This window comes from Periplaneta americana, chromosome 7 (assembly GCF_040183065.1).
Source record: "Periplaneta americana isolate PAMFEO1 chromosome 7, P.americana_PAMFEO1_priV1, whole genome shotgun sequence".
Lineage (NCBI taxonomy): Eukaryota > Metazoa > Arthropoda > Insecta > Blattodea > Blattidae > Periplaneta > Periplaneta americana.
The window spans coordinates 17,336,416-17,480,594 of record NC_091123.1 but is presented as its reverse complement, the minus strand read 5'-3'; positions in this window follow the sequence as shown (position 1 = coordinate 17,480,594).

Here is a 144,179-nt window from a genome sequence, read left to right as displayed (position 1 = left end):
CTCGTCTTTCTCCTCTCCTCCTTTATCTCTCCTTTTCCTCCTCACCTTTCTCCTCTCCTCCATTATCTCTCTCCTTTTCCTCCTTGTATTTCTCCTCTTTTTCGTTATCTCCCTCTTTTTCTTCCTTGTCTTTCTCCTCTTTTTCATTATCTCTCTCCTTTTCCTCGTCGTCTTTCCCCTCTCCTCCATTATCTCTCTCCTTTTCGTCCTCGTCTTCCCCTCTCCTCCATTATCTCTCTGCTTTTCGTTCTCGTCTTTCTCTTTTTCATTACCTCCCGCCTTTTCCTCCTCGTCTTTTCTCCTCTCCTCCATTATCTTTCTCCTTTTCGTCCTCGTCTTTCCCCTCTCCTCCATTATCTCTCTGCTTTTCGTTCTCGTCTTTCTCCTCTTTTTCATTACCTCCCGCCTTTTCCTCCTCGTTTTTCCTCCTCTCCTCCATTATCTGTCTGCTTTTCCTCCGTCTTTCTCGTCTCCTTCATTATCTCACTGCTTTTCGTCCTTATTTGTCTCCTCTTCTTCATTACATCTCTCCTATTCCTCCTTACTTGTCACCACTTCTTTATCTGCTCTCTTTTCCTTATCTTTCTCCTCTGCTTCATTATCTCCCTCCTTATCTCGTCTTTATCTTTATCTTCGTCCTCTTCTGCCTTCTTTTTCCTGTTATCTTTCACTCTTGTTCATTATCTTCCTCTTCTTTATCCTTACCTTTCTTACCGTCTTCATTATCTGCCTTGTTTCCTCTTATCTTTCTTCTCATCCTCTTTAACTTCTTCCTTCTTCTATTTTTTACCTCCCTCTTCGTCCTCACTATCTCCCCACTTTCCTTCTCCTTATCTTTCTTCTTCACGTCCCTATTATCTCTCTCTTTTCCCTCTTTGCTTTGTTTCGCTTCGTCTTCATTATCCACCCATCCTTTTCCTTCTCCTTATGTTTATTTCATGTGTGTCTGCTTTTCCGCTTATCTTTTTTCTCCTCGTCCTTTTTATCCCTTTTTCCTTCTCGAACCTTCTTTCGTTCCTCGTTATATTTATTCTTGTGTTTATTATCTCTCTACTTCTCCTCTTCCTTATCTTTCTTCTCATCCTTCTCTCTCTTGTTTTCCTACTCTTTATCGTCTCTCCATTTCCTCTTCCTCGTATTCTTTCTCCTTTCTTCCTCTTCATCGTCCTCGTTAACTTTATTTTTAGAGATGATTGAATATTTAGACACGCAATGCTTTCTCATTCACTATCCTTCTCTCGCTCCTTCGCTTATATAATAAGTTTAATCAATGACATCCCGTCTATTTTCGCAGAGCACGCTTATACAACCGATTGCTCAGGTAGGCGGTTTACTATGGATTGCCACGTTGCAGCAAAACTAACATAGAACGACCCCTAGAGGACGATTTAGCCACTCTGTCTCCGCTTTTAGTCCTGTCATTCTGTTGGACGTAAACAAGGAAGTCTTCCAGACAGGGACTATGTTTGTTCAAAATTACTACAGGATTGACAGCTCGTGAAACTTCTGTAGGAGAGGGACAACATAACAGACAACGCTTACTTTCAACCAGTCGGAAAGAGCACATGACCATAGTCATCAAAAACCAGGAGTTGCCAAAAGATGCTCCACACTTTATCTCAAATACGACATTTCGGAATCGGTCGTTTAATGACACTAAATGAAGTACTCGGTTAGCATGCGTTGTTTTGATTGATGATAACGAGATAAGGCCTAGAACTCGCCATAGAATTACCTGACATTGACATTACAGTTGGGGAAACCTCGGAAAAAACTCAACCAGGTTATCAACCCAAGCGAAATCGAACCCATCCCCAAAAGTAAGCCCTGGTCAGCAGGGAAACACGCTACCGTCTGAATTACGTTGGTGGATCACAGTGTTATAAAGAATTTATAATTTATTTTAGTAGACAGTTTATTAACATAATCTTGGTTACATTTGTAATGTGTGTGACAAGCTGTGGTATGAACGAAACGTAAGCCCAGTGAACTTTTTTATGTACCAAGAATGAGGGGATTGCAAGGGATTTCTTAGATCTTGCCACATCTAATCCGCCATGACGTGAACAAAGATTCATGAAATAAATAAATAAATAAATAATTAAATAAATAAAGAAAGAAAGAAAGAAAGAAAGAAAGAAAGAAAGAAAGGAATGAATGAATGAATGAATAAATGAATAAATGAATAAATAAAGAAATAAAGAAATAAAGAAATAAAAAAATAAAGAAATAAAGAAATAAGGAAATAAGGAAATAAGGAAATAAGGAAATAAGGAAATAAGGAAATAAGGAAATAAGGAAATAAAGAAATAAAGAAATGAATAAAGAAATAAAGAAATAAATAAAGAAATAAAGAAATGAATAAATAAATAAAGAAATGAATAAATAAATAAATAAAGAAATGAATAAATAAATAAATAAATAAAGAAATGAATGAATAAATAAATAAATAAAGAAATGAATAAATAAATAAATAAATTAATAAATAAATAAAGAAATTAATAAATAAATAAAGAAATGATAAATAAATAAATTAATTAATAAATAAAGAAATGCATAAGTTAATAAATAAATAAATAAATAAATAAATAAATAAATGAATAAATAAATGAATAAATACATAAAGAAATGAATAAATAAATAAATGAATAAATAAATGAATAAATACATAAAGAAATGAATAAATAAATAAAGAAATGAATAAATAAATAAAGGAATGAATAAATAAATAAATAAAGAAATGAATAAATAAATAAAGAAATGGATAAATAAATAAATAAATAAATAAAGGAATAAATAAATAAATAAATAAAGGAATAAATAAATAAAGAAATGAATAAATAAATAAAGAAATGAATAACTAAATAAAGAAATGATAAATTAATAAAGAAATGAATAAATTAATAAAGAAATGAATAAATAAATAAATAAGTAAATAAAGAAATAAAGAAATAAATAAATCTTTCTTGTGTCACTTTAATTGTTCTTTCGTTAATTCGGAAGTGCTGATCACGAATATAACATCGATTTTTGTGAAATGTCAGTATTTTGCACAGAAATCATATCTATATTTTTATCATAATTTAATATATAATACTGTTAATATTCATTATATCGACTATAAACAAATAAGTTAGCGATATAGAAAAATGTCAGTGTTATATATTAAACAGTGTGAGCCGTAAGTAATGACATTAATTTGAGGAGGTTATTCTTTGAGATATTTAAAAAAAAAGTTTAATATAATTTTGCTCGTGTTTGCTTGACTTTCGAGATAAAAATTGTTTTATATGAAACATTTCATGGCATGTATTGAGAAAGATTAAACATTTCATATCATGTATTGAGAAAGCCATTGATTTAATTCCCAATATAATAATAATAATAATAATAATAATAATAATAATAATAATAATAATAATAATAATAATAATAATAGTAATAATAATGATAATAATAATAATCTGTGGCGCTACAGCCCGTGAAGAACCCAGAACGACCAGCCAGCTGCTGGCCTCACGCCCACATGCCGAAGCAGAGGTGGACGATCACCCAACAAGAATGGAGATATCGTGTGGTTAGCCCGATGATCCCTCCAACCGTTATAGCTGGCTTTTGCAACCGGATTTCGCTTCCTATCGTAGCTCCCGAAGTGCATCACGATGCTGGGTGGACACCGGTCCCTTATACTGGCCGAAATGTTATGAGAAAATTTCTTCCCCCATGAGGACTCGAGCCAGCGCTCATTCCTTAACGCGAGTCCTAGGCAGAATGCCTTAGACCACGACGCCACGGCGCGGGACTAATTCCCAATATGCTTAGTCAGTTTAAGAGAGCAGTGTATTATAATAATACATTATTGAAAGAATTTTAGTTTTGTCTTTTAAATTTGTAGAAATGTGATCCGAATATATGTAGAATTGTAAAGTTTATTTGCAGATCGAAAAGTTACATTTGTTCGGATCAAATTTCTGAAGATTTAAAGCATCAAACTAAAATTCTTTCGATCATTTATCATCATAGTACACTGCTTTCCCAAAATACGCTATGTAATGTTTTCTATGAAATAATTTTTTCTCTCGAAAAGGAAGAAAAAAGGAGCAAAGCTGTATTAAACTTTTTTGTTTGAAATATCTCAAAGAATAACCCCTTCAAATTAGTGACTTTACTTACGGTTCACTCTATATAGCTAGGATACATTTATACAGGGACATCATTTTTATTTTTACTTCAATTTTTATTGTACTTGAGGTTTTGAATGTACTTCACTCCCACCCCCCTCTACTAGCAAACTTCCAACCGTTCTACACACAGAACCGAGGCGCGTATGAAGTACTGACTTAGTGAGTATAGTACGTTCCAGAAAAATATGTTCGCGTTTTCCAGTGACGAAAGAGATTTCAATATTGAATAATATTTTCGCACAGGTACTGTCGTCCGTTTGCCTACGTCGCATCCTGGTTTCCCCTCACCTGCTTCTGTTCGCCCCTCTTTAAAGTCTAGTAGCTGGGCTGTCTTAGCTCTTTTCTGAAAACATTAATTTCTGTTAGGAATTGAACGTCTACGTAATATTATACAACTGTTTACAATAACTTAAATAAAAGGGCCTCGTTAAGTAATTAACTGTCACGTGATTCCCCCCCTCTTTCTACGACCCTGCAACAAAACCACTTGAACGGACAGTAGATAGCATTTCTGAGTAATTTTATCTTTTCGGATCGGGCAGAAGTGAAGACTAAATTTACAGTACGTAAGGTACTCTTTTATAGAGTAGGTATAGAATTATTTCAACATGAGTTACTCGTACGAATAATGAAACTTGTAATTGGAATTAGGTACAATAGTCTATAGGACGATAATATGCACAAAAGAACTGAAGCCTGTATCTAAATGAACGGCCACCATTTTCAAAAATGTGTTTAAATATCCGTATTATGATTATTTTTTAATTTAACTTCATTCTCTATATTGTACGCTAATGTGCTGTAACAGTATACAATATACACTGCATAATTAATACGTCCGAATGGATAGCTAGCTCAATTCGTGAGTAAAAGCACTACGTGTTAATACAATACTGTATTTTGATTAAAGAAAAACCTAATGAAAATTATCAAACTCAAAATAGCGATATTTCCTAGTTTACATAAATGGATGAACTACTTTTCTTCCCTCCTATACCTAGTAAAGTGATTTGTTTGTATTTTACGCCAGTATCATCGAACTCCAGTCTTGGAAGTAGGAGCAAGCGGTTTTTCCGGTTCTACACCTTTAATCTAAAGATATAGCCAGGTTAATATTAAAAATGTTATTAAAAATAAAATGATGTCCCTGTACTAATATGTTACCAGTGAAATAGAAACGAACAGCAGGTGAGGTTCTTTACTTGCAATACTCCTACTGTTATCAATATTACTGCTACAAATGGCTACTGGCGTTGCTCTAGCGGTAGCGCGTTAGCCTGCTCATCCGGGGCTGCGCTTGGTCATGGGTTCGATTCCTGCCTGTTCGATTTCCTAGTTGGTTTTTTTCCCCTCGAGATTTTCCCCAACCGTAAGGCGAATGTCAGGTAATCTATTGCGAATCCTTAGCGTCGTATCGCTATCACCAACTCAATTGATGTTAAAATAGCCTAGTAGCTGACACAGCGTCGTTAAATAATCTACTAAAAGAATTATTGCTACGATGGCTGTTGCTGCTGCTGCTGCTGCTGCTGCTACTACTACTACTACTACTACTACTACTACTACTGCTGCTGCTGCTAGTTGTGTATTCAAGATGTATAATATATAGCCTATTTTGATTTCTGTAAATTGCTTTCTGATTTGGAAATAACCTGATTGTCGGCAAACATAATTGTCATTACAAAATCATGTTTTTTAAAATTACTTGAATAAAATTGTATGGGCTATTCCATCTCAAATCGACCGAAATATAGAGAAAATTGACCTTGCAATTTTTAAATACAATTAAACTTTTTTTGTCCGTTGACAACTGTGATACAATGCTTTGTGCAAAATTTTGAGGCATCAGAACTTCATAGTGTTTAAATTAAAAATATTTAAATTTATCGTATTTTCATAAAATTAGCAACTTTAAACTGTTGTGGCTCCGAAACCCTTTCACCTAATAATCAAAATCATGGTTAATTTTAATGCTGAGGAATTAAAGTTTATATTGACATGTAAACAGTTTTTCTTACTTTTAATGGAAATGGATAAATTTAGATTTTAGTTTATTAAGACGCCTTTGACCATGAAAAAATATTTTATAAATATATGGTTAGATTCCGCATTGAAAGTACAAATAAACACATATTTTTTACTGGTGCACCGTTGATAAGAAAGTATTGAAAAATCAAATAAAAAAATAAATAGTAACGCGTGAAGTAACCAGCTGACTGTGAGGCGGGAGTTAGCCGAGACAAACAAGGCCAGGAGACAAACACGTGATGTTTCGTCTAGTAGCGTATAGCTGGGCTAGCTTTATCACAAGTTTTCATAAACACAGGAGTAAAATGACGCCAAACTCTCTCGGCCAGTGCGTGCAGTACTGCGCCGTTCAAGTCCAGGCGTGTGAAAATAATTTATTTAATACCCTCGAAACTTATTGTCGAGCCACTAAGCAAACAATGCCGAATCCCTCTTAGTAATGCAAGGTTTTTTCTCAATATTTTTAAAATTTTTATAAATGGGCAAAAAGCCTAAAAGTAAGTAAAACCAGATTATCTCTCTCTCTGCATACAATAAAAATAAGGATTACTTCTTAACATAACCTACGAAATGTCTGCTTCAAAATAAGCTCCCGTTCAGTATTCTGCAGTAAATGATTCCAGAGTTCTGAGCGCTGAAAGAGGCTTGTTTTTATAAAATACGCTAAATTTGTCGCTCAATACTACGAAAACCGTTTGACTCTCGATAGTATATTTTTGAAAATGCACTGTCCTCAGCACCTTGTATAAGTAGGGAAAAAATTAGGTTATAAAAAAATGCCAGGTTTTTTACTGATCGATTTCATATGGAATAGCCCGTATACTATTTTCGTTCCATTGCCTGGAATTTCATCAATATAAATATTAATAAGTTGCAATGCCATTTTGGAAGCTAGTGATATGTTCTGGGAATACTGCAGTATGTCCACATTTTATGTACGCCATGTACAGACGTGGACAAATTATTAGGAAAATTGAAGATTTTTATTATATATTTTTTTTTCAAAACATGATTCTTCAATTTAGACTACAGTTGACATTTTTGCGTATTTCCAAATTATTAGCAAAATTGAAGATTTGTATTGTACATTTTTAGAAAATTTAACTCTTCAATTGGACAACATTTGATTTTTTGCATATTTACAAATTATTAACAAAATTGAAGTTTTTTATTATATATTTTTACAAAATTCGATTCTTCAATTTGGAATACAGTTGACATTTTGGATATTTCCAAATTATTCTTTATTGTATATTGTTTATTTTTATTGTGTATTGTTTATATTGTGTATACCACTGCCACCGGGTGCTTGCCCACTTGCAGTGTAAATAAATACATACATACATTAGCAAAACTGATGATTTTTATTTGATAGTTTTACAAAATTTGACCCTTCAATTTAGACTGTAGTTGACATTTTTGCTAATTTACAAATTATTAATAAAATTGAAGATTTTTAATATATATTTTTACAAAATTTAACTCTTCAATTGTCAACTGTAGTCTAAATTGAAAAGTCAAATTTTGTAAACAGAATTATCATAAAAATCGTCAATTTTGTTAATAATTTGTCCACGTCTGTATATGTTACCGTAAATGTGCGAAGATTGGTAAATGTTAGAATTTACCGGTATAACCTAACATTTACCGTTACAGTGCGGTAAAACCCCGAAATATCTTATTAGATTCATACATTTTGAACTTTTACCAAGAAATGTTGGTAAATCTCAGGTTTTACCGACGCGAGCTGGTAAAAGCTAGACCGAAGAATCCTGCCTCCGTTGTACAGGTTCAGACATAATTACAGGATCGGTAAAGTGAAGCGGGTCCGAGAGGCTGCCGAAGAAGGTCTTGAAACGCAAGCGAAGAAAATGAAAGCAGTCACTTGTAACAAAATTCCAAAACTTTCAGTCGGACATAATTTGAGAATTAAAGTACCGGATGTAGACCGGGGAAAAATTGACGCAAAATCAATAGTAGCAGTGGTCATAAAAATTCAAGATGACGAGTTTTGTAAACTTGGTACCAAAGCTGGCAAACTGAAGTCATTGTTCATTAGGAACCAATTTATATTGTGCAAAGAAAATTTTATCATCATCGAAGAAGTAGGAAAGGAAGAAATTAGTGTACGGGAAGTGGTTGGCAAACTATCTTTTGTTGGAGGTCAAGGGTTCAAAAAGTGTAATTGTTTAAAAAACTGTTGAACAAAAAAAATGTTTGTGTAAATCATCTTCCATGTTGTGTAATTCTAAATGTTACAACAGCCAACCTTGTTGTAACAAGAATTAACATTCATAATGTTTGTTTTACTTTATTTGTGGACCTGGACTGTTTGAGGGAAAATACTATAACAGACAGTGGTTAAAACTATAATATTTTTCACTATTTTTAATACGTAATAATAATAATAATAATAATAATAATAATAATAATAATAATAATAATAATAATGATTTATTTAACCTGGCACAGTTAAGGCCATACGGCCTTCTCTAACACTCAACCAGGAGTAAAAACTGCGTTATAGAAACACTACAAATTTACAAAGTACACACAAAACTGTTTATTATAATGACATTCGAATGTAAAATTATTTAAATAACTTCGATTTATAATAAATATAAATTATTTCAGTCATTACTGAAACATTTTTATTTATGCTTTTAAATAGATCCTAAAACAACAATAAAAAGATGAATCAGAAATGGATATGTAAAAGTGGGAAGAACGGAAAATCATAGTAAATATTTTTTTTATTAAATTAATACGACTTTGCCACAACTGATCGGTAAATCCTGAAATTTACCAACATCTCTTGGTAAATTTCAAAATGTATACATCTAATAAGAAATTTCGGGGTTTTACCGCACCATAACGGTAAATGTTAGGTTATATCTGTAAATTCTAAGATTCCCCGGTTTTCGTACATTTACAGTAACACTAGTGGCTTGTGCAGCAAATGCTGCTGCAAACTAAGTTCATTAGACGTTCAAATAAAAATTTTTCATATTTATTTTCAATGAAGAATACTTGTCTTTTTGATAGTTATTTGCTTCCATAATAATTAAACATACTCCCTCTGAATGGATTATTTTAGGCCAAATACTTTTTCTTGAACCCATCCAACTTCAGTTTTTGAGTTTCAAAAGGAAAACGCAAGTATCAATGTCAGGACGATAGCAGTAGCTATCTCAGGTCATTGTGGATTTTAGGCAAAAGTTAAAAAAAAGTCAGGTTTGCTAAGCTTTCGAACAATAGCATTTTCGTATAGCTGCTGCATGTAGAACTTGAAATGTAGAGCGTAAAATCATTTTATCCTACTAAGAGATCTTGCTGAAATGATCTGGAGACTACAAAATTTTCTAGGCCTCTTATTTTATCAGTAAGTAATACCTTTTGATCTTTCCTTAGGAACTGTAATTTTTGCGCTCTCTCGAGCCAATACTGAAGACAATGACACGTATCAGTATCTACACTACACCGCCATTAAGTATATGAAAAAGACCCAACCCCACTGGTTTAATAAATATAAAAATATTTGATTTTTAATAACAATATTATTATCTTACCTAAGTTTTGTATATATAGCAGTCATTCAGTAAATTATAGAAATGAAGATCTAAACTAAGATATTCTCTACATTTACTTATATAACCTCAAAACGTTTCACTTTCATGTCATCAATATAGCATCAATATTATGTACAATTAATGAAAAATAGACGCATCATGATATTAACTGTAATAATATTTAATTTCTAATGGTAATAATGTCATAAAACCACATCAAGTTTCGTAGATTTGAATATCCAATACACAGCTGTACTCAGAAAATTATACATTGCAGAATCAGTTTTAATAACAAATTGAATTGAGCTCTAAATATGTCGGCAATCCTGCAGGTCATGGCCTTCGTGTAATAGCCTATTGTTTATTGTAGTGTGTGTTTTATCCTGAAATTCAATCAAGTTGTCCGTGATTCAATAAAATTATTTCTGGAAAATAGGAAAATTATGTAGGAAAATTGACATTTCACTAAAAACTACTACTTTCCGAAAAACTTTGGATGCCAGGCATGAAAATGAGGGGTCACTCATTAAAATCCGTTCAGTCGTTTTCCCGTAATTTCCATTACCAGTTCAAATTATATATATATATAGATATACAACATGAAACATCCAAATAACACCACATTTAAGGACGTATAGAAGAGTATTCTGATGAAGTAAAGGGTGCAAGAAGCCACGGGAATTGCCACATAGAGAAGAAAATGATGAACCGTTGGGACCATATAACTTTGAGACGACCCTGTACAATTTAGTTAGCAGGGTTACTTTAGGGTTCACCTTCCCTTCCCGCCCCCGCTCTCCCTATCCCCTTTTCAGTCTGTCTCTTTCACTCGTTCTTTCCGATTTCTCTTTGCAATCCGGATTCTTCTTAATTTCTCATCTTCTCCCGCTCTGACCTTATCTTCATCACTGTATAACCAGGCCTGTTCCTCGTTCATTAATTTCTCCCGAACCTCCTGACCGTGTCAGGAACACTTGTGGGCCCCGGGCCCTCAGGCAAAGTTCGTTTTCTTTATGAGTTCAGACGACGTTAGCAAGGAACGGTATTGCGTTATATCAACTTCAGAAACTGTCTGCCTGGGAGGGTTGCTCCCCGAAACCACCCTTATCCAGGCGGGGTTCATAAAGGACGCTGAGCTGGTGAACCTCTTAAATACAAGGACGTGTCTTGAGAGGCTCTCCCTCTCCACCTCCCACCTACGTCTGGGATTGGACGCACACAAAGCTGCTTGTACCTATGCTCAGAGTTTCATTACACCTCCATGAGTTATTTAATGACTTCATATCGTATTGAAAGTTGTTTGAACTTAAACTGAATTACATTGAAAAGGCGAGAAAAAATTGTAGTTTCCATAGTAATAGGAGATGTCAGTTCACTTGCCTTGATTAGAAATATATTCAGTGACTAGCCGTACCCGTGCGCTCCGTTGCACCCGTTAGAAATAAATATAAAGTAATTACATAATTAAAATAGGACATTTGATCCAGGGAACATTCGTGTTTGATATAAGGATAAATCGTTTATTATGTTACTTAATTTAAATTGTATTTGCATAATTAAAATGCGATTATTTTGATCCAGAGACCACTCATTTGGTCATAAAAATTATTTTAGGAAATACAGGAAACGAATGTACAGAATAGTCTATCAAGTTTTCTGTGCATAAGAAGCTATTTTAATCTTACCTGTCCTCGATTCACTCAGAAGTTACTGTAATAACATTATAGCGTTATGTCCATCTAGAGAAACTACACTTTCCAATGGTGAATTAATAATTAATTATACAAATCGGTTAATTTAGCTTCTGATATTACTTCGTACAAACACAGAAACATTATCTGTAGGCTATCTTCCATAGCTTTCGATTGTTGCTGTCCAAGGCCCCTTATAGACGAAGTCATTTGTTTTTTAATTCATTACACGGCCTTAGATGGCAGTTATTTTAATTTTAAAACTCATTTATCTCATTAAATATCAGTCCTATCAAAATTTTTCAAGGAATAAAACTTATCGAAAATTATTTTTAAAGAAACTTCTGTTATGTAACATTTTTCACAAAAACCAATAATAAGCGAGATATTTCGATTTATTTAATTCAGGCCCCCTTATAACCCCCCTTTTAAATAATGTATTTTGAATGCCATATAGCCTAAAATCTAAGTTACAACGAACTTAATTTATATTCTAATTTTCATATAAATCGGTTCAGCCATTATCGCGTGAAAAGGTAACAAACATACAGACAGACACAAACAAAAATTTCAAAAAAAGCGATTTTCGGTTTCAGGGTGGTTAATTGTATATGTTAGGTCCAATTATTTTTGGACAATCGAAAATTACCAGAAAAATTTCGGCTACAGATTTATTATTAATATAGATGATTGTTTTTTATTAGTTGTTTATTATTAATTGTCATTGTTTAGTGTAATTAGTTACCACTGCCACTGGGTATTTATCCATTTGCAGTGTGAATACATACATACATACATACATGTTTTACGCGGGACTAGACTCAAGGAACTAAATCATACCTCTTGCCAAAATAAAATATCGTTATATTTTTATCAAAATCTTGCTATTCTAGTTAGATGGGAAGGTAGATGCAGTTTGTTTTAGAGTTACTAATTTACACTGGCCGGTAGGGAATGCAGACAAGGCCTCTAACTCAGTGATTGGAACAAAGCTGGTAGTAAATTGTGACGTGTGCAGCAGAATGAAATCCGTATGGGAAAGAGGTGGCTGAGGAGACGTAATAGATAAATAGAGGGGAAGGTTGTAATTATAGGATCTGTGAGCTGGCGTGTCCAGCCTCTACTCGGGGTTCTCTCTAACAAAGAGGAAATAATTTCTCAGCTCACACACGGAAATGCAAAGGCCTAGGGGTGGTTTTCAACGAAAGGGGGGAGGAAAGGCGCCCGAAAGTGATCAAGGGAGCGTGACATGACAACCCGCAAGTATCGTCACTTGGAGTTCCATATACGTTGCCCTGTCAACAAGTTGGTACAGCCGGAGCCGAAGACCATAGCAACACCACGTTCTTATCATCGTCATTATTTTGTTTCAGACATACCGTATATTTTTCTGAGTATAACACATAGGATTTTGCAATTCATTTTGAAAGTGTTTCAGATAAGTCTCTGGATAATATCAATGAATATTTTTGGTTTCAGCCAATAACTTATCATATAATATTCAAGGAATAAATCCTTTATATTACATATTTTATGAATTGTATAAACATTTTGTCGCACTTTTTCAAATTTCAAATTTATTCACAATTTACATTTGAGATGATACATATGAATAGATACCCGAAATGAGCATATGCTCGTGCTCGGGTACAGTCCAGTAGTCTACATAGTTTTTACAGATATCAATAATAATGTTGATGATAGAAATAATAGTAACAACAACAATAATAATGATAATAATAATAATAATAATAATAATAATAGAATAGCCGTGATGGAGATGATACAAATATAGCAATACAAATTAATTCATTAATAATAATAATAATAATAATAATAATAATAATAATAATGATAATAATAATAAAACAAAAATATTTACAATTCTAAAATAAATACTAAGACGGATAAAATAAAATATAAAATCACTTAGCGAGAGTCAACACAACTTAAATAAGCATATAATAACCAGGAAAAAAATTAACTCGAAAATCAACAGAAAAGTTCCTTGTATCGCAGACGACAGCAACCGCCGTATTGACATTGAGCTATGCATTATTGGTAGTAGGGGGAGCCGAAGGTCTACGTAACTGCCGTTCTCTTCGAATCTTCTCATACAACCATGGAAAGTTAATGCTGAAAAACCAAATGTCTACGAGTCAAACTGTTCATTATTACCAGGATAAATACAAATAATACTGAAATGTATTAATCAAGTTTCAGTTATAGATCTCCCCTTTTGTGGAATAATAATAATAATAATAATAATAATAATAATAATAATAATAATGTTTTATTTTCGCTGGCAGAGTTAAGGCCATAAGGCCTTCTCTTCCACTCAACCAGCCTTAATCAATACAATACATAAATTTAAATTACAAATATTTTCACTACACTTAAAAGGTTCTCCAGCAATAATCTTCACTACACATTTATTTAAATTTAGATAAATCTATAAGGTAAAGTAGTAACTTAATTTATGAGCTAATTTAATTCAATGAATTATAATTAATTTAATATTTGAGATAGCTAGTAAAATGATGAAAATTAATTTAATATAAGCTTACTAGGACTATGTTACAGGGAGAATATATATATTTCTATTTCTATAATGAGAATATTAATGTATTTGCCATTAGAGGTTTTGTAAATCTATTTAGAGAAATTAAAGATAATAATAATAAGAATGGACAGATGTTAGTTTCATTATAAGTAACAAATATTAATCAGCAATTCATCTGTTAAGTAAGAATTTATGTAATTTTGACCTAAATGAAGCTATTGTCCAACAACCCCTTATATCACTCGGAAGCGAGTTCCAATTTCTAGCAACTGAAACTGTATAGGATGAAGAATATAAAGATGTCTTGTGGTAGGGTATAATGAGTAAATTTTTATAATGAGATCTTGTACTTAGCTGATGATATGCGGATAAATTTTGAAAACGAGAAGCCAAATAGATTGGGGTAGCGGTGCGCAGAATTTGAAATAAGAGAACAAGAGAATGCAGGGCTCGTCGATCGCTTAGCCTTAGCCAAGACAGAGTTTGGAAAGACGGGGAAACATGATCATACTTACGAATATTACAAATATAACGGACGCACGCATTATGCACACGTTGTAGCCTGTTGCTCAAATTTGCATTTAGGTTACTTAATATAATATCGCAGTAGTCAAAGTGTGGCATCACGAGTGTTTGTACAAGGATTAATTTTAATTTATCAGGAAGAAAGTTCTTCAGTCGCTTTAATGAGTGAATAATGGAAAATATTTTTTTGGAAGTGTGATTCACTTGTTCATTCCATTCCAGGTGACAATCCATATAAATACCAAGGTTCTTCACTGTCGTACTGTATGGAATAGTAGTATTATTTACAATTATCGGTGGCAAATTTTGTTTGTCACACTTCGATCTTTGATGTTCTATTAAGATTGCCTGCGATTTACTTGCATTTAAATTAAGTCCGTGCGTTTTCGACCATATGGATATAGAATTCAAGTCATCATTAACTTTAGTTATGGCGTCATTTATGTAGTTAGGTCGAGTAGGCAGATAGATTTGTATGTCGTCAGCATAAATATGGTGTCGGCAGGATGTTAGATTAGAAGAAATATCATTAATATAAATAGAAAATAGTAAAGGTCCTAGGACAGAGCCTTGTGGTACGCCAGTCTTCGTGGTACGCCACGTGGAATAACGTGGAAGAGGTATCATATCAAAATATTTTATAAATGACGGGGAAAATATAAATTTCAAGAACTCTCTAGTGACAAGAGATAGTGATAAGTACAATCAAGTGTATCTGTGGCGATGCTAAGAAATCATTTATTGGAGATATACACTGTTATTAATTAAGAAAATGATGTATTTATATTTATTACAATGTTTCATCTTATAGGTTACATGCATCAGATAAATACAATAAATATTAGTAACATATAATGCTAGTAACACTTAAAATAATAATAAAATGTATCAAATATCATACAAACATTTGACATCATAAGATACATACAGTTTCTAATATATTAACCTCAATTGTAAGTAGAGCAGATATTAATCAATATTAGAGGTGAATACTAAAATTAGGTTAAAAGTTAAAAAATTTAAAACATTAAAAACATTTTGAAATAACACGAGCCTTCACTTACTTATATAGTAAGCATTTTGTTGTGTATTTATGATTAGTCAAACAAAGTTGTTGTGTAAATTGTTAATTTGTAAGTGAAAACTCGTTTACATTTTTGTTTACGTGATAAAATTGTTTGTATTCTATATAGGATATATTACATGTTGTAATTGATATTGTTGACTGATATTTATATTGCTTTATATGTTTATGTATGTATGTATTTATTTACACTGCAAGTGGGCAAGCACCCGGTGGCAGTGGTATATACAATATTAACAATACACAATAAAATGATAAGCAATACACAATAAAATTACAATACACAATACAATTTTACAACACATACACAATTTTATACACAATACAATAAGAATACACAATACAATTTAACACAATAATAATAAAACAAATAAAATACCTAATTTTACAATACAACCTACATAATTATATATAGGCCCTACATAAGTTTCAATAGTCTTTCACTTTACTCTCATCTCATTCCCTGTAGTGGCACTATGACGCATTTCACTGACACTTTAGCACACATTTCACTGACACTCTGTAACACATTTCACTGACACTATAGAACACATTTCATTGACGCTATAAATTATCACTGATCGGAACTGTTCACTGCACTGTAAAACCATAACTTCACTGACTCACCTCGCTTCACTGATACAACAGTTCAAATAAGTGAAATAATTACATCCTTATGCATACTTATAAACAGAACTACATTTAAACTAAACATTTCCAGTCTAAGGCCCTCTTACACGCTATTTTTAAATAATTTACAATTCAAACCAAGGAAGTAAACTCGTCAGGCTAGATAAATACATGTCACCTTAAAACATTAAATGTTGAATGTCACCTTAATTTTAATTTGCACTTTATACACAAATTTTTAAGTTATTCTTGAATCTCCTTAAGGAAGGACAGCCCTCAAAGACCGTTGCAGGTAGGTCATTCCAATCATTTATAGTATATGGTATAAAATTTGGTAACTAAGTTTATAGTTGCTCTCGTGTATTATTCTTGTGTGGTTTACATAGAAACATATAAAGCAATATAAATATCGGTCAACAATATCTATTACAACATGTAATATAGGCTAGAATACAAACAATTTTATTATGTATACAAAAATGTAAACGAGTTTTCACTCACTAATTAAGAATTTACATAACAACTTTGCTTGATTAATCATAGATACATAACAAAAAATGCTTATTGTATAAGTAAGTGAAGGCTCATAATATTTCAAAATGTTTTTAATGTTTTAAATTTTTTACTTTTAAGCTAATTTTAGCATTTACCTCTAATATTGATTAATATCTGCTCTACTTATAACTGAGGTCAATATATTAGAAACTGTATGTATCTGATGGTGTTGCAAGTGCAACGAAAACGTTTATAGAAATGATAAAATATGTAATATGAAGGGTTTATTCCTTGAATATTGCATGAAAAGTCAATGACTGAAACCACAAACATTCACTGATATAACACATAGGAGTTTAATATTGCCATTCATTCATACATAGTGTTCTGCCCAAGGGCAGGTCTTTCACTGCAAACCCAGCTTCCTCCAATCTTCCCTTTTTTTCTGCCTTCTCTTTGTCTCCTCATATCTATACTAATAATAAATCTGTAAGCGAAATTTTCGATTTTCCAAAAATAATTGGTGTTAACATGTATAATTAATCATCCTGAAACCGAAAGTAGCTTTTTTGAAATTTTTGTTTGTATGTCTGTCTGTCTGTCTGGATGTTTGTTACCTTTTCACGCGATAATGGCTGAACCGATTTATATGAAAATTGGAACATAAATTAAGTTCGTTGTAACTTAGATTTTAGGCTATTTGGCATTCAAAATACTTTATTTAAAAGGGGGGTTATAAGGAGGCCTGAATTAAATGAACCGAAATATCTCGCTTATTATTGATTTTTGTGAAAAATGTTACATAACAAAAGTTTGTTTAAAAATTATTTCCGATAAGTTTTATTCCAGGAAAAATTTTGATAGGACTGATATTTAAGTCTGTCTGTCTGTCTGGATGTTTGTTACCTTTTCGCGCGATAATGACTGAACGGATTTCGATGAAAATTGGAATATAAATTAAGTTCGTTGTAACTCAATTTTAAGCTATATATAGCATTCAAAATACTTTATTTAAAAGGGAGAGTTATAAGGGGGCCTGAAGTAAATAAACCGAAATATCTCGCTTATTATTGATTTTTGTGAAAAATGTTACATAACAAAAGTTTCTTTGAAAATGATTTCCGATAAGTTTTATTCCGGGCAAAATTTTGATGGGACTGATATTTAAGGATATACAAGGGTTTTAAAATAACAATACAACACATTTCCACCGCCGCCTCAGATTATAGTTCCGTAACTGCTATGTGCAAAATATTAAATTTTTTAGTAGGAAGCAAAAGAAATTTATTCATTCTATGGCAGTAGTGCATAGGAGATCGTGAATTCTTACATTTTTACACAATCAACTCTATTAATGTGGAGTGATTTATTAAAGAATGCATTCAAGACTAATTTAGAAAAAATGTTAAACGAATTATATTTGCACCAAATGAGTGGTCTCTGGTCCAAAATGATAGCATTTTAATTATTTAAATACAATTTAAATTAAGTAGCATATTAAACAATTTATTCTTCTATCAAACACGAATGTTCCCTGGACCCAATGTTCTATTTTAATTATGTAATTACTTTATATTTATTTCTAATAAGTGCAGCGGAGAGCAAGGGTACAGCTAGTCATCCGTATATCTTAATGTCGTCTATCATCTGATATCTTTTTCTGCCCTTAACTCTTCTCCCGTTCACCGTTCCTTCCAGTGCATCCTTCAGTAGGCATTTTCTTCTCAACCAGTGACCCATCCAATTCCTTTTCCTCTTTCTGATCAGTTTCAGCATCATTCTTTCTTCAAGCACTCTTTCAACACAGCTTCGTTTCTTACTCTGTCCATTTCACATGCTCCATCCTCCTCCATATCATACACAGTGAAACTTCCGCTTACGGAAACCTCAAGATACGGACACTCCTCAAATACGGACAGATTTTAATGTCCCAACTGAAGTAATGTAGAAATAATGAAAAATTTAACTCTCGATTACGGACACTCTCAGACACGGACACGGACAACTGTTTAGATTGCGGACAGAACTTGGTTTTCAAGACCTAATGTATTACAAAAATGGAAAATTTAGTTTTATAATAATAATAATAATAATAATAATAATAATAATAATAATAATAATAATAATAATAATAATAATAATAATAATAAGTTTTATAATAATAATAATAATAATAATAATAATAATAATAATAATGATTTATTTTAGCTGGCAGAGTTAAGGCCGTAAGGCCTTCTCTTCCACTCAACCAGCAAAAAGTGTATATACATATGCATGAACTTACAAAGAATTCAACAATTTGATTTAGATGAGAGTTACATGTATACAAGAGTTATTTACCAATTAAACAACAAAATACTATGAACTATTAATTAAACACTGAAATAAACTGTGTAGCAGAATTAAACTAAAATACATAGAATGTTAATATATTTCAAATGATATTAGATAATAGAAAGAGATTTTATGAGACAATTTTGAAAATGCAGCACAATCAGGATGATGTCTAAAGAAAAAAAGCAACAGTGTAGTCAGTAATATTTTTAATCAGTATGATTGGAGTGAAATGCTAATAAGGTTATCTTTTAAGCTGTTCTTAAAGGTGTTTGTTGTCTTGCAGCCCCTAATACTTTGTGACAAGGAATTCCATTGACGCGAGGTGGATATTGTAAAAGATGAGGAATAACAAGATGTTCTATGAAGAGGGATACTTAACGCGCCACAGATAAGTGATCTGGTATTTACGTCGTGGTTAGAGTATAGATAAGAGAAACGAGACGAAAGTTTTGAGAACTGTACAGAAATTCCTTAACATGAAAGACGGCAATAAGGGTCTCGTAGGCTACCACTAGCCCAGCCGGCTACCCCTTGTTAGCTGGAAGCGGTTGGATAAACAGAGTCATAAAATTTAACCTGTCTGATGGGTCCAAAGTTTCCGCGATCGTGAAATTGTATTCGAGACATGATAAGGTTAGTACGATTATTCTCTCACTTCAATCAGTTATTCTGTTTCGAGAGACATGGCACCTGAACGTAAAGGTTAGGTTGAAAACTGTAAACTACAGTACTATATAAATGTAGGCGTAGAATAAAATTCAGTCTTGTCTACTGTAGTTCAGAATTGCAAAGAATTTACTGTAGTATACTGTATTTAGAATTAAACTACAGTAATTAATTTCATTTAAAGCGTGAAGGGATACATAATGCATATTATAAATTTATTGTTAGATTGGGTGGCTCCATCCCAATAAAGGACACCTCCCAGATGCGGACAGATTGTTACGTCCCTTCGATATCCGTAAATGAGAGGTTTCACTGTATATAAAGGGTGCGTCAGAAAGAACGGATGGATTTCACAGGGCAAGAAAATTGTAAGGATTCATCAAATAAAAAATTTATTGTTATCAACAGATTCACCAATACATGCAGTTTATTTATGGTATATAACATCATCCATATGATGTCCTTGGCTTTCGATACAGGCATCGAGGTGTTTTCTGAAGTTCGCCGTCACTTTCACAGTCATAGTTGGTGGGATTGCCACGATTTCTCCACGAATCGCCGTCTTCAGTTCGTCCAGTGTATGTGATTACTTACGCCTTCAAATGGTCCCAAAGAAAGAACTCGCAGGGCGCGAGATCTTACCATAACCTCAGACAATCTCAGTGCAATAGCATTTTGCGGGCTGATCGTTGAGGTGGTTCCACATTTGTAAGTGTACACGCGCTGCGTGTTCGTCCAGGTGATTTCTTCTTTAATGTTGAACCTGTGGTACGAAATGAAGCCACCCATCGAAAAATTGTATTCCGAGTTGGAATCCTAGCGTGACGTCCGATGTCGAAATGAGTCCTGAGTGGCGATCACACTCTTCATTTTTCAAAAATGTCTCTGCGATGAAAGCACGTTGTACACCAGACCAACACCATGTTCTCAACTGAAACTGCATTCTCTGGCTGACCCAACAGTCGTGGTCCCCCTCACTCTATCCCTCCCCTCGCTGCGTATCGATAGTTTGAAATCCATCCGTTCTTTCTGACGCACCCTGTATAATGAAGGGTTTAAAAAAAAACAACCATAGTCCAAAGCACTTGCTATGTTTAGTGTGTCAATTGTAAAAAGTATTCAAATAACATTGTTGTCTTGAAATAAAACTTGAAAAAGAAATGAATAAATGAAATATAAATGCGTTAAATTTGCCTTAAAATAATGAGTCCAAAGTGTATCCACTCAGTAGAACATGAAAAAATATTAGCTCAGTAAACCAAGGATTAATATACTTGGTAATTCAGTATCCATCATTGAAATGTTAGTGGAAATAGTGTGCTGAAGGTCTTGTGAACGAAGTAGACTCTGTGCATATTACCCCTTACAAATTGAAGGTACCGGTGTATAAATGGATTTTTGTATCGCTTTTAGATTCAACTGACAACGAATTAGGGCAGATATGTTATCGGAAGTCGGGCAAATTGTGTAATGTAGTTCTCGCGAAATGAGATAATATGCAGGCTAACTATCGGAAACTGGAGGCAGGCAGTAGTGTGGTTCGGTTTGATATATTGTAGTTTGCCACGCCACACCATAAAAAAAGAAAAGAGACAAAACAAACGCAAGTCGGAGCTAATTTAGTATTGGGGGGGATATTCGTTCCGAGTGGGTCATATAAATCCTCCTCAGAGGAAATAAGACCCCTCTAAAGAGACCAGCGTAGTCAGTGCATCGCTTAATAATGGGTTCATAATTTTTTTCTTAGTATGGTTCCTCGTGTCGTGTATTTTTAAAACACAGGACTGGCAGTTCATATTTAAGCTATGCATCAAATCCGAGAATAATACTTTTTTCTCTGAGCGTTTTGGGTGATACGACGCTGTAGTTATATAACGCGGCAGAACTGGATTTATTTTTTTTTCCTTCATCTTTCCAACGATATTAAGGATTTCTGTAAAAGAAATTTTTTGCATTATGCAGTAACAACTCTGTATATTCAAGTTTTAATAACCGAATTCTATTTTCAAAAAGAAAATTCCATTCATACTGGACGGTATACGAACATGTGCGTACACACACAGTATTGTCTATCTGTTTGATGTTAAGATGATGATGATGATGATGATGATGACGATGATGATGATGATAATAATAATAATGATAATAATGATAATAATAATAATAATACTTACTTACTGGCTTTTAAGGAACCCGGAGGTTCATTCCCGCCCTCACATAAGCCCGCCATTGGTCCCTATCCTGAGCAAGATTAATACAGTCCTTACCATCATATCCCACCTCCCTCAAATCTATTTTAATATTATCTTTCCATCTACGTCTCGGCCTTCCCAAAGGTCTTTTCCCCTCTGGCCTCCCAACTAACACTCTATATGCATTTCTGGATTCGCCCATACGTGCTACATGCCCTGCCCATCTCAAACGCCTGGATTTAATTTTCCTAATTATGTCAGGTGAAGGATACAATGCGTGCAGCTCTGCGTTGTGTAACTTTCTCCATTCTCCTGTAACTTCATTCCTCTTAGCCCCAAATATTTTCCTAAGAACCTTATTCTCAAAAACCCTCAATCTCTATTCCTCTCTCAAAGTGTGAGTCCAAGTTTCACAGCCATACAGAACAACCGGTAATATAACTGTTTTATAAATTCTAACTTTCAGATTTTTTGACAGAAGACTAGGTAACAAAAGCTTCTCAACCGAATAATAACAGGCATTTCCCACATTTATTCTGCGTTTAATTTCCTCCCGAGTGTCATTTACATTTGTTACTGTTGCTCCAAGATATTTGAATTTTTCCACCTCTTCGAAGGATAAATCTCCAACTTTTATAGTTCCATTCCGTACAATATTCTGATCACGAGACATAATAATATACTTAGTCTTTTCGGGATTTACTTCCAACCCTATCTCTTTACTTGCTTCAAGTAGAATTTCCGCGTTTCCCTAATCGTTTGTGGATTTTCTCCTAACATATTCACATCATCTGCATAGACAAAAAGCTGATGTAACCCGTTCAATTCCAAACCCTCCTTGTTATCCTGAACTTTCCTAATGGCATATTCTAGAGCGAAGTTAAAAAGTAAAGGTGATAGTGCATCTCCCTGCTTTAGCCCGCAGTGAATTGGAAAAGCATCAGATAGAAACTGACCTATACGGACTCTGCTGTAAGTTTCATTAAGGCACATTTTAATTAATCGAACTAGTTTCTTGGGAATACCAAATTCAATAATAATAATAATAATAATAATAATAATAATAATAATAATAATAATAATAATAATAATAATGTAATAATAGTAATAATAATTTATTTTAGCTGGCAGAGTTAAGGCTGTAAGGCATTTTCACCACTCAACCAGCAAAATTATACATACATATGACTGAACTTACAAGCTATGAAGAACACAACAAATTAAGTTAGTTAATATTTGAGGAGAAAAATTCGCTCCGGCGCCGGATCCCGGGTCCTTGGTTCTATGTACCAAGCGCTCTGACCACTGAGCTACGCCGAATTCAATCCACAGCACCGGATCGAATCTTCCTCCTTCAATGTTTCCCTTTGTGGCCTGACTCCAAGTTAGGCATATATGTTGACGTATATGTCCAATGTCAACTGCCCCGGCGCCGGAGCGAATTTTTCTCCTCAAATATTAATTGTCAATATTACAGATATTATTCTGTATGGCAAATTAATAAATCTATAATATTATCATAACTGCAGTGCATATATTTGTACAGAATACTGTGCACTTAACTGCGGAATCCCGGCCAAACAAGTCACAGCGCTCCTAATATAATGGCAGTCGACCTGGGCCAGGATCGAACCCGCAACCTCGGGCACAGAAGACCAGCGCTATACCAACTGCGCCACTCATGGCGACTGCTTTATGTGGATATTTGAAAATATATATTTATATAAAACATTTAAAAAAATTATTTTTATGTTAAATAAAATTAAAAATATATTTTCAGGTGACTTTGTCCGAAACTTAAAACACAATTACGAGTTGCTATTACAGTGCAAATAAAATATTTATTTAGCTAAGAATCCAAGCCACAATCATCATTGAATCAGAAAAAAATTGTGAAGCAGAGGTCGTTGACGTCAAGATGTCTGCTATGTAGAGCAAGTAAAATAATGGAGTATAAACAAATAAACAAATCGCTTTAATTCGTAAAGCCATATTTTCTACTGTCCGATTGTTTGGACGCTATGAACGTTAAGTAAACAAATGACAGACAGATACAAAACATAGAACATACAGAGTCGAGTCTTCAATTATTTATAATTTCATGGGAAAGGGAATAAAATTCAGTGCATGTGTGTTAGGACACACGATTTTTTACTGGCTCCAACTTCATGTACTGATGATACACCTAATGACATGCTATATTCTTCTAAAAAAGTACGTGGCCTAGGACTTATTAAGGCTGAATGGGAAGCTAATATTCAGCATTTTAACATCTGTAAACGACTCTCACAAGTCAGTGATGATCATCTCCTTCTTGTCAGGAATCTTGAAGAGGAGAAGAAAACTGCTCTCAAGCGCCTGAAAACTCCTGAAGCCAGCATAACACCTCGAACAACTGGAATACATCTGCGTGATGAATTGCGAAAGAGATCGTTTGAATCCTGGTGTCAGTTACCTCATAAGGGGAAAGGTGTAGTCATCTATGAAGAATATCCAAGAGCCAATTCATGGGTCAGCACCAAAAAGAATTTGTCGTCTTCGGAATATATTAATGCAATCAAGATGTCCTGCAACCTTGCTGCAGTGCGCTCCGTTCCTGGCAGAGCTTTCAGCACGACCCGTTGCCATCAGCCAGGCTGCAACGAGACAAACTCTTGGCCACGTGTTGGGCTTTTGTCGGAAAGGAGAGTTATTGCGTAACAACAGGCATCATAGAGTCCGTGGAGCTATCGCCTGTCTTCTTCGGAACAAGGTTGGGAAGTTCATGAAGAGGTGCACTGCATTTCTGAAGACGACTCTCACAGAAGAGCGGATATAATAGCAATAAACAGGCAACAACAAAAGGCTATTATCATAGATCCAACTATACGCATGGAGAGAGATCTAAACCAAGCTCATCAGGTTGATCAGGAAAAGAGGGCCATTTATGAACCTTGTATTCCCTACCTTAGTGCCAAGTATAACATCCCTCTCTTCAATTGGTCAGTGACAGATTTATTTTTTGGTGCTCGGAGTTCTTTACCAAAATTTACATATCATTTTTTAAAACAATTATCAATATCATCTTTTGAAATTCAAAAAATCATCTCGCAAATTCTCAAAGATTCCCTGCAGATTATACAATTTCATTTATACCACTCAGAAGGCCTTAATTAAGGATATGCTAATTTTACATAAAATCTTTTATTTATCAGTATAATTTTATAGTCATCTTCTAAGATTTTATTTTATAATTGGTAATCAATGGTGTTAATTATTACATTTTACTTTTATAACAATATTCATATTTAATTGATTATATTTGTTTGCTATTAATTTCCGGATCCTCGTGGTCATCCTTAATTAAAGCCGGATCAGATTTCTCTCTCTCTCTCCCTCCCTCTCTCTCTGTCTCTCAGTACCTTAATTTGCAGAAAGTTCTATTAACCCTTAAATTGGCAAAGATTCATTTCTCACACTAGTTTATTAAAGCGTGTCGGACTGTAAAGAAAACAACTATCGCAATGTCCATATTTTGTGATGTACAATAAAGTACAAGGGATCTATAAAAATCCTAAGAAACCATCTCTACACGTAAATAGATTGATCTCTTTCCTATGGCGATCTGCTCACTTAAGTTGGGTCTTGCAATTAGTGCTAAATAGACGACTGTGATCACCTGATAGCAAATAGATACCGTACTAGGAAATTTTATGTCTCTTCTGGAATTAATGATCTTTTGTTTAGTCGTCTTCAATTATTTATAACTGTGTTATTTCTTTTTCTTCTTCTTCTCCATTGTTTTTCTTCGTTATAATTGTGTACCTACCATTTACTAAAAAAAAACAACAACAATTTTTTGGTAAGCTTTGTCTTCTAGGTGGTCTTCACTTGGAGGAATCTGAATAAAATTAAAAAAAGAAAAGCATTGTGAAATTTTGGTTAAATTTAATTTTCGTACCAATTTTTTTTCTATTCTATAAAAATTATAGAATATATAGCCTATTAACATGTTGTATGCTATAGGATACTTTGTGAATTTAAGGGTTAAGATACCCAAAAACAATTCAGCAATTTTGAATTCCTGAAATCTGAAAATCCTATTAAAACCGACAACTACAGTAAATGGTTTATTTCTCTTGTCCTAAACTTCCTACATAATATTCTATATAGTTTTAGCAGTGATATACTGTGTTTTAAAGGGCTTTTGTTTCTTATACGTTCTTGTAGAGTTGATTAAATCTTACAGTTACAACAGATTAGGACTCATTGTTCAACGTGAGTAGACCGGATAATAAAACAAAATTGAGCAAAAACAAGGCAATATAAACTAATCATATGTATGTGAGGGATGAACATATTGAAAAATACCACACTGAGCGGACTGGAAGTTGTAAACTTGATTCGGTAAGGTAAAGCTCTTATTCTCCTAATACCAACTAACAAAAATATGTATACAACAGAAACATCAGTAAGATATTTATTTAACTTATACAAAGTACAGCATTTTAGATTTATTTTACTTAATTGAATGAATAATGTCCTATTTGTATGCTATTGCCGTTCGAAATGCAGTAAATAAATTACTTTTATGCTCGACCATGCCGAAATGTAGTAATTATACAGCTGGTAGCAGTCCTTTAATGTTTGTTATTAAAGTACACCTATTCATTAAAGTTCAGGTTTTCGATTATTCTCGGATATGCAATCGAAAGACAACTAGCAAAACGTCACGCAGGCTGGAAATCCAATACTGTCGCAGAAGGTTATGTTCTGTTACTGTAATAATTAGCGTTAATTGTAAATAATATTCAAATAAATTCAATTTGTCATCTCGTTTTTCAATGTCGAATTCAATTTCAAGGTTATATCAAGTTTAACGAGATTATATCAAGGTCGTCGACATTCTTTTCGGGGAAAAAATCAATACTTTCGCGTCTGCGCACATCTCACAATTTACGAGATTGCACAAGGTCAGTTCCCTTCCAATTCACATAAGAATAACATGAATAGTTATTAAATAATTTCAAGTTATAAATATGGTCGAGCATAAAAAGTCGTATGAAACTTGCCTATAATGGTAATTAAAACGCTCGTATAAAAATTATGAAACTCACTTGTCTACAGACAAAATTTTAGGTTATGTTAGTACTAAGGCTGACAATACAGCATCAGTGTGAAAACATCAGGAAAATCACTAAGCTTTCAACTCACAAATGTTCAGAGTGTGCAGTGATGATATTGGTTCAATTGCCTATCGAACTCTTATTTTTTTTTTATTTTACATAACTTAATTTTTTGTTTTACTTATTGGAAAACATTAATATTAAACTAAGGTAAATGCTTTTTTTGTTTAATAACTTTCTACTGTGTCACATTGTCTCTTTTTTTTTTTTAAAGTAAGGAGTCACTGGAAAACATATTTTCCTAATCCATCTGGTGTTTCAGTTTCAGATCAAGAATCTTTCATTAGTATTGAGTGATTTTGTATCCTTTATTAATAGAAACTCAAATTTAGTCGCTTAGTTCTATTTGTGTTGCTTAGGAAAAACAATTCATTAACAATTATAAGTGTATAGGCTACTAGAAAATAGGTGGCGTTAATTGGACAACCTGTTCCTAATAAAGCCAGTTTACAAAGTTTTCCTATTTGAGTTCTAATTCTTGTTCGGTATATAATATATCCATTTTCATTGTGCTATTTTGTAAAGATAAGATTACAGTTTCTATTTCATAATTTTCGTGTTTGTACATAACTTATTTCCAGAGCAAAAGCGACTGAAGTGTTAAGGTGGCGTTATTTGGTACTTGTACCTTATATAAATATAGGGGAGAGTCGGGTAGTATCGGACATCGGGTAGTATCGGACAGTGCGTTTCTTTCATCTACCACCATATGGTAGTACCTGAATGACATGGTTACGTTTCTCTATCCGACATCACAGAAACGTAACCATGTCAATCAGGTACTATCATCGTGCGGTAGATGAAAAAAACTCACTGTCCGATATTACCCGATGTCCGATACTACCCGACTGTCCCCTACAACAATTTTCAATAAATTGTATAAATTTTAATGGGAAAAAGAGATCATTACAAAAATTGTATCAAATTAGCCCGATCTTTTACTGTATCATATTAGCCTTACCTGACCTTACGTCATTTTTATTGTAATCATTCTGCCAACACCCAGATGTCAAGTGAATCACATTTTATGTTCAATCGAATAGTTAGGTTCTGAAAATAAACATTGCGCGTCAAGTAGTTTAGAAAAAAAATTGATGTACGCAGAAAATCACTCTTCGCAAAGTTAGGTATGCAAAGATGTTTATGTTAGTAAAAATCTCCAAAATGGGTTTGCAGCTGTTTTACGTTAAAATAAAAATATGTTTGAGGAGACATATTTGTATTCCTGGTATTGTGAACTCTGACAACGAATACTGCGCTCTTAAAAGATATAGCTAAAGCCTGAACCCTGCTGTCCTTTTTATAGAATAACCAATAAAAAAGAATAAACGGCTTCCTGAAGCAATGAACCTCCGTCCTTAGTCAAAGTAAATCTGTCTAAATATTTTCCAACTGCCAGACTCCTGAAAGGTAGACAGCAGCTAAAGCAATATGGAGCTTTGAAAACGTTGAAAAGTTACGCCGTAAAACAGAGCTGGAAGTTTCTATGGCAACTGTCCCGGGAGTTTCCTTTGTCTTGTAATCCGATGTCAGGAAATAAATACTCAGAGAAGCACCTTGCTGGGAGGAAGTTGCTTTACAAATCCGCAAGAGGGCATGTCGTCATTACCACAGGCATATCCAAAATGGGGGACCCGACGTGGCGGGGGGTTAATGAAGTCTTCACCCCACTTTCCACAGACTGCCGAGAAAAGTCTCTGGACATAAGAAAGATGAATTGAGTTCTAAATGGAAACAATCCGATAAAGAGAGTCTTGGAATTAGACTTGTCTTCTTTTCTTTATAGCTTTCTTTCATGTTTTCTTTATCGTTTTGATTCTTTCATTTTGTCTTAATTTCATCTTTTCTTCCTCTGCTTCTACTCTGTAAGTGTAATATTTATTTCCATCTGTTATACTTACTTACAAATGGTTTTAAGGAACCCGAAGGTTCATTGCCGCCCTCACATAAGCCCGCCATCGGTCCCTATCCTGTGCAAGATTAATCCAGTCTCTATCATCATACCCCACCTCCCTCAAATCCATTATAATATTATCCTCCCATCTACGTCTCGGCCTCCCTAAAGCTCTTTTTCCCACCGGTCTCCCAACTAACACTCTATATGCATTTCTGGATTCGCCCATACGTGCTACATGCCCTGCCCATCTCAAACGTCTGGATTTAATGTTCCTAATTATGTCAGGTGAAGAAAACAATGCGTGCAGTTCTGTGTTGTGTAACTTTCTCCATTCTCCTGTAACTTCATCCCGCTTGGCCCCAAATATTTTCCTAAGCACCTTATTCTCAAACACCCTTAACCTATGTTCCTCTCTCAAAGTGAGAGTCCAAGTTTCACAACCATACAGAACAACCGGTAATATAACTGTTTTATAAATTCTAACTTTCAGATTTTTGGACAGCAGACTAGATGACAAAAGCTTCTCAACCGAATAATAACACGCATTTCCCATATTTATTCTGCGTTTAATTTCCTCCCGAGTGTCATTTATATTTGTTACTATTGCTCCAAGATATTTGAATTTTTCCACCTCTTCGAAGGATAAATCTCCAATTTTTATATTTCCATTTCGTACAATATTCTGGTCACGAGACATAATCATATACTTTGTCTTTTCGGGATTTACTTCCAAACCGATCGCTTTACTTGCTTCAAGTAAAATTTCCTTGTTATTCATAATCGTTTGTGTATTTTCTCCTAACATATTCACGTCATCCGCATAGATAAGAAGCTGATGTAACCCGTTCAATTCCAAACCCTGCCTGTTATCCTGAACTTTCCTAATGGCATATTCTAGAGCGAAGTTAAAAAGTAAAGGTGATAGTGCATCTCCCTGCTTTAGCCCGCAGTGAATTGGAAAAGCATCAGATAGAAACTGACCTATACGGACTCTGCTGTATGTTTCACTGAGACACATTTTAATTAAACGAACTAGTTTTTTGGGAATACCAAATTCAATAAGAATATCATATAATACTTCCCTCTTAACCGAGTCATATGCCTTTTTGAAATCTATGAATAACTGATGTACTGTACCCTTATACTCCCATTTTTTCTCCATTATCTGTCGAATACAAAAAATCTGATCAATAGTCGATCTATTACGCCGAAAACCGCACTGATGATCCCCAATAATTTCATCTACGTACGGAGTTAATCTTCTCATTCCATCTGCTGTTACTTATATTTATCTAATTTCCTTTATATTTCTGTGCTACTTTCTCGTTGATTTCCTCTTTTTTTACTTCCTTTCTTTACTACTTTCTCTCCCTTTTGCCTAATTTCAGCTGTCTAATCCGTAACTACTTCTTTTCCCGCCTTCTAAATTTTCTCCATATTATATTTAAATTAAAAAATTTTTCTTTAAAGTTCTCTTGAAGTTATTCAGTTATCCGTTTATACTGATTATAGATCTACACATACAAAGTGGAAGTGAAATAGCTTTGGATATTGAACGAGACGCTAGGATACACTTAAATGAATAGGAAATCTATATTACGTTTTGTGATGAAATGCACGATTAATTAGAAAATTAAGTTTGAAGTTTCAGCGTTCGGAAACATCGCCGCTAACACACTTCTCGTGATACAGATGTAAGAGGTCAACGAACTCAGTATGTCTCGCTCAACGAGTTAGAAAGAGAAAGATATAGAGTGGTCATTGCGCCGCCATGTTTGAAGAAAATTGAACGACCGTCGGTAATGAACTTATGCGCCCAAAACAAAGTGGGCGTGGTGATAACTGACGTCAGCTGTCTTAATTTCGTTTGCATAAATCAGTTAAACTGGAGTGGAAAAACCTAGTATTTTGTCAAATACGTGCTAGGAACTTAATCTAAACTTATGTACGCTAAATTTAAAACACTTGAGCTATTCCTAGAAGGAATGCTTAAAAGAATAACCTAAGCAAAATTGTCATGTAGTATGACAAGAAGTCCTAGCAAATATACTGAAGAAAATGTTAATATTCCTAGGTTCTTTTAAATGCGACCTGCAAGATTGCCTATAAAGTGAACGAGTATGATTCGGATGATTTTGTTAAATTGTTTTCCCAGTCTCAACACATTGCAAAACTATTTATTATACAATAAAATATAGAAAGAAAGTAAGCCCTATCTGTAGTAAACAACCTTTACCTCCAAGCTTGTAACGTGGGTGAAACATGACAAAACACGCTTTCAGTTTTTTTGTTACAGTAAAGTATAGTTATTATCGAAATGTGAACATGAGGCCAATAGCCGGCTGGTCTGTCTGAGCCTTTCAAGGGCTGTGGCACCACAGATAATTATTAGTGTATAATTGAGCACCCACGTACAATAATGGGGTAAGTAGTTACGAAATATATTCATACTTACCCCATTATTGCACGTGGGTGCTCAATTATGTTCTTTCATGTCCTTCCAGTCAAAATACTAACAACAATACGACCTACCCCAGAGTTTTGCGTTATTTTGGATGCGAGTGTCGAAATACAATTTTAATATTTGATTGCTATTACTAGGTTTGAAACGGAATTGTAGCGGTTTTATCCATATTTAGTTTAACTTTATTACTAGTGAACCAATTATTTGATTAATCGTTTGTCTTCGAAATAGGCCTACTTATAAGCTACAGCTCATCGTCTTCTTGTATAAGCAGTAAGGATAGAAGGAGCAGAAATAAAGGATGCCGGTGTCGAAATACAGTTTTAATATTGTATTGCTATTTATTTTTCACTGGGTCTGAAACGGAATTGTATTGGTTTTATCCGTATTTAGTTTAAGTACATTACCAGTGAACCATTTATTTTGTTTATGCCGGGCGTTGTTACATATTTATGCACGAAAAAAAAAATGCTGCTAATTAACAAAACTATGGACTTAAGTTCATAAAATTTACATGAAATATGATATATCAGTTGTCTTTTTCCTTTTGACATTGCAGTTATATGCAGCACACACAGCAGGCATGTTTTTTCTTCGTTTTTTTGTACTTCTTACCTCCGTTATACAACATTGTAAGCAGACGAATTTTTACAAAGGTGGGCGCTTAGCTCAGATCTGCCGTGTTTCGCGGTGGCACCGCAAAGAGCGCTGTACAGAGGACAACATGGCCACTCTATAGTCTTCTCTTTCTAACTCGTTGGTCTCGCTAGACGAGCTGTTCTCTGGCGCTGTGTTGCAACCAGCTCGCATCATGCAGTGGCTTGAAATAAGAGGTTTTTAAAATTAAATTTACACGAAAACCGTCCACACTATTGAAATATGCCAGAGGGATAAATTATTCTTTATTAGATTTCCTACAGGCATGGATAAAAATCATGATCCTACTCGCAATAATTATGGAATAAGAGGCTGTTAAACATTTGAGCGAAAAACTTTTTTTTTTCTGGAAAAACTATTAAGTTTCTAACAATATATTATAGTTTTTGGTTACATACAACTTGAGCTATTCATTCTGAAAATCTTCAAGGTTATTTCACTTTCACCCTGTATATACAGAGCGTTTGCTTACATAATGTAGGTCGACCGGACGGCGCGCAACCGGCACGAAGGCTATGTAACAAGACGGCAGGTAGTCTCCCGCACACCCGGCATTTCAGTTCAATCTCTCTGTAAGAGAGGTTTTTTGACTTTAGATTGCGTGTTATTCTTCTGATTGTGTTAGTGAAGTGTTTAGATTTAGATTTAGAAGTGGTATTTTGCTGCTGTTGCTTTGTTGAACATTAGGAAATTTTCTTGCATATCATCTTTTTACCTTTATCTATCGGAGGTCCTGAAATCATCACAGTGTTGTGTGGGTACCGGTCCCATTAGCCGAAATTTCATGAGAAAATTCCTTCCTCACGAGGACTTGAATCAGCACGCATTCCGTAACGCGAGTACTTACTTAAGATATAAACGACATAGCCACTGTAATCATCATAATCGACTATATTGTCCATCATAATTTCTTTGAAGCACCTCCATCTTTTTCTCTCGTGATCTTATTGCCATTGTACTTTTACCGAGCAATGTGGGAGTTGTAAAACTTTCCATTCATATACAGAGTGATTCAAAACAACACCGACAACGCTTAGTATGTTGTATGGGACGGCAAACTGATCATTTTTGAAGAGGGAACCCATGTCCGGAAATGTATATGGATGCTATGGGGCGTCGAAATTTGAGAACAGTTCGGATCGTCAAGAAACTCAACAAGATCATCACATTGTGCAGTAAATTGACTACAGAGCCTACATCGTGCGATAAGGTCCTCTTATGATGTTACAGGATTAGCATATACCATATTATTCACAGTACACACAGAAAATAGTCAAGAGGCGTAGGATCTGGTGACCGTGATGGCCATACAACAGGTCCCTCTCTACCAATCCATCGATTTGGATATGTGGTGTCCAGGTAGTACCGTGCCGCACATTTGCATGAAACTGAGCTGGAGCTCCGTTGTGTTGCAGCCACATTACCTGACGAACACAACACAAACTACCCAATTAGGATGCGAACCATGGGCTATGGAGGAATGAAGCGCATGCGCAGGAAGGCTATTAGACGCAGTTCGTCCATCTACATTACGCTGATGGCTAATGGATTGCACATCTGTTACGACACGAAAAATAATCCGAAGAAATTTTGACGCACCACAGTGTCAAAACATTCTACGGCTTCCCTCTTGAAAAATGACCAGTTTAGCGTCACGCGCAACATGCTAAATGAGCGGTTCAGAGCAAAAGTGGTGTAAGTCAAAATTGGGTAATGAGGTTTAAAGTAAAAATTCTGTGAAATATAGCGCAAAGTAGCAATTAATATGTCCTTCTTGCTAGTCCACTGACTACTAATCTATACTAATAATAAATCTGTAGCCGAAATTTTTCTGGTAATTTTCGATTTTCCAAAAATAATTGGTCCTAACATATATAATTAACCACCCTGAAACCGAAAATCGCTTTTTTGAAATTTTTGTTTGTATGTCTGTCTGCCTGTCTGTCTGTCTGTCTGTATGTTTGTTACCTTTTCACGCGATAATGGCTGAACGGATTTCGATAAAAATTGGAATATAAATTAAGTTCATTGTAACTTAGATTTTAGGCTATATGGCATTCAAAATACATTATTTAAAGGGGGGGGTTATAAGGGGGCCTGAATTAAATAAATCAAAATATCTCGCTTATTATTGATTTTTGTGAAAAATGTTACATAAGAAAAGTTTCTTTAAAATTAATTTGCGATAAGTTTTATTTCTTGAAAAAGTTTGATAGGACTGATATTTAATGAGATAAATGAGTTTTAAAATTAAAATAACTGCCATCTAAGGCCGCGTAATGAATTAAAAAACAAATGACTTCGTCTATAAGGGGCCTTGGACAGCAACAATCGAAAGCTATGAAAGATAGCCTACAGAGAATATTTCTGTGTTTGTATGAAGTAATATCGGAAGCTAAATTAACCGATTTGTATAATTAATTATTATTTCACCATTGGAAAGTGTAGTTTCTCTGGATGGACATAATGCTATAATGCTATTACAATAACTTCTGATATAATATAATATAATATAATATAATATAATATAATATAATATAATATAATATAATATAATATAATATAATATAATATAACATGTAATATTATATAATATAATTTAAGTTATTTGAAGGGTTGAGAACCATAGTGGGCCAAGCGCCATTTACTGAATACGTAGAAAACAAGGGTTAAAATTAAGTTATTACCATAATTCAACGGAAACCTATAACAAGTGAAATAAAATATACACATTAAATCTGAATGATGTCAATCTTCATTAAACTATGGTTGCATGTAATAAAAATTAAGAAACATGTTAAAGGAATTGTCATTGCACAAAATGTGTGTGTGTGGACCAAAATGATCGCATTTTAATTATTTGTATGCAATTTAAATTAAGTAACATATTAAACGATTTATCCTTCTATCAAACACGAATCTTCCCTGGACCAGATGTCCTATTTTAATTATGTAATTACTTTATATTTATTTCTAACGGGTGCAGCGGAGCGCACGGGTACGGCTAGTAGTTTAAATAAATTGAATATCAATTGCTTCTTTGCGCTGTATTTTACAGAATGTTTACTTTAACCCTGATTACCCATTTTTGACTTACACCACTTCTGCTCTAAAGGGCTCAAATATTGTTGACGTTGTTTTGAATCACCCTATATAAATTGTATGTTTATTCAAAGTTGCAACGGATCGACCGTGATGTGATGCATCATTCCCTTTAGGAAACCAGTCTAAAATCTCGAGCTCATCTACTCGAAAATGTCTGTTTTCCATTTCGTTTTCCTGCCACCACTCTTTGTTTTACAGAAATGCACTCACATCTGATTCCAGAGCTCTAATTGGGATGCACCGTTCATGGCTCGCGGCACAATGTAAGTTATCGATTATCGAAGACACTGCATGCACACATCACATTCTATGTCGAGCAGAATAAGCAGGGGTTGGTGGAACAAAGCCTCGACGTCTATCTTTAGAAATTAGTACACAGCTCCACAGTTATTACTTTGCTATTCAAGCCGTTGGGAAATACTCGGATATCGTGAAGAAGCACAATCACTCGGCTGCGAGCTTTGACGGGTCTTACGTAATCCATTGTGACATTATTTCCGGAACAGTTGAAGAACTAATAGGCTGACCAGCTACGTCAATGTGTCATGTCTGCTGCCACATTTGTCTGTCGCCATGACGAAAGGTTTTTTAGACCCGATAACATCTGCTTATAAATCCTGTCAAGGTCACTCAATACACTCGTTTGTCCTCCAATACGATTTTTTACTTTCTAATAATAAAGGTGTAGGGTGATCAGACGTCCTCTTTTGTCCGGACATGTCCTCCTTTTTTTGGCCTTTGTCCGGGGTCCGGGCAGATTTTTTAAAAGTCAAGAAATGTCCTCCTTTTCGTAACTTGTATGCCTGATATTTTGAAACTACCTGATTTGATGCCTTTTTCAAGTAAATTGCCTGTAGGTGGTAGCAGCATCGACGGAATATACTCTTTGCAAACGATCATAACTCTCTTTGCTCCTCCTTGTCATGGTCGTTGCTCACAGGTAGCTAGTAAATCGAAGTGCGAAAGTAAATCTAAATAGATATTTTATTTTGAAATTTATTTTGTATTACATTCGCGAGTGTATTAGTGTTTGAATACAACAGTAAATATATTAAAATTATGTAACAATGTGTTCGTAGCTTTTATGATCTTGTAAAATATTCTGTAATTCATTAATTTATTTCGCCGTTGATGTGTGGCAACTTCTCTAGCCGTTACGTTATGTTGGTTTGCATATAGCATCAGGGGATATTCCAAATTGGAGGTATGAAAATGATGAACAAGTTATAACTAGACATCGGATTTTTAGGCACTAAAAATTGCAGTTTTAGGCGCCTAAAATAAGCTCAAAATTTGTAAAATTAGGCTCTATTTTAATAAAAATAGGCATTTTTAGGCACATCAAGGTATCATACTTATTTCTTTCACTGAAAGTTTTAGTTATACACTAAAATACGCACAAAAAAGTATGTTTAAACATTAAAAAAGAATACTATATTATATTTATAAACAGAGCTGCACAAATTTAATATATTGAAACTAATGAAATAATGATTATTGATATCAAGATTACTCATTTTAAGTTATTGAAATTCAGTTCCATGCTCAGACTTTATTATAATTATCTGCACAGTACACCACCAGAATTTTTTCTAAATTCTCCACAGTTAACCTTTGCCTTTTGTCACTGAGAATCATTTTGAAAGCAGAAAAACTTCTTTCAACCGAAACTGATGTGAGAGGCGCAAATTTTAAATTAGGTACAATAGAAACATCAATACTTACTGGAACATTTACACTTTCCCCCGATATCACTCTTGATACTTTTTCCAACAATGAAAATCCTACATTCTTATTTAATACGTTGTCCCACTTATTTTTAACTTTTTTCCCAGTTTCGCCCAAAGCAGAATGTATGTTCACTTGAGCTTCCTTTACTATTGCTATTTGGCTACAAAGAGATTGTTTTTCACGTTCTAATTGTTCAATGCTTGCAGGTATGAAAGAAAAGTTTGATGTTATGTAGGCAATATCGTTTTTCACTCGTGAGTCATTCAGACAATCTTTCACTGCTTTCACACACGCTGCACTATCAGTTTCAGGTAATTTATCAATAACTGTGACCACTTCTTTAAAATACTTAGAATAATACACCACTGACTGAATCCAGGTTCCCCATCGTGTAACAACCGGCTGAGGTGGGAGTGGGATATCTGGAAAGTTCTCTCTGAATATTGAAATCCTGGATGGGGCTTTACAAAAATATTTTTGTGTGTTAGAAATAAACGAATTGACAAGAGGAAATTCATTCCGGATTGTTTCAGAAACCCTGTGAAGGCCATGTGCTAGACAGGTTACATGCGTGAGGTTAGGATAAAATGTTTTAAGAAGTGGAGCTGCAGCAACCATGTATGAGGCAGCATCAGTACAAAACAACAGAACTTTAGAATCGTCTATATCACCTGAGTATAAAGACTGTAGGCCTTTATTTACAAAATAAGCAATGGCTTGGCTATTCACTTTCGAAAGTTCCTTAACACATACGAGGTGTGGAATCGAAGGTCCATCAGGACTAAGTTTTCCTACTACCATATTTGTTATATACCTATTCATAGGATCTGAGGTTTCATCCACAGAGACCCATATGTAAGAACCACCTATATCCTCCCGAATGGAAGCTAAAGTTTCATTGTATATTCTGTCTAAGTAATTTTTTCTTAGGGTCGACTCAGATGGGATATTTTGTTTGCAGTATTTTTGTAAAAACTGTCTTAAAACCGGATTTTCAATTGCATTCCAGGGAATGTTAGCAGCAACAAACGCTCCGGTTAAATCAGCATAGAAATTGCTGCTGAGATTGGATGAAGTAGGCTGTGTTAATAAAGTTTGTTGCAGTTGATTTTTCTGCTGAGCTTTAGCCTTATGAGCCGCTCCTTGCACATGCTGCTTTAGGTGGCACTTCTTTTCTTGCGAAATCTAAAAATGTAAAGTAAACTGAATTAAAATAAAATCCTAATTGTTGTATTGCCGTATTTCTATCACAAAGTTAGTGGGTTCGAACAATCAAAATTTTAATGACCTGCAAATACTTTAACTATCGGAATTTAAAAGGTTAAAGTGTAGTGGTCTTAAAAAGAATTATACCTCAGAATAGCTCAGTCAATGTATAAATATTATAGGCCTACTCATTAAAATTAATAGAATTTATATATTTCAACTATTGTTACATACCTGTTTGCTACAAATCTTGCAGAATATTATTTTTCCATCATAAGTGAATTCTGAATATTCTGTTAGCCATTGCCGGATCAATGTAGATTTTGAACTTATATTTTTCGGCATTATCGCTTTAAACTTCACAGGAAAACGTCCTACCGCTCAAAACTTCTCAACACAAATAAAGTGAGGGAAAGGGCAACTGTTAACGAGCATTCAAATGAACCGTTGTTATTGAGATTCAATTGGACAAAAATACAAAGTTCCACTTATTGTTGCATTTCCTGGTAGTGTTAACACTAGGAGGGCCATTATTTTAAATATTTTGTAACGGTTTACCCTACTAATTCGCAGTTTTACGACTTTTCATAAAAATTTCAAAAACACTCTTTCTCCAAAAATTGTGATTTTATGACACTCTGAAGGGCAGTACAGCTAATCGGTTTCAGACCGAAAACAGTCATTTTTATAGTATAGTATATCTCTGAATCGGTAGCAGCACATGTTGTGATTGTTGCCTGCTTCAAAACTAAGGTTGGTTCTTTGTCGGCATTTATGCCTCCAAACATGTTAAATTCGGTGAAATCTACTGCGAGTGTCGTGAGATTCAAAACATTTTGCTTCCTTTATCAATGGTTTCATGGCCGGTGTGAAGCAAACTTTCCACTTTTTAAATGCCTTAAATTTCGCAGTGAATGCATGTATAAATCATAAAAAGTAAGAGTAAAATGCGAAACTTTACAGTGAGTTAGGCATTTTTAGGCGAATATTAACAAATTAGGCTCTAATAACCGTTTTAGGGCATTTTAGGTCACTATAAAACTCTTTGAATACCTTTCAATTTCCATGAAACACAAATATTAATAATTATTTTTATTTTTCTCCTAAAGAAACAAAATAGGCATTTGCCCTAGAATCCGATGTCTGGTTATAACACAGCATATCGTGTCAACAATTCTTGCTGGTGGCTGAGTGGTTAGCCTCTCTGTCTTCTACCGTGGAAACGCAGGTTCGATCCCCGTCTGGATCATGAATGAATTTGTGGTGCATGAAGCAAGGTTTCTTAATGTTTAATATTTATATATATCACTGAATAAATATTTAAATTATCTTATTATTATTATTATTATTATTATTATTATTTCTCGGATTTTTCTCCTAACCATATAGACTAGAAATAGAATGGTGTTTAAAATTACATTAATTACGTACTTTAAAATAATTACTTAAACTATCTTGTCATTGTCGAATGGCGTCGTCGATATAGATATTAAAAAGTGCAGAAAATTGGGGTATCCTTATCTATCCGTTTGGTTTTTCCTTATTGTTTTTTTACCTAATAGTCCTCCTTTATCAATGGTAATATTAGTCTCAAATTAAGGCTTTGAATGACTCGTATCAAATGAAAGTCTCTTTTTATAAAAAAATATTCAACAACTTCGTAGCACCGTATCAAAGGCCTTTACGGAATCAATATCTATGTGCAATGGTTTTAAATCTTTTAATAACAGTCTTTGCCGTGATGTTGTCGTGATCTCTTCTCTACAGGTAGGGTGGAAACACGTTTGCTTGTTTTTTTTTTTTTTTGTCGTTACTACGTCAATAAGAAGCGTAATCTGTTGCGATAGAACTGACAATCCCGAAGGGAAATTGCTGAGATGTGTGCATACGTGTAGAATAATATATCCTTAAACATAGACGTCAACATTTTTCTTTGTTAGAGGTGGGACAGGGATCATACCCTTTCTTCTGAATTCTCTTTATTCTCTGTTTTATAACAACAGCATGTGTCATACTCGTCTCTCGAGGTACCCCATTCTCCGAGGGCACTCATACCAGCAGACAAATTGCGAAATTTAAAACTTTGTTTTTCGAGGTTTCCGCTGAGAAGCCATTTCACGTGGAGTTTGCATTTCTCTACTTTGCCTCTATTAGCTGCTGTAAGATAAAATGGTGAAATCTCCACGGAGATGAGAGAACAAGCAGTTCATTACATCTTCTTTTCCGTCATTAAATATTTCTCATGGCATTGTTCGCTAGCCAGTTGACGTTTCAGTGTGCATTTACATCCGTTCAAAGACCCAGACATAACTCGGTCAGCTGGAAGCTTCTTATGAGAATAGATCGAGGCTCTACACTAAGCAGATTATACGAGATTTGAGGTTAACAAAACTGTTGCGACGAAGATATGCTTAACATACAATGTATCTATAAAAACGAATGAATATTACAAATTATACGCTTCTTAATTACATATTTTGTTTATCCCGAATCATTTTACATTTTTATGTAACCAGTTACATTCCCACCTACGCTATAGTTCAATTTCGGTTAATATATTATTTTATGCTCGATCATGCCGAAATGTAGTAATTATACACCTGTTAATAGCCCTTTAATGGACCTCATTAAAGTACACCTATTCATTAATAATAATAATAATAATAATAATAATAATAATTTATTTAACCTGGCAGAGTTAAGGCCATACGGCCTTCTCTAACACTCAACCAGGAGTAAAAACTGCGTTACGGAAACACTACAAGTTTACAAAGTACACACAAAACTGAATAAGATAATAATAATAAAATATAAACAACAAGTAAGAAGAAATCAGACATAATATATAACATAGAGAAGGAAAGAAAAAAGCATAATAAAATGTGAACAGCAGGTCAAAAATAAATGAGGCCTACAAAGTATAAAAAAATAAGACAATTATTGGTAATAATAATAATAATAATAATAATAATAATAAATAAGAACAGTAATGATAATAATAATAAATAATAAAATAATAATAACAGGCCTAATAGTAATAATAATACTAATAGTAGTAATAAAATAGTGCAGTACAAAGCATACAATGAATACAATATTTTTAAATGTACACAGTAAGGAAAATTATGTAAAGTTCAGGGTTTCGATTATTCTCGGATATGCAATCGAAAGACAACTAGCGAAACGTCACGGAGGCTGGAAATCCAATACTGTCGCAGAAGGTTATGTTCTGTTACTATAACAATTAGCGTTAATTGTAAATAATATTCAAATAAATTCAATTTGTCATCTCGTTTTTCAATTCTAAATCAATTTCGAGCTTATATCAAGATTAATGTTCATGTGATTCTCTAGATTATATCAAGGTCAATGACATTCGTTTCTCGGAAAAAATCAATACTTTCGCCTCTGCGCACATCTCACAACTTAGAAGGTCAGTTCCGCTCCTCACTTGGATAACTATAACATGAATAATTATGAATAATTTCAAGTTAGAAATATGGTCGAGCATAAAAAGTCGTATGAAACTTGCCTATAATGGTAATTAAGACGCTCGTATGAAAATTAAGAAACTCGCTTGCGCTCGTTTCATAAACAGATATACTCGCGTCTTAATTTGTACCATTATAGGCTCGTTGCATAATGTACTAATTTGAGGGTCACTAGGATTTTTATGTAACACTGACTTAACAACGTACTTGAATTCTAATAACTTAATACTTGTGACGTTATTTAAAGGAATAGATTATATGCCCATAAAAATAAAAAAATACGGTACAATCCAAAAGTTATGTTTATTTTATTTATTTATTATTTCATTAATGAATTAATTAACTCATTCGTTTATTCGTTTATTCATTTATTTATTTATTTATGTAATTATGTATGTATTTATTTATTTATTTTTGACCACCCAAAAATAAATAAATAAGTAAATAAATAAATATACATAATAAATACTTACATAAGTTACTAACAGAAGACTAAAGAAATGTAGATTAAAAATATAGACAAAACTTGTCTACAACAAATATGAGAACGAACAAGAGAATACACAATCAGATCCAATCAACAATGACCAGAAAAATGTGTAAAAAAAAATCAGCCATTAATTGCCTAAATCTTGTCTGTAGACAATGATAATGATGATGTTTACAATACAGTTTCTTTACGTAATGCGCTTTACATGGAAGTAAGAAATCATACAGATTTTTTCCAGACGTAACATAAAATAAATTAAAAAAAATATCCTACTTAGAAATAATCCTGGGGAAGCTCTTGTCTGCAGTAGTTTTCTTTTAACCTATACTTAATTTTGGAAGGAATCCCTATATTTTTAGAGAATATATAGCCCTAATTTTAAAGAAACTAATGGGGGCTTTGCGTAATGGATGTTAGTCAAGTGATAGCAGAGTCGCTTTTACGCTGTTGTTGATGCAGTCAACTATTGGTGATGGATGCGTTTAGAGTACAAATTACATGTTTCAAACAAGGGAATTTATTAGGAGGAAAAATTCGTAATTACGTAATTACGCGAGCGTTATCTGCAAGATACGAGGAGATGTGTGTGGGGAGGTCTCCACTCAGATCGCAGTCAAATTGCTCTGAATAGGTAATAGATATGAATGGGAATTCAGGATTACTGCAGCTGGCGATAATCTTGAAATATAGGAAGATTTTCAAACCTCTTCGTGCTAAAGCGGTGTAAATGCTAGAAGGAAAATTTAGTTACGTTCGTACATGTAAGAATTTGTTCACTTCCTTTCATTTTTAGTCGGGACGTACTGTGGATAATAATAGTAATAATAATAATAATAATAATAATAATAATATAGCCTGAAAGACGTTAAAAAATTCTGAAAACTTTACACGGTATCAGGGATACATCGGTAGGTAGAACAGGTAGTTTTATTAATTATATACGTCTTGAAAAAATATGGGCATTCTGAAAAGATACTTACCCTAAATTCTTAAACTCATGATAAAGGATATTACAATTGAAGAGTCCACTGCAAGAATGATGGATGTCACTTTCTTGTCGAAAATGAACCAAGACTGTTAATGCATAGCTTAAGACATATAGAATGTACATTTATTTATTTGTTTATTTATTTATTTATTATTTTGCTAATAATTGTAACATGAAATATAATATATACAGAAAAACTTTAGCTCGCCCCTGAAAGAGTAGAACTCGTGCTCAGGGGCGGATTCCTGAATTGAAATTAATAATTATACAATACAATTTGTCTTATGTCTACTGTGAAGTTATAGTATATAAATTTAAATTTACAATTTTTCAATTTTTATAAAATCCATACATAACTTTTTACATTTAATACTAGAACTATTAGAATTGACAAGATTAGGATATTTAAATATAAATTTGTTAAATGTTGCGATTAGAAGAAGATGCAAAATTAAAAGGAAATATGCATAACAGAAAAAAATACGCCTATCACCCAGTTTAAATTTCGGGAATGAAACTACGGTTGTGTTGATTTGAATGTTTTTACTTTTGTATCGTTTTACAAATGGAGAGTACGGGCCTATGATGAGAAAAGTAATTATTAACGAAGGACATGTAATATATTTTCTCTTCAGATTTCAAATTTCAAATTCAAATTTCAAATTTATTTACAATTTACATTTGAATTGAATACATATGAATAGATACCCGAAATGACCATAATGCTTGTGCTCGGGTACAGTCCAGTAGTCTATATAAATTTTACAGGGTTCAAATAATAATGCTGATGATATAAATAATAGTAACAATAATAATAATAATAATAATAATAATAATAACAATGATAATAATAATAATAATAATAATAATAATAGATTAATCGTGACAGAAATGATACAAAGATTGTAATACAAAATAATTCATTAATAATAATAATAATAATAATAATAATAATAATAATAATAACAATAATAATAATAATAATAGTGATAAAACAAAAATATTTACAATAATAAAATAAATACTAAGACGGATAAAATAAAATATAAAACCACTTAGCGAGAGTTAACACAACTTAAATAAGCATATAATAACCGGAAAAATGCCAAACTCGAAAATGAACAGAAAAGTTCTTTGTATCGCAGACGACAGCAACCGCCGTATTGACATTGTGTTGTGCATTAATGGTAGTAGTGGGGAGCTGAAAGTCTACGTAACTGCCGTTCTCTTCGAATCTTCTCGTAAAATCATGGGAAGTTAATGCTGAAGAAACAAAATGTCTACGAGTCAAACTGTTCATTATTACCAGGATAAATACAAATAATATTGAAATATATTAATCGAGTTTCAGTTATAGATCTCTCCTTTTGTGCAAGAGAAATGACATTCTGAAATTAGTCCCAGGTGACAACAAATTTTGCACTATGGTTCAATCAAAGTCTATCGTAGATGAATATTATCATCTTAATATTGCAAAACTCGCGATTACAAATCATACGAGTGGTTGCACAGATTTGAAACTGCTCTCGATGCCGAGATATTCCGACAGTTTTTTCGTGGCACGGATAAATTTAAACTGTCTTCGGAGACCTCAAGTCACTAGCGAGGTGAAATGGTGTGATTGGGCGTTGTCACATAAGTTACATTAGTTCATGTCCAAACACATGGTACACTAAAAGAACAAGGTAAGAGAAGATAAGGAGAACGAGATGATACAAAGATAATAAAGTGATATACAAGAAGTACAGCACAGAAATAACATTAAAATACAGGGAGAAAAAGTGGAATACGAACAGAAATAGGGAATGACATGAAGGAAAAAGAGAATATGGGAACAAGACAACAACTACAAGGAGAACAAATGGGCTGCAAGTAGAACAAGGGGCTAGAAGGAGAACGAGGGAGCTACAAGTAGAGGGAGAGAACTATGAGGAAGACAAGGTAGCTACAAGGAGAGAAAGGGGGCTAAAAAGATAACAAGGGAGCTACAGGAAGAGAATGGAGACTACAGAGAGAACAAAGGAGCTATAAGGAGACAATGGGAGTTACAAAGCGAACAAGAGGCTGTAAGTAGAACAAGGGAGCTACAAGGAGAGAAAGGGGGCTAAAAAGATACCAAGGGAGCTACAGGAAGAGAATGGAGACTACAGAGAGAACAAAGGAGCTATAAGGAGACAATGGGAGTTACAAAGAGAACAAGGGGCTGTAAGTAGAACAAGGAAGCTACAAGGAGAGAAAGGGGACTAAAAAGATAACAAGGGAGCTACAGGAAGAGAATGGAGACTACAGAGAGAACAAAGGAGCTATAAGGAGACAATGGGAGTTACAAAGAGAACAAGGGGCTGTAAGTAGAACAAGGAAGCTACAAGGAGAGAAAGGGGGCTAAAAAGATAACAAGGGAGCTACAGGAAGAGAATGGAGACTACAGAAAGAACAAAGGAGCTATAAGGAGACAATGGGAGTTACAAAGAGAACAAGGGGCTGAAAGTAGAACAAGGGAGCTACAAGGAGAGAAAAGGGACTATAAGGGAAACAAGGGATTTATAAGGAGAGAAAGGGCCTATAAAGAGAATAAGGGAGCTACAGGGAGGGAAAAGGGCTATACGAAGATCAAGGGAGCTACAAGGAGGGAGATGGGACTAGAACGGAAACAAGAGAGTTATGAGAGAATGGAGGATACCAGGAGATCAAGGGAGCTACAAGGAGAGAAAAGGGACTATGAGGAGAACAAGGGAGCTACAAGAAGGGAAAGGAGCTGTATGAACAACAAGGGAGCTACAAGGAGAAAAATGGGACTATAAGGGAAACAAGGGATTTATAAGGAGAGAAAGGGCCTATAAAGAGAATAAGGGAGCTACAGGGAGGGAAAAGGGCTATACGAAGATCAAGGGAGCTACAAGGAGGGAGATGGGACTAGAACGGAAACAAGAGAGCTATGAGAGAATGGAGGCTACCAGGAGAACAAGGGAGCTACAATGAAAGAAAGAGGAGTATAAGAGAATCTGGGAGCTACGAGGAGGGAAAGCGCCCATTTGGAGAACAAAGAAGATAAAAGGAGGACTATAAGATGAACAAGAGAGCTACAAGGAGAGAAAGAAACTATATGGAGAACAAAGGCGCTACAAGGACAGAAAAGGGACTGTAAGGAGAGCTAGGGAACTACAAGAAGAAAAAGGATCTAAAAGAAGAATAAAGGAGCTATAAGAAGAATAAAGGAGCTATAAGAAGAATAAAGGAGCTATAAGAAGAATAAGGGAGCTATAAGAAGAAAAAGGATCTATAAGAAGAATAAAGGAGCTATAAGAAGAAAAAGGATTTATAAGAAGAATAAAGGAGCTATAAGAAGAAAAAGGATCTATAAGAAGAATAAAGGAGCTATAAGAAGAAAAAGGATCTATAAGAAGAATAAAGGAGCTATAAGAAGAAAAAGGATCTATAGGAAGAATAAAGGAGCTATAAGAAGAAAAAGGATCTATAAGAAGAATAAAGGAGCTATAAGAAGAAAAAGGATCTATAAGAAGAATAAAGGAGCTATAAGAAGAAAAAGGATCTATAAGAAGAATAAAGGAGCTATAAGAAGAAAAAGGATCTATAAGAAGAATAAAGGAGCTATAAGAAGAAAAAGGATCTAAAGAAGAATAAAGGAGCTATAAGAAGAAAAAGGATCTAAAAGAAGAATAAAGGAGCTATAAGAAGAAAAAGGATCTAAAAGAAGAATAAAGGAGCTATAAGAAGAAAAAGGATCTAGAAGAAGAATAAAGGAGCTATAAGAAGAAAAAGGATCTAAAAGAAGAATAAAGGATCTATAAGAAGAAAAAATATCTATAAGAAGAATAAAGGAGCTATAAGAAGAAAAAGGATCTAAAAGAAGAATAAAGGAGCTATAAGAAGAAAAAGGATCTAGAAGAAGAATAAAGGAGCTATAAGAAGAAAAAAGATCTATAAGAAGAATAAAGGAGCTATAAGAAGAAAAAGGATCTATAAGAAGAATAAAGGAGCTGTAAGAAGAAAAATGGGACTATAAGGAGAACAAGAGAGCTGCAAGGAGCGGAAAGGACTATATGGAGAACGAGGAGCTACATGGAGAGAAAAGGGGCTAAAGGGGGAAAATAAAATGAAAGGAAAACAAGAAAAAGTCAAGGAGAAGGAACAAGGGGAAGTCCAAGAGAATAGGAGGAAGGTAAGGAGAATAAGGTAAAGACAAAGAAAATTATGGAAGCACATTTAGAAAAAGGGAAAGAGAAGGAGAAGAAGGGGAAGACAAGGAGAACAATGAGAATAGAACGAGAACAAAGAGAAAACAAGGATAACAGTTGGAAATGAAGAAGAACATGGCGAATACAAAGACAACAGGAAACTTGACGAATACATAGAGTAAAAGGAGATGGCGAAGAGACTAAGGGGAAGACAAGAGAACGACGGTAATACAACGAGAAGAGGGGGAAGACAAGGGGGACAAGGTAGACAGTTGGAATACAAAGAGAAAAAGAGGAATACAAAGAGAACAAGAGGAATACAAAGAGAACAAGAGGAATACAAAGAGAACAAGAGGAATACAAAGAGAACAAGAGAAATATAAAGAGAACAAGAGGAATATAAAGAGAACAAGAGGAATACAAGGAGAACGAGAGGAATAGGAGAACAAGAGGAAAAAGAGGAATAGAAGGAGCACAAGAGGAATACAAAGAGAACAGGAGGAATAGAAGGATAACAAGAGGAATACAAAGATAACAAGAGGAATACAAAGAGAACAAGAGGAATACAAAGAGAACAAGAGGAATAGAAGGAGAACAAGAGGAATACAAAGAGAACAAGAGGAATAGAAGGAGAACAAGAGGAATACAAAGATGACAAGAGGAATAGAAGGAGAACAAGAGGAATAGAAGGAGAACAAGAGCAATAGAAGGATAAAAAGAGGAATACAAAGATAACAAGAGGAATGCAAAGATAACAAGAGGAATACAAAGATAACAAGAGGAATACAAAGAGAACAAGAGGAATACAAGGAGAACGAGAGGAATAGGAGAACAAGAGGAAAAAGAGGAATAGAAGGAGAACAAGAGGAATACAAAGAGAACAAGAGGAATACAAAGAGAACAAGAGTAATACAAGGGAGAATTAGGGTTTTTTATATCAGTCAATTCCTAGGTTATCTCCCCGCACATCAAGTAAGGAGAAAGATTCAGTTCTACGTCGAAACCACTCCATGTAATAAATACTAGTGGGATTCGAACTCCTGCCCGAGCGAGTCACATGTCTCTTACTTCTCTTACTTTTGAGCTACTCCGGTGACGAAAATTGTGTAAGTACAAAGAAAGACAATAACATTTACATTAGGCAATTACTGAATTGCGAGGACTACCTAGTTAGTGTAGGGGCACGTGGTTTCCATCCCGAAGCACGCTTGATATCTTGAGGTACGTCTTTCAGAGAATTAACATGTCTAAGCAGGGGCCCGTGGCCTCGTCGGAAAGAGGTATCAGTGTTTGTTAATTGCATTGTGTCTAGGTGTTTGAGTATTTCCCGAACAATAACACTTTAACGCACTCCCATCAGAATACTAATTGGGAGGGTGAACTTGATATCCAAGGGCTACTTTGACTTGCAAATCTGGACACTGGAGGGCTTGAATGAATGAATGCTTGAGGTACAGTAAGCCTGACATCTTGCGCGCCCCGTTCTCCTTGACGAATATGATGGGTGTCCTACCATTTGGAGCGTTAAAACAATAGAACGTCCGAGCGTGGAGGGGACGTATTACAACACATGCAAATGAACATTCACCTGAAATCACACATATTTCCCAGCATGCTTTTCATGCAACGACTTAAAATGACCGTCTAACGTGTCTGTGACTCAAGCGGTAACTCGCTGGTCTTCTATGCAGGCGGCCCGCTTTCGATCTCCAATTATACATAATTATTTTATTGGTGATGTGAAGATGAAAAGAATTGTCATTGTATTAGCTATACAGGGACATCATTTTTAATATTAACCTGTCTATACCTTTAGAGAACCGGAAACACCGCTTGCTCCCCCCTCCAAGACTGGAGTTCGATGATACTGGCGTAAAACACAAATCACTCTACTAGGTATAGGAAGGAAGAAAAGTAGTTCATCCATTTACGTAAACTAGGAAATATCGCGATTTTGAGTTTGATAATTTTCATTAGGTTTTTCTTTAATGAAAGTACAGTACTGTATTAAAAATAAGTGTTTTTACTCACGAAGTGAGTTATCCATGCGAACGTATTCATTATGCAGTGTATATTATATAGTTTACAGCACATTAGCGTACAATATAGAGAAAGAAGTTAAATTGAAAAATAATCGTAATATGAATATTTAAACACAATTTTGAAAATGGTGGCCGTTCATTTCGATACAGGCTTCAGTTCTTTTGTGCATATTATCGCACTATAGACTATTGCATCTAATTCCAATTACCAGTTTCGTCCTTCGTACTAGTAACTCATGTTGAAATAATTCTATACCTACTCTACGTACTGTTAATTCAATCTTCACTTCTGCCCGACCCGAAAATATAAAATTACTCAGACATGCTATCTACTGTCCGTCCAAGTGGTTATGCCGCATGATTGTAGAAAGGGAGGAAATGACGTGACAGTTAATTACTTAACGAGGCCCTTTTATTTAAGTTAAATTAAACAGCTGTATAATATTACGTAAACGCCCAATTCCTGAGAGAAATTAATGTTTTCAGAAAAGAGCTAAGACAGCCTAGCTTTTACAGAGGGGCGAGCAGAAGCAGGTGGGGGAAATCGGAATGCGACGTAGGCAAACGGACAGTACTTGTGCGAAAATATGATTCAATATTGAAAGCTCTTTCGTCACTGGAAAACGCGAACATATTTCTGGAACGTACTATACTCAGTAACTCAGTACTGCTTACTATCTGCTGTCTTGGCTGTGTGTGGAGTTGGAACTTCATTAGTAGAAGGGGTGAGAGTGAAATACATTAAAAAAACTCAGGTACAATAAAAATTGAAGTAAAAATAAAATGATATCCCTGTAGTACAGCCGCCATGATAGCCATTGAACTTCCCAGCCATACCGGGCTCTACTTTTCACCTACAAGAGATCTGATATATTCAAAATTGACATAAAAATTTTAATAAATTATTAATATACATATTTTTTTCTTGTATACAATATTTTTACTTGCATCACATTTTGCCTACTCATTAAATTTGGCATATTTATCGTTTGCATTCTATTAAATTGGCATAGTATTCATTTGACATAATACTCTATATAATGTTCTGACATTTAAAAAAAGAGCATAACAAATTATAAAGTAAAACTGTGGCCACATGTAGTTAAGTAATCAAAAATGCGTCCCTCATCCTTATGTTGTGGATATATCTTTCGGCTAGGCTATATCGATCGTCTGGTTCAAAAGTGCGACAACTCAAAAAAAAAAAAAACAAGTTTTGAGATATCTTCAGTTGAAAGTTTCAAATAAATCATCTAGAAAGGAACCGCCACCACCTCCGCACGCCAATGGAAGCTCAACTAGTGCGCTGAATCGCTGAACTAATCGCTGAAATTCTGAACACCGTGATGCCATTTGATTGCTCAGCGCTGAGATTCCGAATACGCTCTAAGTTGTGTGTGCAGCCCTCGATAAACCACACCAACACAAATTACTCTGACGAAAATGGAACGTGGTTATTCATAAATTGTTTTAGGTATATCGCAACGATTGAGTTTCTTCATCATACTGCCAATGATATTCTCGGTTAAGAGAGAAGTTCTATATAATATTCTTATTGAATTTGGCATTCCCAAGAAACTAGTTCGATTAATTAAGATGTGTCTTTGTGAAACTTACAGCAGAGTCCGTATAGGCCATTTTCTATCTAATGCTTTTCCAATTCACTGCGGGCTAAAGCAGGGAGATACATTGTCACTTTTACTTTTTAACTTCGCTCTAGAATATGCCATTAGGAAAGTTCAGGATACCACAGAGGGTTTGGAATTGAACGGGTTACATCAGCTTCTTGTCTATGTGTTAGGAGAAAATCCACAAACAATTAGGGAAGACGCGGAAATTCTTGTTGAAGCAAGTAGAGCGATAGGGTTGGAAGTAAATCCCGAAAAGACTAAGTATATGATAATGTCTCGTGACCAGAATATTGTACGAAATGGAACTATAAAAATTGGAGATTTATCCTCCGAAGAGGTGGAAAAATTCAAATATCTTGGAGCAACAGTAACAAAGCTAAATGACACTTGGGAGGAAATTAAACGCAGAATAAATATGGGAAATGCCTGTTATTATTCGGTTGAGAAGCTTTTGTCATCTAGTCTTCTGTCAAGAAGTCTGAAAGTTAGAATTTATAAAACAGTTATATTACCGGTTGTTCTGTGTGGTTGTGAAACTTGGACTCTCACTTTGAGAGAGGAACAAAGATTAAGGGTGTTTGAGAATAAGGTTCTTAGGAAAATATTTGGGGCTAAGAGGGATGAAGTTACAGGAGAATGGAGAAAGTTACACAACGCAGAGCTGCACGCATTGTATCCTTCATCTGACATAATTAGGAACATAAAATCCAGAAGTTTGAGATGGGCAGGACATGTAGCACGTATGGGCGAATCCAGAAATGCATATAGAGTGTTAGTTGGGAGGCCGGAGGGAAAAAGACCTTTGGGGAGGCCGAGACGTAGATGGGAGGATAATATTAAAATGGATTTGAGGGAGGTGGGGTATGATGGTAGAGACTGGATTAATCTTGCACAGGATAGGGACCAATGGCGAGCTTATGTGAGGGCAGCAATGAACCTACGGGTTCCTTAAAAGTAAGTAAGTAAGTACTGCCAATGATATTACTGTTTACAGTTAAGACTAAAATGCATTCGCTTAAAAAATTAACAAGTAATTTTATGCTCGACTACGCCGAAATGTAGTAATTATACACCTGGTAGCAGCCCTTTAATGTACCTCATTAAAGTATACCTATTCATTAAGGTTCAGATTTTCCACCAATCGGAAAGCAATATGAAAGCGCAAGTATCGATTATTCTCGGATATGCAATCGAAAGACAACTAGCGAAACGTCACGGAGGCTGGAAATCCAATACTGTCGCAGAAGGTTATGTTCTGTTACTATAATAATTAGCGTTAATTGTAAATAATATTCAAATAAATTCAATTTGTCATCTCGTTTTTAATGTCTAAATCAATTTCCAGATTATATCAAGATTAATGTTCATTTTACGCTCTAGATTATATCAAGGTCAATGATATTTGTTCCTCGGAAAAAATCAATACTTTCGCGTCTGTGCACATCTCACAATTTACGAGATTGCACAAGGTCACTTCCGCTCCCAGTCAGATAAGAATAATATGAACACTTATGAAAATTTCAAGTTAGAAATAGGGTCGAGCATAAAAAGTGGTATGGAACTTGCCTATAATGGTAATTAAGACGCTCGTATGAAAATTATGAAACTCACTTGCGCTCGTTTCATAAACATACTCGCGTCTTAATTACTACCATTATAGGCTCGTTGCATAATGTACTAATATACGAGTACCTTTTAATCTTATGAATTCAATCACTTAATTCCAAAATCCTAGTATTCCGAACAAGGATTAAATTGCAGTATTTAAGTTTTCTCGGTTCTGTCTCAATCCTTCTCCTTTTGTGAACACGGTTTTAATGCATCCTGTATGTGGTCGTCAAAGAGCATCTGAGGCTGGCAGCACAGTATGACCACCGGTTCGATACTCTCCTCAGACTTCATAAATTGCCCAGACGTTGTTCTGCTCCACTTGATGCAGGCAAGGTCACCTGTATGTCTAGACATTATTGTCTCAGAGCTGAATCATAAACCTAACAAGCACTAAACTCATAGCCTACTTTCTTCCAAAATATTGGGTTTAGTGACTTTTACAAACTTTTATGAACACTCGGTTGCCATGAAAATGGAGTAATGACATGTTCAATTGTTGGAGTGTTTTACTTGAGGGAAATTAATTATGTAAAGATACTTTTAAATTGGAAAACTTGTACAGAGGAGATGAAGTCATAGTATGCGATGGTGAAACAGTCATAAACTGAAAGTAACACGAGGAAGACTGAACTGTTTTATCAAATGAATTGAATTAAATCTCTCGTTTAAGAGGTGGAGAAGAATTTGCACTTCTTGATGATAATGATGATGATAGACAAGGATTACGATAATGGCAATAAATAATAAATAATAAAGAATAGAAGAATAGAATAATAGATGACCAGAAACAATGATCATAGTGATGATTATCATGATCATGATGATGAACAAAGAGAATCGTAATAATGACGATGAAGAATAAACATTATGATGGTAGACAAGAAATGATGATTATTTTGATGAAAGGTAAGGATGAAATAGGATAATATTGAGATGAATGCTGAAGATGATGATGGAAGACAAGAAATGATGATTATTTTGATGAAAGGTAAGGATGATATAGGATGATATTGAGATGAATGCTGAAGATGATGATAGAAGACAAGAAATGATGATTATTTTGATGAAAGATAAGGATGATATAGGATGATATTGAGATGAATGCTGAAGATGATGATAGAAGACAGGAAATGATTATTTTGATGAAAGGTAAGGATGATATAGGATGATATTGAGATGAATGCTGAAGATGATGATAGAAGACAAGAAATGATGATTATTTTGATGAAAGGTAAGGATGATATAGGATGATATTGAGATGAATGCTGAAGATGATGGTAGAAGACAAGAAATGATGATTATTTTGATGAAAGGTAAGGATGATATAGGATGATATTGAGATGAATGCTGAAGATGATGATAGAAGACAAGAAATGATGATTATTTTGATGAAAGATAAGGATGATATAGGATGATATTGAGATGAATGCTGAAGATGATGATAGAAGACAAGAAATGATGATTATTTTGATGAAAGGTAAGGATGATATAGGATGATATTGAGATGAATGCTGAAGATGATGATAGAAGACAAGAAATGATGATTATTTTGATGAAAGGTAAGGATGATATAGGTTGATATTGAGATGAATGCTGAAGATGATGATAGAAGACAAGAAATGATGATTATTTTGATGAAAGGTAAGGATGATATAGGATGATATTGAGATGAATGCTGAAGATGATGATAGAAGACAAGAAATGATGATTATTTTGATGAAAGATAAGGATGATATAGGATGATATTGAGATGAATGCTGAAGATGATGATAGAAGACAGGAAATGATTATTTTGATGAAAGGTAAGGATGATATAGGATGATATTGAGATGAATGCTGAAGATGATGATAGAAGACAAGAAATGATGATTATTTTGATGAAAGGTAAGGATGATATAGGATGATATTGAGATGAATGCTGAAGATGATGATGGAAGACAAGAAATGATGATGATGATGATTATTATTATTATTGTTATTATTATTATTATTATTATTATTATTATCATTATGAAAGATTAAAATGACGATAGAAGAAAAACATGATTAAGTTCATTATGATGATAATGGAGATGAAGATTAAAATGTTGATAGAAGACAAGAAATGACGATTAAATTTGTTATGATGATAATGGAGTCGAAAATAATTAAAGCGATGTTAGAAGACAAGAAATGATTATTAAGATTATTATGATAGTATTGGAAATGAAATCCCGCTTAGGACTCGCCTTACGGAATGCGCGCTGGTTCGTTTCCTCATGGGGGAAGAAATTTTCTCATGAAATTTCGGCCAGTGTATGGAACCGGTGCCCACCCAGCATCGTGATGCACTTGGGGAGCTACGATAGGTAGCGAAATCCGGTTGCGAATACCAGCTATAACGGCTGGGGGGATCATCGTGCTAACCACACGATACCTCTATTCTGGTTGGATGATCTTCCACCTCTGCTTCGACATGTGGGCGTGAGGCCAGCAGCCGGCTGGTCGGTCTAGGCCCTTCACGGGCTGTAGCGCCACTCATTATTATTATTATTATTATTATTATTATTATTATTAATGGAAATGAAGATTAAATGATGATAAAAGACAATAAATGATGATTAAGATTATTATGATGGAAGACAAGGATGGTGATAATAGAGATGAAGATTAAAATGGTGACAGAAAACAAGAAATAATGGTTAAGTTTATTATAATGGAAGACAAGTATGATGATAGTGGACAACATTATTAAAAATGATGATAGAACACAAAAATTATGATTATGATGATGAAAGACAAGGATGATAATGGCGATGAAGAATTAATATGATGATGAAAGACAAGAAATAATGATTATGTTGATGGAAAGTAAGGATGATGATAATGGAGATGAATGCTAAAGATGCTAGAAGACAAGAAATGAAGATTATTATTGTGATGGAAGACAAGGAAAAAAATGTTATGTTTTATTTAACGACGCTCGCAACTGCCGAGGTTACATCAGCGTCGCCGGTTTACCGGAATTTAGTCCCGCAGGAGTTCTTTTACATGCCAGTAAATCTACTGACATGAGCCTGTCGCATTTAAGCACACTTAAATGCCATCGATCTGGCCCGGGATCGAACCCGCAATCTCGGGCATAGAAGGCCAGAGTTATACCAACTGCGTCAACCAGGCCGACTGGAAGACAAAGATGATGATCATGAAGATGAAGATTGAAATGATGATAGAAGACAAGGTTGATGATGATGATGATGATGATGATGATGAAGATTGAGGATAAGACAAAGGCATAGCTCAGTGTTTTCCTGCTGATTCGGAGTTTCCTTCGGGGGTGGCTTCGATTTTCCCTTCGGAACGTTACCCGGTTGGGTTTTTTCCGAGCTTTTCCCCTACCGTAAACTGAATGTCAGGTAAACTCTGGCGAATTTACGGCCTCACCTCGCCAAATACGGACTATCTCACTATCACCAATTCAATCGAAGCTAAATAACCTAGTAGTTGATAGAGTGTCATTAAATAACCAACGAAAATAGAAATGGAATAAAGAAGATGATTGATGTCAAGGATAAGGATGATGATGATGGTTAGAAAATTGTTAAGGGACTGTGTAATTCATGGGGTATAGAGTAAGGATATCAATGATTATGATGATGAATACAAGGAGGTAGAGATAGAATTGATATTTAACTAATCAGAATCGACTGAAGTCTCGATACATTAAGCAGCGATTCGGGGATTACGACATACAGAAGAGCCTACTTTACGATGTGACTTAAACTAAATCCAAAAAAATCACAGTCAATCATTGTGGACCATTCACGTTTGTTAAGCACTATTACCATACCAAATTTGTCTCCGATTAAAATATACGGCACCGAAATTCCGTTCAGTGAATCAGTAAAGAATCTAGGTATTTATATGGATTATTACACTCTTACTACGTCATACTACTTTTGACCAATAAAACGGTACGAATGGACGTATTTCAACCAATCATGGCTGCTTATCGCACAATTTTATCGCGTCCCTAGCATTTGTTTAATTTTATCGCGTCCCTAGCATTTGTTTCTTTGTTTGCCAACATTTGAAACTGCGCTGGTCTGGACGTCAAATATATATATAAAATTACAAACCACTCCAGTCGATGCACAGCAGTTTCAAATATGACTCGCATTGGCATTCAAGAACAAGAATTAATAAAAATCACTGGTCATACCTATGCATCTTCTGAAATCCGATTTACAAATAAATGAAGAGCACCATTCGGAAATCCTGAATAAGTTGAATACACCATGTAGGCCTAAATCAACAAGTTCCACTTCTATTACGCACACGTCGAATATAACATCAATTGAACAACCAACCACATTCAAATTTGAAAATTGTACATTCAATAATTATTCCTTTTAAAATTATTCATTCGGAAATCCTGAATAAGTTGAATACACCATGTAGGCCTAAATCAACGAGTTGCACTTCTATTACGCACACGTCCAATATAACATCAATTGAACCACCAACCACATTCAAATTTGAAAATTGTACATTCAATAATTATTCCTTTTAAAATTATTCATGTTTATTTTTTATGTCATCGTCGTTAATTAAAACTTTTCTAACACTTGTGATATTAGTTAGGTTATGTTATAGCTTCTGCTATATGATATTATGGATAGTCACGTATCAGAGATTGTTTAATATTAAGATTGATTGAAAATCATCTGTCAAGTGACGTTGATTACTGGGATTCGGATAATTGAAGTGGAATGTTGCATTTTAATAAAAATGAAACGGAATCAACAAAGCCTTCTTGACTAGTAACATTGCCATCGTGTATAATAGATCGAGAACTTCTCGACAAGAAGGCATTGCTCACTACTGCCATCTAGCATGCATCTAGCGTAATATTTGTAATGTTGTGATGGTGCAATAATACATTTGAAGACAGTTGTATTTTCGTAAGTCAATTAATATTTTATTGTATTGGCGTCCTTCGTTACTTCTAATCTTTATATACTTTCTTCTAATCGTGTAATAGTCAATTAAATCCCACTCGAGTTTTGATTTTCTCCAGATGAATCAAAACGTCTAGTGAGATTACTGTTGATAAAAGTTTAAATTGGAACATTCAAGTTGCAGAGACCTGCAAGAAAGTATTCTCATTAATCAACTCGTTTAGGCGATTGAAGAATTTTCTACCCTTTTCCATGAAAAAAAAAAAAAAGTTAGTGCAAACACTGGTGATGCCCCACTTCGATTACTGTGATATTCTGTTTACTGACCTAAGCGTTATTTCGGCGCAGAGACTACAACGTGTTCATAATATGTGCGTCCGTTTCGTCTGCAATATTCGCCGGGCTGATCACGTAACACCATCCCTCGAAATGTTGTCCTGGCTCCGTCTAGAAGATCCTAGGAAAATCCACCGTCCTTCCCTTTTCTTTCACATATCGCATTTCTCCACTCCTGTCTATCTTGCGTCTCGTTTTCAAAATTTATACACCCATCATAACCTAGACACACGATCACAACACTCCTCAATATTATCCATTCCCTCCCACCGAACATCCTCACATTCATCTTCTTTCACTGTGGCTGTTCCTCGGCTTTGGAATTCCCTACCGAGTAATGTCAGGGACTGTCAGTCATCAAACCAATTTAAGAATAGGCTAACGAAATATTTTTCTAACAACTCTTGTTAACAGTAATAGCTGTTTCAAGTTTCTCAACGTTTAATGGTTATATATATATATATATATATATATATATATATATATCACAGAATAAATATTTATATTATCTCATTATTATTATTATTATTATTATTATTATTATTATTATTATTATTATTATTATAATCATCACTATTTCGTACCAATGTTTATTATTGTCACACTAACATTACTTATCCAACTTTCATTATTTACTTTCATGTTGTTTTATGGTCTAGATATTAATGTAATAACTATGTAACTAATTCTATTCAATTAGAATTAGAATCTGGCTGGGCAGAAGAGAAGGCCCACTGGCCTTAACTCTGCCCGATTAAATAATAGTACATTATGCAACGAACCTATAATGGTAGTAATTAAGACGCGAGTATGTTTATGAAAAGAGAGCAAGCGAGTTTCATAATTTTCATACGAGCGTCTTAATTACCACTATAGGCAAGTTTCATACGACTTTTTATGCTCGATCATATTTCTAACTTGAAATTACTCATAAGTATCCATGTTATTCTTATCTGACTGGGGAGCGGAACTGACCTTGTGCAATATCTCGTAAATTGTGAGATGTGCGCAGACGCGAAAGTATTGATTTTTTCCGAGAAACCAATGTCATTGACCTTGATATGATCTAGAGAGTAAAATAAACATTAATCTTGATATAACCTTGAAATTGATTTAGACATTAAAAAACGAGTTAAAAAATTGAATTTATTTGAATATTATTTACAATTAACGCTAATTATTATAGTAACAGAACATAACCTTCTGCGACAGTATTGGATTTCCAGCCTCCTTGACGTTTCGCTAGTTGTCTTTCGATTGCATATCCGAGAATAATAGATACTTGCGCTTTCATATTGCTACAATGGTGTTTTCTGATTGTTGGAACACCTGATCTTAAATGAATAGGTGTACTTTAATGAGGTCCATTAAAGGGCTGCTACCAGGTGTATAATTACTAAATTTCGGCATGGTCGAGCATAAATAAATAATAACTATTAATTATTATTAAAACGCAGTCAGAAACCTAGTTATTATAGGCTAGTGGAAATTTATCCATGGAAATAAGGACCGTATGCTCTTGAATTAACTTGAAGGAGAAATGGATTCTTATCTCATCTTTTTAGAGTGACATCTCTAATTAAACGTAAAAAAGGGGAAGCAGAGCCTTCCCTTTGAAGTGAATTTTGTTTCGGACTCACGCAGGGCTGAATAATGGATGCTTCAGAGTCCGTTTTGTTTTCGGACAGCAGGTCGAGTTCGATTCATAATCGCGAGGAGCAAAAGCAGAAGAAGGGGACATCGCGATAGTAGGTGGGCCATAAATAAACAAGGAATCGAGATGTCTTTGTTTTCAAATGCAAGGCACTTTCTATATATATGTTTGTTGTTATCCTAAAACGGAGGTAGAAAAGGGGGAAGATTCCCTACAGAGGATTTTCAAAATGTATTTTCTTCAAAGTAAGAAAAATAAGAGAGTCCTTTGATCTTATACTTCGAAGAAAGAATTTAAAAGGGTATGTGATGCTCAGGTGAGAATGCTTTCAGAAAACCTTGCAGAGAGCAAGTATTTGTGTAAACATTGTCGGAGAAGAGGACCACAACTTAGAGACAGAAATTCCCGTCCATTGAATTCCCTTTGCCTGGATCCTCACGACTTTACCTTTAAGCTTGAAAAACCATATCAAGTAGTTGGCAAAGCAAACCTGTTACATAATGCAATCTCAGGGGTCGCAGGTTTCCTGACTAGGAAGATGGGGGTAACATTTATTTAATGTCATTTTTAAAACATTCTTTCGTGAAAGAGTTTTATTCTCTGTGAAGTGGTGGTTATTATGTCAAGTAATTTATAGAAATCTATAATCCAAAATCCATCGAAATTATTTATTTATTTGTTTATTCTTTTATTTATTCGTTCCATCACTTATTCATCTACCTGCTAAATAATTTATTTATTCATCTAAACATTTATTTTGTCGTTCGCTCAATTCTTAAATTGTTCATCGTTGGTTTATTACTCTATCGGTCTTACTAATAAAAACTCTATATACAAACGTTTAACTGTCTTATACTTATACAATGAGTAGCTCATTTATACGTCGTGTGTAAATTCCTTACTAATAATCACTAAATACGTCGTGTATAACAGTACAACTGTTACACAGCTACGTCATAATTTCGTCATTACTTCGTTACGAAAGATAATAGAATATCTGAGGTTCTCTATTGGATCCGGTAGAGCGCTCTAGTGTGGCGTGTTAAGTATCGATAGTACAACTGGCTCTAATCGATTACCATACTATATTTTGGTCAAAGAGTACAAGCTACAGTAATATTATTCTAATTATTCTGTGCTCTTTGGTTTGTTCCTCTTTGGTTACTAGGCAACCATCATCATAAAATGACAGTCGATACGAACAGCTGTTAGAGGGGCGGCCATTTTTTTCTCTATATACAACGCTTAAACAAGGGTTTCGTGTATATAACTACTGCAAAGCAATTCCCATTGTATAGTTACAGGCTGTTTATACGTCCATCGCTTCTGCATGGTTTATTAGTAAAGTTTTCTGTCTCAACTCTGCATAAGTCTAGTATAAAAACTAATACGCTGTTTATTAGTAAGACTGTATATGTTTACTTATGTATGTATTTATTTATTCTATCATTTAATCATTCACCTGTTAAATAATTTATTAATTCATTTAAACATTCTTTCATTCGTTCGCTCAATTCTCAATTTATTCTTCATCAGTCTATTACTCTATATATTTATTTATTCTATCATTTATTCATCCTCCTGTTAAACAATTTATTAATCCATCTAAACATTTATTTTGTCGTTCGCTCAATTCTTAAATTATTCATCGTTGGTTTATTACTCTATATATTTACTTATGTATGTATTTATTTATTCTATCATTTATTCACCCACCTGTTAATAATTTATTAATTCTTCTAAATATTCATTTACTCGTTCATTCAAATCTTACTTGATTCATCTATTATTTTATTTATTTATTTATTCATTCCATTATTTATTCATCAACGTGACTGCAATTTATTAATTCTTCTAAACATTGGCTCATTCGTTCGCTCAATTCTCACTTTATTTATCGTCAGTCTATTACTGTACATATATTTATTTATGTACTTATTTATTCTATCATTTATTCATCCACTTGTTAAATAATTTTTCAATTCCTCAAAATATTCATTCATTCGTTCAATTCTTAATTTATTCATCGTTGGTGTATCACTTTATTTATTTATTTATTTATTTATTTACTTATTTATTTATTTGTACTATCATTTATTCATCCATCTTATAATAATTTATTAATTCCTATAAACATTCATTCGTTCATTAATTCTTAATTTATTCATCGTTGGTCTATTTATTTAATTACTTGTTTATTTATTTATTTACTTATTTATTTATTCGTCCTATCATTTATTCATCCACTTCATAATAATTTATTAATTTCTCTAAACATTCATTCATTCGTTCACTCAATTCATCGTTGGTGTATTGTTTATTTATTATTTATTTATTTATTTATTTATTTATTCGTTCCATCATTTATTCATCCACTTCATAATAATTTTTTAATTCCTCTAAATATTCATCCATTCGTTCGCTCGCTTAAATGAGATTAAATAAGTGTGTAAAGTGGGAAGCAGTACAAAATTTTGTTCAAATTCACCACACTAATAAGGTTGTAGCAGTGCATGCGATAAAACTGGTTAACGATAACGCAATGTCACATTTCTGCAAAATCCTCAAAATGAGATAAAAGCAGATTTCATTGGATAGGTTCTTAGTCAAAGCAAAATATTCCAATCAGTCATGCAGTCAGAAGTGATTCCGCTAGTTATAGTGAAACTATTTTCTTTAAATGTCCAAGAACTAAGCAGTAAAAGAGGTGAAAGACACTGAAAAACAAAATACAGTAAAGTAATTTGTATTGCACTAAATTATATGAATAAACAGTTGCGAAACGAATTAATCTGAGTTTGCATTGTTTTATTGAGAAAGTCGTTTTGATATGCGTGTGTTTTGAATTAAGAGCACGTTTTCGAAACGAATTACGCTCTAATTCAAGGTTTTACCGTATATCCTATTATTATTATTATTATTATTATTATTATTATTATTATTATTATTATTATTCGTAATAGTTGTAAAACAATAGCAGAAAATATAATTCTAAAATGCAAGAAATATTACCTTTAATTGATTTAATGATATGGACTGATGGTCGTATAAGAAGAAAGAGAGAGGGAGGTTGTAGACAGAGACAGATTATTATTATTATTATTGTTATTATTATTCTCGTAATAGTTGTAAAACAACAGCAGAAAATAAAATCTATACTAATAATAAATCTGTAGCCGAAATTTTTCTGGTAATTTTCGATTCTCCAAAAATAATTGGTCCTAACATATACAATTAACCACCCTGAAACCGAAAATCGCTTTTTGGAAATTTTTGTTTGTATGTCTGTCTGTCTGTCTGTATGTTTGTTACCTTTTCACGCGATAATGGCTGAACGGATTTCGATGAAAATTGGAATATAAATTAAGTTCGTTGTAACTTAGATTTTAGGCTATATGGCATTCAAAATACATTATTTAATAGGGCGGTTATAAGGGGGCCTGAATTAAATAAATAGAAATTTCTCGCTTATTATTGATTTTTGTGAAAAATGTTACATAACAAACGTTTCTTTAAAAATAATTTCCGATAAGTTTTATTCCTTGAAAAATTTTGATAGGACTGACATTTAATGAGATAAATGAGTTTTAAAATTAAAATAACTGCCATCTAAGGCCGTGTAACGAATTAAAAAAAAATTACTTCGTCTATAAGGGGCCTTGGACACCAACAATCGAAAGCTATGAAAGATAGCCTACAGATAATGTTTCTGTGTTTGTATGAAGTAATATCAGAAGCTAAATTAACCGATTTGTATAATTAATTATTAATTCACCATTGGAAAGTGTAGTTTCTCTAGATGGACATAATGCTATAATGTTATTACAGTAACTTCTGAGTGAATCGAGGACAGGTAAGATTAAAATAGCTTCTTATGCACAGAAAACTTGATAGGCTATTCTGTACATTCGTTTCCTGTATTTCCTAAAATAATTTTTATGACCAAATGAGTGGTCTCTGGATCAAAATGATCGCATTTTAATTATGCAAATGCAATTTAAATTAAGTAATATAATAAACGATTTATCCTTATATCAAACACGAATGTTCCCTGGATCAAATGTCCTATTTTAATTATGTAATTACTTTATATTTATTTCTAACGGGTGCAGCGGAGCGCACGTTTACGGCTAGTTCTAAAATATAAGAAATATGACATTTCAATTGATTTAATGATATGGACTGATGGTCGTATAAGAAGAAAGAGAGCGGGTGGTTGTAGGGAGAGAGAGAGAGGGGGGGAGGGAGAAAAAGAAAGACAGGGGAGACTGTGGGCAGAAAATTTTATTTCAGTTCTGCATTAAGCGTCCTCATCCGACGATGTAATCTCAAACCTCAACATTTCTGCATAATGGTTTTCTGCGTTACGAATAGACGCAACTGGACCAGGTGCCAGGATTTCTTTCGTCGCACTTTTGTAGTTCCCTGGAGTCATGTATTTCTCTGTTATATTCCCTTCTTTCTGCTGTATACAATAATTGCCATTTCTACAACATACATCAGAGACCTGATTGCCTTCAGCCATAAACTTCAGTCGGGTCCATTGAATAGCGAAACCAAAACATCTCTTAGAGGACAGTACTAATAAAATTGATGGGGGAGTTTTTGAAAGGGGATGCGAGATGAAAGAGCAGGGAGGAAGGGGGGGAGAAAAGGATTGTGAAGAAAGGAAGGCAGGATCGGTCAATCTTGCCCTGGTTTAGCCACGGAGATACTGTGTAGTCAGGTAGTGCGACTAGATGTCTCCACCGCCTTAAACGCCTTCCTTTTAAATTTAGTTGTTCCTCGCAAGTTACTTCACTTCCTTTCTTGCAATGTCCCATTTCACTACCAGGCTTGTATTTAATCCACTTTCTCCCGTTCGAATGCATCGCGCACGTCTACTGAAATAACTGACACTGTTTATACCTGACCGTAGTTCAGTCGGGCCGATATCCTTACCAAATGGAATGGAGTTCGATGACTGGCACGTACTGTTAGATTTGTGATTCAATTCAGTTCAATTTAATTTATTAAGCCATTAAACAGTGATAGGCTTCGTCACAAAAAAAAAAAAAAACATAAGGTGGGTGCTCCTGTTATGGCCATGTTCCTGATATGGCCACTCCCCTATTGTAAGTTAACCAAAAAATCCGCTAAATTGCAGCAGCATCCAGTGAAAGGGCATCCTGGTATGTCACTTGATCCTTTTCCATCCAGTCAGGTTGAGCAATATGGCGTCAGTTGCCTGTTTTGCGGTTTTCATGTGACCTCTTCTTATTTTTCTCTGGTAAGTCTCCTTTGTTTTATGCACGTTTTTCAAAGACTTGTTTCATGAAAACCATAGTACTCCATTCAGTTTTTAATGTTCTGTTGTAGTTGATGGCGTATCTTTTACGAGTTGTTCATAATCAAACGATTTTCGTGAAAGCTTTCCTGCTCCTGATATGGCCATATCAAGTTCATTTCACTTTTATTTTTTCACCTGACAAATTTACATGTCTTATAGCTGGGATTACGCAACAATTTTGTATTTTTTTAGAAAAACAACTTAATTCTTTATGGAAAAACGTGTTTTGACTACACTTTTGAATTATGAAAAAGATTATTAAGTGTCATTTTTATTCATTTTACACCAAAATTATTTAATTTTAGCACAACTGCGCTATCAAACTGAAAACAATCACGATTTGTAGAACATGGAACAAGGGTGGTCATATCATGTGCACATGTTCCTGACATGGCCACTAGGTATAGTTTTGGAATTTGGGACTTTTTGGACAATAAAATCTATTTTTATGGGGAAAGGAAATTGTTTTAAGAAAGTCCATTAGACTGAGAACGTGTAAAAAAAAAAAGTGGTTTACATTTTTTTCAAAATGGCGGCTAGAAAAATTCTCAAACCTTAGCATGGCCGTATCAGGGACACCCACCTTACATTTGAAAATACACATATAATTGAAAACAGTAATTAGAATGAAAACACAAAACATTTTGAAACTCTAAAATTAATGAAAACACTTCACTCTTATGTAATAATTGTAACTAATCTAAATAACTTTATTTATTAAAAAGCAATTTCTTATGAATTTATGTTAAGAAACTCATCTACAGAGTAGAAAGGATTAATTAAAAGCCAATTATAAAATCTAGCTTTGAAACTATTGGTTGGTAACTTATAATATTGACTGGGAAGCTTATTATATAATTTCATCCCCGTAACAGAATAGTAATATGCGTTACAAGAGCGATATGTTGAAGTTTTCATGTTCGAGGAAAAGTTTGAAAAAGCGAAACGTTGTTGAGCTTTTTTAATTTCCGAGAATTGAAAGAAATCATACCGCTCGTGTATCGTACATTATTTTGTGCGAAGATCGTTTATTACATACCTGAAAGAGGAATTTCTAATTAGTTGCAATGAAATCTCCATCTTGGTTTCTGTTCAATGACGGTAAATTTGTAAAACAAAAATATCTATCTTCAACATTGTTGCTTTAAAATGTTTTCTGTGTTTACTATAGACCAGCAAGCCGTGATAATATACGTCTGTCTTTTTTTTTCCCTGTCCATAAATGCGAACTTAAAACAAACGGTAAGGTTATGTAATGATTTATTTTTCATTTTAATATTTTAACAATATTATTTATATAACATATTGCAGTAATAACATCGGCATCTGGAATCTTGTTGATTTTTTCACGGCTTCCTTAATGTTACTTGCATCACGAATCCAGTAACTTTAGTGGAGTTGTAGAGTTTACTTAATTTTTGCAAATATTTAAAAGCAATAATTAACAGTGCAATTTAGAAGAAATTGCAGTGGTAACTTTCCAATTTATAATTATTACTATATTGAACGTCTCTAAAAATAATATGTTAAAAGCATAAAGCAGTAAAATCAATAGGTTATGTCACTTAAGCGGTAAGAAGGGGGAAATTGTTATGTGTGTTAGGTTGGGAATACTGAATGTGGAATTTTAGACTTTCCGCGGATTGGTTTTGTGCGGAAAGCAAGCAAATACGCACGATCTCGCACAAAAATTTGTACTAGTTTTATGTAATCTACAGCATGGAATATTAATTTGTTCACTATTTCTAATTTCATGATCATACATATTGGCTATTAATGAGTAATTGTCTATATTTTGTCGAGTGTAAAGAACTAGGTCGTATATGTATAAATTTATGACAGTTAATATCTGTGATTGTTTGAAAAGAGGTCGACAATTTTCAAGATAGTTTGATTGACTAGAATTCTAATGACTTTCTTTTGCAAAATCAAGACACTCCCAATTTTGCTACCATTTCCCCAAAAAATTAAGACATACCTAATTATCGACTGAAAGAACGAAAAGTAGGCACATCTTAAATAATTTTGAGAAACACAAGTCACTAATTTCTTTAATAAACATATAACTCTTGATAATTTTGTGGATATATATTCGATTGTTTTTCCCATGTTAAACTGGAGTCTATAAAAAGTCCTAGTGACAGACTAAACGCGAGTTTTATTCGAGTACAGTACTTCGATTCCCGTTATGTTTTCGTTCCATCACTACTTCACAGCTACCATATCCTCATATCATCTTAATCTTCTAATAACGTTTCATTTCAGCACTAGACCTAAGCAAAATGAATATATCTGTATTTGTTTGTTTCCGTCAGATTACTTTTACAGATCTTTTGTTATAAACCATCAAGCCATTAAATTATGACATAAAATTGAATATATTGTAAAACTTAAAAAAGACGAACGTTTTCGCTATGAAATAGCATTATCAGGTCTCGTAATAGTGGGTAAGACACAATGAACACTTTACAAATCTGGTTAATTTAACATTCTGCCCTTGAGGGATTACAGCAATACAATTTTGGAAATATTCCAATTTTTTTTTCCACTATTACTGTATCTGTTACAATAATGAAAATTATTATGTGTAAAACACTGTCCTTCTGCTATATGACAAAAATATTTTTACGATTCAAAAAAAAAATATTTACATTTTATTTTTCAAAATTCAGTTCACTGTGCAGTGATGAAGCGTTTCCCACATAACTAAAAAACTATCCAACATTTTGTGATAAAATTTTGTGTGTGTATTTATGTATGTCATATCTACAATATGATGCAAGATCACTTCTCTATCCTTGATAGATTGTCTGATAAAAAAATAAATTCATTTTTTAAAATGGTGAAATATCAGTATTTTCTCCTAACACAAAATTAAAAAAAAATATTTTTTATTAAGGAATGTAGTTGAAAGAGTATGATATTCTAAACTTGAGTTTCAGCAATAAAATAAACAAGAGAGAATGTAAAAAAAATGTAACAAGTTTATGAGTTATGAGGGAAACGCTTCATCACTGCACAGTAAACTGCCACCATTTTGAATTTTGAAAAAAAAAAAAAAACAGTATGTAAATATTTTCGGAATATATATGATAAGACTTTCTTGTGTTAAATTCTAACGTACCTTCTTTACACGTTTCAAACTATTTATGGGTCATCCTCAGAACTGGTCGTTGTTGGTCTTGGCGCCTATTGTTTTGTTTCCTGTGAGGGTGTGTTCGTGTGGTATAATGTAGAATCAAAGAGTGTGTGTGTTCTGAAATTGAGTTTTGTGTTGACAATTTCGTTGGGGTGTGTTTTCGTGTGTGTCTATTTCATATTGTTCTAGTGTATTTAGTTTCTAGTTACGTTAGATATTTTACTACAGGCCCTGCAGTAATTTAAGTCCAGCAATTTAAAATAAAGTCATAACTCTATCATGATTGCAACAGAAATTAGAGCAGTTGGAAACACTTCGTGTTGTTACAGATATATATTGTTAACTGAACTAACTTATTTCATATTCTATATGCTAAATTAAAAAAAAAAATATATATATGTATATATATATATATACATGTACAGGGACATCATTTTATTTTTATTAACATTTTTAATATTAACCTTGCTATACCTTTGGATTAACGTCTGAGAACCGGAAATAAAGCTTGCTACCCCCTTCCACGACTGGAATTCAATAATACTAGCGTATAATACAAACAAATCACTTTACTAGGTATAGGATGTAAGAAAAGTAGTTCACCAATTTCGGTAAACTAGGAAATATCGCTATTTTGAGTTTGATCATTTTCATTAGGTTTTTCTTTAATCAAAATACAGTACAGTATTAACAATAAGTGTTTTTACTCACGAACCGAGTTATCCATGCGAACGTTTCATTATGCAGTGTATATTATACTGTCTACAGCACATTAGCGTACACTATAGAGAATGAAGTTCAATTGAAAAATAATCATAATATGGATATTTGAACAATTTTTTTTAAAATGGTGGCCGTTCATTTCGATACAGGCTTCAGTTCTTTTGTGCATATTATCGCACTATAGACTATTGCATCTAATTCCAATTACAAGTTTCGTCCTTCGTACTAATAACTCGTGTTGAAATAATTCTGTACCTACTCTATAAAAGAGTATCTAACGTACTGTACTGTACTTCTGCCCTACCCGCACAGATAAAATTCCTCAAACGTGCTATCTACTGTCCAAGGGATTATGTCGCAGGATCGTAAAAAGGGAGGAAATCACGTGACAGTTAATTACTTAACGAGGCCCTTTTATTTAAGTTATTTTAAATAGTTGTATAATATTACGTACGTAATACTGGGTGTTCAGTTCAAAACGTGTCATGGCTCGCTGTATGCCGTCATGTGGCTAGCCGATGAGCCTAGAGAATTCAATCTTCCTACACTTCCGCAGAGCTGTATATCCTAAGAGGTAGAGAAGTTGCCTAGCAAGTACGGCGTTCATTCTGAAGAGTACGTGCCGATACGTACGGTAACGCCGGTAGTGGCAGGAATGTGAACTGTTTGGAAATACGTACTGTCGGGATATGGGGAGAGGGTTAAGACGATTACTTACGTATTTGTTGACATTAACTTCGACGGTCAACATGGACACGGAGCATTTGATTTGTGTTGTGGAATGTTACCGTACGCAACCGATGATAGCAAATACCCTGCGTACGACTTGCCGGCGCAAAACACAGTTCGAAAGAGGTTATGGTAGCACACAGACCGTACAGACCGCCATCTGTTGCTACGACGTTCAAGTTATACCGTACACGTTCTCAAGTTCAGATTGAAGAACGCCTTAAATAATAGGCAACTTCTCTAACATATAAAATGAAACTCGCTTCAAATCGGTGACCCAACAACAGTGACGTCATGACACACTTTGAAATGAACACCCAGTAGTTGTATAATATTACTAGTCTTTACAGAGGGGCGAGCAGAAGCAGGTGGGAGAAATCGGGATGCGACGTATTCAAACGGACGACAGTACCTGTGCGAAAATATGATTGAATATTGAAAGCTCTTTCGTCACTGGAAAACGCGAACATTTTTCTGAAACGTACTATACTCACTCAGTACTGCTTACTATAGCCTATGCGGCCTTGGTTCTGTGAGGAGGACAGTTGGAACTTCATTAGTAGAAGGGGTAGGAGTGAAGTATATTCAAAAACTCAGGTACAATAAAAATTGAAGTAAAAATAAAGTGTTGTCCTTATACATCAGCCGTGGCGAGAACGTGACTCGCGAGACATTGTGGCTCGCAGTGATAGCTGTGCATTTCGCTTGCTTCTAACCTCCGCCAACCCCCACCCTCTCACTCACTGGAGTCAAACTCCGTTCCATTTGTATTTGTCTCTGACCTGCGAGTGGCATATGTCTCTCTCGAAACCATGTACGAAAGTTCCAAGTAGGATGGGAGGACGGATTTTTTTGCTTTCAATATGATGGGAATATTAAATGTATGATTTGTTCACAAGTATTAAGAGGAAAACGGTTGTATAACATAAAACGGCATTATACTACGTGTTACTGATGAAACATTAAAAGGTTGTGTTATTGCTGTTGTTATAATAATAATAATAATAATAATAATAATATAATAATCATCATCATCATCAGCATCTCTGTACGTCGACCCATTTTCAGCAAATGTACGAATAATGCGGTTAGCTCTTCAATTTGAACTCACTGATTTACTATGTGATGTCAAATGAAAGCTAGGTAGATGTAAGGACTTGACAAATGTTGAACTTTCAAATCTTTGCCAAAAAATAAATATCCGAAGCTTCGTTCTTTCGCTTGCTCTGTTGAAGCCATGTTCGCTACAACTTACGTTTGTGAAAAATTATTTTCAACAATGAAAATAGTAAAAACCAAATTTAGATCACGACTGACAGACAAATACCTTTGTGACCAACTACGACTGGCAGTGTGACAAAATTCTTGATTTTGAAACTCTGTCGCAAAGACATTCTGAAGACAGTTAATTTTAGGTTGTGATATTGTTCATTTCTTTCTTCGTTACACGTACTAAACATTAGTTTCTAGCCTTGTGCTGTATAAAATTATATTTAAGTGCTTGACGTAAGGAAAATGAAAATCCGTTAATAAGTCAGACAGTTGCTTCACTTCCCCTTCGGGTGTCCGCCTCCCTCCATAGGTGCTATGCACGTTGCAGGTTACACAGTGGCTCGGCGCACGATTACATTTTCACCACCGCTGCTGTACATAGATATATAGAGGTGAAACTTTAAAGGTGATTTATAAGTAACAAGTCGTACATTAAGAAATACCCTGTATATGACTTAAGAAAGTTGATACGAGAAGTCTTTACATTCCGCATTTGGCAAACCACATAAGTTCAGAAGTCACCGTTTTCTGTAATATTTCTCTCCCCATGTTCTAGTATTAGTCAAGTTGGTCGAATTGCTTCTGTCATCCACAGCAAAATGTTGAGTACACATTCTCTATATAGAAGTGTAAAAGTCGCATAACTTCCAGCTCAGTAAGGTTTATAGGCTTCCATGTCTTTTAGCAGTTCTTGAATTAGCCCGTGGTCAAGAGTTCACGTTCATAAAAGTGGGAGCATTGTTGGTAGAGCAAGTCCACAAGTCTCGGACGAGAAATTGAGGCCAACTCCTCCTGTCTTTCTCTTTTCGGCAATACTGTTCGGAAAATTGGCACAAATGTCATTCTCCATTTTTGTAGGTAATTTCTGGGAACCCCGTAAAAATCCCTCACCAGAGCACGAGCACTCTCTGTCGTAACTAACTGGAACTATTGCTTCCAGCAGCTCTGTAATTGGGTGCAGTAGGGCTGACATATTTTGTGGGCAAGAAAGAAACCCGGAGCTGATTTAAGGATATCCAGAATTGATCAACACGACGAGATGTAATAGAAAAGTAGATAAATTAACCAAGCGAGGTAAAGGATTTAAAAGAAACAGTTGAAATGCGAGCTTGCTCTTTTACAGAATTTAGCGTTACAGATAAAATCTTTCGTTTTCTAATTTATATAATACTAGTAGCTTGTGCAGCAAATGCTGCAAACTAAGTTCATTAGACGTTCAAATAAACATTTTTCAGATTTATTTTCAATGAAGAATATCAGACATTCGGAAAGTTATTTGCTTCCATAACAATGAAAGATACTCTCTCTCGAGCCAATACTGAAGAGAAGCACGCATATAAATATCTACACTACACCGCCATTAAATATATGAAAAAGACCCAACCCCAATTGATTAATAATTATAAAAATATATGATTTTTAATAATATTATTATCTTACGTAAGTTTTATACCTTTCAGTATCATAATATACTATATATACCATATAGCCGCCACTCAGAAAATAGGCTATAGAAATCAAAATCTAATTTAAGTTATTCTCTACATCTACTTATATAACCCCAAAACGTTTCACTTTCATATCATCAATATAGCATTAATATGTATAATTAATGAAAAATATTCACATCATGGAATTAACTACAATAATATTTCATTTCTAATTGTAATAATGTCATCAATCCACTTCAAGTTTTGTAGTTTTTAATATCCAATACACAGCTGTACCCAGAAAATTACACACCATAGAATCGAACCTGTAAATTATTTTTAGTAAGTTAAGTGTTTAATAACCAATTTAATTTGAACTCTAAATATGTCAGCATTCTTGCAGATCATGGCTTTCGTGTAATATTGTTTACTGTAGTATGTGTTTTGTTTTATTCTGAAATGCAACACGGCCGACTTGATGCTCGCTTCGCTCCTCCTTTACAAAAAAAGCGAAGGGAATATCAAGTCGGCCGTGAATGCTATTAGCTAGTTCTCAAAACTGACGACAGATGCATTTTGGAAAATAGGAATATTATGTTTAAAAATTGACATTTCACTGAAAACTACTATTTTTCCGAAAAACTTTGAGTTCCAAGCTTCAAAATGAGGGGTCATTTATTAAAATTCATCCAGTGGTTTTCCCGTAATTTCCATTACTAGTTCAAATTATATATATATATATATATATATATATATATATATATATATATATATATATATATATATATATATATATTATACACTTTTCTGAATGCGAAGGATTTCAAAATATCGGAAACAAACTCATAGTAATTAAGAGGAGAGGGTGGTATTTTTAAAAACTTTTTTCCTATATGCTGTAAAATATTAACCGGGAACTGTTTGACAAGCCACCCTGCATACTCAGGGGGCCCTTGCCCTTCGTGGGATTTCGTGGCTAATTCTAAATTAATTTTTGTATGTAGAGAGCTCATAGCTGTAGCAACTCAACCAAATATAAATATATAAAAAAAATATATTTGGAGGTCAAAATTTGAAAAAAAAAAATATATACCCAATGCAGCAGAATTTTACTAAAACCGATATATCTAAACCGTCTTTAAAGATAGATTCAAACAGTTTGTTGCAATGTATTTGCAAAAGCATGTTCTACAGATTGTCTGTAACAGAATTTTGATATTAGTCCCTACGGTTGTAAAATAAACAATTAAAATTTATTAACAATTTTCTGATTTCGTTTCTTGCAAACAAACGGACATATTTTTAAAATGAAATCAATTAACAAAATTATGTTACAGAGAAAAGTTTCCTAATAGTCTAAAGAATGTGTGTTATAAATTTCATGTATGTGTCTTTAATAGTTCAGAAATTGTATCCATTTTTGTCTGGCAAAGTAGCAAAAAAAAAAAAAAAATGAAGGTACTGGAAACAGATAAAAGGGGGCGTGTGATTCAGAAATCCATAGCGCAGGAAGTTTAAAAATGACTTCTCATTATCCGATAAGGGCACAAATACCCACAAAATGTTATGCAATGCATTTCATACATATATCAAAGAGTATTTTAAAGAAATTTTTTTTTTGAAAATTTAATTTATCAGAAACAACAATAAAAGTGGGCGATGTGATTTAAGAATCCATAACACAGGAAGTTTAAAAATGGCGACTCAACATCTGATAAGGGTACAAATACCCATAAAATGTTATGCAATGCATTTCACACATATCACAGAGTATTTTAAAGATTTTTTTTTGAAAATTTACTAATTTTTCACAAAAAAATACCATCCTCTCCTCTTAATATTGTCATATAAATGGACCTTGTTACTTTCCGTACGTGTTTTGAGTCTGTACAATTCAACTCTTTTATCATCTTGCTAATGATATTACCAGTAGTTTATACAGACTGAACCATAAATAATGGCATTAATTTCAGGGGGTTATTCTTTGAGATATTGCAAACGAAAAAGTTTAATACAATTATGCTCGTTTTTGCTTCCCTTTCGACATAAAAATTGTTTTATGTGAAACATTTCATTGCGTGTTTTGGTAAAGCCGTTGATTTAATTCCCAATATGCTCAGTCAGTTTAAGAAAGCAATGTATTATGATGACTATTACACTCTTACTACGTCATACTACTTTTGACCAATAAAACGGTACGAAAGGACGTCTTTCAACCATTCATGGCAGCTTAGGCCTATCGCTCAATTTTATCGCTCCCTAACATTTGTTTAATTTTATCGCTTCTCTAGCATTTGTTTCTTTTTATCACTACCCTAGCATTTGTTTCTTTGCTTGCCAACATTTCAAACTGCAAATTATTTACGGTACTAAAATTTGTTTCCCGCATAGATTGTCGACTGAAAATGGCGGCTCCGTTCAAACATTTTGGTGTAGGTAACATTAGTGAAATAGAATTTTAGTCAGTCAATTAATATCTATTTTATTGTATTACAGTACTTTATTTTTTCTAATCTTTATAAACTTTCTTCTGTTTTTATTACCTCACTAACATATGTTTCTTTGTTTGCCAACATTTCAAACTGCAAATTCTTTACGGTATTATAAAACATGTTTTGCGATCGTAATTTGTTTCCCGCATAGATAGTCGACTGAAAATGGCGGCTCCGTTCAGCCATTTTGGTGAAGGTAACATTAGTGAAATAGAATTTTAGTAAGTCAGTTAACGTCTATTTTATTATATTTGAGTACATTATTTTTTCTAATCTTTATAAACTTTCTTCTGTTTTTATCACCTTACTAGGCTACCATTTGTTTCTTTGTTTGCTAACTTTTCAAACTGCAAATTCTTTACGGTATTATGAAACATGCTTTGCGATCGTAATTTGTTTCCCGCATAGATAGTCGACTGAAAATGGCGGCTCCGTTCAGACATTTTGGTGAAGGTAACATTAGTGAAATAGAATTTTAGTAAGTCAATTAACGTCTATTTTATTATATTAGAGTACATTATTTTTTCTAATCTTTATAAACTTTCTTCTATTTTTATCACCTCACTAGGCTACCACTTGTTTCTTTGTTTGCTAACTTTTCAAACTGCAAATTCTTTACGGTACTATAAAACATGCTTTGCGATCGTCATTTGTTTACAGCATAGATAGTCGACTGAAAATGGCGGTTCCGTTCAGACATTTTGGTGAAGGTAACCTTAATGAAATAGAATTTTAGTAAGTCAATTAACGTCTATTTTATTATATTAGAGTACATTATTTTTTCTAATCTTTATAAACTTTCTGCTATTTTTATCACCTCACTAGGCTACCAGTTGTTTCTTTGTTTGCTAACTTGCAAATTCTTTACGGTACTATAAAACATGCTTTGGGATCGTCATTTGTTTACAGCATAGACAGTCAACTGAAAACGGTGGTTCCGTTCAAATGTTTTGCTGAAGGTAACATTAGAATTTCAGTATTTTATTGTCAATATTGTCATTGTATTAGAGTAATTTATTTCTTGTAATCTTTATATACTTTCTTCTAATCGTGTTATAGTCAATTAAATCCCACTCGAGTTTTGATTTTCTCTAGATAAATCAAAACCTCTAGTGAGATTACTGTTGATAAATTATTGAAAGAATTTTAGTTTTGTTCTTTAAATGTGCAGAAATTTGATCCTAACAAATGTAACTTTACGTTCTGAAAAGAAATTTTAAATGGTTTGGATTAAATTTCTTCACATTTAAAGGACACAACTAAAATATTCTGTGGGACGGTACATTAGAAATGCACACAAGAGGTAAGTAATAACAGTTGCTAAACTTCAAACTTGTTTTTTTTTTCATAATAAAGACTTTCGGAACTTAAATTAAAAAATGCGCAAACTTATAGATAATTTTGAATTTTAAAACCAAATAAAGACATTTTGTTCAGTATTTTCTCTTCTGTAAGATGGTACCAATAATTATTTCATTTAGTGAAAGTGGAAGTTAATTACCAGGTTATATTTCCCATGGATTGCCACATTTAAATCGATTTTATGTGTAACATTTTAAAGTTTTATTGCATTTTCTACTTATTTGTAATCTATTTTTATACAAACATTAACTTTTGTATTACTCCCAAACACTAGCTTCACTCATATGGGTGTCCCTGATTCTGTATCTAAATAATTTAATATAAATAAATATGAATATTAATATCTCCATTTCTACTAGCTCAACTTGGTTAGAGCTAGTCTTCTGTTTTTTTTTTTTCAGCTTTGATTCTTCTAGCAATGCACTACGTGTTTTGATAGCTTTTGGACTTGATATCACAGCTGTAAACGATCTTACGCCAGATCCTATCTCACTCATTCTGCGCACAAGAACGCCTAAATAGTTTCGTACAAGAAAGTCTCAATATTTACTCAAGTAATAGTAATATGCGTTACAAGAGCGGTATGTTGAAGTTTTCATGTTCGAGGAAAAGTTTGAAAAAGCGAAACGTAGTTGAGCTTTTTTAATTTCCGAGAATTGAAAGAAAACATACCGCTCGTGTATCGTACATTATTTTGTGCGAAGATCGTTTATTATATACCTGAAAGAGGAATTTCTAATTAGTTGCAATGAAATCTCCATCTTGGTGTCTGTTCAATGACGGCAAATTAGCAAAACAAAAATATCTATCTTCAACATTGTTGCTTTAAAATGTTTTGTGCGAGATCGTGCGTATTTGCTTGGTTTCCGCACAAAACCAACCCGCGGTAAGTCTAAAATTCCACGTTCAGTATTTCCAACCGAACACATAACAATTTCCCTCTTCTTACCACTTAAGTGACATATTGATTTTACTGCGTTAGGCTTTTAACATATTATTTTTAGAGACGTTCAATGTAGTAATAATTATAAATTGGAAACTTACCACTGCAATTTCACCTAAATTGCACTGTTAATTATTGTTTTTAAATATTTGCAAAACTTAAGTAAACTCTGCAACTCCACTAAAGTTACTGCATTTCGTGATGCATGTAACATTAAGGAAGCCGTTTGTTTTAAGTTCGCATTTATAGACTGGGGGAAAAAAGACAGACGTATATCACGGCCTGCTGGAGTATAGTAAACACAGAAAACATTTTAAAGCAACAATGTTGAAGATTGATATTTTTGTTTTCCAAAATTGCCGTCATTGAACAGAAACCAAGATGGAGATTTCATTGCAACTAATTAGAAATTCCTCTTTCAGGTATATAATAAACGATCTTCGCACAAAATAATGTACGATACACGAGCAGTATGTTTTCTTTCAATTCTCTGAAATTAAAAAAGCTCAACTACGTTTCGCTTTTTCAAACTTTTCCTCGAACATGAAAACTTCAACATACCGCTCTTGTAACGCATATTACTATTGTATTTATTACTACTCCCAAACACTAGCTTCACTCATATGGGTGTCCCTGATTCTGTATCTAAACAACTAGTGGCTTGTGCAGCAAATACTGCTGCAAACTAAGTTCGTTAGACGTTCAAATAATAATTGTTCAGATTTAATTTTCAATGAAGAATACTTGTCTTTTTGATAGTTATTTTCTTCTATAATAATGAAACATACTCCCTCTGAATGGATTTTTTTAGGCCAAATACTTTTTCTTGAACCTATCCAACTTCATTTTTTGAGTTTCAACGCAAAAACGCAAGTATCAATGTCAGGACGATAGCAGTCGCTATTTCAGGTCATTGTGGATTGTAGGCAAAAATTAAAAAAATGTCAGGTTTGCTAAGCTTTCGAACAATAGCATTTTCGTATAGCTGCTGCATGTAGAACTTGAAATGTAGAGCGTAAAATCATTTTATCCTACTAAGAGATCTTGCTGAAATGATCTGGAGACTACAAAATTTTCTAGGCCTCTTATTTTATCAGTAAGTAATACCTTTTGATCTTTCCTTAGGAACTGTAATTTTTGCGCTCTCTCGAGCCAATACTGAAGACAATGACACATATCAATATCTACACTACACCGCCATTAAGTATATGAAAAAGACCCAACCCCACTGGGTTAATAAGTATAAAAATATTTGATTTTTAGTAACAATATTATTATCTTACTTAAGTTTTGTAGTTATATATAGCAGCCACTCAGTAAATTATAGAAATGAAGATCTAAATTAAGATATTCTCTACATTTACTTACGTAACCACAAAACGTTTCACTTTCATGTCATCAATATAGCATCAATATTATGTATAATTAATGAAAAATAGATGCATCATGATATTAACTATAATAATATTTTATTTCTAATGGTAATAATGTCATCAAACCACCTCAAGTTTCGTAGATTTGAATATCCAATACACAGCTGTACTCAGAAAATTATACACTGCAGAATCAGTTTTTCATAACAAATTGAATTGAGCTTTAAATACAAGGTATATAGAGAGTACTAATACTCTAAATATGTAGGCAATCCTGCAGGTCATGGCCTTCGTGTAATAGCCTATCGTTTATTGTAGTGTGTGTTTTGTTCTGAAATTCAATCAAGTCGGCCGTGATTGAATAAAATTAGTTCTCAAGACTGACAACAGATGGATTTTGGAAAATAGGAAAATTATGTAGGAAAATTGACATTTCACTGAAAACTACTACTTTTCCGAAAAACTTTGGATGCCAGGCATGAAAATGAGGGGTCACTCATTAAAATCCGTTCAGCCGTTTTCCCGTAATTACCATTACCAGTTCAAATTATATATATAGATTTAATATAAATATCAAATACCATTATCTCCATTTCTACTAGCTCAACTTGGTTAGAGCCAATCCTCTGTTTTTTTTTTCCAGCTTTGATTCTTCTAGCAATGCACTAGTGTTTTGATAGCTTTTGGACTTTATATCACAGCTGCAAACGATCTTACATCAGATCCTATCTCTCACATTCTGCGCACAAGAACGCCTAAATAGTTTCGTACAAGAAAGTCTCAATATTTCCTCACGTAAAGGAAAGTTACTGTTGCAGTTGAATATAATGCACATTATTTTGTTTGTCCCACTTTCAATATCAAAAAAATTTTGTCCTCGGTTTGTGAATGGTTTTGAAGGTTTTGTATAGTTACGAGCCGCCATTACAGCTAGAGACGAGTATAATGAGTGGAAATCCATTCGAATATACGTACCGACACATAAAACTCGTTTCTTCTTTTCCACAGCTTCAAAACTTGTAGCTGCTTCTGTCGTTTCCTCGGAGCTATCATTCAACTAGACTTCACACCACACACAATGGCACTTCCAACTCCACAGTACATAAAACCAGAATCATAATTACGTAACAAGGAAGCTGTGAAAAACACGTATAAGATACCCAACTTGAAATATTACGTATCAGTAACACACAAGCTCCAAGTGGGCCGTCTCGTCTGTAAGCTATTAAAACTTTGTGCTGTACTTCCGCGGATTATTTCCACTTCTTGAAGGAACAATAATCATAATTGATTCGAGTCATCATCCCAGGGAAGATGCTTGTTTTGGTCTTCGTTTTCTTTAAAATTTAGTGCACGGAAACTCGCTTTATATATATTTCTGAATATTTATTTTGATGTCATGTCTGTCGTTAGGTTTTATTTCTGTCGAATGGAGTTTGCAGAGCAAACATAGTTCCCACTAGGAAAGCAAACTACAGCCATTGTTCGTTATACAAATGCAGCCATTTTCATAACAGTTGTACATAAATAAGCACGGAAACTTTTACACGTGTGTTGCGTTTGAATAAATAAGGTTCATATATTTCAACTGCGTTGTCAGTATGATTAGCTTTGTTGTCGTAGGTGGAGGCCAGGCCATTTTGATGGCACATGTTTCCGTAAAATATCAACTGAACTAACTTCAAAACTAGACTGAATAGAAAGCACTATGGCAGGCATGAATTCCATTAATGCACCTCTATTACTTTCTATTGTTTGGATGAAGTTTGTAGATAATAGCACATGATGCTACCTGAATGTATTAATTTAAATTTTGTTTATATTGATATTTATTTATTATGGTTCTGTCGTTCATACTGACAGGTTGTCTTGCTAATTTCTAGCTGTTTTGATACTGACTGGTTGATTTGCTGCAGAGTGGCTGACTTCCAAATGACTGGTTGACTTACTACTAACTGACTGACTTGGTACTGAGTGGTTGACTTACTGCTGACTGCATTGCTACTGACTGGTTGACTTACTACTGACTGACTTGATACTGAGTGGTTGACTTTCTGCTGACTGGCTAACTTGCTACTGACTGATTGACTTACTACTAACTAACTGACTTGGTACTGAGTGGTTGACTTACTGCTGACTGCATTGCTACTGACTGGTTGATATTCTGCTGACTGGCTGACTTGCTACTGACTGGTTGACTTACTACTGACTGACTTGATACTGAGTGGTTGACTTCCTGCCGACTGGCTGACTTGCTACTGACTGGTTGACTTACTACTAACTGACTGACTTGGTACTGAGTGGTTGACTTACTGCTGACTGCATTGCTACTGACTGGCTGACTTGCCACTGACTGGTTGACTTACTACTGACTGACTTGATACTGAGTGGTTGACTTTCTGCTGACTGGCTAACTTGCTATTGACTGGTTGGCTTACTACTAACTGACTGTCTTGGTACTGAGTGGTTGACTTACTGCTGACTGCATTGCTACTGACTGGTTGATTTTATGCTGACTGGCAGACTTGCTACTGGCTGGTTGACTTACTACTGACTGACTTGATACTGAGTGGTTGACTTTCTGCTGACTGGCTAACTTGCTATTGACTGGTTGGCTTACTACTAACTGACTGTCTTGGTACTGAGTGGTTGACTTACTGCTGACTGCATTGCTACTGACTGGTTGATATTCTGCTGACTGGCTGACTTGCTACTGACTGGTTGACTTACTACTGACTGACTTGATACTGAGTGGTTGACTTTCTGCTGACTGGCTGACTTGCTACTGACTGGTTGGCTTACTACTAACTGACTGACTTGGTACTGAGTGGTTGACTTACTGCTGACTGCATTGCTACTGACTGGTTGATTTTCTGCTGACTGGCTGACTTGCTACTGACTGGTTGACTTACTACTGACTGACTTGATACTGAGTGGTTGACTTTCTGCTGATTGGCTGACTTGCTACTGACTGGTTGACTTACTACTAACTGACTGACTTGGTACTGACTGGTTGACTTTCAACTGACTGACTTCCTACTGATTGGTTGACTTTCTACTGACTGACTTGGTAATGACTAACTGACTTCCTACTGACTGTCTGTCTTGCTACTGACTGATTGATTTATTACTGACTAATTGACTTTCTACAGACTGACTTTCTACTGACAGATTGACTGGCTACTGACTGGTTGATTTACTACTGACTGGATGACTTATTAATGACCGGTTGATTTACTACTGACCAATTAACTTCCTACTGTCTGCAAATAAGATTTCAGGTATAACTCTCTGTAAAGTTGATTTGAATAATTTCGAGGGAAAAATTGTTCCGGAGCCGGGTATCGAACCCGGGACCTTTGGTTTAACGTACCAACGCTCTACCACTGAGCTACCCGGGAACTCTAACCGACACCGATCCAATTTTTCCCTCTAAATCCACAGACCTCAAAGTGGGCTGACAACCGTCAAGCAACCAACTTCGAGTGCACACTGACTCCGTGTGACTTAAATTGTGGTTTTCTGTTAACGAACAGTGACGTGTATTATGCAAATCAAGATTTCAGGTATAACTTCCTGTAAAGTTGATTTGAATAATTTCGGGGGAAAAATTGTTCCGGAGCCGGGTATCGAACCCGGGACCTTTGGTTTAACGTACCAACGCTCTACCACTGAGCTACCCGGGAACTCTAACCGACACCGATTTTACTGTCTGACTGACTTACTACTGACTGGTTGACTTTGTACTCACTGGCTAACTTGCTGCTCTCTAGTTAACTTGCTACAGACTGACTGTCTTACTACTGAATGGTTGACTTTCTACTCTCTGGTTGCCTTACTACTTATTAGCTGACTTGTTACTGACTGACTTACTGCTGACTGGTTGACTTGCTACTGACTGACTGAATTGGTACCTACTGACTCGTGACTGTTTGTTTGACTTGCTATTGGCAGGTTGACTTGCTACTGACTAGCTGACTTGCACTTTATTTGTTGAATTATTACTGACTGATTGGTTTACTACTGATTGGTTGACTTACTGACTGATTGACTTACTACTGATTGGCTGAGTTGTTACTGACAGGCTGACTTGCTACTGATTGGCTGACTTGCTACTGACTTGCTACTGACTGGTTGACTTGCTACTGACTGGCTGACTTGCTACTGACTGGCTGACTTGCTACTGACTGGTGACTTGCTACTGACTGGTTGACTTGCTACTGACTGGTTGACTTGTTACTGACTGGTTGACTTGCTACTGGCTGCTTGACTTACTACTAACTGGTTGACTTGCTATTGATTTGTTGACTTATTACTGACTGGCTGACACTTGCTACTGACTGGCTGACTTGCTACTGAATGGCTGACTTGCTACTGACTGGTTGAATTGCTATTGATTTGTTGACTTATTACTGACTGGCTGACACTTGCTACTGACTGGCTGACTTGCTACTGAATGGCTGACTTGCTACTGACTGGTTGACTTGCTACTGACTGGCTGACTTGCTACTGACTAGCTGACTTGCTACTGAATGGCTGACTTGCTACTGACTGGTTGACTTGCTACTGACTGGCTGACTTGCTACTGACTGGTTGACTTGCTACTGACTGGCTGACTTGCTACTGACTGGTTGACTTGCTACTGACTGGCTAACTTGCTACTGACTGGCTGACTTGCTACTGACTGGCTGACTTGCTACTGAATGGCTGACTTGCTACTGACTGGCTGACTTGCTACTGACTGGCTGACTTGCTACTGACTGGTTGACTTGCTACTGACTGGTTGACTTGCTACTGACTGGCTGACTTGCTACTGACTGGTTGACTTGCTACTGACTGGTTGACTTGCTACTGACTGGCTGACTTGCTACTGAATGGCTGACTTGCTACTGACTGGCTGACTTGCTACTGACTGGTTGACTTGCTACTGACTGGCTGACTTGCTACTGAATGGCTGACTTGCTACTGACTGGTTGACTTGCTACTGACTGGCTGACTTGCTACTGAATGGCTGACTTGCTACTGACTGGTTGACTTGCTACTGACTGGTTGACTTGCTACTGACTGGCTGACTTGCTACTGACTAGCTGACTTGCTACTGAATGGCTGACTTGCTACTGACTGGCTGACTTGCTACTGACTGGTTGACTTGCTACTGACTGGCTAACTTGCTACTGACTGGCTGACTTGCTACTGACTGGCTGACTTGCTACTGAATGGCTGACTTGCTACTGACTGGCTGACTTGCTACTGACTGGTTGACTTGCTACTGACTGGCTGACTTGCTACTGACTGGCTGACTTGCTACTGACTGGTTGACTTGCTACTGAGTGGCTGACTTGCTACTGAATGGCTGACTTGCTACTGACTGGTTGACGTACTACTGACTAGTTGACTTGCTACTGACTGGTTGACTTGCTATTGACAGGTTGATTTGCTACTGACTGGCTGATTTTATATTGATTTGTTGACTCATTACTGACTGATTTACCACTGATTGGTTGACTTATTACTGACTGATTGACTTACTACTCATTGGCTGAGTTGTTACTGACAGGCTGACTTGCAACTGACTGGTTGGCTTGCTACTGACTGGTTGACTTGCTACTGACTGGCTGACTTGCTACTGACTGGCTGACTTGCTACTCACTGGCTGACTTGCTACTGACTGGTTGACTTGCTACTGACTGGCTGACTTGCTACTGACTGGCTGACTTGCTGCTGACTGGTTGACTTGCTACTGACTGATTGACTTGCTGCTGACTTGCTACTGACTGGCTGACTTCCTGCTGACTGGTTGACTTGCTACTGACTGATTGACTTGCTGCTGACTTGCTACTGACTGGCTGACTTCCTGCTGACTTAATTGCTATTTACTGACTTGCTACTGACTAGCTGACTTGTTACTGATTTTTTACTTGCTACTATCGTTTGACTTACTGACTGACTGGTTGACTTACTGACTGCCTGATTAGCTGATTGATTGGTTGATTCGCTGACTATGTTTATCTTGCTGACTGGCTAATTTTCTACCGACTGTCTGACTTTCTATCGTCTGGCTGACTTGCTGATTCACTGGATACTTGCTGGTTGACTGACTAATTGTCTGGGTGACAGATTCCTGACGCGATGTGGAGAGCTAAAAAAATATATATATATGTATAATTTTAATATTTGCATGGAATTTAATTATTTAATTGAATGCTACACAAAAGTGTGTGAATGCTGTCACCCTATTCATAGCTGAAGGGTCTGGATGTATTATTCCATTGCAGTCGATGTGAGCCACCACATCGTAAACTCGCTGCACACACTGCATAAAAAGAAGAACACGACGCCTGTGTAATAAAATTAGTGGACTTCCTTTCAAGAAGAAGAGTAGGTAATACTAACTTTTATGACTTAACGTTTCTTTTCTGAGCAATATCAACTTCTCTCCAGTTACTTTAATTAATTTTACAGGCCGTAACACAACGCTCTCGCTTTTATGTGAATTTACAAAGTTCCTGTCGCAAATAGAATTCCTATTCCGAGTGACGTATGCATTTTTAATTATACGGCACAGACTGGCTGTGCTCTTTGAAAATTCAAAACGAGCTTCTCAATAACAAGGACGTGCTGCGTCTGGTGTTACGTATCCGGGGTTCAAACACGACCCAGGACATTGGATTGAGAAGGCGTACTTACAGACCTCTCTGAAAGGAAAGTGAATCTGCGACAAACCAAACAATCTAATCAACCAACTGATAAATTAATGAGAAACCAATTAAGATATTGTGTTATTTTCTTTCTTTTTCCGTTTTCCTTCCTCTTTGCTACCGAATTGTAGATAGCTGTGGTGTTGAGAGAGATGGGAGGGTATTATATCTGAATAAACACTAACATCTACAGAGTGGCGGCTCGTGATAAAATATTATGTGTGTTCACAATTTTGTGGTTCCAAAATCGAAGGGAATTTGAAATCGTACGTTTAGTCTAATATGAAATGTTTCACTATCGAAAAAAAACCGTATATAAATTCAAAACAACATATAATAATAATAATAATAATAATAATAATAATAATAATAATAATAATAATAATAATAATAATGAAACTCAGTCTTTTTATTTCCAATTTTCCTTGGTAAGCCAGTTTACCCAGTTCTTTACTGTTCAAAATTACTTGAACAGAGTTCATTGTTTACGTTTGTTAAAAATGAATACATACCACAGATTCGTTATTTACAAACGCGTGTGTTCAGTAATATATTTTGATTCACAACACACTGATATACTATAGCCTATACCAGTACTGTAATCCGACTCGCATAGATTACTATAAATACATGCCAGTGAATATTATTCTTAAATATTATACACTGCCATATAGATACTTAAATTCATACCACCACCACAGTTTAGCCAGCACGTGTTTGAAAGCCAAACTATGCCATTATGCCGACACTGAAGTATAGTAATTCACAAACTACACTCTCGTAGCAGCACTGTACACACATCCACGTAAGTAAACGTTCCTACACTCAGATGCTGACATCTGCAGGCTATTAAATTTCCTCCTCGAGATATAGCACGTGAACGATAGGCATCGATGGACCTGACATATGTAGGATAGATACTCATCATGTTCACTTAACGCTTTGTGCTCTTGACGAGTCATAAGCGGCCAGCTAAAGACAATTTTCTCCCGCGCATGCGTGAAATTCCTGTAACCAACTCGAAAAGAGCACGGCTTGTACGTGAACGGATGTTAACAAGTTTACATAAGAAGTTTATGCAAGATGCGGGAAGTTTAAAATACTCGATTCTGATATTATACATCCCCACTACGTCAATACGGTATCAAATAATAAACTAGTCGTGCATTAATGGAAACAAGGTGTTCACGTGCTCTTGTGCTCTTATTGACGCACCGCCACTGCATCTACACATTGCATGTCTTTTTAAATGTGGAATTGGCACAACACAGACATCACAGGACAATCACAAGGCAATAACTAATCAGTCCTATAGACGGAAGATAAATTTATTTCATTGCCTACGCCGAGATTTAAGTAATCAACCAACGAACCAAGAAAATAATGTATAGCCTATATCCAATCAAAAAAGGAATCAATCATGAAACTAGCAAACAAATAAACCTTACAACCAGGGAACAAATAAAAAACCAAGTCAGAAAATAGATCTACCATTAAACCAGGAGCCCACACCTGTGGAGTAACGGTTAGCGCGTCTGGCCGCGAAACCAGGTGGCCCGGGTTCGATTACCGGTCGGGGCAAGTTACCTGGTTGAGGTTCTTTCTGGGGTTTTCCCTCAACCCAATATGAGAAAATGCTGGGTAACTTTCGGTGCTGGACCCCGGACTCATTTCACCGGCATTATCACCTTCATCTCATTCAGACGGTAAATAGCCTTATATGTTGATAAAGCGTCGTAAAATAACCTACTAAAAATAAAACCAGGAAACAAATAAGCATGCAAAGAAACTGCTCGACTAACTATCCAACCAATCGAACTACCAAATCAAAGAACAAAGCAAGCAACCGTCCAGTCTTATGATGAAGGATGGTTGGAGCGGAGAAAAATTCTCTCCGGGACCGGGACTCGAACTCAGCTCTACGTGTTGACGCTTTATCCACTAAGCCATACCGGATTCCAGTTCCGATGCCGAATTGAATCCTCTCAGTTTAAGTTCAACCTTCAATTTTCCTTTAGCGGCCAAACTTCATGCATTGTGTCACAGATGTGTGACAGTGGCACAATGTCCAACACACTATGTGCAGAGGTGCACTCATTACGAGTGACTAAGTGGCCGGGATCCGACGGAATGAGCGGCGTCTTAAGTCACTAAGTGATTATTTACTCATATCATATTATTGTGGTCTACCAAAGTACGAATGACATTTACGTGGAGGAATTCAGCATTATCATATGATGAAAGATGGTGAAACTTAAGAAACAATAGAGGCCCAAGCACCGCCCCTTGAGGAACGCCTGATACATTTCCTACTTCCAATATTTCTTTTCCTAGTCTGATCTTTTGGGCTCTGTCTTCTAAGAATTTATATATGCATCTTTCTACTCGATTATCTATTGGAAGACTGTTAAGTTTCTCTAAAAGTTTTTCGTGAGGCAATACGTCGAAAGCTTTAGCGAAATCGATCACAACTCCATGTAATCCCCCCCCTCCTATCAACTTCATTTGACAAATCGTGTATTAAGGATGTGGTTTGACTTTCGCAGGAGTATCCTGCTCTGAAGCAGTGTTCATTTTTGTCCACCCATTCAGGAAGAGAAAAAGGAAATAGCTGGGTCACTGGCTGAGAAGAAATTGCTTAGTGAAGGATGCAGTGGAAGGAATGGTGAACAGGAGAAGAGTTCGTGGCAGAAGAAGATATCAGATGATAGACAACAGTAAGATACATGGATCGTATGCGGAGACTAGGAAGTCAGAAAATAGGAAAGATTGGAGAATGCTGGGCTTGCAGTGAAAGGTCTGCATTTGGGCTGAAAAATATGAAGAAAATGAATAATGATAATAGTAATAATAATCTCTTCTTCTTCTTCTTCTACATCACGGTTTAGGCCTTCCATTAGCCTGTTCCGGCTCCAAATTGTTGCTGCCTCCATCTTTTCTTAGGTCTTCCTAAGTTTCTTTTTCTCGTGGTGAGTAATTGTATTCTGCTCTTGGTATTCTATCGTCCGTCATCCTCGTTAAGTGGTTTTCCCAACTTGTTCTGTATTTCACTATTGTTGTATTTAGTTCCTCTACGTTTAGTTGTTGTCTTATTTCTGTATTGTGTTTTTTGTCTGTTCTTTGGTATCCTGCTATTGGCCTGAGCAATTTCATTTCAGCAGCTTGTATTCTAGCTATATGTTGTGCCGTCATTGTCCATGTTTCGGATCCATAAGTAATTGCAGGAACTGCCATCGTCTTATATAATTTTATTAAGGAGTCTTTTCTGGCTTTATTTTTCAAGGTTCTTTTTAGTGTTCCGGTTATATAGGCTAATTAAACTTATTTAACTTATTATTTATATCTGTTTCTGTTGTGCATGTTATTTCGCAACCTAGGAAATTGAATTTTGAAACTTGTTCTATTGGTTTATTTTCTAAGATTATCTTTGTCCGAACTGGATAAGAGCCCTTGAAAGCCATTGCCTTTGTCTTTTCTGGTGATATTTCCATGTTGTATTTTTTTTATATTTCGTTTAATTTATATACCATTCTCTGCATTTCGTCCTCTGTTTTTGCAATTAAAATCTGATCATCTGCAAAGGCTAACGTAATAATAATAATAATAATACTTACTTACTTACAAATGGCTTTTAAGGAGCCCGAAGGTTCATTGCCGCCCTCACATAAGCCCGCCAGCGGTCCCTATCCTTTGCAAGATTAATCCAGTCTCTATCATCATACCCCACCTCCCTCAAATCCATTTTAATATTATCCTCCCATCTACGTCTCGGCCTCCCTAAAGGTCTTTTTCCCTCCGGTTTCCCAACTAACACTCTATATGCATTTCTGGATTCGCCCATACGTGCTACATGCCCTGCCCATCTCAAACGTCTGGATTTAATGTTCCTAATTATGTCAGGTGAAGAATACAATGCGTGCAGTTCTGTGTTGTGTAACTTTCTCCATTCTTCTGTAACTTCATCCCGCTTAGCCCCAAATATTTTCCTAAGCACCTTATTCTCAAACACCCTTAACCTATGTTCCTCTCTCAGAGTGAGAGTCCAAGTTTCACAACTATACAGAACAACCGGTGATATAACTGTTTTATAAATTCTAACTTTCAGATATTTGGACAGCAGACTGGATGATAAGAGCTTCTCAACCGAATAATAACACGCATTTCCCATATTTATTCTGCGTTTAATTTCCTCCCGAGTGTCATTTATATTTGTTACTGTTTCTCCAAGATATTTGAATTTTTCCACCTCTTCGAAGGATAAATCTCCAGGATAAATAATAATAATAATAATAATAATAATAATAATAATAATAATAGTAATAACAATAACAATAATAATAAAAGTGGAGGAGGGGGCGTTTGTAAGGTGTTTCAAAGCCACTTGTCCATGCCTCCGTGGATAGTGGAAAAGTAGAGAAAATTTATATGATTGGACAAGGAACTGGTAAAGAAAAGCTATGTAAAAACAAACATAGTTGTGGTTGGCTGGTTCTTAATACGAACGCGGATAGTGGAAAAGTAGGGAGAGTTTAAAGGCCTAGGATTGGACATGAGACTGGTAAATGAAAATATATAAAAACAAACATAGCAGTTGTGGTGAGACGGTTCTTCAAGCATTCGCCGACAAAAAATCCCTTACATTGCGACCATTTACTTCTCTTGTTGTTGCCATAACTTGTTTCCTCATTGGTCATCGACAACGGATCGTTTACAAAAAATTGCACCAGGGGCAGTGCAATCGGCAGTGAAGTACACGCCGACATTGGACCACGAGAACGAACCACGCCTTTTAAGGTGTTACTTGGCTTTTTATCTGCAGCCACATAGATAGCCGAAAAGTAGGAAAAGTTTGTATGTTTGGCCGCAGGACCCGTAAGAAGGCGATGTAAAAACAAACCTAATTTTGGTGGGATTGTTCTCAATTTATTTATTTATTATTTTGCTACTAATTGTAACATAACATATAATATATACAGAAAAAACTTCAGCTCGCCCCTGAAAGAGGGGAACTCGTGCTCAGTGGCGGATTCCTGAATTGAAATTAATAAGTATACAATACAATTTGTCTTATGTCTACTATGCAATTATAGTATATAAATTTAAATTTACAATTTTTCAATTTTTATAAACTCCATACATAACTTTTTAAATTTAATACTAGAATTATTAGAATTGACAAGATTAGGATATTTAAATATAAATTTGTTATATTATTCTTGGGCCTAAATTACTACTATGATTAAATACTGTAACAGTGTTGCATTTTGGTTCCAACAATCGTAAAGAATTCATACCTTTTGTTTCAAACTATGAGAATACAATTCAAAATTATTTCGATTTTTATGTATGAATTTTATTAATACAATTTAATAAATTTGTCTTACGTTAAGTACAGTAAAGTCTAAAAACAAATTTTGAGATGGTAATCAATAGGTTTATGAAGACATATTTTAATTATTTTCTTCTGTAATAAATAAAGTGGATTAAAATTGGATTTAAATGAGCTACCCCATAATTCCATACTTAATTACCGATTGAAATAAAGTTAAATATATTGTGCGTAATAAACTTATTGACAAGTAATTCCTCAATAAAACAAAATAATATACTATTTTACGTAATTTATTACAAAGGTAATTAATGTGTTGGTTCCATTTTAAATGATTATCGAAAATTATGCCTAAATGCTTAACTTCAGAGGACATGGTGATATATTTTCCATTTCGCTGTGTTTATTTGTCTTGTGTAATACTTTTTAACCCAGATATGCCTACTGTCCTATTAAAAGGACAGTGGTCAATGTTTCAAATTACCCTCTCTACAGTTAACGCATTTACTTTTTCACAGGTGTCACTGTTACTGGTCTTAATTAGAGGCTTGGTAGGTGTGGTAAGACTGGTAATTAGAGTTCTGGTCACCGTTGAGTTTGAGATGTGGACGTGAGAATTGTTCGTTTATTTCAGATATGGCATCCGAGAAGCAAATCAGATATGAAAGTTAAATATTGTTACAGTACGAAGTTATTTGAAAAATTGTTGTAGATCAAATGACTCCTAATAAACATAAATATAACGCGAAACCACAATGCGTTCGAAATATCTATTCATTGCAACATTACAATGACGAAAACTTGTGTGTCCTTTTAGAAGGACAGTAGGCATATTCCCATATATTTTGAAATTGTTTCGCTTTTTCAAATTTTAGTGGATTTTCCATGCATGACGTTTGAAAATTATGCCAAGAGCGAAATTTCATCTCAAATACAGACATATCACTATAATGCAGCCCACAAATGCCACTGAAGACGTAACAGACGGGGATTCAGGGGACAAACGTGATATAACACCTACTAATCTATCTGGTTCACAGCTTGCAGCAGGAGCAGAAATATTTCGGCATAGCCTTCTTGAAGAGGAGAGGGAGGGTTTAGGAATGGGGTGACGAATTTGTTGCATGTGAAGAGCAGACGCAAAGTCATAGCAATGTTTCTGCGAACACAGCAAGATCTGAATACATTCAAGAGAAAATTATTCCGGGGCTGGATATCGATTCCGGGATCTTTGGCTTAGCACATCAACTTTTTGCCGACTGAGCTACCCAGGAACTACACCCGAAACCATCTCAACTTTTCCCTTTACATCCACATACCTCAAGTGGGCTGACAAGACGCCTGAATGCCAACTTTGAGAGCACACAAACTCTGTGTGACTTGAATTGTGGTTTTCTGTTAACGTATACCTGAAAGCATTCAGGTATACATTTTTTCGCCTATATCGTATTTTTACGTATCAATAGCAGTACGATACTACTCAATGACGATAGCATTCTGGAGTTAAAACGAATTTAGCCACAATGCATCGCTCTTTAGAGTAATATTAGAAATCGTAATAAACTATAATAAAATAACACCGTAATAATTTGTTAATAATAATAATAATAATAATAATAAATTATAACAATTGCATTGTTTCCTTTCATGTAAGCTCTTTTTTATCTTGGGGATTAATTGAAGTTAATTTTTATGGCAGGCAGATTAACTATCTCATGCCCCCATGTTTTAAATTGCTTCCAGTGCACTTCATTAGAACCAGGTACCCAGCTTCGAAGCCGTTAGCCCTGTGAACTTACAGTATAATTATTTTCCCCTATTGTAATAATACAGGTTGATTATCTAAGAAATTAGCAAGTTCTTTGTGATAGTATAAGAGAAAGAGTGGGGGAAGGGAAGTGGTCCGTGGCCCGTTTCTTTTAGGGCTCATCCCGACATTTGTCTTATTACTCAAGGGAAACCACGGAAAAACCTTGAGCAGGATGAGGTGTCGTGCTGACGACAAGCCAATTGGCTACAATGGGGTCATGAATATGTTGTGGTGGGAGGTTGTCATTTAATTATCCTTTGAAGTACTCAGACATATTAATTAGTTACAAAGAATTCAAAGCGTCTATGCAGCCAATAACGTGATGACCCTGGAACAGAGAAATAACATTATTAGTGCATTAATTGACATGTGTGTCTGAGGAGTCAAATGGTTGTTTAAAGTTCAAGTTGGTATTCGTCTTGTACGTTGTCGTTCCAAGCTAGGGGGTGGAGTACACTCTTAGGTCTTTTATGTTTATCTAATGCAGGGTTGTAATTTCCTAGTGAAGAAATTAGTGAGTTTGTGCTGCTGTACGACTTGGTGTACGTGCAGAAGGCTTGATTTGAAATATATTCTTGAATTGTCGAAATTTCTAGTTCTTCATGAATCAATCTAACAATGCTCATATGCCTACTGTCCTTTTAAAAGGACACCTGTTTCTAGCTCAGCCAGTTACAACTGGAATGTTTCGACACCATAGATGTACTTCAGTTATATACTGCATTAAATGTGATTTGTAAAATACACAAAAGTTGCAAAAAAAAATATTTCAGGCATATCTGGGAAAATACATATGTACCAACCGGTTGGCGACCTACAATGACGAAAACAAAGATGCAGTTCCAAGTCGAAATATGGATCTTGCTAAGCACAGACATGAATATGAGAAACCCTCGTTATCATTAATAACTAAAAAGGTACTAAATTCCAGTGACAGATTTGATTTACAGGAAAACATGAGTACATGCGAAATATGACCTGGTTTCTTACGAAGAAAGAATTCTGTGAAGTATAATGACTAGAAGCACATGTTTGAATATAATCTGAATGCGTGATTACTGTGGTATGCGATGTCTAATTAAGAAAGAAGTTTTGCATATTCAGTTGCTATGACATCTTGAACAAGATACCAGAGCCTTCTAAACGAGGGAAATATGAGAAACAATTAACACAGCTCTCATAAACGCATGATTATTGAATGTCTTGGAGAGAAGCAAGTCCACAGAGACTACGTGACGAAATGTTAATGAAAATTGCGAACGCGTTTCTACATTCTATTGTTTTCTTTCCGCTAATTACAAGACAGATTTGTACCGTAATCACAAAAGTTAACGCAATAAGTAAGCAATAATAGTGGTTACTTATTTCAGAATTAAATTAATTTGTACCACAATTGCAGAATGAAATATGATAGTATAATAATAATAATAATAATAATAATAATAATAATAATAATAATAATAATAATAATACTAATAATAATAATAATAATAGTAATACTACGAGGGTCATACTGAATGTCATGAGCAACCCATTGTTATAAATCTTAATTTTTATTTTTAGACAAACCAGGTACATCATCTTAATCTACAGACTTTTCTGTCACTTTTGAACATAGTCTCAATTTTTTTGGATACATTTTTCCTACCGTTCTGTAAGTTTGAAAATTCCGTTGCTGTAGAAGTTCGTTTCATCTTCCCGAAGACACTGACGCACTGCTTTCCGGATGTCCTCCAGCGTCTCGTAGCATTGGCCTAGCACTGCTCCTTTACAGAACCGAAAAGATGGTATGCAGAAGGTGCCAAGTCGGGACTGTAGGGAGATTGCGGAAGAGTTTCCCCCCAAATGTTCTGATTTTCTTCACGGTGACACGATCAGTGTGAGGCCACGCGTTATCGTGTTGCAGGATGATCTTCTTTCCAGGGCGTTTCTCGCGCAATGCACGACGGAGCTTCAAAATTGCCTGAATATAGAGGACAGCATTTATGGTCTGTCCAGGTTCAAGAAATTCAACCAAAATGCATCCCAGAACTCATCAACTCTTTCCTAGTTGCGTTCCTTGGAGGCAGTTCGAGGGCGACCGCTACGAGGCTCATCTTGGATGCTCGTGTTCCCATCTTCGAAATGTTTCACCCATCTCCTAACACTGCTGGCGCCCATGCACACATCTCCTTACGCACGCTGAAATCTGAGGTGAATTTCAGCAGCAGATTTTTCTTATTTAACAAGGAATTTAATGACATCACGCTATCGAAACCACCATTTTGCAAACATTACCTGTGGTCACATGATAGAAGTTAATGGCATCACAATATGCCAATATATAATGTAAAATCTGTAGATTATGATCATATAATCGATTTTGTTACGTTGTTGAAATTGAAATTATAGCAATGGCGTGCTCATGACTTTCAGTACGACCCTCTGTAATATCTTCGCTCGTTATATAGGGGAGTAATGGGTACAGTGAGACACAAAATATTAAAACATATGTATGCAAGTTATAATTCAAGTATTTTTAAAATTAAGTGCAATAGAAATAGACATTAAAACATGGAGTATAACAATACATAAACAAAAATGTTAATTGATAAAGGACATAATATACAATACGTGTTTGTCAAAAAAAATGCAAATGTCTCACTGTTCCCATTCAGGAGGGTACAGTGAGACACCACAGTGTCTATTAACGGACATTGAAATGATTTACATTTATTTCAAATGAAAACAAAAACTTGCTGTCTCTTTATCTTGACATGTTCTGTAGACTTATTTAGAATCATTTTAATGTCTGACTTCGAAACCATTGAAACATCTGGAACATTTGGAAAAGTGAATTTTCCATGACATTTCAAAACTTTTGCAAAAAATGAAATGAATTTTTGGTGACAACAAAGCTGATAATTATAAGAATTTAATGTAATTTTTTTATTATTTTTTACCATTTTCTTAAATTTTGTAAATAATTTTTTATTTATGAAACCATTAAAATGTAATGTATCCATTATTTTAAGCTACAGTTCATAAATTGGTTACTATTATGTTCATTTTTATTGTTAGTTACTGGTAAATGTAATATAATTACAGTTTGTTTTTGCAAATCATTGGTGAATTACGCAAAAACTTACATATAAAACAATTCAAAAGCAAATAAATAAGCAAGAATAAAACTCATTAAACAAATACTGAAACAAAAATCGGACTTAAATAAAAAAAATAAAGATTAAATAGAATTAAAAAAAAAAAGTAAAACCCGAATTTATCCATACATTTTAACCAACTCACAACGTATTTTCAACACAACTAATACATCAACTCCATGGGAACAGTTAGACGTCTCAGTGTGCCCTTCAATGGCATGTCTCACTGTTCCCTTTACGCATGGTTCATTTAAAAATGACGCCATCACTTAAAAATTAAAACAAGAAAGACGAAACCTTGCCAAACATAACGTCAAATACTATAGTATTAGGTAACAAAACATTCATATTTATATCTCATTTGTATATCCAATACAACCTCCATTAAACACAAGCCAAAATTTTACTTCTAGAGCGAAAAATTACGAATTAATTTTTCATCACTCACCTTTATAACTAGAATCAAATCGAGTATGAAAATACTGTTACTTTACTTATGTAACATACAACTCCACTGTTACCAACATCTCAACATCAAAATTTACCATCTAATAAAAAATGTCTCACTGTTCTCCCTGTCTTACTGTACCTATTTCTCCCCTACTTCGCCCTTCGTATTGTCTGTTGTTTTAGAGTTTAAAGTAGAGATTTTAATCTCGCGTTTGCATGGAATTTTGTGTGATACAAAGTGCAGCTCGTCTCTAGATGAAGGTTTGTTCTGTTGCTCATCAGGCGAGAGCCTTTATCATGACCACGAAAGGGAACAATGCAGGCTTGTCGCTGACCGCGTTTGAGGGTTGCAGTTTGAGCGGAGATACATCACAATTATATAAGTAGCTGCTAATAACAGTAATGGTACTGCATGCATGCATTCAGTCGCACAATCCCCAGAATGTGTGCGCGGATATCTTTTATGTGAGCGAGATAAGGCATCCATCGCGAAATATTGCATTTGGCAGTAAAAGAGGGAAACTTCAAGACAATGTATAGGGGGATCCTTTGCAGAAGAAGTTCAGACAGCGGGCGGGGTAAGAACTGAATCTCACTCTCTCCGTAGATATCCATGATTACAATTTTTTTTCTAACTCTCTACTAAACAATGGGCTTTGATGTTGCAGTGAGATGGATACGTATTACGCAGCTATGAGACAATGGCGCGAGCGTCGTGCAATGCGGGTGGCGTCAGGTGAGGAGTAGGCGTCTGGGGAATGACCCCTCCACCATGCCGACCTACTGATTACGAACAGGAACGTAGTGTACGTCACGGCTTACGGGATATGCGTTCAACGAAAATGGTAAGTTTTTACACATCTTATTCTGTAGTGATAGCGTATGTACAGTTTGGGCAAAAGATTTGTCGCAATTCATAAAACATCTAGTTTTCTCAAACCTTGGATTCGCGAAATACGGTTTTCCGACTGATTAAAACAAAAATTTTATATTTAAAACCCTTCCAGATAAAAATCTGTATGTTTAAACTCGCGAAATAAGATGCAATTTTATGTATAAACAAAATTCTTGTTTTCAGCACAAATTTATTTGAAACTAGCCGTACCCGTGCGCTCCGCTGCACCTGTTAGAAATAAATATGAAGTAATTACATAATTAAAATAGGACTTTGATCCAGGGAACATTCGTGTTTAATAGAAGGATAAATCCTTCAATATCTTACTTAATTTAAATTGTATTTAAATAACTAAAATGCGGTCATTTTGGTCCAGAGAGCAATCATTTGGTGCAATGATAATTTATTTAACATGTTTCTTAATTGTTACATGCAACCATAGTTTGATGAAGATTGGCATGTCATTTAGTTTTAATGTGTAAACTTTATATTACTTGCTATATGTTTCAGAAGTTACTGTAATAACATTGTAGAATTATGTCTATCTAGAGAAACTACACTTTCCAATGGTGAAATAATAATTCGACAATTAATTAGCTTCCGATATTACTTCATAAAAACACAGAAACATTATCTTAGGTTATGTTTCATAGCTTTTGATTGTTGTTGTCCAAGGCCCCTTATAAACGAAGTCATTTGTTTTTATTTCAGTACAGCGCCTTAGATGGCGTTGTTATTGTAAATTTAAAACTCATTTATCTCATTAAATATCAGTCCTATCAAACTTTTGTGTAGAATAAAACTTATCTGAAATTATTGTTAAAGAAACATTTGTTATGTAACATGTTTCATAAAAATCAATAATAGGCGAGATATTTCGATTTATTTAATTCAGGCCCCCTAATAACCCCCCTTTTAAATAAAGTATTTTGAATGCCATGTAGCCTAAAATCTAAGTTACAACGAACTTAATATATATTCCAATTTTCATATAAATCGGTTCAGCTATTATCGCGTGAAAAGGTAACAAACATCCAGACAGACAGACAGACATACAAACATAAATTTCAAAAAAGCGATTTTCTGTTTCAGCATGGTTAATTATACATGTCGACATCAATTATTTTTGGAAAATCGAAAATTACCAGAAAAATTTTGGCTACAGATTTATTATTAGTATAGATTAGTGCTTCTGAAAATAGTTTTTGAGCCACCGCTTGGGCTGATTACCTGGTCGGGTTTTTTCCGAGGTTTTCCCCAGCCGTAATGTGAATGCAAGGTAATCTATGGCGAATCCTCGACCTTATCTCACCAAATATCATCTCGCTATCACCAATCTCATCGACGCTAAATAACCTAGTAGTTGATACAACGTCGATAATAACCAAATAAAAATAATATAGTTTGTGTATTTTTTACGTAATTTTAATTCAAAGCTTCCAAAATATATAGGGTAATTCACGAGGAAAGGTAAAAAATTTAGGATGTGAATTCTGAAGTCATTCTGAGTCAAAAAATTCATATGAATATGGGTCCGTTTTCGAACTGTTACGGATTTTATTTTATTTTAGTAGTTATTTTACAACTCTTTATCAACATCTTAGGTTATTTAGCGTCTGAATGAGATGAAGGTGATAATGCCGGTGAAGTGAGTCCGGGGTCCAACACCGAAAGTTACCCAGCATTTGCTCATATTGGGTTGAGGGAAAACCCCGGAAAAAACCTCAACCAGGTAACTTACCCCGACCGGGAATCGAATCCAGGCTAGACGCGCTAACCGTTACTCCACAGGTGTGGACACGGTTACGGAGATATGGCTCTTTGATTTCACAAAATCTTCTGGGATTCCATTGTACTGACTCGCATTTAGATACAGATAATGGACAAATTTAAAGTTTATATTCACGTATGCATACATACCTAATATTCTAGACGTCGTGATCGATGTTTTTGCATGTTTTCAAAGGTACCTCCTGCTGCTTCAATGCACTGTTGCGCTCGGGCGTGAATCGCGCTCGTCGCTCGAGAGAGTTGCTCGTGGCTGTTCTTTATGCCGCATCCAAAATACGGTCGATTAGTGCCTCTCTCTTTTCCCCCTTCCTTCGCTATACCAAATCTTTCATCCAACCCCATAGTCAGTAAATAGTCTTCGATATGGTACCCTTCTGTTCGGAAAGCTTCGTTCATATTCAGCGACTGCACGAAAGGAACTTCCACCGCACAAACCATAAACATACACAATATCGGCGTATTCTGTAGTTGAAAATTTATAAGGCATCTTGAAAAACACAACTTAACACTTCCGATAACTGTACCTGCATAACTACAGTACTGTAGGTAGCTGATTGACCTGCTGTGAATTGATAAGACGTGATAGTGTATTTGTGTTATGTGCTGGTTCTGTGTCATTACATCAGACAAGGGCAGGCGATTGGAAATTTCTAATGCTCCACCACCCGGTTTGTTTCTCTTATCTACATCGCTCACAATGCAGATTCCAATGTTATGTCATTCATTGCGATCGGTGACCTTGTCTCACGTTCTCACGTCAGCAGCATATGGTAACGTCTAATTCACATTGGGGCGAGACGTTCCCCCCCCCCCAAATGCATCTAGCTCCGCCATCGTTTGAAAACGGACCTATGTTCATATGAACTTTTCACTCAAATTGGCCTAACATATCGTATCCTAAATTTTTTACCTTTCCTTGTGGATCACCCTGTATATTTATTGGAAGTCACATAAATATTTACGTGAATTAATACAAAAAGCTTAGGTGAAGCTATTGTAAGTTTCTTGCGTGCTGTACTATTCCCAGACATCGCAGTCGCTGGAGTTAGTTAGGTTTATCTTGGTATAGCTGCTGCTGGAAGCACTCCTCAAAGATATTGGCAGGAAAATCCCCCACGGCTTCTCTTGTGGCAGTCATGACTTTCTCGACCTAATGAAATCTACGCCCATGTATCTTTGCTTTCAAGCGGGGAAAGAACAAGAAATCGCATGGTGCGAGATCAGGTGAATACGGAGGGTGTGACAGAACGGTGACGTGTTGCCTTAAAAGTTCCTCTTGGACACGCACAGAGGGATGTGCAGGGGCGTTGTCGTGTAGCAACAGCCAATTCTTTCTACGCCAAAGCTCAGGACGCTTATGCCGAATTGAACGCGTAGACAGCGAAGAATCTCCTTCTAGCGGATCTTATTTACAATTACCCAGTCTGATACGAATTCCATGTGAACAATTCCCAATGAGTCAAAAAACAGTTCAAGTATCACCTTGTCTTTGGCGTGTATTGTCGCGGTTTTTTTTTTTCGTCGTGGCGATAATCGCGATTTCCAGGTGGCCGATTGTTGTTTCAGTTGCGGATCGCAAAGAAAACACCATGTTTCGTCTCCTCTTATGATCTGTTTGAGAAACGTCGGATCATCGTCAGCACTATTGATCAGGTCACCGCAAATTGTCATGCGATCATCATCATGGTACACTGTGCTGGGTAACACGCGACATGTTCAGGTCATCAGACAGAATTTTGTGGTACGAACCATGGCTGATACCAGCTGCTACGAGATCGTCTACTGATTGGGAGTACAGAGGACTCTCCTAAGTTCGACAGAACAGAATTAAAAATTCTGACCAATAAGGGTAGTGGGTGTGGCAGGTGAAATTAATACAAATTCTTATTGGTTATCCATCAACGAATACAGTACGTACTTGGATTTCCTGCCCCTCCCCGAGACTTGTGTATGCTCTTCTAGTACCACAGTGGGTTTCCGGCAGTTCCGTCTCACAAACGGCACAATTCTCAAATAGAAAAAGAAGAGTTCATTAATTTAAAATCAGTGATCAATATGGATGTCCTAATCAATAAAATATTCTGTGTTCCTTTAACAAAAGAATCACTACAAGACACAGAACCAATTCCCATTCAAATGGCAAACCCCTTTCTTAGTGCCCGTATAGGGGCGTGTCTAATTTTCCTACGTAAGGAGTATAACTATAGGATGTCGAACTTGATTTCTGTCGAACTTAAGGGGAGTGGGTAGTGATGCCTATGCGATTGAAACAGTCCGATACAAAAGTTTAGTTCAATATTTCTAGGGTTTTAGTGCTCAGAGTGGAATAAAAATGTCCATGCTTATACAACCAATCATTCTGAATTCAGTGGTATAAAAGACAACTAAATAGTTCCTTATTCGAGTGCAAAATAAAGGCCCTAACCGATAACCTCTTTTTCCACTTTGCTAAGTGTACCTCATTCTTCAGGTGCACATTACTTGCTACAATCTTGACTAATATACTTCGTATTTTGTTAAATTATCAAGTAATGTAATTGTAAATTCTAAAGCAAAATTTAGTTAAATACTTCACCCCTAGTAAAACAGAAAAAATATTGAACTTTGTTTAACAATTTTTACAATTTTTTTCAATGCGTATATATTTTTTTCTCGTGTTATGTGTGTCACATTCTTAAACCCGTAGGTCTACTGTGTAGAACACAGACTGCAGAAAACACTGTAAAAATTTCGTGTAAATTGATTCAGTAGTTTCAGAGAAAAATGCACTTGTTTGAAAAATGTCAACTTATGGAAAATTGCATTTAAAGAGGAATGAAGTATGAATTAGATGCACCGCCAAATTTAAAGAGATCATTTAAAGGGCATATCTGAAGAAATACCCCCCACAAATTTATATTATTTTAAAGAGGAAGTTTTGTACTTTTTTTTTAACACAAAATAAAAAAATTGAATTTTTCACCTCTAATCACTACCTGGTTCCCTTAAGAGCTTCCACTGTAGTTGGCACGCACCAACATTGCAACTTCTTCGATATTGCGTTCAGTTAGGATCGTTTGTGGCTGACCAATACGCTCGTCATCCTGCAAACTGTCTCTCCCCTGCGAAAAACGTTGGTGCCACTTAAACACAGCACTGCGGTCCAAGACGTCGTCACCGTAAACTTGCTTCATCATCTCAAACGTTTCGCTAGCGATTTGCTTCATTTTTGACAGAACTTAATTTTTACCCGTTGCTGAAACTGCGACATTTTCGAGTTCCGACGCGTGCATTCAAATCACCTTCACATCAGAGACCATAGTTCTCCATACACTGTCCGCACACAACTGTCCCGTACTGGGACAGAGAATAACTGACATGGCACCACACGGCGGCGCTCTAGTGCACCACAGCGACAATATGCACCCTGTCCACGAACTTAATGACTGTGGTGGTATAATTCACAGACAGCATGGGCGACTACTTCACAAATTTCTCTACACAATAGAGATAGAAAACTGTAAGTTATGTCAAAAAGTACAAAGATCCTTAAGATTGCCTTAATTATATCAGATCTCTAGTCTGTGTAGTTATAATCAGTAATGTGTTCTGCACGACGAGAGTGAAAATATGTATTTCTTTAAACACGAAATAACACCGAATTTAATTTATGTTTTTTTTTTGTGGGAAAATAATATTTAAATTAACCAGATTTTATACCGAAATTTAGGATTTTTATTCACAATAAAATAGAACCTATAAATATGGGGAACAACTGGATAATACGCACGGTAGACCAACGTGGGTAGTCGACGTTGCTCGTTGGCCACTAGTCACCGTGCCGTACCGAGCCGTGTCAAACAGAAGACAATCGAAATGGTGGTAGTAAAATTCGCGACTATATTCTTAAATAATTCACTCCATTAATCAAGTGCAAGGTTTAAGCAGTATAACGGCGGTGTTTTGAATGCACCAACAGAAACTACAGATGTAGTAAGATCTTAAAGTAGGTTATCACAGCGAAATAAAGGAGGTGGGGGAAGGTGTTTCAGGGAATATCAGTGAAATGAAGAAAAGTAAATTTCCGGTTAATGTTCACCAAAGCGTTAAGTAGGTATTTTTATTTTGTTAGTTATTTTTATTATAGTTGGTGTTGCTTTTTTGACTTTATTAGAGCGTAAAGTTCTTGGATATATTCATATTCGTAAAGGCTTTGCTAATGAATTCATGATTTCATTTTGTTTATTATAAATGTTTTCATGAACCATAAGTTCTATATTTATGACCGCGTTGCCGTTTTATTAGTGATCTAGAAAAGAATACCTCGTCTTTTACGAAGAAAAGTTTTAGCAGCCATGAAATTATTCACCGCTTTCATCATATTATTATTCATCAATATTACGAAACAAAAACTATCATAAGGGCCATGACAGGATCATCTTGGCTATTGCGCATGACTTAGTAAATAAAAACCTGAACTAACCAAACCTAACCTTCGTATAATATGCAAGATTTGTAACCGGAGGAAGAAGGGATCTCCTTGATTTGATCTGGAATGTACAGACGAAAATAAATTAAAGTAAGGATCACGCTGCCACTGTATGAGAGGTCCGCGCATGCGCCACAGCAAAACTGTTCCTGTCGCGAGATCCTCACCTAAGCCACGTAGTATACTCGCAATATTTACGCAAATAATCTTGTCGCTAACAGTGGTGCTATCTCTCTGTAATGTTCAGAACGAAGGAAGTAGAGAGAGAGAGAGAGAGAGAGAGAGAGAGAAAAAGACAAATATCTCCTTCTAACGACGCCATAGACCAACGTCATGTCCTTATGTTGGCGATATTGTGCATTTAGATCAATTTGGTCGTAACCGTAACGGCACGGTTCAAAGCTCCCTATCAAATTCTCCAGTTTAGCGAAATATTGATTCCGGTAATACTTATGAACTTTTAGACTTTTATCGTGGTTTTATACAGTAGCAAACATTTGGGTAACTCTAAAGTGTGCTGGAACTTCTCCAATTTTTCGGAATTGGATTCAGGTTCATCTTGAGCGCAAATTTATAAGATCTGAAGGGTCACCTACACTGTTCGGCTCGCTATGTCTGTCAAATTCAAACAACAGAGTAGTGAACTTATATGCCCTGAAGATAGAATCTACACCAAAACTTAAAGGTAATCATTGTGTTGAATACTGATAAAATGAACTAAGTCTGTAGTAGATATTCTGGAATGGATCTAAACTGCATTTTTATATTTAGTTGGTAAATTGAAATACAAACAGTGTACTTCTGTCTGTATTAAGAGTATACCTTACTAAAAATTGATAATTTATATTATCTGTCCTTTCTCTATAGCCTAATTGTTTAAAATTCATTGTACATGAATTTAATTTTCTACGTATAAGTTATGTAATACAAAGTAATATTCTATGTTATATACTCCACAGTAGAATATAAACGTAGATTACGCATTTTCTACGGCGTTTTTTCCACTGACAGAACACTGTAGCTAATTTAGTAGATTTTGCTGTACTGTTCAGTGATATCTTCTACATTTAAAGATGAAAAGAATAAGAATACATGTATCCTATGCTATCATTAAATTCTCCATCTTCCATTACCGCTTTATTCATGTCTGTCTTGTAATGGCTGAATTATTAGTTCAGACGCAAGCTTCATCTAAAAAATTTGAAGTTGACGAGCTTAAAATTTTGAATCGTTAGGATTGCGTTTTCTGTATGTTTTGTGAGTGATAGCTTTCAATAAAATATTTAATAGCTTTCATGTCAACATTACTGTATGTTTGTGTTTTTTGTCCCTCAGGGTTTCATTTAGGACCACTGCTGTTCTTGATTTACATGAACGATATATCATTAACTGTAAATAAATTGACTCAAACAATTATCTTTGTCGATGACAGTAGCATTATTATATCGAGCAAACATATTAATGACTTTGAAACTAAACTAAATACATTACGTGGCTGCCCTGGGTTCCTGTTCTAAAACAAATATATGCCTTACTTACTACTTACTTATGGCTTTTTAAGGAACCCGGAGGTTCATTCCCGCCCTCGCATAAGCCCTCCATAGGTCCCTATCTCAAATAGGATGCCTATTGCTACTAAATATAGACAAGTCGAATGTAGTAAAGTTCTTGACATATACAGTTGGACATCCAGTGTTACTTATAGAGAATTTATATTAGCAACTTTTTTTAAACAAACTGTAAGTATTAAATTTCTTTGTCTTAAAACTCATAATCATTTGAATTAGAAAAAATATGTTGAAGACATTACACCCAAACTTAGTAGAATGTAATAAATAATCTGATGACCTAACTTAATCTAACCTAACATAATTTAATTTAATTTAATTTACACTCAAATCGAACATAATCTGTAATCTAAATTAATCTGTAATGTAATATAATTTAACCTGTATCCAAAGTAATTGAATATGTAATATAATCTAATTAAACTTCTAATAATAATAATAATGATGATGATGATCTAATTTAATATCTAATCTAATCTAATATTATATATGATATAACGCAACATAATCTCTGATCTAATCCAATCTGATTTGTGATCCAATCTAACTTAATTTGTGGTCTAATCTAACTTAATCTGTGATCTTATCTTAATTTAACTTAATTTGTGTTCTAACCTAATCTGATGTAATTTAATATGTGATCTAATGTGATATTATTTAATCTACAATGTAATGCAATCTAATACAATTTAATTTAATGTATAATCTAATCTAAAGTTAATCTAATCTGTAATATAGTTTAATCTAATCTAATATGTAATGTAGTCTGATCTAATGTAATTTTATTTAATTTGTAATGTAATGCAATCTAATCCAATTTAATGTATAATCTAATCTAATCTTATTTGTAATGTAGTATAATCTAATGTAATCTGTAAGCCTAATGTAGTTTAATCTAATCTGTAAAGGAACATACGAAACAATAGTATTAGAAAATGGAAATGACTATGGGAGGAAACTACTGAAGGAGCGACTACCAAAATTGTTTGCAGCTATAAATAGTAGACTATCAATGAATTTAAAATTAAGTCGATATGTAACAACAATTATGACCTGTTACGGAAATATTAGATCCTACTTATATGGCTTTAAAATTACGAGCTGTGGAGAGTGTTTGTGCAACAATGGCATACAAACAATATAGCATAGGGAAAGAGAGATCCATAAGGATGATTTATTTAAATAGGACAACTGACCAGCGAGTAAAGTAATTTAAAAGTAGTTACTTGCATCGGATGAATAATATTCAAGTGTAACAGCTGTGAGTCAATATCTTATTCTTAATATACCCGTGTATTATACAGGCTGAACCTAAGTAATGTCATTAATTTAAGAGGTTGTTCTTTGAGATATTAAAAAAAAATAGTTTGATTCAGTTTTGCTTGTTTTTGCTTCCCTTCCGAGATAAAAATTCTTTTATATGAAACATTCCATAGCGTGTTTTGGGAAAGCCATTGATTTAATTCTCAATATGCTCAGTCAATTTAAGAGAGCAATGTATTATGATAATAAATGATTGAAAAAAAATTATTTTTGTACGTGCAGGAATTTGATCCTTGACATAACCTACACGATTATAGAAGGTGTTAAAATTATGAACGAAGGAAATGTGTTATTTTTTCACTTTTGTGTTTGCTATGCCAGTGTAATGTGTAAAAACGAAAATCCTTCAAAACTAAGTTGAATGTTGTGCAAGTTTGTAATTAAAAAAAAAAGTACGCTTTAACAAGTGTGATGATATAAAAGAAAAGGTATACATTCAAGGTACTGTACCTATTCGCATTTTTTCTCATAGTTATACCCGGCGTTATTAGGCAGAAATCTGTAGGAACATAATGATATGATATGATATAATATGATATGATATGATATGATATGATATGATATGATATGATATGATATGATATGATATATGATATGATATATGATATGATATGATATGACATATGATATGATATGATATGATATATGATATGATATGATATGATATGATGTGATATGATATGATATATGATATGATATGATATGATATGATATGATATGATATGATATGATATGATATGATATGATGTGATATGATATGTGATATATTTATTATAGTTCACAGACAAAAAAAAAAAGAAAAATATGCATACATATAATCATTGGAACTTTACATTACATACTTTATAATTTACATATAATATAATATAATTTCTAAACTTAACTATTTAATATAATATGTTTTATCTTGCACTTGCGACTAATTTTGTGCAAGACTCAACTTATTTTCATATGTTGTTACAATTAGTCTTTGCTCACTTGCCTAAAATGTACTTCACGTTTCAATTTGCAATGTGCAGCTATCATATACAAATCATCCATTATTCTAGTATATTTAAAACTTTTGAATATATATGTTTATTTTATTTATTGATAGTACTATAAAAAACTAAACCTTTTTCCTTATCCAATTTTTTTTGTCATTCAATTCTAGCTATTTCATTTATTTTTCCATTCTAATTTTTTTGACCAAAAAAGATATAGATCTATTTGCCTTTGTAACTTTATGCTATTATTATTATTATTATTATTATTATTATTATTATTCTTATTATTATTACTTGTAAGTTGTTTTATAGCTATTTCTTTATTAATTTGTAGGAACTTTTCATTTATAAATTTCATCCGTAGATCTTTTGCATATTGACACTCAAAAACAATACGAATGTCATCTTCCCTATGTCCACATAATGGGCACGTTCCTTGAAGTATATTACCTCTATTAACGTAATGATATAAATTTCCTTTGAATATTTTCCAGTTTTGCCGAATTAGTAGTTGCAATAGAGTTCCAAACTACAGATGCATGTTCGTGTTTCGATCTATTAATGTGTAATAATAATAATAATAATAATAATAATAATAATAATAATAATAACAACTTACTTACTGGCTTTTAACGAACCCGGAGGTTCATTGGAGCCCTCACATAAGGCCGCTATTGGTCCCTATCCTGAGCAAGATTAATCCAGTCTCTATCATCATATCCCACCTCCCTCAAATCCATTTTAATATTATCTTCTCATCTACGTCTCGGTCTCCCTAAAGGTTTTTTTCCCTCCGGCCTCCCAACTAACACTCTATATGCATTTCTGGATTCGCCCATACGTGCTACATGCCCTGCCCATCTCAAACGTCTGGATTTAATGTTCCTAATTATGTCAGGTGAAGAATACAATGCGTGCAGCTCTGTGTTGTGTAACTTTCTCCATTCTCCTGTAACGTCATCCCTCTGAGCCCCAAATATTTTCCTAAGCACTTTATTCTCAAACACCCTTAACCTATGTTCCTCTGTCAAAGTGAGAGTCCAAGTTTCACAACCATAAAGAACAAATAATAATAATAATAATAATAATAATAATAATAATAATAATAATAATAATAATAATAATAATAGTGAATTACACTGCACTATTTCCCACCGTTGCCGCTGTAGATTTTGTGGTAATTCTTCACATCTGCCGTCCACTTGAACAGAGCATGCATTATGAGCGGTATGGATAGGATAAAAGCATTCTCATGAAGTTCGCAGCGTCGTCGTCGCTTGTTTGCGGATTGAGACGCCGTCGCCGCCGCCTCGTTATTTTTACGTTCCACTACTCCGAGCGACGCGCGGCCCGGCCCGCCATGCCAGCTGACTCAAGAGGTGTGGGTGTCTGCTGCTGATCAAAGGAGGAATATCAATTCCCATCCAGTACAGCGATATGGCACCGGGTGTCGCGAAACCAGAGACACGTTGCCTGTTGTTGTTCATTAGCACTTCTGAAAATGACAATTGGCTCATGTCAGTCAAGTTCTGTCTTGTTTACGACATTTTTCTCCTCACTAGATATGAGGGGGGAGGGTAACTTGGAAATTCAGCGTCAAAAAAATGCAACACTCTCCTGCACTTGTATTCCCCTTGTTCTTCTGGTTTTCCTCTTGTTTTCCTTGTATTCTCCTTGTTCTTCTTCTATTCCCCTTATTCTCCTTGTATTTCCCGTGTTCTCTTTTCTCCTTGTCTTTCCATTGTTCTTGTATTCTCCTCATTCTCTTCGTATTTCCCTTGTTTTCCTTGTATTTATCTTATTCCCATATTCTTCCCCTTGGTGGTCTTGCCTTCCCCTTGTTCTCCTTTTTTCCCCGTTGTTCTCCTTGAATTCCATTTATAATCTGACATTTCATTCCCTTGTTCTCCTTTTCTTCCCTTCTTCTCATGTAGGCCTACTTCTTCTCTTCCTTTATTCTTCTTGTATTCCTCTTATTCTCCTTGTATTTCCCGTGTTATTCTGGTTTTACTCTTGTTTTCCTTTTATTCACCTTGTTCTTCTTCTATTCCCCTTGTTCTTCTTGTATTTCCCGTGTTCTCTTTTCTCCTTGTCTTTCCATTGTCCTTATATTCTCCTCATTCTCTTCGTATTTCCCTTGTTTTCCTTCCCCTATTCTTCCCCTTGGCGGTCTTGCCTTCCCCTTGGTCTCCTTATCTTTCCTTTATTCTCCTTTTTTCCCCGTTGTTCTCCTTGAATTCCATTTATAATCTGACATTTCATTCCCTTGTTCTTCTTATACTTCTTCTCTTCATTTATTCTTCTTGTATTCTCCTTGTTCTCTTTGTAGTCCCCTTGTTTTCTTGTATTCTCCTTGTTCTTCTTGTATTCCCATGTTCTCTTTGTATTTCCTTCCCTTTCTTGTACTCCTCGTTTTCTCTTTGTATTCTCCTTGTTCTTCTTGTATTCCCATGTTCTTCTTGTATTCCCATGTTCTCTTAGTATTTCCTTCCTTTTCTTGTACTCCTCGTTTTCTCTTTGTATTCTCCTTGTTCTTCTTGTATTTCCCGTGTTCTCTTTCCTCCTTGTCTTTCCATTGTTCTTGTATTCTCCTTGTTCTTCTTGTATTCCCATGTTCTCTTTGTATTTCCTTCCTTTTCTTGTACTCCTCGTTTTCTCTTTGTATTCCCCTTGTTTTCTTGTATTCTCCTTGTTCTTCTTGTATTCCCATGTTCTTCTTGTATTCCCATGTTCTCTTTGTATTTCCTTCCTTTTCTTGTACTCCTCGTTTTCTCTTTGTATTCCCCTTGTTTTCTTGTATTCTCCTTGTTCTTCTTGTATTCCCATGTTCTTCTTGTATTCCCATGTTCTCTTAGTATTTCCTTCCTTTTCTTGTACTCCTCGTTTTCTCTTTGTATTCCCCTTGTTTTCCTGTATTCTCCTTGTTCTTCTTGTATTCCCATGTTCTTCTTGTATTCCCAGGTTCTCTTAGTATTTCCTTCCTTTTCTTGTACTCCTCGTTTTCTCTTTGTATTCCCCTTGTTTTCCTGTATTCTCCTTGTTCTTCTTGTATTCCCATGTTCTTCTTGTATTCCCAGGTTCTCTTAGTATTTCCTTCCTTTTCTTGTACTCCTCGTTTTCTCTTTGTATTCCCCTTGTTTTCTTGTATTCTCCTTGTTCTTCTTGTATTCCCATGTTCTTCTTGTATTCCCATGTTCTCTTAGTATTTCCTTCCTTTTCTTGTACTCCTCGTTTTCTCTTTGTATTCTCCTTGTTCTTCTTGTATTTCCCGTGTTCTCTTTTCTCCTTGTCTTTCCATTGTTCTCGTATTCTCCTCATTCTCTTCGTATTTCCCTTGTTTTCCTTCCCCTATTCTTCCCCTTGGCGGTCTTTCATTATGTTCTATCAATAGGAGCAGTTTTTGCTATTATAGCAGGATTGACGCAATGATATCCACTATTCACAGTTTTCAATAATTTACTACTAACCTTACTAGGAAACACAGGCCCATTCCTAAGTTATATAATATTAAGGCCTTCCCCTTGTTCTTCTTGCCTTTCCTTTGTTCTCCTTTCCCCCCCCCCCGTTGTTCTCCTTGAATTCTACTTATAATCTGACATTTCATTATCTTTGTCGTCCCTTGTTATCCTTCTCTTCCTTTGTTCTCTTTGCACTTCTTTTTTTTTTAGTAGGTTATTTTACGACGCTTTATCAATATCTCAGGTTATTTAGCGTCAGGATGAAGTGAGTCCGGAGTCCAACACCGATAGTTACCCAGTATTTGCTCATATTGGGTTGAGGGAAAATCCCGGAGAAAACCTCAACCAGGTAACTTACCCCGACCGGGATTCGAACCCGGGCCACCTGGTTTCGCAGCCAGGCGCGCTAGCCGTTACTCCACAGGTGTGGACTTTGTAATTCTTCTCTTCCTTTATTCTTCTTGTATTCTCCTTGTTATTTTTGTATTACCCTTATTTTTCTTGTATTCTCCTTGTTTTCCCTGTATTGCCCTTATTCCCCTTTTCTTCCTCTTGTTCTCCTTGTCTTCATCTTTTCTCATTTCCTTTTCCTTGTCTTCTCTTGTTCTCCTTGTCTTTCCCCTATTCGCTATGTTGCCCCTATGTTCTCATTGTATTTATCTTGTATTGTCTTTGTTATCCTTGCATTATCGTTATTGTCCTAGTTTTTCCATTATTCTCCTTGTATTCACCTTATTTTTGTATTCCCCTTTTCCTCTCTTCATACTCGCAAAATAACTTATTCCCCTTGGTCTCCTTGTATTCTCCTTCCCATCGTTATTGTCCTAGTTTTTCCATTGTTCTCCTCGTATTCACCTTATTTTTGTATTCCCCTTTTCCTCTCTTCATACTCGCAAAATAACTTATTCCCCTTGGTCTCCTTGTATTCTCCTTCCCATCCTCTTGTTCTCCTTGTCGTAGTATTTTTTGACGATGGAAGAATGAAATATCATATTATGTACTTCGGTACATCGTAATATAATAATGTAGTGTGCAAATCAAGCTTTCAGGTATAAATCCCTGTAAAGTTGATTTGAATAATTTTGAGGGAAAAATTGTTCCGGTGCCTGGTATCGAACCCGGGACCTTTGGTTAAACGTACCAACGCTCTACCAACTGAGCTACCCGGGAACTCTACCCGACACCGATCCAACTTTTCCCTCTATATCCACAGACCTCAAAGTGGGCTGACACCTGAAAGATTGATTTGCATAACACACGTCACTGTTCGTTAACAGAAAACCACAATGTAAGTCACACAGAGTTAGTGTGCACTCAATGTTGGTTGCTTGACGGTTGTCAGCCCACTTTGAGGTCTGTGGATATAGAGGGAAAAGTTGGATCGGTGTCGGGTAGAGTTCCTGGGTAGCTCAGTTGGTAGAGCGTCGGTACGTTTAACCAAAGGTCCCGGGTTCGATACCCTGCCCCGGAACAATTTTTCCCTCAAAATTATTCATAGTAATGTAGTATTTTTTCCGTCTCCTTGTTCTCCTTGTATTACCCTTGTTCGCCTTGAATTTCCCTTGTTCTCATTGTATATAAAAGAGCCCTGCAAGAACATTAGAGGTCAGCGCGTCTGGCTGCGAAAGCAGGTGGCCCGGGTTCGAATCCCGGTTGGGGCAAGTTATCTGGTTGAGGTTTTTTCCGGGGTTTTCTCTCAACCCAACATGAGCAAATGCTGGGTAACTTTCGGTGCTGGACCCCGGACTCATTTCACCGGCATTGTCACCTTCATTTCATTCAGACGCTAAATAACCTAAGATGTTGATACAGCGTCGTAAAATAACCCAATTAAAAAAAAAAAGAACATTAGATGATATGAACAGGAATGCTTGATTCTTTGCAGTCGGAAGATGTCAGTTCATTAAAATACCCACACATATCCAATGTAATTTGTGCTGCACACACATACATATTATTTCCTCATGGGAATATATGAGACCTAACTTCACATTATTTTCTCTACAATTTATATAAAAACATAATAACTTAATTTTGTTGCAGTTGCTTCGATGACATTAATCTTGAACAAAAACTCTGCAGCAACTAATTCTGAACTTGTCTGCGTAGCTAAAACGCATTTATTGACCACTCAGTTAACGTGTCATAAAGTTCTAAAATATAAATTATTTTTTTGTCGGATTGGTATTTTGTTCAAACCATTCCCATAATCCCACTGATTCAAACTATGCAAACAGAATTTTACGACAGGGAATTCAGCAAACAGCTTGCAACAAAATTGCACGTCATTTGCCAGATCATCGAACTAGTAAATACCTGACTCTTGTGGGAAGTAAAGTTTTGCACAAAGTCCATTAAAACAAGTTGATAGGACCCCGTTCTGCAGGTACGTGTTCTTTATTATAGATGGCCTGCCTCGGTTAGACGTAGGTTTTGTTTCCTGGTTGCGCAGGAACCATCGCTTCTACGTCTGTCGTAAATATTGAAGATTGTGTTTCCATTGTAACTTTGGACTCCCGTCATTACTACTGTTTCCTGAACATAATGAACGCGGCAAATAAGGGTACAATGCGAAGGTTTTCTCATATAACAAAGTTGAGGCCAGTCTAACTTATTACAGTCCTTATACCCTGCTAACATTCACGGGGAATAGAGGGACCTGGATGTAATGACTGGGTTCTGTTACGATAACCTCCATCACAGAATTTTATTTTGCGTTCTCAAATTGTTTCTGAGGCACGCAGATCAGAAGATATAAATTCATTCGAAATAGCAGTAATATAATCTTACTTTTATGGAAAAGATAACCTTCTCTGGATACATGACTTTGAAGTCTATAAGCATAGCGGTAGAATTCACAATTTTGCTTTTTGAATTCTATAGGACAAGGGCCTGTAGTTAGAACTTCCTTTCAAATAACTATAATAGATTTCAATCTCATTTCTAAGCTAAAATTTTCTTGATGTTGGAGAGGACATGGAGGTGAAATCATTTTACTACAGAAAAATTGTTTCGGCTTTTATTGAGATTACAGATTCTTAGAAATAACTCTTTAACATATTTTTGAATACAAAATGTGAGAACAAAAAGTAAGGAAACTGAGGTACAAGATCCACCGCTGAGGCGTAACGGTTAATATGCCTGACCGTGGAACGAGCGGCTCCGGGTTCAAATCAGCGTTTAAGCTAGGAAATAAATAATTATCGCAAAAATGCACAAATGAGAAATTATACATCTATACAAAAAAAAATACATCACACTAACATACGAAAACAAAAACACACATAAAATTGCAACCTCATTCAAGAAACTAAACTACAACATCGCATACAGAAGAAATAACACTCTACAAAAACATCTCAACACACAAACAACACAAACAAACAATACAACCACACAGGCGTATAAAAACTCAAATGTAACACCTGCAACAACTTCTACACAGGACAGACAGGCAGATCATTTCAAACACGTTACAAAGAACACATCACAGCCATAACAAAATTACAAAACACCTCCACATATGCAGAACACATCACAAATGCCAACCACACATACAGAGACATCAACACAGACATGGAAATACTGCACATCCAACCAAAAAGCCAGAAACTCAACACACTAGAACAATATGAAATATACAGACACACGAAAACACACCCCAACGATATTCTCAACACACAACTCAATTTCAAAACATACACTCTTTGACTCTACACTACGAACGCACCCACACAGGAAGCAAGAGGCGCCAAGACCAACAACGACCAGTGCCGAAGATGACCGAAAATAGTTCGAAACATGTTAACAAGGTACGTTAAAATTTAACACAAGAAAGTACTTACCATAGATATTCCGAAGGAAAAATTATATTTGTGCAAATTGCGAAATTATTGTGCAGTATTATAAATAATTGTGCAGAAAGATAAAATTAATAAAATATGATATACTTATGTAAGTAAATCTTTAGACGTAGGTATGTTTAGAATCAATTACTGCTGAAATTACATCACATTAAAATACGTTATTTTATGGGCACTCTAAACATTGAAATTCTTTACTAGTAGGCCCTTCAAGATTTATTGTTAGCAGAGTGCTAACTCTTTTTACTGAAAGGCGGTTTCTAATTCCAGTTTTTACAAGATTCATGCAACTAAATCCTCGCTCACAATTTACAGTATGCGATGGAATTATATAAATCAATTAGAAGAAATTATTTACTTACATTGCGTCCACACCTGTGGAGTAACGGTTAGCGCGTCTGGCCGCGTAACCAAGTGGTCCGGGTTCGATTCCCGGTCGAGGTAATTTATCTGGTTGAGGTTTTTCCGGCGTTTTCCCTCAACCCAATATAATCAAATGCTGGATAACTTTCGGTGCTGGACCCCGGACTCATTTCACCGGCATTATCACCTTCACCTCATTCAGATGCTAAATATCCTAAGATGTTGATAAAGCGTCGTAAAATAACCTACTAGAAACAAACTACACGATTTGCTCCAATTCTTTGAAATCAATTTCTGAACATCTATTATTCAGTACCTTTTTGAACGTTATCCATGCCATTACCATTTCATTTAAATTCAGATTAGTTCAAATATCTCTGAATCTCTGATTTCATTTTCTTCCATTACCATCTTCGTTTCTAAAGTCCAATGTGATTGTCGCATTTTTGCACATTTACATTCAAAGTTGTTGCATTTTTAGAAGTTAAGTAGCAAAATGCGACGAATGTGGCTGTGGCTTAAACCCTCGTTCAAATCTTAGTTGGGACAAGTTACCCGGTTGAAGTTTTTTCGAGGTTCTCCCTCAACACATTAAGGGCAAATGATGGACAACTTTCGGCGCTACACCCTGGACTTATTTCGCTGGCATTATCACCTTCAGCTCACTCAAACGCTAGAAAGCGTCGTAAAATAAAGTGATGTGGAATACGTCTTTAGACACTTCGAATATGGGAACCCGTTCCGGGATCCGAGGTGAAACAGAAAACGACAAAATTTCAAACGCTTACTGTAACAACACTATAAGCCACAGCTGAATGCTAATGTTATTAGTAGTTAGGCTTTGAACCAATGTAACTTGTGTGGCCACGCCCAACGACACCATCTGCCCTTGCTATGGGCATGAGGATACCGAACATGCGTGTAAAATTAGCCGTGCCGCGCTGACTCTCTCAGTTATATCTCGGCATCGAGAGTAGCTACGGATCTGTCCGACCACTATTTTGATTTGTAATCGTACGTTATACAATATTAACGTCATAATAGATACGTACTGTTCAAATTCGTTGTATATTTCTTAATATTTTAATTCTCTAGAGACTGAAATTTGTTCCAGTATTTAATTTTACAAGTCCTCCTTTCTATGTATTAATACGAGTAGAATAAGGTTTTTAAATTTCTTATTCTTCATTCCCCAATAACTCAGTCAGGACCTTCAAATTTACCACTGATTTATTCAATTTTAAATACTTTTTTTTCAGCAGTAAAATAAAGTTCCTTAAATTTGCTACATAAATTTATTTCTTCATATTTCCAATTTACATTCCACAGTAATAAAATGATGTTGTTTAAATTTAACACATAGTATATTATATACAGAGTGGAAGTGCAAATAACCTTGGAGACTGAAAGGTACGATAGGATACACGTAAGGGGTTAGGTACAGCTTACAGCAGTAAAATTTTGGAAATATTCAAAATTGTTTTTCTTCAGTAATGTATGTTACACAATTGTATGTTTAAAACACTGTCCTTCTGCTACTATATGAAAAAAAATACTTTTACGATTAAAAAATTTTTAATTTGTTTTTTCAAAATTCAGTTCGCTGTGCACTGATGAAGCTTTTCTCACATAACTCAAAAACTATCCAACATTCTGTGATGAAATTTTTTGTGTGTATTTATACGTGTCATATCAACAATATGATGCAAGATTACTCCTCTACCTTTGATAGATTGTCTGATAAAAACTAAATTCTTAAAAAATATATCAAATATCAGTATTTTCTTTTAACACAAAATTAAAAAAATATATATTATTTATTAAGGAATGTAGTTGAAAGAGCATGATATTGTAAACATGAGTTTCAGCAATATAATAAATGAGAACATAAAAAAGTTAAAAAGTTTATGAGTTATGAGGGAAACGCTTCATCACTGCACAGGAAACTACCACTATTTTTAATTTTGAAAAAAAAAAAAAAATATATATATATATATATACATATATATAAATATATATATACAGGGACATCATTTTATTTTTACTTGCATTTTTATTGTACCTGCATTTCTGAATGTACTTCACTCTCACCCCTTCACTAATGTCCTTGCTCCCGTCAGACACACAAACTTACGGCCGCTGTTGCGTTCGAAGTCTTCAAGCAGTGAAGTAAATACTGCAGTGTATAGTGTGTTTCAGAAATATGGTTGCGTTTTCTATAGAAGAAATAACCTATATTAATAATATCGTACTAAAAAATTATATTGAAGAAACGATAAATTCAGTTTCAGAGGATATGATTCAAAATGTTTTTAATAATATGCGTAAAGAATTGAAGCCTGCATTGTAATGAACGGCAACCATTTTCAGCAACTTGTTTAAAAATTCATATTAGCTTATTTTGAATTGAGGTGGCTAGAAGCAAAGGAATGCTAGTGACATTTGTAATAACATGAGTTAAGTGCATCCAATGTAAGCTAAAGTATCTAAAATTTTTGGGGGCAAAGGGATATTTTAATCGCATCACACATTAAAATTTAAATAAAAATTTCACCGGTTTTACGAAAGCTTAAATATTTAATCCCCATTTTCTCAAAAGTAACTTAAGTGCACTTACAGCCCTTTACTTATGACCCCTCAATTTAAATGCACTCTCTATATTGTATGTTAACATCAATAATTAATATGCTAAATAAAGTAGACATTACATAACGAACATAGCCGCCTGAAAAGTTGAGTTTTTAGAAAAAAAATGTTACTACTCTACATAAATTCCGTAAAAGTGATAATCAAACTGAAAATCGTAATATCGTATTTCCCTACAACATAAATAGATACACTACTTTTCTCTCCTCCTATACCTAGTAAAATTATTTGTTTACATATTGCACTAGTAACATCAAACTCCTGTAATGGAAGGGGGCAACAGTGTTTCCGAGTATAGCCAGGTTAATGTTAAAATGTTGGTAAAAATAAAGTGATGTCCCTGTACATGTATACTTACTTACTTACTTACTTACTTACTTACTTACAAATGGCTTTTAAGGAACCCGAAGGTTCATTGCCGCCCTCACATAAGCCCGCCAGCGGTCCCTATCCTGTGCAAGATTAATCCAGTCTCTATCATCATACCCCACCTCCCTCAAATCCATTTTAATATTATCCTCCCATCTACGTCTCGGCCTCCCTAAAGGTCTTTTTCCCTCCGGTCTCCCAACTAACACTCTATATGCATTTCTGGATTCGCCCATACGTGCTACATGCCCTGCCCATCTCAAACGTCTCGATTTTATGTTCCTAATTATGTCAGGTGAAGAATACAATGCGTGCAGTTCTGTGTTGTGTAACTTTCTCCATTCTCCTGTAACTTCATCCCGCTTAGCCCCAAATATTTTCCTTAGCACCTTATTCTCAAACACCCTGAACCTATGTTCCTCTCTCAGAGTGAGAGTCCAAGTTTCACAACCATACAGAAGAACCGGTAATATAACTGTTTTATAAATTCTAACTTTCAGATTTTTGGACAGCAGAGTGGATGATAAGAGCTTCTCAACCGAATAATAACACGCATTTCCCATATTTATTCTGCGTTTAATTTCCTCCCGAGTGTCATTTATATTTGTTACTGTTGCTCCAAGATATTTGAATTTTTCCACCTCTTCGAAGGATAAATCTCCAATTTTTATATTTCCATTTCGTACAATATTCTGGTCACGAGACATAATCATATACTTTGTCTTTTCGGGATTTACTTCCAAACCGATCGCTCTACTTGCTTCAAGTAAAATTTCCGTGTTTTCCCTAATCGTTTGTGTATTTTCTCCTAACATATTCACGTCATCCGCATAGACAAGAAGCTGATGTAACCCGTTCAATTCCAAACCCTGCCTGTTATCCTGAACTTTCCTAATGGCATATTCTAGAGCGAAGTTAAAAAGTAAAGGTGATAGTGCATCTCCCTGCTTTAGCCCGCAGTGAATTGGAAAAGGATCAGATAGAAACTGACCTATACGGACTCTGCTGTATGTTTCACTGAGACACATTTTAATTAATCGAACTAGTTTCTTGGGAATACCAAATTCAATAAGAATATCATATAATACTTCCCTCTTAACCGAGTCATAAGCCTTTTTGAAATCTATGAATAACTGTTGTACTGTACCCTTATACTCCCATTTTTTCTCCATTATCTGTCAAATACAAAAAATCTGATCAATAGTCGATCTATTACGCCGAAAACCGCACTGATGATCCCCAATAATTTCATCTACGTACATGTATATGTATATAAAAGTAAGTTTTTTAAAATCGTAAAAATATTTTCTTTTCACATAGCAGAAGGACAGTATTTCACACATATCAATTTTCATTATTGTACAAGTTACAGTAAAGGAGGAAAAAAAATGTGGAATATTTCCAAAAATTTTACTGCTGTAAGCTGAACCTAACACCTTAAATGAATAGAAAACCTATATTACTGTACGTTGTGTGATGAAATGCGCGGTTGATTAGAAAATTAAGTTTGAAGTTTCAGGAGTCCGGCAACATCGCCGCTAACACACTCTACTCGTGATACAGATGTAAGAGGTCAACGAACTCGGTGTGTCTCGGTAGATGAGCTATTCTCTGGAGCAACCTGCTCGAATCGTGCAGTAGCTTGAAATTAGAGTTTTTTATATTAAATTTACAGGGAAACCGTTCACACTATTGAAGTACGCCAGAGGAATACATTATTCTTTATTAGTTCCCTATCGATATGGACAAAAAATACGATCCTACTCCCAATAGTTACCGAATAAGTGGTTGTTAAACATTTGAGATAAAAACATTTTTTTTTCTGAAAAAACTATCAACTTTCCACCAATATGATATCATAGTTTTTTGTTGCTCTGAAAATCTGCAAGGCTATTTCACTTCCATCCTGTATATACATGTATATTATACTTCCCCATTTTGAAAAATGCTCTCTTGTTCAAGCTACGCATTATCTTAATAGTCCAAAAATAATCGTTTTCAGATGTTTTATTCTCGTTTGGATAATGTCCAGGTTTGACAGTCGTGTGTTATATCTCACTGTATCAAATATTTGTAATACCGATTTTTGTATGTCTCGAAGGTATTCTATTTACTTAAATATTTCAAGTTGAAAGAGTGATGGAGCGGAGAAAAATTCTCTCCGGCGCCGGGATTTGAACCCGGGTTTTCAGCTCTACGTGCTGATGCTTTATCCACTAAGCCACGCCGGATACAATCCCGACGCCGTTCAGAATCGTCTCAGATTAAGCTCCATCTCTTGGGTTCCCTCTGGTGGCCGCCCTCTGCACTACGTCATAGATGTCTATGAACGCAGGACCGAAGTCCATACATGTGTTGAGGTGCACTCAGATGAGTGACTGATTGGCCGGGATCCGACGGTATGGGCGCCGTCTTAAATCACAAAGTGATTTATTACGCATATCATATATATATTGCTGTACCGAAGTACATATGATATTTCCATGCAGATATTCTGCGTCATCACATGATGAAAGAGTGATGGCGTGGCGTGGCTTAGTGGATAAAGCATCAGCACGTAGAGCTGAAAACCCGGGTTCAAATCCCGGCGCCGGAGAGAATTTTTCTCCGCTCCATCACTCTTTCATCATGTGATGACGCAGAATATCTGCATGGAAATATCATATGTACTTCGGTACAGCAATATATATAAATATTTCAAGTTGTGGAACGACATTTATTACTGTAGATTTTTAACTCAGGTTACATGTGAATCCTGAGGTTCATAGTGGACAAGTTGATATGAAATAACAAATCTGAGGGTTTTGAAATATTGTATCATTTTTATTCAACTCCATTACCTCGATATTGCCATCAATTCGCCTCTGAGTAAGTTTTATTATTTATTGCAGCCGTTGAGTAAACATTTTTCCATTAAATAAAAATTTCGGTCACTTCAATTTCTTGCAGGGATATGCCTGAGGGGGAAAACATTTTTAAATACACCGAAGGAAATGAAAATATTATTTCTGCAATGGAACTTTAACGAATAATATATCAATTGTAGAAATAAAACAACATTTGGTCTATAGGTCTATATGCCCCTAAAATATTTTGCTTTCAAAATATTTATAGTTCTTTCTTTTCAATCTTGAGTTTACAGTATATTTGTTTATTTATGAAATTGAAAGCTGTTTGTTCTGATGTAAAGAAAAGATAACTAATGGTTTTACAAGGTTGAGGTGAGGATAACTGTAAATAAGGCAATATTTCTATCCCTAATTTATCGTCATGAAGAACTTATGTGTAAGAGAAGATAATATTGCTTCAGTGAATGATTAGAGATTGATGTCCAGGTTCAATTTCTGATAGAAACAAAATGGAATTGTTGTGGAAAAACATTTATACATCAAGTTCATTTAAGTATTGCTCTTGTACCACTAGATGTTTTGTAATTTCTTAGTAATTCGTTATAATTTCTGTAACTGTTACGAAAAGAGTTGGAAAACTTGCTGTATTTCGACGGCATCTTCTGAAATAAGGAACCACATTAAACGCTTTAATGGGTCTGTCAGCGAGTTAGTGAGTCATGGATCAGTAGGATAGTCTATCTCCATGCCGGCATTTACAGGGTGAAATGTAATTAAAAATATGAAGTCTGGGACGTAGTATGGGACACCAAAGCAACTGTTTTCTCTAATGTCATATTTTCCTCGGGGACTTTATTAAACCGGAAGAAGGAGTATGCGTTCTTCAGTTCATGACGATTCTACAAATTCACATTTTTTTGTACGTCTTGACTCAATGCAGTACTTTATTAAACCGGTCTGGTGGCCCGGATATTTGCTGCTCCAGACGAAATAAACAATAATCTTGAACTCTTTCACCGCGTTAGTCAATCCATGTCCCGCCGATGTAACTTTTGTGTACAGGTCAAAGGGGCTATTTTAGAACATCTTTTGGCGTTATCTTGGTGTGTAAATATTTTTGAACATCTTTTACAGTGATTTTGGTGTGTAAATGTTTTATAAGAGACTCGAGTAATAAAACATGGCAATGGTTTTTGTTACGTTAAGATCTGGTGTCCTCGCGAAATAGTGCCTCACAGCACAATACAACATCAGAGAAAATTGTTTGTTTTGGTGTCCCATACAACCTACCGGAGTTTGTCGGTTTAATTACTTTTCACCCTGTATATTCCCAAGTCACTCATCAGCTATAAGCATATTTAGTGAGCCACTCATCAATTAACGTTTTATTCAATGGGTATAAAATCGTTGTGTCTGTTATCCACTCGTTCAGACTGTTATCCACTCGATGAATTTGTTTTCCACTCGTTGAATCTCTTATTCACTCGTTGAGGCCGATATCCACTCATTGAGTCTGTTATTCACTCGTTGAATCTGTTATTCATTCGTTCAGGCCGTTATCCACTCGTTAAGTCTATTACCCACTCGTTGAGTCTGTTACCCACTTGTTCGTTACGTTATCCACTCGTTGAGTCTGAAATCCACTCGTTGGATCTGTTATTCACTAATTGAGGCCGTTATCCACTCGTTAAGTCTGTTATCCACTCGATGAATCTGTTATTCACTCGTTGAGTCTGAAATCCACTCGTTGGATCTGTTATTCACTAATTGAGGCAGTTATCCACTCGTTAAGTCTGTTATCCACTCGATGAATCTGATATTCACTAATTCAGGCAGTTATCCACTCGTTAAGTCTGTTATCCACTCGTTGAGTCTGTTACCCACTTGTTCGTTACGTTTTCCACTCGTTGAGTCTGAAATCCACTCGTTGAATCTGTTGTTCACTCGTTGAATCTGTTATTCATTCGTTCAGGCCGTTATCCACTCATTAAGTCTGAAATCCACTCGTTGAATCTGTTATTCACTAATTGAGGCCGTTATCCACTCGTTAAGTCTGTTATCCACTCGATGAATCTGTTATTCACTCTTTGAATCTGTTATTCATTCGTTCAGGCCGTTATCCACTCATCGAATCTGTTGTTCACTCGTTGAATCTGTTATTCGTCCAGACCATTATCCACTAGTTAAGTCTGTTATCCACTCGTTGAATCTGTTATTCACTCGTTGAATCTATTATAGATTCGTTCAGGCCGTTATCCACTCGTCGAATCTGTTGTTCACTCGTTGAATCTGTTATTCATTCGTTCAGGCCATTATCCACTCGTCGAATCTGTTATTCACTCGTTGAATCTGTTATTCATTCGTTCAGGCCATTATCCACTCGTCGAATCTGTTATTCACTCGTTGAATCTGTTATTCATTCGTTCAGGCCATTATCCACTCGTCGAATCTGTTGTTCACTCGTTGAATCTGTTATTCATTCGTTCAGTCCATTATCCACTCGTCGAATCTGTTGTTCACTCGTTGAATCTGTTATTCATTCGTTCAGTCCATTATCCACTCGTCGAATCTGTTGTTCACTCGTTGAATCTGTTATTCATTCGTTCAGGCCATTATCCACTCGTCGAATATGTTATTCACTCGTTGAATCTGTTATTCATTCGTTCAGGCCATTATCCACTCGTTGAATCTGTTGTTCACTCGTTGAATCTTATTCATTCGTTCAGGCCATTATCCACTCGTTGAATCTGTTATTCATTCGTTCAGGCCATTATCCACTCGTCGAATCTGTTGTTCACTCGTTGAATCTGTTATTCATTCGTTCAGTCCATTATCCACTCGTCGAATCTGTTATTCACTCGTTGAATCTGTTATTCATTCGTTCAGGCCATTATCCACTCGTCGAATCTGTTATTCACTCGTTGAATCTGTTATTCATTCGTTCAGGCCATTATCCACTCGTCGAATCTGTTGTTCACTCGTTGAATCTGTTATTCATTCGTTCAGTCCATTATCCACTCGTCGAATCTGTTGTTCACTCGTTGAATCTGTTATTCATTCGTTCAGTCCATTATCCACTCGTCGAATCTGTTATTCACTCGTTGAATCTGTTATTCATTCGTTCAGGCCATTATCCACTCGTCGAATCTGTTATTCACTCGTTGAATCTGTTATTCATTCGTTCAGGCCATTATCCACTCGTTGAATCTGTTGTTCACTCGTTGAATCTTATTCATTCGTTCAGGCCATTATCCACTCGTTGAATCTGTTATTCATTCGTTCAGGCCATTATCCACTCGTCGAATCTGTTGTTCACTCGTTGAATCTGTTATTCATTCGTTCAGTCCATTATCCACTCGTCGAATCTGTTATTCACTCGTTGAATCTGTTATTCATTCGTTCAGGCCATTATCCACTCGTCGAATCTGTTGTTCACTCGTTGAATCTGTTATTCATTCGTTCAGTCCATTATCCACTCGTCGAATCTGTTGTTCACTCGTTGAATCTGTTATTCATTCGTTCAGTCCATTATCCACTCGTCGAATCTGTTGTTCACTCGTTGAATCTGTTATTCATTCGTTCAGGCCATTATCCACTCGTCGAATCTGTTGTTCACTCGTTGAATCTGTTATTCACTCGTAGAATCTATTATTCATTCGTTCAGGCCATTATCCACTCGTCGAATCTGTTGTTCACTCGTTGAATCTGTTATTCATTCGTTCAGTCCATTATCCACTCGTCGAATCTGTTGTTCACTCGTTGAATCTGTTATTCATTCGTTCAGTCCATTATCCACTCGTCGAATCTGTTGTTCACTCGTTGAATCTGTTATTCATTCGTTCAGGCCATTATCCACTCGTCGAATCTGTTATTCACTCGTTGAATCTGTTATTCATTCGTTCAGGCCATTATCCACTCGTTGAATCTTATTCATTCGTTCAGGCCATTATCCACTCGTTGAATCTGTTATTCATTCGTTCAGGCCATTATCCACTCGTCGAATCTGTTGTTCACTCGTTGAATCTGTTATTCACTCGTAGAATCTATTATTCATTCGTTCAGGCCGTTATCCACTCGTCGAATCTGTTGTTCACTCGTTGAATCTGTTATTCGTTCGTTCGGGCCGTTATCCAGTCGTTGAGTCTGAAATCCACTCGTTGAATCTGTTATTCATTCGTTCAGGCCGTTATCCACTCGTTGAGTCTGAAATCCACTCGTTGAATCTGTTATTCACTCGTTAAATCTGTTATTCATTCGTTCAGGCCGTTATCCACTCGTTAAGTCTGTTATCCACTCATTGAATCTGTAAAATTTTTTTTCCGGAACGAAAGTTTATATTTGTTCGGATCAAATTTCTGCACATTTAAAGGACAAAACTAAAATTCTTTTAATCATTTATTATCATAATATACTGCTGTCTTAAATTGGCTGAGCATGTTGGGAATTAAAATCGATGTCTTTTCCAAGACACGCTACGAAATGTTTCGTATAAAACAATTTTTATCTCTAAAAAAGCAAGCAAAAAGGAGAAAGATTTTATTTCACTTTTTTGTTTGAAATATCTCAAAGAATAACTTACGGATCACAATGTACATCACATAATTATGCATTCAATCGTTGTGTTGGCCGCTCGGTGAATAATTCTCCGTACAGTTATACAACACGTTAGTCGGTTACTGTATGCCGTGATTCGTCTTTATTTTTCAGTGGTGAAGAGAGTTTTGAAACGGCCTATACTACAAATAAATATGGTTACGCTTCTGATTCCTGAAAAGAACGTCTGAAACATTCCCGAGCGGAGAAGCTGCTGAGAAAATGCACATAAACGGCGCGGGCTCAAAGGAGTAACGAGTAGTTCGTAATCCTTTACGACATGCGATACTGCCAACCTGCGACCCAGCTGCCAGGCCTTCCATTCCAAATTTAGAATTTGAAGAAATATATTCCTTCAGTTGTTCAACTAGACCGTCGATTTCTCAGTGTTAAGGATCAGGGTTCAAATTCTGTCCAAATCCCAGCAGATTTTATGCAAAAAAAAAAAAACGTTTGGAGAGTTAAATAGCAAAAACTTCTACACTTTTTCGTCAGCTCGCTGTGCACAAAAATTGAGCAATAATAATAGACCTTCGAGATTCCTGAAGTCACGTCTACTACTACTACTACTACTACTACTACTACTACTACTACTACTACTACTACTACTACTACTATTGAACTACTAGTACTACTACTGAACTATTAGTCCTACTATTGAACTCTACTACTACTACTACTGAACTACTACTACTACTACTATTGAACTACTAGTAGTACTACTGAACTACTAGTACTACTACTGAACTATTAGTCCTACTATTGAACTCTACTACTAATACTGAACTACTACTACTACTGAATTATTACTACTGAACTACTAGTATTACTACTGAACTCTTAGTACTACTACTGAACTACTACTGCTATTGAACTACTAGTACTACTACTGAACCATTAGTACTACTATTGAACTATTACTACTACTATTGCACTACTAGTACTACTACTTGTACTACTACTGAAATATTAGCACTACTACTGAACTACTACTACTGCTGAACTACTAGTACTACTACTTGTACTACTACTGAACTATGAGTACTACTACTGAACTACTACTACTGCTGAACTACTAGTACTACTACTACTACTGAACTACTAGTAATACTGCTACTACTACTGAACTACTAGTACTACTACTACTGAACTACTAGTACTACTACTACTGAACTACTAGTAATACTGCTACTACTGTACTACTACTACTGCTAATAATAATAATAATACTAATAATAATAATAATAATAGTCCATGGCAATACAGCCCTTTAAGGGTGCAGACCGATGAGTCAGCTGCTGGCTTCATGTACACATACCGAAGCAGAAGTGGACGATCATTAAGCCAGAATGAAGGTATCGTGTGGTTAGCACGATGAACCCCTCAGCCGTTGTAGCTGGCTTTCGTAACAGGACTATCGTAGCTCCCCAAGTGCATCACAGAGCTCGGAAAGCAAGTCTACTAGTATGATCAAAGTCGTTACAGTTTCTTTCCGGTACTTCACACAAATTACAAGACATCACCCATTGTATAAATGTACATTCATCTTTACTTTTACACGTTTGTTGAGAATGTTATAACTTTTTAAATGTGAAATAAGGATGGAAGAGTAAGTAGGAAAGATGGGAGAAGATAAGACAGAAAGAACAAAACACGGAAGCAAAGAAGTTAAGAGAAGGAATGTTTGAGTACTCGCTGATGAATTATAGAATAAAAGAACGAAAGTATGAAAGAAAAATGGAGAGATGAATGGATGAGCGAGTGATTGGGTGAATGTATGAAGAAGTGATTGGGTGAATGTATGAGCGAGTGATTGGGTGAATGTATGAGGGAGTGATGGGGTGAATTTATGAGGAAGTGATTGGGTGAATGTATGAAGAAGTGATTGGGTGAATGTGTGAGCGAGTGATTGGGTGAATGTATGAGGGAGTGATTGGGTGAATTTATGAGGAAGTGATTGGGTGAATGTATGAGCGAGTGATTGGGTGAATTTATGAGGAAGTGATTGGGTGAATGTATGAGCGAGTGATTGGGTGAATTTATGAGCGAGTGATTGGGTGAATGTATGAGCGAGTGATTGGGTGAATGTATGAGCGAGTGATTGGGTGAATGTATGAGCGAGTGATTGGGTGAATGTATGAGCAAGTGATTGGGTATATTTATGAGCGAGTGATTGGGTGAATGTATGAGCGAGTGATTGGGTATATTTATGAGCGAGTGATTGGGTGAATGAATGAGCGAGTGATTGGGTGAATGTATGAGCGAGTTATTGGGTGAATGTATGAGCGAGTGATTGGGTATATTTATGAGCGAGTGATTGGGTGAATGTATGAGCGAGTGATTGGGTATATTTATGAGCGAGTGATTGGGTGAATGTATGAGCGAGTGATTGGGTGAATGTATGAGCGAGTGATTGGGTGAATGTATGCGCGAGTGATTGGTTGAATTTATGAGCGAATGATTGGGTGAATGTATGAGCGAGTGATTGGGTGAATGTATGAGCGAGTGATTGGGTGAATGTATGAGCGAGTGATTGGGTGAATTTATGAGCGAATGATTGGGTGAATGTATGAGCGAGTGATTGGGTGAATTGATGACCGAGTGATTAGATATATGGATTAGAGAGTGATTGAATTAATGTGTGATCGAGTGAATAAATAAATGGATGAGCGAGTGATTTGGTGAATGTATGAGGGAGTGATTGGGTGAATGTACGAACGAGTGATTGGATGAATGTATGAGAGTGTGATTGGGTGAATGTATGAGCAAGTGAGTGGGTGAATTTATGAGCGTGTGATAGTTGAATGGATTAGTGACTGATTGAGTTAATGTGTGATCTAGTGAATAGATGAATGGATGATCGAGTGATTGGGTGAATTTATGATGAATGGATTAGAGACTGATTGAGTTAATGTGTGATCTAATGAATATATGAATGTATGAGCGAGTGATTGGGTGAATTGATAAGCGAGTGATTAGATAAATGGATTAGGGAGTGACTGAATTAATGTGTGATCGAGTGAATAGATGAATGGATGAGCGAGTGATTGGGTGAATGTATGAGCGAGTGATTAGATAAATGGATTAGGGAGTGATTGACTTAATGTGTGATCTAGTAAATAGATGAATGGATGATCGAGTGATTGGGTGAATTTATGAGGGAGTGATTGGGTGAATGTAGGAGCGAGCGATTGGATGAACGTATAAGGGTGTTACAGGATGAATGGATGAGCAAGTGATTTGATGAATGGATGAGGGAGTGATTGGGTGAATGCACGAGCGAGTGATTGGATGAATACATGAGAGTGTGACAGGATGAATGGATGAGCAAGTGAATGGGTGAACTGATGAGCGAGTGATTAGATGAACGGATTAGAGATTAATTGAACTAATGTGTGATCGAGTGAATAGATGAATGTATGAGGGAGTGATAGGGTGAATGTATGAGGGAGTGATAGGGTGAATGTATGAGGGAGTGATAGGGTGAATGTATGAGGGAGTGATAGGGTGAATGTATGAGGGAGTGATAGGGTGAATGTATGAGGGAGTGATAGGTTGAATGTATGAGCGAGTGATTGGGTGAATGTATGAGGGAGTGATAGGGTGAATGTATGAGGGAGTGATAGGTTGAATGTATGAGGGAGTGATAGGTTGAATGTATGAGGGAGTGATAGGGTGAATGTATGAGGGAGTGATAGGTTGAATGTATGAGGGAGTGATTGGGTGAATGTATGAGCGAGTGATTGGGTGAATGTATGAGGGAGTGATAGGGTGAATGTATGAGAGAGTGATAGGGTGAATGAATGAGGGAGTGATTGGGTGAATGTATGAGCGAGTGATTGGGTGAATGTTTGACCGAGTCATTCGATGAGCAATTGAGTGGATTAAAGGATAAGCAAATGAATGAATGAATGGAATGAATGAATGAATTAATGAGTGAATGGATGAATGAAGGAAATAAATAAATGCAAAATGAAGATATATATGCAGTATGCAGATAAATTATACAAATAAATGAAGTAGAAACAAAAAAGGGTTGATAGAAGGAATGGGAGGAATGAGTACAAGAAAAGAATGGTAAGTAATGCGCATTTAGTCCTTAGTAGAGAAAGAAGAAATAGTGGCTGAAATGAAGAGAGAGTGAAGAGTAAGGGAAGGTACTTAGGGGTTGGGAATCCGTGTTCTTAAGTTGTTTGTGACTTAAGCTGAAGCAGGTCCACGCGAAGCAGTCAATCTGGATATGAACAGTGTATACAAAACACCTGCCATCAGGCGATGTGGGGTACAATCATGCACTCTTTGAGGGCCGGCAGTCTCTACTTGCTTGCATGCGAGGTGATTTTCCTAATGGCCTCTACCACTCACCCGACGCAGCTGTAAACCATTTGGTACAGTTGTGTGACGTAGGCATGAAACATACAGTTCGGGCAAAATAGTTTCTCCTCTCCCTTCTTACTGGGGGAATGAATGCGCATATACGAACTGGGGTTTTATTCTTCTTCTTTCTGCGTACATGAAAGGAATAGAAAAATGCACGAACACATTTTAATATAATTAATAAGATAACATATAAAAAAAGCAGCTGAATCAAACTGTCGGCAGGAGAATTATTATAGAAGTAACCGGAGTTAACTTACCGGCAGGGTGTGTGATATTTAAAATAGAAAGTGGATGAAGCTGTTGTGAATGAGATTAGATGAAGACATTGTATGAAGTAGTACTATGAAGCACCTTGAAGATGATAGATGAAGCCGTTATCGAGGAAGTTAGATAAAGCGGTTGTGTATGAGGCTAGTTGAAATGGTTGTACAGAGACATCATTTTATTTTTACTAACATTTCTAATATTAACCTGGCTATAGCTTTGCTACCCTCTTCCACGACTGGTGTTGTTTTTTTTTGTTTTTTTTTTATTTATTTAACGACGCTCGCAACTGCAGAGGTTATATCAGCGTCGCCGGATGTGCCGGAATTTTGTTCCGCAGGAGTTCTTTTACATGCCAGTAAATCTACTGACATGAGCCTGTCGCATTTAAGCACACTTAAATGCCATCGACTTGGCCCGGGATCGAACCCGCAACCTTGGGCATAGAAGGCCAGCGCTATACCGACTCGCCAACCAGGTCGACTACGACTGGTGTTCGATGATACTGGCGTAAAATACAAACACTTTACTAGGTATAGGAGGGAAGAAAAGTAGTTCATCCATTTACGTAAACTAGGAAATACCGCAATTTTGAGTTTGATCATTTTCATTAGGTTTTTGTTTAATCAAAATACAGTACAGTATTAATAATAAGTGTTTTTACTCATGAACTGAGCTATCCATTCAGACATATTCATTATGCAGTGTATATTATACTGTCTACAGCACATTAGCGTACACTATAGAGAATGAAGTTAAATTGAAAAATAATCATAATATGGATATTTAAACACATTTTTGAAAATGGTGGCCGTTCATTTCGATACAGGCTTCAGTTCTTTTGTGCATATTATCGCACTATAGACTATTGTACTTAATTCCAATTACCAGTTTCGTCCTTCGTACTGGTAACTTATGTTGAAATAATTCTGTACTTAATCTATAAAAGATTACCTGACGTACTGTAAATTCAATCTTTACTTCTGCCCGATCCGAAAAGATAAAATTACTTAGGTATGCTATCTACTTCCCATCCAAGTAGTTACGTCGCAGGGTCGTAGAAAGGAAGGAGGTCCTTTTGTTTAAGTTAATTTTAAACAGTTGTATGATATTACGTAGACGCCCAATTCCTAACAGAAATTAATGTTTTCAGAAAAGAGCTGAGACAACCCAACCATTAGCCTTTACAGAGAGGCGAGCAGAAGTAGGTGGGGAAAATCGGGATGAGACGTAGGCAAACGGATGACAGTAGCTACCTGTACGAAAATATGATTCAGTATTGAAAACTCTTTCGTCACTGAAAAACGCGAATATATTAATTATGTAACGTACTATACTCACTAACTCAATACTGTTTAGTATCACCGTAAGGCACTTTGACTGCATACGCGGCCTTGGTTCTGTGTGGAGGACGATTGAAAGTTTACTAGTAGAATGGGGTGGGAGAGAAGTAGATTAAAAAACTCAGGTACAATAAAAATTGAAGTAAAAATAAAATGATGTTCCTGTTGAAGAGGTTGTATGCTTCTATGAAGCTTACGGTTGATTCTGTTGTCCAATGTTAGCCTTCCATCCATGTGAACCGAGTTCCATCCCCGGTTTAGTCGTAATGAAATTCTCATCCACGATGGAAGAATAGAAAGCATCAACTCAAGTAGCTATTTTCAGAGAATAGATTCATTATCATAATTCCACACCCAGCAAATATGGTAACAGTTATTAAATACGCTAGTACTGTTACCTGTCAGGTTGCCTTTTTTTTTTTTTTTTTTTTTTTTTTTTTCCAGAATCGAACTAGGGAAGCATCCATGCACTTAAGAACTATTTTGGCCACTGTATTCTCGATGCATGCAATGAATTTCTTCCAAATTCGGTGGGTGACCTGAGTCCTATTTGTGAATCCGATGCTACTGGTGGGCCGTCCTGTCTTAACCTTGACAGAGCCAGGAAAATTGAACTGTGTAGATGCAGCTTCAGTCCCGTTACACACTACAGCTAGAATGCGTTTGTCGATCTATTGAAAATGCTTTTCTGGAGCACGGAGTAACGGTCGAAATAAGGCACAGCTGATACATGGTCCCGCGCCCACAGGTAACTAACCTAATTGTAACCTATAAAATCTGTATTACGTGAATGAAATTATACAATTAATAGAAAGTCAGATGTTGGAATTTATCTAACATCAGCGCATATCAAACTCAAAGACTTTGTATATTATATACAAGGTATTTGATCGAACTGCCTTCCGTATGGCGTAATAAAATACGTGTTTTAATTATCTATATAGATATGGCTTCACTGTTTAGCAACATATGTCTCGCTGTAGTGTGAATACATAAGCATTGCTATAGAGCTGTTTTCTTAGTTCTCGGTGTACTGTGTAATGTAACGACGAAGTACTAAATAAAGTGTGAAATTCTACTTCCACATCTTCATGTTCTAATTCCATGTCCATTGTAGGCTATCTGAAAAAAATTACACTCCATTCAGATTTGATAACTGCGTTTTCAACAATTCTTCATTTAATTGAGCCGTTCAGAGCAAAAAGTGGTGTAACTCAAAATTGGGTAATGAGGTTTAAAGTAAAAATTCTGTAAAATATAGCGCAAGGTAGCAATTAAAATGTCCTTCTTGCTATTTAAACTAATAGTTTAAATAAATTGAATATTAATTGCTACTTTGCGCTGTATTTTACAGAATGTTTACTTTAACCCTCATTACCCAATTTTGACTTACACCATTTCTGCTCTGAACGGCTCAATTAATATATTAATCAGGTTATTTGTAATTATATTATAAAATATTTAAATTATATTATGATTTCATCAGATAATGAAAATGTATTTCTGTTATAATAATAAGAGAAAAGTGCAGTACATGTAATTAACATTGTTGAACCTATATTTCGCTTTTCGCAATTAGCGAATAATATAATCGAATTTCTTTATTGCGGTAATCGATATTCAATCTATCTCAACTTCACAATGTCTGAATAGGTTAAATATTCGTAAATATACAATTATGAATAATTTGTGAGCGAATTTTAGGGAAATCTATATATATATATATATATATATATATATATAATTTATAATAATAATAATGATTTATTTTAGCTGGCAGAGTTAAGGCCGTAAGGTCTTCCCTTCCACTCAACCAGCAAAAAGTGTATATACATATTCATGAACTTACAAAGAATTCAACAATTTGATTTAGATGAGAGTTACATGTATACAAGAGTTATTTACGAATTAAACAACAAAATACTATGAACTATTAATTAAACACTGAAATAAACTGTGTAGCAGAATTAAACTAAAATACATAGAATGTTAATATATTTCAAATAATATTAGATAATAGAAAGAGATTATTATGAGACAATTTTGAAAATACAGCACAATCAGGATGATGTCTAAAGAAAAAAGTAACAATGTAGTCAGTGATAGTTTAAATCAGTATGATTGGAGTGAAATGCTAATAAGGTTATCTTTTAAGCTGTTCTTAAAGATAATTTGAACTGGTAATGGAAATTACGGGAAAACGGCTGAATGGATTTTAATGGATGACCCGTCATTTTGAAACTTGGCATCCAAGGATTTTCAGAAAAATAGTAACTTTCAGTGAAGCGTTAGTTTTCCTAGATAATTTTCCTATTTTACAAAATCCATCTTTCCTCAGTTTTGGGAACTAATTGATTTCAGAATAAAACAAAACACACATTACAATAAACAATATTATACGAAGGCCATGATCTGCAGGATTGCTGACATATTTAGATTCTCTGACATCATAATGCCAATATGTCGATCTTCACTTGTGTAATTTTTCTTATATATTGAATATTAAAACTCCAAGACTTGCTAAAAAAAAATTACAGGTTTGATTCGTGTATAATTTTCTGAGTACAGCTGTGTATTGGATATTACGAACTACAAAACTTAAGAATGTTTGATGGCATTATTACGATTAAAAATAAAACATTATTATAGTCAACGCCATGATGTGAGTATTTGTCACTAATAATTATACACATTAATGCTATATTGATAAAATGAAGCTGAAACGTTTTGGAATTATATAAGTCAATGTAGAGAATATCTTAAATTAGATCTTCATTTCTATAATTTACTGAGTAACAGCCATATACTATGTACTCGAATGTTACTAAAACTAGAAAACTTACCTTCCGTAAGATAACAATATTGTTATTAAAAATAACTCTCACCTAGAATTCACAGTGATCTGAAATAGCTACTGTTTTACTCCCATATGAAAAAGACTGATCGTCCTGACATTGTTACTTGCGTTTTCGCGTTGAAACTCAAGAACTGATGATGGGTAAGTTCAAGGAAAAGTATTTTGAAAAAAAAAAAAAATTCAAAGGGAGCATATTTCATTGTTATGGAAGGAAATAACTTTCAAAATATCTGATATTCTTCATTGAAAATAAAGCTGAAAAAATTTTATTTAAACTTATAATGAATTTATTTGCAGCATTTGCTGCACAAGCCACTAGTATTATTTATATTTTTATTTTTTTCACGAACTATTCCTAATAAATCTCAGACCTCTCGTGACATTACTACAAATAAAAAAAACTATCGATGCACTGATCTAAAGTTGTTAAATGAATGTGTGTAATTTCGGTTCTCGTTCTTTTGTTTTGTCCCAGTTTTCCACGTTCAGTTGCCATAACAACACGCAGTCGGGCTCTTTCATTCTATGATCGTGAAATCTGTATACAAACAGTTGCTGTGTGTGTTCGCACCTCTGCATGCAGTATTTGTTGGCTATTAATAGTATTTAAATCGCTTGTTTCAATTTATATTGGTTGAAATAACAGATCTCAATTGAGTAATATAATTTTATCGGTTTCCATTGCGTCGTATGAATTACTAAGCAACCTTGTTGCAATGCGAGGGGGGTCTGTTAATTTGCTGCGTTCAGTTTTCACCTATAGTTACATTTGATTGCAGGATACTGTACGTTAAAATCTCAATTAATTGCTGTATATTGGGGAATGGTAGAAAGGATAGATGAAAGATTAAAATGGGTAGTTGGATGAATGAATATATACTCATACATGTAAATAGATATTAAGAAGAGGCAATGAACGGGTATGTGGTAGAGAAGTGATTAGAAGCTGTGTAAATTGTGCCATAAATATTAATTCAACAGCTTAGAATCCACGTAAAGATTAATTGTTGGTCCTACAGAATATATGTGATGGTAACAATTGATATTAAAGAAGAAAAATTCGCTCCGGCGCCGGGGATCGAATCCGGGTCCTTGGTTCTACCCTAGATCATAATGTAACGGATAACTCATCGCTATGTTAAAATCGGCAGCACTTTGAACAGAACAACCGCCAGGATCGCCACCCGTCCGCCGTAAACGAACACGAGATAGCAGTACAGTCGCTAATGCAATTCAAATAGGAATTATGACGTGACTCCTTATGTAACAACTACAGGGACATCATTTTATTTTTACTAATATTTTTAATATTAACCTGTCTATACCTTTAGAGAACCGGAAACACCGCTTGCTCCCCCCTCCAAGACTGGAGTTCGATGATACTGGCGTAAAACACAAATCACTCTACTAGGTATAGGAAGGCAGAAAAGTAGTTCATCCATTTACGTAAACTAGGAAATATTGCGATTTTGAGTTTGATAATTTTCATTAGGTTTTTCTTTAATCAAAGTACAGTACTGTATTAAGAATAAGTGTTTTTACTCACGAAGTGAGTTATCCATGCGAACGTATTCATTATGCAGTGTATATCATACTGCCTACAGCACATTAGCGTACAATATAGAGAAAGAAGTTAAATTGAAAAATAATCATAATATGAATATTTAAACACAATTTTGAAAATGGTGGTCGTTCATTTCAATACAGACTGTCCGTCCAAGTGGTTATGCCGCAGGATTGTAGAAAGGGAGGAAATCACGTGACAGTTAATTACTTAACGAGGCCCTTTTATTTAAGTTAAATTAAACAGCTGTATAATATTACGTAAACTTCCAATTCCTAAGAGAAATTAATGTTTTCAGAAAAGAGCTAAGACAGCCCAGCTATTACAGAGGGGCGAGCAGAAGCAGGTGGGGGAAATCGGGATGCGACGTAGGCAAACGGACAGTACCTGTGCGAAAATATGATTCAATACTGAAAGCTTTTTCGTCACTGGAAAACGCGAACATATTTCTGGAACGTACTATACTCAGTAACTCAGTACTACTTACTATCTGCGGTCTTGGTTCTGTGTGGAGTTGGAACTTCCTTAGTAGAAGGGGTGCGAGTGAAGTACATTCAAAAACTCAGGTACAATAAAAATTGAAGTAAAAATAAAATGATGTCCCTGTAGATGGCAGCATAGTAAACCTGACAAAAGTTGTTAACCTGAAAGCCTATAAGGCCGACCTATCTGGGTATTTATGATCTAGGGTTCTACATACCAAGCGCTCTAACCATTGAGCTATGCCGAAGTTCAATCCACAGCACCCAATAGAATCCCTCTCCACCCTTTGTGGCCTGACTCCAAGTTCGACGAGTATGTTGACATTTATATCAAGGGGTTAGGTACAGCTTACAGCAGTAAAAGTTTGTAAATATTCAACATTTTTTCCTCCATTACTGTATCTTGTACAATAATGAAAATTAGTATGTGTAAAACACTGTCCTTCTGCTATATGAAAAAAAAAAATATTTTTACGATAAAAAAAAAATATTTACATTCTTTTTTCAAAATTCAGTTCACTGTGCAATGATGAAGCGTTTCCCACATAACTGGAAAAGTATACAACATTCTGTGATTAAATTTTTTTGTGTGTATTTATATAGCCTATGTCATATCTACAATATGATGTAAGATCACTTCTCTACCTTTGAGAGATTCTCTGATAAAAAATAAATTCATTTTAAAAATGGTCAAACATCAGTATTTTCTTCTAACACAAAATAAAAAAAAATATTTATTAAGGAACGTAGTTGAAAGAGCATGATACTGTACACATGAGTTTCAGCAATAAAATAAAAGAGAGAGAACATGAAAAAGTTAACAAGTTTATGAGTTATGAGGCAAACGCTTCATCACTGCACAATAAACTGACACCTTTATACATTTTGAAAAAAAAAATATATATATATAATTTTTTTTAAATCGCAAAAATATATATATTTTTTTCATATAGTAGAAGCACAGTGGTTTACACATACCAGTTTTCATTATTGTACAAGATACAATAATGGAAGAAAAAAATGTTGGATATTTCCAAAAATTTTACTATTGTAAGCTGTACCTAACCCCTTAAGTCAACTGCCATTATACAAGGAGCGCACTCAATTGAGTGACTTGGTGGCTGGAATTCCACAGTAATGTGCACTGTTGGGCGAAGAATCTACCTAAAAATTAAACTTTACGTAGATAACCACTAGTTAATCTACTATCTTCTTATATTCAATAAAACCTTCATCTGTCGATGTTTTTTGAAGTTCTAAAGATGCTAGTCATAAACGATACAGGTTGTGATTGTGGTGGTGGTGGTGGTGGTGGTGGTGGTGGTGGTTGTAGTAAATCTCATGGAGCATATAAGGATTCGAACCCCGGTGTGTTCGATAATAACCAATTAGATTCAATTTTTACTTCAGCCACGGGATAGGGAGTTTGCCATGAAATAACAAAAGCATCAATCAAGCAAAGTACGAGGGCACAGGATTGGTGTAACCATTTTCTTTCCATTCAGAGAGACTATTTCGATTTCTGCGAAGCAAATTGCTCTCTTTACGTGCACGAAGGTTTCACATATTCATTAGGAAAGAGCTGAGCGCACAGACAAAAGAAAAGTCCACTAATGTGAATTAGATTACGTCGACCCTATATCCTGCCCTCGAGGACAGGAGTTCGATTTCACGTCCTCTCTCTTGGGGAACTTTTCTTTTCTGTTCATTTTTTTATAAACCTTCATTTGCCTTCCATTATTCTTTCATGCATTAGATGCCCCACAGCCAATAAATGTGAGTGAACCGAGGAGAGTAGAGTGTGAACTAATCGAAACGCGTTACACAAATAGAGTATTACAGTGCGCGTGTTCGAAGCCCAAGGTCACAACAGAAGTTAAATTATTTACATAAAATATTGGAGGAAACTCCTATTATTAATTAATTAATTAATTTATTTATTTATTTATTTATTGTCTATGCGGATGACGTGAATATGTTAGGAGAAAATACACAAACGATTAGAGAAAACTCGGAAATTTTACTTGAAGCAAGTAGAGCGATCGGTTTGGAAGTAAATGCCGAAAAGACAAAGTATATGATTATGTCTCGTGACCAGAATATTGTACGAAATGGAAATATAAAAATTTGAGATTTATCCTTCGAAGAGGTGGAAAAATTCAAATATCTAGGAGCAACAGTAACAAATATAAATGACACTCGGGAGGAAATTAAACGCAGAATAAATATGGGAAATGCGTGTTATTATTCGGTTGAGAAGCTCTTATCATCAAAAAATCTGAAAGTTAGAATTTATAAAACAGTCATATTACCGGTTGTTCTGTATGGTTGTGAAACTTGGACTCTCACTCTGAGAGAGGAACATAGGTTAAGGGTGTTTGAGAATAAGGTGCTTAGGAAAATATTTGGGCTAAGGGGGATGAAGTTACAGGAGAATGGAGAAAGTTACACAACGCAGAACTGCACGCATTGTATTCTTCACCTGACATAATTAGGAACATTAAATCCAGACGTTTGAGATGGGCAGCGCATGTAGCAGGAATGGGTGAATCCAGAAATGCATATAGAGTGTTAGTTGGGAGACCGGAGGGAAAAAGACCTTTAGGAAGGCCGAGACGTAGATGGCAGGATAATATTAAAATGGATTTGAGGGAGGTGGGGTATGATGATATAGACTGGATTAATCTTGCACAGGATAGGGACCGCTGGCGGGCTTATGTGAGGGCGGCAATGAACCTTCGGGTTACTTAAAAGCCATTTGTAAGTATTTATTTATTTATTTATTTATTTATTTATTCTGTGATAATTAAGGCCATCAGGCCTTCTCTTCCACAACACCAGGAATACAAATACAATAATAGAAATAAAGAGAAAAAATACACTATATACAAAGTAAAGCTACACAAGAAATAAAGAGAGAGGAAAAAAACGCTATAAACAAGTAAAGCCACACAAAAATATACACAGGTTGCAGTCACACAAATTTTGAATTAGTGATTAAGTATCATAATTAATTATATCCTAACTAATTAACTAACATAAACAAGAAACTTGCAATTTTAATCTAGATTTAGAAAGAAAAATAAAAAAAAACACAACTCAATACTTCTAGCAATACCTAAAAAACATTAACTAAGACAAAATTTTCCAATTTAATTTTGAATTGTGATAAAGTCCGGCAGTCCCTGACATCATTAGGTAACGAATTCAGAGGCGAGGTATTTCTACAGTATAGGAAGATGAGTATAAAGACGTTCTATGATGAAGGTTAGGAAGAAGTGCTTGATGTCTGTTTCGAAGAGTTGTAAGAAATTGAAAGCGCGATAACAGATAATTCGGAGTAGAAGTATGTATGATTCTAAACAGAAGAGACAGTGAATGTATTGTTATTCGTTTCTTCAGACGCGCCCATGAAAGTAACTGGAGGGAAGGTGTTATATGATAAAATTTACGAGTATTGCAGATGAATCTTATGCACACATTATGAACACGTTGTAGTCTCTCAGCTAAGAGTGAACTTACATTAGTCGGCAAGGAATCGCAATAATCAAAATGGGGCATTACAAGCGTCTGAATAAGATTCTTTTTTAGACTAAGTGGTAGAAATTCTTTCATATGAAACAAGGAGTGAAGTTGAGAAAATATTTTTTTGCAAATGTGTGTTACTTGAGTGTTCCAATTTAGATCGCTATCCATAAAAATGCCAGGATTTTTAACGGTTTCACTGTATTTAACAATAATCCCATTCAATATTATATGTGGTATAGTACTAGTATCAAGAGTACTTCGTAGACGATTATGTCCCATTACGATTGCTTACGTTTATAGTTTCTTACTATCATAATTGAGGCGCTCTCTAGAACAAGAACTTAAATATAAAATCTTAAATTTGAGATAAATAGTATTAAATATTTTAGATTTGGTATAGTTGCATTGCGCAGAACGACGTTCAAATGTTTCTAGGCTATAGTCTGCTAGTTTCCACCTTATGCGACTAGTGATGAGCAGAAAATCACTGACTTGTGAGTTTATCACGGTGATCGAAAAATCACGATCACACCTGTGATTAAACAGCTTTTTAAACAGTGATCACAGTTCGAGAGCGAAACCGCTCACCAGCTGAGACAGTTCATGTTCTTTTCTCACTGCGTGCTCTACGCTGCTGTGCTTACGCCACCTAGTGACAACACTGGGAACTACTACGCCCGCGAACTGTGAGCGCCCGATTTTAACAATACATTCAGTGTACTGTAGAAGAGGGTAAAGTCGATCAATTTTTTTTATGATATTGAGGTTATGCAATGGAGCGAAGTTCCTCAGAATATAGGATTTTGTCGTCATATCCTTCATTTATGAAGGCACGTTACAAGAATTGAATTACAATCTATAAAAAACTGATTTTTTTTATTTGACTTGTGGTCGAAGTTACCTGCTTAAATAGGGTAAAGTCGATCACCATTGATCCTGCCTAAGGTTTTTCCGTGGTTTTCCTAAGGCGCTAAGACAAATGTCGGGATGAGCCCTAAAAGAAATGGGCCACGGACCTGCCCTCATATCCCCATGAATCTCCCTAATTAACTCTAAATTAATTAACAATTACATCTCTCCCCCCTCTTCGTAATTGAGCCATCATATAGCCAAATGGCTGGTCTCGAAATTGAGACGATTCAACAAGGCTCATGACAACAATCACCTCCTACATAATAGCCAAATTGGCTAGTCTCTTATATGAGAAAACTCATCCTGCCCAAGGTATTCCGTGGTTTTCCTCAGGCGTAAGACAAATGTCGGGATGAGCCCTATAAGAAATGGGCCACGGACCTATATGCCCTTCCCCATATATATTCCCCTTTATTATAAACGACGTATGCCCTAGTTCAGAACCTATAAATTGTCTATTAAATATACGAGGTCACTCAATTAGTCGCAATTTGAAAGTTCAGGGACCTCTCAAATTGCAGATTTAGATTTCACGGCGCTTCTTCCGACGGCCTTCACATGCTTTGTCATCGAACAACAGATGACAGCGTCTTGCCATCCTAACGGCAAACACCAGCCAGATCTTCCTCTTCCCGTTCCGTGATCACTTGATCAAATCTCAGTCCCCCTCGCGTATGTGGTACCTAAGAGGTTACGTCCAATTTCGGCTTCCCCTTCAAAATTTTCTAGAGTTCCTTCAGTGGAGCAGCGTAACCCGGAGTGAGACTAGTGGCCAACAGGCTTGGAGCTCACATATTTAGTTTTGTACAGCCCCCAACCCCTTGAAAAGACGCGTTTTGCGTACCTTTTAAATTTGTCCTCCCAACTCTCTTTCGATTTTTCGATTTTTTTCGATCACTTTAATCATTGAATTTTTAGTTTAAGATCGATTTTAAAATATTGAGGAGTAAAGTCGATCACTGTTAATGTTTTTAAAAATGAAAAAAAGTGTATTACATATATTTTATTAGTTATAAGGAGTGTAAAAAACAATAATAATCTACAATATATGCCTATAGTATTATATAATGCATCTTTCGTTACTGTGATCATACTATTCGATACAATTACGCCTGTAGGTCTCCACTGTACAATCGTGACTATGATTGCCAACTTATAAAACATAAAAACACATTTTAATACTTCACATACCAACAAACAAAGATTTAAGAATTCAAAATTTACATTGAAATATCACCCTTCAATTATAATCTAAAATGCAATTCAACACTGCTTAGGTTTATATCAGATGTTATTTGAAATTTTCCCCTCCTCATGTCACTTTAGAAACTACGTTGTTCCCATAGTCAGGTACAGAGGGGTGTACAAAATATGTTCCTTTGGCAGTGCTTCTCTTACGAAAGAAATTCACCATAATTTCGTCTTCCTCTTTCCCCACTATCCCATCAATATAAGCTATACAATGACACTTTTCTGTTTATAAGTGTTAGTTGGAGGTATTTCGGTGAACAATTTATTCTTCCTGCTGCCCCTATCTGTTTCGAGTAGGTCGATGGCATGATCGACTTAACCCTACAAAGGTACAAGTTTTCTTAAAATAATAAGTTTCAATACTAATATTTACGAACTGCAAAAACTATTATTTCAGGATACAATCTCAACGAAAAGTATTTACGTATACTTCCTGTCTCCTTTCACTGCTGACTATAATTTAGAGTTTGTAAGACTTTGTTTTCATTTAAGAGAAAAAGTTGAAAATAACAATTTTCACTTCAACGGTAATTACATTATGTTCCCATTGTTAGCATGCGCAGGCTTTTTGTTGTCCCTCTCGCTTACATTTGCAATGCCAGGCAATGAAGTCAGCATAACAAAATTTTAACAAGTGACAGAGAAAATATATAATTTTCAATAAAAATCGCAAATGATCGATTATACACCCATTGATTGACTTTACCCGCTTCTACGGTAGCCAATTTTAAGCAGTGACGACAAAACCACTTGGACAGACAGTACATAGCATGTCTGATTAATTTAATCTCTTCGGATCGGGCAGAAGTGAAGATTGAATTTACAGTACGTAAGGTTACTCTCTTACAGAGTAGGTATAGAATTATTTCAACATTAGTTGCTAGTACGAAGGATGAAAAATGTGTTCAAATATTCATGTTATGATTATTTTTCAATTTAACTTCATTCTCTGCATTGCACGCTAATGTGCTGTAGACAATATAATATACACTACACAATGAATACTGTATTTGATTAAACAAAAACCTAATGAAAATTATCAAACTCATAATCGCGATATTTCCCAGTTTACGGTACGTAAATGATGAATTAGTTTTCTTCCCTCCTATACTTAGGAAAGTGATTTGTTTGTATTTTACGCCAGTATCATCGAACTCTAGTAGTGGAAGGAGGTAGCAAACGGTGTTTCTGGTTCTCAACCATTAATCCAAAGGTATAGTCAGGTTAATATTAGAAATGTTAGTAAAAATAAAATGATGTCCCTGTATAAGCACTTCTTTTGACATTATTAACTTGGTGGAAGAAAAAGAAATAACTATTTTTTTTTATCTGCCCCTATCAGCATGTTTGCTTGTAAGTTATTTTGGTAAAATAAGATGTTTGGAAGAATAATTTTAGATATTATGTACAGAAAAGTATTTTGTACCCCACTTACGTAACATAGCGTAATATTTCATGCAGATATATCATTGTTATGAAGGACATGAATAGTTGGATTATTCAGGACGGCAGAAGTTTTCGATTGTTGGAGAAAGCGTATAAAATGTAAATATGACTGCGAAAAAATAGGAATGGACGAATAGAGGCCTAAACACTGCCACGTGTAAATTTCACTCCTCTAGCTGCAGCAGTACTCGAGAAAAAAACCTAAATCCATTACTTTTGGTGCCACCCTTGTATGGGCCTAATGTCAGTGCAAAAACATGTAATGAAGGAACAAATTTCTCTCTCTCGATGGCTAGTGCATGCTATATGTCAGTTTTCTTTGTGATGTAGGCATTCTCTCTTGTCCAGTAATTTCACATTCGTGCTTGTGTCCAACAGCTTTGTAATCATAAGGTCAAGGAACAAAAATCTTCACATGTGTGATAGAGAATGCTCGTCCAATACCCGGTAATAATATTATAAGACTGATTACTGAACAGATTAGCTCTTCAACTTTCCGCCAAAATTACGCTCTGAAGTTCTGCGGCCTAGTCATTATATTTGTGATTTTATTTCGTAATGGGTCTATCAATTGAAGTAAAGAATTGACTGTGTTATGTTAAGAACCAATTGGACGGAGTTAGGCAATAAGAGACCAAGCGCCAAAAACCTGTTTAGAGGTATTGGCCATTGAAATAAATCTGTTTTTTTTTATAAAACATTTTATGCTAGACCATGCCGAAATGTAGTAATTATACACCTGGTAGTAGCCCTTTAATGCACCTCATTAAAGTACACATATTCATTATGATTCAGTTGTTTAGCCAATGAAAAATCACTTTTGTACTGATTGTACCATTATAAAACCGCAAGTATCGATTGTTCTCTGATGTGCAATCGAAAGACAATTAGCGAAAAGTCACGGAGGCTGGCAATCCAATACTGTCGCAGAAGGTTATGTTCTGTTACTATAATAATTAGCGTTAATTGTAAATAATATTCAAATAAATTGAATTTGTCATCTCGTTTTTCAATTCTAAATCAATTTCAAGGTTATATCAAGATTAATGTTTATTTTACTCTCTAGATTATATCAAGGTCAATGACATTCGTGCCTCGGAAAAAATCAATACTTTCGCGTCTGCACACATCTCACAATTCAGGTCAGTTCCAGGAGCCCAGGAGAGCCTGAGCGCTTTAGAGCGGAAAGGAAA